This window comes from Pteropus medius, unplaced genomic scaffold (assembly GCF_902729225.1).
Source record: "Pteropus medius unplaced genomic scaffold, Ma_sr-lr_union100, whole genome shotgun sequence".
In the NCBI taxonomy this organism is placed as follows: domain Eukaryota; kingdom Metazoa; phylum Chordata; class Mammalia; order Chiroptera; family Pteropodidae; genus Pteropus; species Pteropus medius.
This window is the reverse complement of record NW_024351543.1, coordinates 5,652,566-5,774,387: the sequence shown is the minus strand read 5'-3', so window position 1 is coordinate 5,774,387 and position 121,822 is coordinate 5,652,566. Positions and strand designations below refer to the sequence as shown.

The 121,822-nt window shown below is 39.6% G+C and overlaps 1 protein-coding gene across 7 annotated transcripts; it reads left to right on the top strand.

Moving 5' to 3' along the window:
* Positions 1-21,612: 21,612 nt before the first annotated feature.
* On the top strand, positions 21,613-102,120 carry GPR156 (G protein-coupled receptor 156). 7 transcript variants are annotated; one of them, XM_039843108.1, is made up of 12 exons: positions 21,613-22,044; positions 23,317-23,484; positions 45,682-46,153; positions 48,605-49,065; positions 49,259-49,395; positions 79,404-79,539; positions 79,737-79,847; positions 84,048-84,173; positions 85,177-85,272; positions 88,539-88,775; positions 94,913-95,071; positions 99,354-102,120. In XM_039843108.1, exons 4-12 carry the CDS (start codon positions 48,970-48,972, stop codon positions 100,677-100,679), a joined length of 2,424 nt encoding a protein of 807 aa, XP_039699042.1. In that variant the 5' UTR covers positions 21,613-22,044; positions 23,317-23,484; positions 45,682-46,153; positions 48,605-48,969; the 3' UTR covers positions 100,680-102,120. The 7 variants fall into 7 exon arrangements, with proteins under 7 accessions (XP_039699042.1, XP_039699043.1, XP_039699041.1 ...); XM_039843109.1 differs by lacking the exons at positions 23,317-23,484; positions 45,682-46,153 and adding an exon at positions 27,476-28,012; XM_039843107.1 differs by lacking the exon at positions 45,682-46,153.
* The last annotated feature ends 19,702 nt before the right edge of the window (positions 102,121-121,822 follow it).

Genomic DNA, 121,822 nt, shown 5'->3' with positions numbered 1-121,822 from the left:
ATGAGCACCGAGACAAGATTAGGCAATAATGCATATGCTAACAGATCCAGAAATACAGGTCCCATGGGTGTACACCCTCATTAAATTAGGAAGGTGAGAAGTTCATATTAGACATAGACGCTGATTTAAGGAAATTCTTAGGTACTAAGAACCAAAAGACAAGTATTTCACTAAAGATTTTTGGTACTTGAATCTTGCTTTTTATTTCTCTTCATTCTCTTATTCTCTTCATTATCCTTTTCTTCCTCTTCTTTCTCTTTCTTTTTCATCTTCATTATAATAATGATGTGTGTAGGTCACAGAATTAGACATGGAGGATACAAGAGGAAGTTATGTTTTCCAAGGGCTCGGTAAGGTAGTTGAGACCTACAACACGGAGATGGCAATGAATATAGCTGCCTTCTCTTCAACTAGTGACTCCAATTGCTGGTCAAATGGCAGCTAAACCTATGTATATGCGAATGAAAGCTAAGCTATGTGTGGGCTGTGTGAGTCCTGGAGGGAAGAAAGGGTGCCAGGATCACCCTGCCAAAGACTACAAGAGAAACTATCATTGGAAATGCCCAGGGCAAGAATAAACAAACAAAAATCCAAGGGAACCTTGACTCTCAGACATCTTATGGACCCTAAGGGTAAAGGCTGGTTCAACCCTTGATGAATGTGTGGCTTTTTTCTGTTCCCAAGAAGATGAAAAGGAACTGAATGTAGGCTGTGTCCTCCCTGCCTTTAAGGCTGAAGCAATCTACAAAGAACAGAAAGCAGAGTATCTTCCCGCTTCAACAGAAATCTTGCTGACAACTATCTCTATACTATGAACTCAAAGAGAAGAGATCATTTTGCCTTTCACCATATCTATGACTGCTGCCTCTTAGGCTACTCCACAAGCAGCCCTGAGCCCCACTGAGTCAACAAAGAAAATATTCAAAGGGGCTCAATAGCAAAGGGGAAGATCAATCAGAACAGATAAAACATATGCCAAGAAGATAAAAATGCAGGAAAAAAGAAAGACCTCTGCAGCAAAGACGAAAGAATGGAAGAAAGGTTGGGAAGGAGGGTAAGAGAAAGGGAGAGAGGGAAGAAGGGAGGGAAGGGGAAGGAAAAGATTTTCCAATTTAAATCTGCATGAATGAAAGGAGAGAATGATCATCGTTGAAGCCTAAATTAGTAGGTTAGAAAGTCAAATGCAGAAACTATCTCAAAGCACAGAGCAAAGATATAAAGCAATTGAAATCATGAAAGAAAAGACAAGAGATTTGAGGATGGATCAAAGAAGCTTAGTATACACTATTAGGATATCTGGATAGAGAAAAAGGCACATATGAAGGAGAGGAAATAATTAAACTTATAAAAGGAGAAATTTTTCTTGTGCCAAGAAATACCTGAGTCTACAGATTGAATGGGCTCTCCAAGTTTCAAGCTGAATTGAGTTGCTTTATTATAAAAAACCAACAACAACAACAAAACAATAACAACAACAAAAAGACCTTTTATCTGCATCGCCAGCAGCTACAAGTTAGCGGAATAATATCTGCAGACTTCTGACAGAAAAGGACTGCTACTCAAGAATTCTGTGATCAACCAAGACATCATTCCATTGTCACAGGGTAAGATACTGCAGATATGCAAGAAGTCAGAGATTGACACCTATGTTTTCCCATTAAAGAAAATACTTCAAAAGATGCTCTAGCCAAATAACAGATTAACCATAACAGAATGGGAGATGATAAAGGAAGGAAATGGTAGTGAGCAACAAACCTTAGAATAAACAGATCAACATAAAGACAGAGATATATAGATAAAATATAGAGATAATCATAGACCAAGAATGTACATGTGTACATGTACCAAACAACATAATAGCTAAACATATAAGGCAAAAATGATACAAAATAAAAAAATTTTATAAACTGTAATTACAGTGGAAGACTTTCAGAATTGGACAAATCTGTTATGTAACAAATTTTTGATGACATAGGAATTGAAAAATATAATCACCTTTATGTAATAGCTCTGTATAGAATCTAATATCTTTCAAATAAACAATAATAAAACCATTGTTTGGTACTTGCAGAATATTTATAAAATCAGTCATATTTGACCACAAGAAAACCTTAACAGATTCTAAAAACTATGTTCTCTGATAATCCAATAAAGTTAAAAATAATGTAAAGATGACCAAAAACCATACAGAAGAAATCAAAACAAAATTATAAAATATCTATAAGCATGAAAAAAAGCACTTTTTACCAAAACCCAAATGTCACAGAGGAAAACGTACTTAGAAGGAAATATATACCTTAAATGTTTTCATTTTTAAAGAAAATAATATAAAAAATAAAGTTAGTTTTACATTAAGAAATTAGAAAAAAGCAGCAAAGTAAATTAAGAAGAGGGAATTAAGATTAAAGCAAAAATGAATGCAATAGAAAGTACGAATAAATAAAAAAGCCCTCTTTTGAAAAAATTAGTAAAATCTGGCTCGGTTAAGAAAAAACAGCGAAAGTGTCTAAAATCATGAATTCTGTAGAAAACTACAGGTAAAAGAGAAAAGTATAAGAGGAAACTATGGCAGCAAACGAATCCTAAAAAAATGAATGATTTCCTAATAAAAATACAAATTATCAAAGTGGATCCTGAAATAAGGAAAATACAAATAGACCAATTAGCGTGAAAACATGAAATGGTACTTTAAAACCTTTCATTGGAAAAGACCCCAGGATAACATGGGTTCACAGCTAAGCGTTAGTTGATTTTTTAGTTAATTGTGAAGTTACTTTAAATGTTCAAAGCCTAGAGAAAAAAAACGAGTCTCTCTTCATTTTAAGGTTTAATTACAAAGCTAGATATAGTTGACATATTTCATCTAACCTGAGATACCGATGTATCTGTAAAATTCACATTTTATGTACCATTGCAAAAATACTTTCTTAGCAGTTAGAATTTTTATTTTAAATTTAGTGAAGGTACTGCATTAGGCTTATTTTAAAAGATCATTTCTATCATCTTTGTGCATAAAAAAAGAAAACATCTTCATGCTCATTCTCTAGCACTTCTGAATCACTTTTCAGTTCAAAGCTGCCGATGTCTGTACTTTTCCATACAATATTGTCCTCTGTGATTTCACTTATATGTGGAATCGAAAAAAAAAAAAATGCATGAACAAAATAAAACAGAAACGGACTCATAGATACAGAAGACATTTTGATGATTGCCAGATAGGAAGGAGGTTAGGGGGTGGGTGAAAAAGGTGAAAGAATTAAGAAGTACAAATTGGTAGTTACAAAATAGTCACAAACATGTGAAATACAGCATAGAGACTATAGTCAATAATACAGTAATAACTATGTGTGGTGTCAGTAGGTATTAGACTTATGGGGGGATCACATCAAAAGTTATATAAATGTCTAAACAATGCCGTACACTGGAAACTAATATAATATTGTATGCCAACAGTAACTGAAAAATTAAAATATTATTTTTAAAAAAGCATTGATAATACTGCCTTTCCCAAAAAGAGGGTCCATTATGGTCTCTAGGGTTTCTTTTTCCAAATTGCTAATGTTCACTTGGCATCACTCTTATGCAGTTGCCCATGGAAGGTTTCAGATAAGTTCATACAGGGACAGGCAATGACAGCTATGTCATGATTCAGGCCTAGCCAACAGCAATTGTCAGCTGCATCCTGATTTCAGAGATACTAAAACATGAAAAAATATGTATCACAGAATCAATGGAAAATAGTAATACAAAAACAGAAAACTATAGACTAATCTCACATATACAAGTGCAAACATTCTAGGTAAGGTATTTGCAACCAGAATCCTGCAATGTCTCACAAATAATGACCAAACACCAGACCCTCAATTCTGAAGAGCAGTTGGACAATTAATAGGAAGAGAAATTGAGTGAAGACAGTCAAGTCATGACTGGTATCACTTTTTTAGAATAGTGCTGGTATCACTTTATTAGAAAAACAGTACTTGACTAAAGGGGCCCAATGACCCGAGTTACAATCCTAGTTCAGTCTCTTAGCATCCCTGTGACTGGACCAGTATGTGTCACTCCTGGGTCTCAGTGTCCTCAAGTAAAAATGGACATAGCCAAGATCCTTTTCAGCTCTGATATTCTGGCGTCCGTGAGTCCAGGACAGTGGCTCATCCACTCAGAATCCAGTCCAGGTTTTGTATAGGACTTTGTGTAAGTCAAACCCTGGGTTACTCAGATAGAAAACTGGTCACACTGCTCAATAAATCCGTCTGCTCTTTAATTTTACACAACAGTGGAGAGTCTAATCACAACTCAAATGGAAATAAAAAATTACCACGCTCCCCTCCCCAACTTATTCCAGACAAATATGCATGTCCTGGCTCCTTTCTGAACGCCCCCCATAAAAGCCCCAGTAGGCCTCCTGTGCAATAGCCTTCAATGAGAGTCACAAGACAAGGCATTAAACCTATTTTTACTGCCACCTTGGAGCTTTCTCACATACTCACTCAGTATTCTTCCTGCAGCTCCATATTCTTCTCTTGATACTTCTTGTGTTTACAATTGGAGAGGCTGTAGAGAAAAAGGAACCCTCATACACTGTTAGTGGGAATGTAAATTGCTACAGCCATTATGGAAAATAGAATGGCATTTCCTCAAAAAATTAAGAATAGAGTTACCATACGACCTAGCAATCCCTCTTCTCAGTATCTAACTGAAAAATTTGAAAACATTTATTTGTGCAGATATATATATGCATACGTGGTGTGTGTGTGTGTGTGTGTGTGTGTGTGTGTGTGTGTATGTATCTCCTATGTTCATTGCAACATTATTCACAATGGTCAACACATTGAAACAATCCAAATGTCCTTCGATAGACGGTTGGATAAGGAAAATGTGATACATATATACAATGGAATACTACTCAGCCAGCCGTAAGAAAAGACTAAATACTGCCATTTGCCACAGCATAAGTGGATCTTGAGACCATCATAGTAAGTAAAATAAATCAGGTAGAAAAACTCAAGAACCATATGATGTCACTCATATGTGGGAGATAAAACTGAAAGCAACACACAAACAAGACAAACAAACAAAAGCTCACAGATATAGACAACAGTATAGCGGTTATCAGAGGGAAAGCGGGGAGTGGGGAGGTAAGAAAAAAGTAACAGAGGTCAAATATATGGTGACAGAAGGAGATTTGATCTTGGATAGTGAACACACACTGCAATATACAGATGACGTGCTATAGATTGGACATGTGAAACCTATAATTTTATTAACCAACGTCACCCCCCAAAATTTAATAAAATTGAAAAAAATGAATTTATATATATTTGCCTCTTTTCGTGGAAAAATATGCATAACATAAAACATCATATGAACTGCTTTTAAATGTACGGTTGAATAGCATTAAATACATTCACGTTGTTGTAGTACCTACTTATTTACTTTTAGCATTAAAAGAAGATAGTCACATGCCCTCCAATGACAAATTCAAATAGAACCTAAAGGTATCAATTGAAAAATGAGTATCTCCCTACCATTCATTCCAAAGAAAATTTCTCTTGTTTCTTACAAATCCTTCCAGAAATATTTTTATGTATACATCATCAGTATATACAGTAAATACTTCAAAATATTTATAGTTTTTTATTTTTAAAGAATTATGCACATTATGCTACCCTTGCTTTTTTCATTTAACAAAATATCTTGGAGCTGTTTCTATGTCGACACATACAGCTCTACCTCAATCTTTTTGTTGTTTTTAAATGTGTGATTATGAGAGAATTAATTTAACCAATATTGATAGCATTATATTGTTTCTAGTTTTTTGTTGCTATTTTGTTGTTGTTGTTGTTGTTACTGTTGTTTTGCTATTACAAATAGTACTGCAATAACCATCTTTGTATATATAACTTGTCATACATTAGCTACTCTATCTGTCATCTCAATTCCTTACTATGGAATTACAGGATCAAAGCAGAGATGCATGTAACTGGTTTATTCTAAGACTCTCTTCTTGGAAGAGTATAAATGTGAAGTGGTTTTGTTTTTCCAATCATTGCTTTCAACTATGTTATGTTGAATACCCTTTGGGCTCTTAAAGGCCTCTTGAGTAGATAACACAACTTTCCAGTCCATTTAAAACTTCATAGTTAATTTAAATCTTTCCCCTTTCTTGAGAGACATATGGAGAGGCTCCTTTAATGATAGAAATGGAGAAAGAATTGAGGTGGGGGAAAGGCAAACACTTTGACTTTAAACATCTCTTATTGATTGTGCTGCTTCTCTGGCTAATTCAGGCAGAAGGTTTATGTTATTTGTGTGACAGGTATCAAGAATTTGAGGTTTTCGTGAGGCTTCTCTCTCTATTGCACAGTTACCCCAGCTCAGCCTCTTCCACTCTTTACCTTAGCTCCTACCACTGGACTACTGGGGTCCTTCACATCACAGTTGTTGCTCCCCAAATGGGTAACCTCCTTGGATAAAGTACTGACAAGATAATTCTAGCCCAGATACCTTCTGTAGAATTATCTCAATCCGTAGGACGACCAAGAGTCCTTGCCAAACCAGATCATGAGAAGCTGGTTGCTCTGCACTTTCTCCAACTCTTGTTCTCATATGAGGTAGGCATGGGAGAAGACAAACCTGTCTATGCCTAAGCAGACTGCCATTAGGAAAAGAAATGTCTATCTCCCTTTTGTGCTGGCACCCCTAATCTTTGTTAATGATTCTCTTGGCACCCCATCCACTTGGATTCAGAGAGAGGAACATCCCTCCTTCCCTCCCCAAAGAAGAAGGAAAAAGCCTTTCACTGCGATCACTGTTGTCCTTTCTCACAAGACCAGCACTGACTATTCCTCCCATTCCTTCTCAGTCTTCTTAAATTGACTCAGTATTTTGTTAGGGTGGTGTTGATGCTAGTTGTGCCAGTATTACTTCCCTCTAGAAGTCCTAAAGAGGTGTTTGACCCCATGTCAAGGTGATCAGTTGATGGCTTTCTCAAAAATGTATACATATCTAGTTTTTCTTACCTAGTGTCTTGTGGTGTTAGTTTTAGGTTTTAAATGCAGTTTGGAAGCAGAAAATGTCCTCAATTTTTTGTTACATGCATTTAGCTACTTACAAATTATTCCTCCAAAAGTAATACCATCGACAGCATATAGGAATGCCTGGATTGCCTGAGCCCTCCCTAACATTCCCTGCAACAATTCTGAAAACTTTTGGGCAGAACCAAACCTCTCAGTTTACTTTGTCTTCTACAGGAGCAGGAAGAAAGAGGAACTAGATTAGAAATGCAGAGCTCCAATCCCCCTGCTATAATATTAGTATTTCCTATATAGATGTTGGACTATTTTGTATGAATATGCTTGAACGCCAAAATTAGCTACAAAGTTATGTCCTGCTTCTGCCACCCTGAGAGCAGTTACTACCAGAAGGCAGTAGATCTGTTGTAAATATTGGATCTGGAGGGTAGAGGACAAACCAGCACTCCTTGTAGAGGTGCTTAGGGAGAGACCTCAAGGGGAGTGTGTTATAAAAATCTGTCTGATCTTTGTCCTCAGGTCTTGGGGAGTAACCAATAAATCCTTGGAACTTTCAGAGTAATAGGAGTGTCTTTGCTATCCATGGCCAGCCCCTCAGACCATACCTGAGAGTTTATGCTAATTAAGTGACTCACTGTGCACCCCTAGATAATTCATGTTAATGAGATGAATCAGGATGGGGGCTAGCTATGTCAGAAAGACTAACCACATGATTAGAGGATTGGGGTTTTAAGCTATGTAATATCAGCTCAACCTCCAGGAAGGGGAAGAGTCTTTAGATTGAGTTCAGCCATGTGGACAATGATTCAACTAATTATGCCTACATCATGAGACCCCAATAAAAAACCATGGACACCAAAGCTCAGGTAAGTTTTCCTCTGCAATGCACATTGACTCCAGCCAGGAAGGCAATGCATCCTTAAGGATGATGGCAGCTTGGTTTTTGAGACTGTCCTGAACTTGTCTCCCTGTCTCTTCTTTTGGCCGGTTTTAATTTGTATCTTTTTGCTATAATAAAACTGTAATTGTAGGTATAGCACTTTCTTAAATTCTGTGAGTCATTCTAGAATATTATCAAACCTCAGAGGACAGTGAGAACCCCTAAATTTGCAACTAGTAGGTCAGACAGCAGCCTGAGAACCCTTGAACTTGCAGTTGGTATCTGAGAGCACTGTGCCTTTAACCTGTGAAGTTTTGCCTAACTCTGGTTAGTTAGTGTTGGAACTCATTACAGGAAGGGAGAATCTCTATGTAAATGCTGTAACTGTGAGGTCCAGTCACCCTTAACCTTGTGGAGAATCCATGACACAAAGAGTTAAGAAAATTAATTTCTACCTATGTTCATTACTGAAGAATCGAACAGCCTTGTGGCTTAGTGAATAGGTTGTCCATCTGAAATGTCCTCTCCCATCTCTTCTCTAAAGATGGCCCAATGGGCTACTTTTAGGTCAAGGGAGGAACATAGGTTCATCAGGGACCATAAGTTTTTCAACCTTCTGTACCTCTCTAAGAACCTACAACAGTGTTTCCCTATTATAGATATTCAAATTGATAGTAGTAGTAATAATCATAATTTAGAAAATACAGCAAGGTCCACATATGGTGGCCAAAGGGCTTGAGAATCATTCATCTTACAGGTTAAAAAATAATAGACCATGCCAAAACAATGAAGACTGAAAAGAGATGTGATAAAAGATTATGAAATCATGAAATGTGTGAATGAGGTAACCAGAGAGTGCTTACTCTGTGTTACATTGCAAAGTATTTAAATTGTGAAGCAGGAAAATTTAATACAAGCAGCATACACAGTTGATAATGAATTGAGAGAATCCATTACTCAATGAAATGGTGCAAGTTGAAATTATCAAAAGGGTTTAGAGGAAACTTATAAGGGATGAATCAAAATAGATTATTTCTTAAGGAAATAAAAATTTAGGAAGTTTATCATAACTTTCTGAGGTTATGGAGTAAAGTCGAGCATTCACTCGGAAAGTAGAGCCCTCAGCTGAGTGGATAATGGAGATGACTCGGTCTTATCTCCTAAATGGGGGTGGGAGGGGCATTACATCAGAACCTCCTTAGGAGTCTCTGGGGCACATTCAGCTGTCCAATAGTGCTCAGGAACTCTTTGTCACATCTTCAGATGTCAGTTTATATACCCTAAAAGAAATCATTTCAGTCTTCCCTATTGGGTCCTTGACAAACTTCTATTTCTACTGGCATTATCCCATACTCTGATGGGAAGGGATACTGTACAAGTTTTGGCAATTTGTCATGATTTATTGAGGAGTCCATCTCCAGGCCAAAATCATATGTGTAATATTTCAAACTCGGCCATAAGAAATTACAAGGCTTTGCCTGGCAGGCCTCATGGGGAGTAGCTGCCCTTCCCATACCAGACTTGATGTACTGCCAATGCATTGCAATTTCCTGGAGGGAGTTGCAATCATTGACTTAGCTGTCCTTTTCTCCACCACGCTCATACCTTTGTGTACATTCCCAACCCGGATGCTGCCATTCAGATCCCTCGTTATTGGGGGCCTTGTCTGAGACACTTCTCCATTTTCACTCAGTATCTTTCCACTGCTAACTCTTCTCTTTCTCTCCTTGCCCCGGGCCCACAGGTCCATGAAGAGGCAGGAGCCTTTTGTTCAGGTCTTCTTGACAGTGAGACGATTTCCCCTATATGTATTGCATTCGTCTGAAAAGTTTTTACAACATGTACATTAACAACCTAAATGCTAGCAATAAGGATTGTGCAAATAAATTTTGGTGAATTTACAAGATATAATGATAATGGAGATAAATAAAAAGATATTTATTATAGGTGTTTCAAAGCAGTATGTACTCTATATTTGCATTCATGTAAAAATAAATATCCAGACAGAATAGTTACTATTTGTTACCTCCACGTTACCAGTGGTTACCTCTGGGGGGCGAGGTTAAGCATGTTTGTTTTTTGGCCTATCTGTATTTTCTAATCTAGGATGACCATGTATTATTTCTGTAATAAGAAAAAAATCATAAAAATTATTATTTTTAAGGTACACACTCCTTGAATGAGCAATTCTTTATCCAGGAATTCATCTTAAGAGTATAATTTTAAGCATGCATGCAAAGATTTAGATGAAGTAATGATTATTAAAATGTTTATAATCGTGAAAATCTAGAAAGAATAATTTCTAATATTAGGAGATTAGGAAAACAAATTTTAAAACAGTCATAGATTATAATATTAGGCAGCTAAATTAAATATTTAATAACCTGGAAAGAGATTCATAATTTACTAATAAGATTTTTTTTTTTTTTTGAAAAGACAGGTTACATAACAGTGTATTTCTATACCCTTTGACCTAGAAACTCAACTTCTAGGAAATATTAACACAAAGAAACAAGTGTAAATACCTTGATTGTGTCATTTCAGTGAAAAATTACAAGCTACATTAATCTTATCAATAGAGAATGCTAAAAAAAATAATGGCACAATCATATAGGCTTTACTATAAATAAATAGAAATAAATTCCTATAAGCTAATATGAAACATGTCATAATATATTCTTAAGTGAAGATATATATACCTTTATGAAGGGATTATAAAATAAATTCTAAATTTTACATTTCTATACTGTTTTAGTAGCTTTATGATAAGCATCTATAACTTTAAAAACAGAAATACAAGATTTATAAAACATTTAATATGATGTGTGTGAGAATATAATATGCATAGCAAAAAGTCTGAAAGAATATTTATTAAAAATTAACAGTGGTTATTTCTAGATGGTGAAATAAGAGCTGATTTTTTTTTATTTTGTTATTTTTGCTGGTCAACATTCTTTGAGATTTTTTTATAATAAATATATTATTTTATGATAAGAAAAATTAAAACTGCTTTAAATTTCAGGACTTTCATTTAGTTTTAATTTTTAATGATCCCAAATGACCTTCCCAGGGCTTGCCCACAGCTCCTAAGTTCCCACTGTGAAAATGCAGCTTCTCACAGGCAGAGGTAACTTAGTTACAAGCAAAAAAGACAAAGAAGCCCATTCACGAAAGACTGTATATTTTATGATTTTTTTATATGGAAGTCCAGAATAGGGAAATCTATATATAGAGAAAGTAGATTAGTGGTTGCTTAGGGCTGAGGGATGGTGGGGAGGGGGAATGAGGACTAGGGGGTGATAGCTAAAGAGTATAGGGCTTCCTTTTTTTTTAACATATATTTTCTTTTACGTTTTATGACATTTTATGTTGGAGAATATATGTTGTAGTGGTCTAACAGAATTTTAGATTTCAAGAAAGCTCCAGAACGATCAGAGCTATGGTGCTTTATGGTTCCCATTTTCAAGATGAGGAAACAGAGGTTAGAGAACAAGTAGAGTGTGTTGGTCACGTGGCTCACAAGTGGAGGCAAGAAGCCTGTCTGCCTCCGAAGTCCACACCCTTTCTGCACTGTGACCTTTAGTTGTGTTGGAGCCTGGCTAGAAAGGATCTTTCTTCCAAAGGCCTCTTTATGATACCCCCCTTTAAAAAAAAAAAAATTGTAGTAAAATAATACATAACAAAATTTACGGATTTAACCATTATTAAGTGTACAGTTCTGTAGCAGTTAGCACATTCACATTTTTGTGCAATCGTCACCACCATCCATCCCTCTCCAGAACTTTTTCATCTTCCTCAACTGAAACTCTACATCCATTAAAAAATAACTCCCCATGCTTCACTTCCCTCCCCCAACCACCATTCTGCTTCTATCTTTATGAATTTGATTACTATGGGTACCTCGTGTAAGTGTAATCATATAATATCCATCATTTTATGATGGCCTTATTTCACTTAGCATAATGTTTTCAAGGTTCATCCATGTTGTAACATAAGTAAGACTTTCATTTCTTCTTTTTTTTTTAATTTTTATTATGGTGACATTGGTTAATGAAATCCAGTAAGTTTCAGGTGTACAATTCAACAGTAAGGTATATATATATTGCATTGTGTGTTCACTGCCCATAGTTAGATTTCTTTCTGGCACCACATATTTGACCCCTTTTGCCCCATCTACCTCCCTACTTCTCTCCTTCATTCCTTTTTAAGACTGAATAATGTTCTATTATGTTTATATAGCATATTTTGTTTATCTGTTCTTCCAGTGATGGACACTGGTTGCCTCCACCTTTTGCCTGCTATGAATAATGCTGGTATAAACACAAGTATACAAATATCTGTCCAAGGCCCTGCTTTCAATTTTTAAAGGGATGTACCCAAAATTGGAATTGATGAATCATATATAATTCTACATTTTATTCTCACCAGCTGGAGTTTCTTTTTGAGGTAATAAAATTATCCTAAAATTGACTGTGGTGATGGTTGCAGATATCTGTGAATGTATTAAAAACTACTGAATTATGAAGTCTAAATGGGTGAATTGTATGCTACTTAAATAAATAAACCTGATTTTTTAAAAAGCAAAACAGACATTTGCTTAAGAGTACTTACAGTCCTTCTCAATTTTCATCCCCTAGAAGGTCTGGGGGAACCAGCAAGCTTCCAGCCTCAAAGGACTGGCAGTTTGCGTCAACTGTGCTAAATTCTAGACGTCTAGTTTCGAGGAGTCTGGTGCTCATTAAAATTCTCCCTCTGGCCACAGTGCATTAAACATTTGGTGACGAAAGTAGGTTGGAGAATGTCCATTTTATTAATTTAATTATTCTTAATATAATGTTTACTTCTGTTTCCCACAGGTGTTCCCCTCTGTATCTTGTTCCTGCCTGTCCCATAGAACTCACTGTCTGACAAGTGAGGCCTAAAAGGCGGGTTCCCTTCTAAGACTCATAATGGCAACTCTTTCCAATGGCTTCCCATCATCCCAGCAAGCACCAACAAAATATGTCTCTTACCTTTTAAAGGCTTGCTGGGGATTGAAAAAGTAACCTTAGAGTCATTTAGGTACATGACTACAACATGAAAAAAAAAACAAAAACTAACAATAATCTACTAATTACTGTGACTCAGTCCCTCTGGTTCACAAAGACCAGTGTCCACACTTATAAAGACCAGAAATCTTCCCACTCGCCTTATAAATTATTTAATTTGTGTTCCTGAAACAGTTCTTACCCATTGTGTTATTAGAATTCTGAAGGACATCTGCCCTTCTCATTCAAAGATCATCCTGTTGTTGCTTTTATTTCTTGAGATAGACTTCTCACATTAATATCATCTTTAAGTTTTTCAGCTATGCTCCTAGTGTTTATACAAATATTCACTTTCATATCTATGAACTTCTTTCTTCATCTGTGTGTGTGTTTTACAAAATGATAATGTTTAAATGCTGCCAGCAGAAGTGGCCTGCATGGGGTGGTGGGTGCACTGGGCTCAGGATATATGTGGTCTTCGAGGAGATGATGATGATGGGGATGCCAAAAGGAAAGGATGGGCCTGGAGGCCAGCTCCAAGGGCTCCTCAGATATACTTCTGGGAATGGGTAAATGAGCCAAGGCAAGATACTGCCATGCCGCCAATAAGATTAAGAAATTCTTGGAAATCTAGCTGCCCATCACAGTTGATGTCCAATTTCTTCACCATATGGTCAAAGACACTGGGGTCCTTCCATTTCTTTGTGAAGGCAGCCAGTTCTGTATTCACAAAGGTCAGGAACTCAGTCTTGGGGAGACTGCCCTTGTCACCAGCATACCTCTGGAGAACGGTGATCAGAGACTCAATATGCCACTCAGTCTCTGTAGGGCTGGAGATTTTTGCCATATCGGAGTGGAGCGAGGCATGGAGGGTGTGAGCGGAAAGTGGTGCAGCTTCTTTCTTCATTTTTAAAATGAGAAAGTTAAACTAGAATATCTCTAAAGTCTTTCCCAGTTTTGATATTATGTGATTGTATGCTGAGTAAATTATAGAGGAAAGTATTTATTTGGGGGATATTTTCCTTCTCTTAAGGAGTTTATCCTCTATCAGGACCCTTTTTTTTTCTACCCAGGGTCACTAACACTTAACAATTAGGCTCTACTGCCCTCTGATTAGGCGAGCAACCAAGAAATCACACAATCTAGTTCCAATCTACCAGTCTCGTTATCTCCCATCGCACTCCTAAAAGATCCCTCCAGTTCTATCAACATGGACTGCTTGCCTTGAGTCTTGCCTCCAGGCTTATGATCATGCTATTTCCTCTACCTGGAATATCTTTCCTACCTCTGCCCTTTGAAATCTTACCCTTCTTAGACTAAGTCAAGTTCCCTTTTCTTTGTGAGGATTTTTCTGTATGGTCCTTAAGTATAGAAACCACAACATTTTTCTGTATCCTCAGTTTCTGTCATAAAGCCTTAAGCCAAAAAAAAAAAAAAAAAAAAAAAGATTTCTAAATATTTGATGATGATATCCTCATCTGATTTCTTATTTGTGTAAATGTCTTATCTCCACTTACAAAACTACAAATGTCTTGAGGGCAGGGACCGTGTACATAATTATTTAACTTCTTCATTGTTTCTAGCAATATACTGCACAAAATTAACACCAAAAATTGGAGTTCAAGAATGAGAATCATATCCTGATTGCCTCTGAGTTCTGAACAACAGAAATACCAATTCAGGAATCAGACCATAATCCAAACACCAGTATTTTATGGTAATGCTAGATTGGAGAACACAGCCTGTATTAGAGGTCAGAATGAGTTTCACACTCCTTCTCAAGTTGAACTTAACTACCCAAGCACAGGCAGAACTTGTACAACCACAGGCCATCTATAGAAGCAGGATTTGCTCCAGCTAGCCTACTATACAAAGAAGAATGCACATCTCATGTGGGCAGCATCATTCCAAAAGAAAGCCAAGGAGGGACTTAGCCAAAAGAATGCAAAGATCTTTTTGCTAAAACAACAATCATATATACCATTCTACCTTCCACAAGAAGCAAGTGGGAGGTGAAAATCAAAGGGATTGTAGCTTTCTCCTTAATACTCTCCAATACATATGTTTTGGACCAAGGTAAAGAAAAAAGGAAAGAGAGAGGTTGGTATCCCCTATACTTGATAAATTTTTGTCGAAAAACAATAACAAAAGAATGAATGCCATTCTGACAATGATCCATTTTGAGAATGTACCATTCACAAGCTTCCTGCTGCCTTCTAGGTACCAGTAGAAGTCGGAACCAGCTTTTAGACGTCAATTTGAGGTCAGGCAGGGAGCATATCTCAGGAGTCTGACCTGGGTGCTCAGTCTCAATGTGACTAGTTGGTTAAAGAGGGTGAGTGAGACCTAGGGATTCTAGTGGCTTTCAGGTCAATTTCAAGGTAAAAAATTTTAGAGCCTTATTTTAAATTCCAAGTGGAACAAAATGAAAAGGGACTCAAGATGTGGGGCCAAGATGGTGAAGAATAGAGCTAATCTTTTTCATAAGAAAGGTTAGCATGGGTTACAGGAAAGGGGGACCTTTAGGGCTTAAACTGGTCAGAGTTCCAGCATTAACTTCAATCCATTGATTCAGTGTTCTGGATCTCAGATAACAGCGCAGGAGAGCCTACGGCAAGAATAATGGCCCTGCCTATGGCAAAACATCACACCTGCCAGTCTGACACAGGAGTGCCCTTTTTTATGATCTACCTTGAATTCCTCACTCCATTTAAGAAGAGTCATTAATGTCACAACAATTCAGGCAGAAATTTTTTCTTCAGATAGTTTCTGTTAAAACATGCATGGGTGTGCTCTCTAGCCCTCTTCAAGTTCCCTGTAGTAATATCTCAATTCACAATTCGGCTGGCTATCTGAATAATTCCAGGTTATGAAGCACTTCATGAATTACCTTTAAGTAACAGACTAGAATAATGTTAAGCCCTAAATTCAAAAGCTCCCCAAAACCTTGTGAACCAAGAGCTCAATTCAATTCAGCACTGATTGCTGAAAGAAACGAAAAATGGTAAAATTATTCAATAAAAAGAAACATCAATTATTCTAAACATGGAAACCATTAAACTATTTTCTATTCAAATCAGTCATGAAACAGGAAATTTCCTACATCATTGTTGTTCACCACTGTAATCTGGATTCTGGTAAATGCAGTAAGATGAGAAAAAAAAGTTTTAATTGTTATAAATACTAGAAAGATATTAAATTATTTATTGTTGATGATATGATTGTTTATATTTTTAAAAGATTCTGTATTAAAAACAGGATGAAGTTAAAATAAAATTGGGCAAGGTAGCTGGATTTAAGATACATTTTAAAACCTAATTGCTTTTCTCTATATTAGCCAACTATGTAAATGGGGAAAATATTCCCCTCGAAATAGTGACAAAAACATATAATATTTAGTTATAAGTCATCTAGAAAGGGAATAATGAAGTAAAGGTCTTCCAGACTAGCCAAGTAAAGACCTCCAAAAATCCACACCTTTATAAAAGCAACAGGAACACTAAAATTTTTTTTAAAAATCCACTTTCTCAGAACTGTGGAAATTAATCAAAAGCCTGCAAAAATATGAGGAACATTTATTAAAATAAAATGTCTAGATCTCAATAAAAATATCAAGCTTCGCAGTGTTTTAACTTGGCCTTTTCTCATCTGCCTCATTCCAGTTCTGCAGTAGTCTGAAAAACCAACAGTTTCACAGCTATGATAGCTGTGGAAAATGGCAGTCTAGCAGCCACTGGAGAGAGCACGATGGATTTTGAGCTCTCCCAAAGGCTCCATCAACAGAGAATGTCATTATTTAACCATCTGGCACCTTCCTGGAAAAATCTCATTCAGAGGGCTTATCTTTATTTTACCTGACTCAGATCTTGGTCACTAAGAAAACTTCTATCTCCAAGGTGTTGTCAAAAACAATCGATGACAATTTTTTAACATCACAGCTGTCTGAGGAAGCGATATCAGTTGGGGCAAACAAGAGGCTGATCCAAAAAAAATTTAAAAGAAAAATCTGATGAGTGAGATGTCCATAGGGGAATCTGAAAAGTTCCAACATGCTCCTGAAGATGCATAAAGCCAAGTGAAGGTGCAGAGCTTTGTGTATAACCACAAAAGACCTGAGAAGACCCTAATCTCTCATCTCTGGCTGGCCGGGAATATTTGAAAAGCAAGAGGCAAAGGCTAAGAAAGAACTGTAAACTGCTGGAGCATTGAAGTCTTTCCTCAACACACACATATAGAGCTCCTCAGCAAAGGATGAGGAAATTATTGGTTCAAGGAATTTAAAGAAACCTCTATTCAATGATTAATTGACTACTAAGCTAATTTAGCAGAAATTTCAGTGGCTATACAGAACAAAAAACACAGACTTCACAAAATAAGTCCAGGAAAGTCACTAAATAAACAAACAAACAATAGCAGCAGCTACAACAAATGAAAAGAACAAAAAGAAACAACAAACACTGTAATTGGTAGGAAAAAAGTTGATTTACAGACCTGTCACATTATATAATTTAAAGTGCTCTGTTTTTTCAACAACAACAACAACAACAAATTATGAGACATACAAAGTATTAGGAAAGTATGGCCCCTACACAAGGAGGGAGGAAATAAGCAGTTGACAGAAACTGTCCCTGAGAAAGCCCAGATTTTGAACTTACTAGACAAAGTTTTTAAGTCAGCTATTATAAATATGTTCAAAGAATTAAAGGAAATCATGTGTAAAATATTAAAAGAAAGAATGAGAATGATGTATCACAAATAGAGAATGTCAATAAAGAGACGGAAATTATAAAAAAAGAACCAAGTAGAAATTCTGGAGTCGAAAAGTATAGCAATTGAAATGACGAATTCACTAGGAGAGCTTTAACAGGTGAAAGAAAGAATCAGGAAATCTGAAGATAGGTCAACTGAGATAATCCAGTCTGAAAAACAGAAAGAAGAAAAAAGAAAAATGAACAAATCCTCAAAGACTTGTGTGACATCACTGAGTGTATGAATATAATCATAATGGGAGTCTCAGAGGAGAAGAGAGAGAAGGGCAAAAACAGTCAGCTATTATAAATATGTTCACAGTATTTGAAGGAATAATCACTTAAAATTTCCTAAATTTGATAAATACGCACATTCTAAGTACAATAAGCTTAACACATTATAAGTACAATAAGCACAAAGGGATCCACATTGGAACACATGATAGTCAAACTGTATAAAACCAAAGACAGAATCTTTGAAGCAGAAAGAGAAAAATGGCTCTTCACATACAAAGGAGCCTCAATGAGACTGACAGCTAACCTTTCATCAGGAACTATGGAGGCCAAAAGGTAATGGGATGACATGTTCAAAGTGCTGAAAGGAAAAAACTGTCAATCAGGTATTCCGTATCCAGAAAAACTGTACTTTAAAAATGAAAGAGAAATTCAAAATGAAGGAAAAAAAACAAAAACAGGGAGAGTTTGTGGCTAGAAGACCTGCCATACAACAAATGCAAAGGGAGTCCTTCAGGCTAAAATAAAAGAACAAATAAAAGAACACCAGACAGTAACTAGAATACACATGGGGAAATAGAGCACTGACGAGTAAATATAACTTCATAGGTAAATATATGAGACCGTATAAATGTATTTTTCATTTGTTACTCTTCTATCTGATTCAAAAGATGATTGCATAAAGCACGAATTAATTATAAAACTATGTTGATGGGCTTCTAAGGTATAACTTAATAGAAATAATATTTATGTGAAAATAATAGCACAAAGGATGGAGGAGGGAATGGAGCTATATTGAAGCAAAACTTTTGTATGCTATTGAAATTAAGCTGGTATTACTACAAATTAGATAATATTTTAAGTCCAGGTATTAATTACAATGCCCAGAGCAACCACTAAGAAAATAACTAAATATATAAAATTAAAAGCAACAGAGTAGATCTGAGGATTTTAATTAAGGACAATCATTTAAGACACTGCCAACCTAAATTCCAAGATGCAAATTCCTGGGCTAGGAATTCATCCTAGTTGGGTCATGCTCACCATTGTGTTTAGAAGAGTGGATTCCAAGACTGGCAGACCTCTAGAATTGCATAGGACAGACAACAGGAGGCATTGTCCCCAAAGGAGTAGATACGTGGCAGAAAAAAAATAAACAATGACCACTAAATGTGTTAACACTTTGTTAATCAAAATTTTGACTCAATTTGATTCAAAATGTGATTCTGTCAGATAATAACATATAGAAAATTTGTACTATGCTATAAACACAAGTATGTTTGATAATGGGGCAATGTGAGTTAATGAAGAGTACGATGGTATATCAAATTCTGGAATAGTTGTGAAACACTGAAATAGATGATTGGATTCCCAAGGAAGTTTGGAACTGCAAATCTGTTTTAGTTTCCTAAGTGTTACATTGACTTTAGTTGCAAGGTATGTGAAATTAACATATCAATCTGAATAAGTTGTAGTTGGTTTAAAAAATTCCAAACAAAGTTAAAATATAAATGAAGAGATTGGGGAAAGTACTTGGAACACATATAACATATTCAAGAGTTATTATCTAATAACAATAAGCAAAAATTCAAATACATCAAAGTATAAGGAAAGAAATAAGGAAATATACAACTGAAGAATGGTTATATATTTTTAAATGCGTGTGTGCGTAATTTCCATGGGGGATGATAATGAGTCGGAAACATATCCTGCCTTGCAGACCCTGACAGTTAGTGAAGAGACAAAAGGTCATAACCAGCTGCAACATACAGCCAAATGTAATGAGTGTAATAACAGAAGCACACACAGAGTGCTGAGAAAGAGACATTAATTGATCTCACAGATCTGACTGGGAAGATCTGGAAGAATCTTCATTAAAGGAGAAGGCGTCTGAGTTGAATCACAAAGGCTTGGGAGGATTCAACAGGTAAAGATGGAAATAAAGAGAAATGCAAGATAAAAGAATAGAGCTAGCAAAATAAAGAGGGGCATCAGAAAACCAGGATATATTCAAAGAATGGCAAGTGGCCTGGCTTGGCATAACTGCAACACAGGTGATGAGTGGACAGAAGGTTGGAAAGGTAAGTTGATTCCCAAACATGAAAGTAGTTTAGACCAGTGGTCCCCAACTTTTTTGGCACTAGGGACCGGTGCTCTTATGAGAATCTAATGCCTGATGATCTGAGGTGGAGCTGAGGTGGTGATGCTAGCTCTAGGAAGCAGCTGCAAATACAGATAATGCTTGCCCACTGCTCACCTCCTGCTGTGCAGCCCAGTTCCTAACCGGACACTGACCAGTACTGGTTCTCCGCCCAGGGGTTGGGGATCCCTGATTTAGATTGTATTCCAACTGCAGAGAGCAGCTCTGCAGGTCTGTGTATTCAGGGTGGGGAGAGACAGAAGGCAAAAAAGACAGTTAGGAAACTATTACAATGATTCAGCCCAAAGTAATTGAAGTCTAACAAAGCAGCAGGGTGGGAATGCAGAGGAGGGGGGAAATTCCAGGAACATTTCTCAAGTAATAGGACAGGCCTTGGAGGAAGATGTAAAACCTTCTGTGCCTGGCAACTGAGGGGCTGGGGATACTTCAGTCTGAGAAAGAACATTGGGATTGGAGGTGGAATCACATTCAAGGAAAGATCTTTCAGAATATAGAGGGGATTGCTAAAATAATGAACTAAGAGCCCATAGAGAAATTCTGAGAGATCAGATCACAGAGATCAGAAGGACAAATCCTCAATCTAGAACCACAGAACGGAGGATCTGATTCTGGTCTCTGAAGTCAGCTGTCTTAAGGAAAAGGTGAATTCACAAGCCTTAACTAGTGCAGCCCCCACAGAGGAGGGTTAAATCAGTTCCCCTCAGTTTCTGCACATTTCAAATTAAAGGGTCTGACTCTATTTAATGAGAACTCTGTAAAGAGTCCTGGGTAGAATCTCAGACGTAATTTTTGCTCTTGGGAAATCCAGCTTTACGCTCACTGCTTTGGGGAAACCCTTGGCTATCCTCTCTTCCTTATTTGTCCCCTCAGTTGAACCTTTCTGTGAAAAGAATTCTTTTGGGTAACATCGTGCCTATGACATCTAAGAAAGTCACTACCGTCCAGTTGGAGCCAGAGCAGCTTTCCTCCCTTACCCTCTTGCCAGCCAAGGGTTTCCTCAAGGCAGTAGGAAAACTGTATTATTTCCCAACCAGCATAAATACGTCTGAGGTTTTAAAATAAAATAAATGAAAATATGAACAGTCTAAATAGATTCTCAAGACCCTTTCCAGATCTCTCATCTCTGGATTATCTTTGTTTAAGACTCCTTCGGGGTGTCTTAAAGGCTCACACATATTTTTAAAGGGTGGACATCTTGTTTGTAGTTTTCTTTTAGTATTCCTGGGAAAAGTAACGTTCTTGTCTTTCTGATTATAAAAGAAGTACAAGCTCAACGTAAAGAATTTGTAAAACCCACAGAGTATAAAATAAGAACACTAGTTGGTAACTCAATCCAAGAAACAAAAAATGAACATTTGCATGGAATCCTTCCAGTCCTGCTACTAGCCTGTTGGGGACCCGAGCCTGAGGCTCCACGGCCGCGGGGCCAGCTGTGGGGCAGCCTCTGGCCGGAGGCCCGGGAAAGGGCGCCACAGGTTGGCACCCACCGAGAGAGGGAGGGAACAGGGCGCCCGGAGGCGGGGCTGCCCTCGGGGACCCGGCGGCGGAGCAAGGAGAGAGACGCTCGCGGTTAGAGGAGAGCCCGGCGCGTCTGGCCGCGCGTCCCGGAGCGGTCCAGGTGGTGCCGGCGTTTCCCGGCGGCCGAGCGCAGGGTCCGCGCGCGCCACGCGGGGCGGTGCCAGCCGAGAGGCGGGAGGCGCGGCCCCGCCAGGGTCCCGCCAGAGGCTTTCCCGCAGGGCACCGCACGCCGGTGCAGACCGCAGAGGCCGGCGCCGCCGTCCAGCCGCGTCCACGCCCCGCTGCCGGCGCGGCGATGAGCGCGGTTCCCGGTCCTGACCCTGCCCCGACCCCTCTTCGTCCCTTCCAGCCCCGCGCACCCGTGAGAGACCCAGGAACCGTGGGCGTCCCGCCGCCAGCCGCGGGCTTGGCGCTTCTCGGAGGTCGGGGACCTGGTGAGGTGAGCAGCGCGCCCTTGAACTTGTCCCCAGTCTGCCTTGCAGGGTCACGTTCACCCCAGGGTGCAAGGTGGAGGGTAGTATGGGCTCCCTCGCCCGGACAGTGAAGTCCTAAATGCAGAAAGTTTTATTTCACTGCGGTCCGTCGAACTGCCTTGTTTTGGGCTGAGGAGAGTCGCCCTGGAGCTGCAGCATCCTTGTACACTGGCAAGCAGCCGTTTCCAGCTTAGCTGGCTCAGAAACTACAGGCCATTTGTTAGAATTCGGTGTTTGAATGGTGTAGATCTAGGTATACATGCGCTACTGCAGAATACAAACCTTGAGGTTTCTCTTTAGAATTGAGTTTTGTTGTTAACATTTCAGAATAGTAAACCTTGGGGAGAAAAGTCATGGCATGATACCTCTTAGTCTTCCCTTTGTTGGTTTTCTAGGTAAATGTGTGTATGAATAACAGGCAAATTATGTCCTAGCCTATAATGAAATGTCTTTCCTGTGTAGTCCTTTAAACCAGGATATGGAGGATAGCATTAAATTATTGCATCCCTACGTAAAAGTGAAAGATTTTCAGGTGGAGATTAAAAGCTGTAAAAAATTGTTGATATAGTCGTATTAGGCAGCAAGGCCTGTAAAGGAAAATGAATTGTTCTCCACCAGTGGAAAAATACAGCATAGAAAGCCTCCCTGCAGGTGGAGCAAAGGGGTGTGGAGATAAATGGCTGAGGAAGTGATTGTGTATAGTGTAAGGCAGTTTGAGTCTGAAGAATAAAATGCCTTGGCAAGCTCTGCTTGCGTTGGGGATCTCCTGGGAGCGGGGTGGTGGCTCTCTGGTCCCCATTTTGCCAGCCTAATTCCACTTGAGGGCCACTGCTGTCTCTGGAGTGCTGTCTGTATTTCCATCTTCTCTTCTACCGCCAGCTTTTAGCTTCTCCCTGTTCCTCAATAAAGTCTAGAATTAAGCCTGGTCAGAGATAGGGTTATGGTAGCCTGGGGATAGAGAACTTCAAGTCTAGTGAAAGCAGAATTGTGGTCTAGGGGAGACCCAGGGGGTGGGTGGGATGAAGCCTAGAAAGCTGTCTAAAGAGTGGGAGGATGGTTGATAGAAAGAAATTCTCTGGGAAGAACAATAGGTGCTTAACAGTTTGTTTCTTGCTGAGGGTATTAATATTGTTGTTGTTCGATCATAAGGGTATTTCCAGATGAGGTTGGGAGAGTGTGAAGACTTCTCTGAAAAGTGCCCCACCCCTCAATTCACATTTTATTCCACTCCCTTTTAGGTTTTCAAAGAGTAATTGAGGGCAGGGTGAGAGGAAAGAAGCGCTGAGGCTCTGACATGCCATAGAGACCATGGAACATGAACAATCTTGGACAGAGAAGTTGGATTTGCAAGTTGAAAGGAATGTTCTACCTTTAGTTAAAAATCAGAGCCTTTATTTTGCAGAAAGGTATTGAGGACCACAATATTCATATACAGTTGCTGATGACTTTTGCCTGATAAATATGCAAATCTCTCTTTTTTTCTCCAGCATTTTATTACGAAAAATAATAAAATACAGAAAAGTTACCTACCCCTGTTTTTATAACCTTATAACTAGCTTGAGACATAAACTTATTAATAAAAGTCAGCGTTTAGAATCCAGACATACATGATCTGAAACCAGACAGAACTTGAATCAAAAGGCGGTTGAGAAATAGATATGTGAAGGATATTAAGATGTTGAGGGGAAAAAATAGGGATCTAATTCTTCTGACTCTTTCCTAAGAATCTTAGGCAAATCTTTTAATTGCTTCCTTTTTCCCATTCTTACAACATCAGTTGGATTATGTCATTCCCCTGCTGAACATTCTCCAATGGCTTCCCTTTACACTTTGAATAAAATCCTCCTATCTTCTAGGGCTTACCAAAGCCCTGTATGTTCTGACTTGTTTGACCTCATATGCTGTCACTCTCCCGTCCTTTGCTCTTCCCTGTGCCTGGACACTCTTCCTTCAGATACTTGTACTACATCACTCCTTGATATATTCAAGTCTCTTTTCAAATATGACATTTTCCCTGACCACCTGATCCAAACCAGCCCTTTGTCACTCCCTGTTCTCTGATCCTGCTTTACTTCTTCATTGCACTTACCGTTGCCTGGCATTATATAGTATATATGTTTCTTTATTAGTTGTCTGTATATCCCCCACTGGAATATAAGCTAGTTAAGAACAAGAAATTTTTGTATGCATGCTGCGTTCTTGTTTGGCATATTCTAAGCAATTAATAAATAAATATTGAATTAATTAGATAAATAACAGAAATAAGGCATTGACTCCCATAAGGGTTGCAGAACTCCCTTGGCAAAATACTAGAAGTCCTTTTAGATAATTTAAGTCAATCAATATTTTATAGGTAAATGATGATCCTGGAGATCAGTGGCCTCTTTGATCCCCACAGTGCTTCTAAGCTGAACCCTGTGCCAGAAGCTGGGCCAGTTTTGACAAATTAACATCCCAAACAAGATATAAAACATTTCAATCTCAGAAATTTCTCATACACCTGAAACTAATATAATATTGTATATCAACTGTAATTGAAAAACTTTTTTAGTTATTAAAAAAATTTCCATATGCCCCTGGCTAGTCACCCCCACCATCCACAAGCAACTTTAGTTATGATTTCTGTTATCATAGATTAGTTTTATGTTCCTGAACATCAAATGAATTCCCATGGTATGTACTTTCGTGTCTGATTTCTTTTTGCTCAACGTAATGTCTATGAGATTCATCCATGTTGTTGAGTATATCAGTTGTTCATTTCTTTTTATTCCAAGATAATATATTTTCATAGTATGAATATCTACCATGTGTTTATCCATTCTCTTATTGGTGGACACTCGTGTTGTTTCCAGTTTGGGGCTATTTAAATAAAGCTGTCACGAACACTCTTATAGGGTCTGTCTCATTTTGAGTGCTATGTACTTTATTTGAAAATCTTTGCACCCCGGTGCTGAGAGAAGTATGGCAAGGTTCTGGGAGTTGTGACTGATGCGGCAGCCTGCCGGCAGCCCAGCGAGCACCTTCCCCAGGCAGTTTCATTTGGCACTGACGTACCTCCCACTCTAGAGGAAGAACACTTGGAAAATGAGTGTCCATGCAAATCAGGGAGCCCTCAGGTGCACTTTCAGTATTTAGATCCTTAGAAGAGACAATAGAATGCCTGCTGCCTTCGCTGTTGTATTCCCCTCCTCCTCTCAGTTCTCCATCCCTGAACAAGTTGACTTTTTTCAGCCACTGAGCATTATGCTATCGAGGAGTTTAAATATTTATGAGCAAGAGTCTTGTTCAGAGCCTGATAAAATATTTATATGTTTCCATGGGGTACCAGTTTCCATCTAGATTTCTCAAGGCGTTTTTCTGAGACACTTGTCATAATCATGAGGTACCCAAACAGAGATAGATGATACGGCTAGAGAATATCCTGTGTTATTGAACCTCACCTTGCAGAGCACCCTGCTTTCTAGGGATGGGAAAGGATGAGCACATAAGAGAATGGGCATTAGTAGTGTCTGGATCAGGAGAAAGACTGCATGTGCTGATGAAAATGGATTGAAAAAGAAGGGCCTGTTAATATAGTACTCTTAAAGGTGTGAATCCAGAGAGTACAGTGGGAAAGAACTTGTTAGAGTGAGGACAGATTCATTAAGATGGAATGCGTTCATTCCAAATAGAAGAATGAAGGAATCAGCTTTGTAAAAGTCTTGATGTAGACAAGGCCTATATACCAGACAACTATGCTGAGTGCTATAATTATCACACCTGCTATGAAAATAAAGGGGAAGGAGTGGAGGCCAGCCAAGGTTTCTGGGGGCGGGGGCGGGAGGAGTAGAGAGTTAGCTATTTCAAAAGTAATTATTTTTCTCTAAGGAAGAAGTGCCTTTTGAGTCAAGTTCTGAAGGAGGTATGGCTCTTTGACTGGCTGCTGTGGTGTGGAAGGGCATTTTCTGAAAGACAGAATAACTTGAGCAGATAGTCAAGTCATGGCCAAAGTGGTGGTGTGGCTTGAGTAAGGTAAAGAGGTGGGAGGGTCAGGTCAGGACAGGTTTGATATAAAAGATAAAACAGGAGACCTAAAGGCCAGCTTGTCAGGGACACAGGAGTGTTGACTTTAGTCTGTTTGTTGTGAGGAATCATGTGACTTTTGACCAGAGATTAGGTCAGATTTTGAGCAATTCTTGGGAGGTTCATTCAGCCCAGGCAAGGCCTCGAGGTCTGTTTTATCCAAGGCACTTCCGGAATATTCTCCTGTGTCCAGTCCAGTCTACTTTGTGCAATCTACTCTAAAGGAAGTAAACAAGAGGGGGGTCAGATTCATTCAATATACTCCTGGGCCTGACCAGAAACAAGTCTTACCAACCACCTTCTTCCCCCCGCGTAACACTATATGTGACTCAGAATGCTCTGAGTCAAACTGAATTCATAGGCTATATGCTGCGTCCTCTGATCTTCATGGCTACTTTGCCCCAGTGGGAGAATCGAGAAGGTCTATCACCTGAACCCAAATTTGGGTCAGTAGACTTTAGATGTGGGTTGCTAGGCAACAGAGGACAAAGAGATGAGGCTGGCAGACCATCCCTGCAGAAGTCAGGCCTGCTTTGACCAGGCTGCTGGGCAGTGACTGGAGAGGGTTGAGGTCATGCAGATTGATAACCCGTAGACAGGACTGGCAAGACACCTTCTACATATGTTCTCCCTTCAGATTGCAGGTTCCTATCAAAAGTATCCCCAAAATGTTTATTTTTTAACTCATAATGAAAATGGGGAGGGCAGTTGGGAGGAGTGTTAAGCCTATCAGTAATCTACACTTCGAAGTTTGTGATAAGGAAGAGATCATTGTGGAAGTGATGGCTCTGGGGAAGTCACTCAGTGCTACAGAGAGGAGCTCTGCATGTATATAGATTAGCCTGAAAGCACTGGGGTTCTGATGAGGAGAAGGAATTTCTTGATGTAAGGACAAGAAAGGGAATGGGAAAGCCTCTTAGAGCTTCATGATTCTGCTCACGGCCTTGCTGGTTGGAATTGCTCTGTTGCTATCATGGGTACTTGTTCCAGACTGACAGTGTGAATACCTAGGAATGAATGCTCTGGGTCTTTCCATTACCATTTGTCTCTTCTGGAAAGTCACACTATCAGCTGGCCACCCCTTCATCCTGATTTTCCAAGGGTAACTGGGGAGACCTAAGCAAGAAGGCAGAAGTGGATGCCTTAACTAGGAAAATGGTAAGAGCCTAAAGCTGTGGTCTGGACTGAAGATGCAGTGAAGGCCTAAAATGTTGGTCTGGCTGGGCTTCAGACCAACATGGTCCTTCTTAGCTTTATTCTAAAACTGTTCCTTGTTTTCTGTGGGGAGTGGAATCTCCCAGGAGCCACATTAACTGTAGTGTTTCCTCTAAAAAGGTGAACAGAATGCATGCTTGATTACTTTTTCCAAATGGACACTTCGATGATTCTGTGATTGTGCCCAGGCTTGTGATGACTGCCTGCTTTTGGATGCTGTTAGGATAGAACCAGAAGGTCAAGTAAAGAGGGAGCGAGAAACAATAAAAAGCAGCAGACAAGAAAGAGAAGAGAGTAATGACCTGCTGAGATCCTGGGTACCCAATTATCTGCAAGTGAAAAACTGGATGAAAGATCAAATAACCAACCATGGGAATCTTTACCTGCAAATATTGCTGACTTCCAAGGCAGCTGTGAGGAGAAAAGAAGGGCTGAGACATGAAGACTACTGTCACGGTCTGAGGAATATTAATACAAGCTCGACACACTAGAACACGTAGCCACACCACGGCTGTGCATATAGCAGCAGTAATATGCTGTCCACACCACCTTTCACACATCCACACATTTCTTCATATCGATTCATAATATTAGGTATATATGTGAGACATTCATCTACACTCTCAAAGCTACACAAACGCAGACCTACTTTAAAAAGTAAGTATAAAGACAAGAAGAAACTATTCCAAAATATTGCTAGCAGTGGGATTATAAATGATTACTTTTCTTTTTCAAACTTATCCATATTTTCCATGATTGCTATAGCAAGCATTTCTGTGAAAATCAAGAAAACGTTAAGTAAAGACTCTATTAAAGAGGTTAAGTTAGGGAGATAGAAGAGGCATGGGTCGAGGGCAGTAGGATTATACAAGAGAAAAAATATGTTGGAAGATGGATGGGCAATCGAAAAAGTTAATTCTTCGCAGCCTGGTAGTTTCTGCATATTATTCTCTTTATTATTGAATATCATATATCTGTTGCCCTCCAGAAGATCTAGAAGCTTCTATTAGCATGAAACTAAATTGCAAATACTGAGGCAAGTGTCATACCTCCAAGGCCTGAATGGGCAACAACTGGGAGGCCCACAGCTGGCTTTCAGTGGTCTTCAAAGAATCTTCCACCAAAGTACTGATACAGAACACTTCAAACCTGGGTGGCAACATCTTTCCCAGAGAGTTTAAGGTTTATTCCTGCAGCGGCTGGGTCAGCCTTGTGCATCTCATCTCTGAAGTATGGAACAGAAGCCAACAAAGGCTGTCAGTGGTTGCAGTAGTGGGATTTTCCCAGACAAAAGCCTCCTATTCTCATCCATGCCTCTACAGGGCGCTCACTGGCCCTGGAGGCCCCTTGGAAAGTTCTGTGGCTGAGGCTTTGGAGAGGCAAATGTAGTTTTCATTTCACAGCCACCAGCCTTTTCCAAAGGCACTGTCTAGTCTGTGCTTTAATTGGCTTCTGTTGAGGGACCCATGGTGAGGCCTCTTTCCCGGAGAAGTTTACCTCTACCCACCAGGGTCAATTTAAAGCAAATGCCAGAGAACTACACATCCCACTAAACTCTGGGGTCTGGAATTACTTGTAATATTATTTGTAATCATTAAAGTCTCAAATCCTTTTTATGTTTTAAATTTATTACATTTTTAAATTATAAGATTAATACACACTCATTGTAACAAGTCTAGTAAGACAGCAGTATATAAAGAAAATGTTATTAACCTCTATGTTCTCTCCCTTCCATCTTCCTGCCAAAACCACTATTAAAAGTTCAGTGTGAATTTCTTCACTTTTTCTGTGTTCAAAAAACCATGTTGAGTTATTTTCTATTTCATATGTAGATGGGATCCTATAATACCAGTTACTGTTATTTGCTTCATTTTCTATTATGTACATCATTCTAGATATATACATTTAATTAATCCAATTATTTTTAATAGCTACATAATATTCCTTTGTAAGAAATTCCGTAATTTTCCCTATTATTTCTGTATTGATAGATATTTCACTTTTTCCTCCATTTTTTTTTTAACTACAAATTATGCCACAATAAACATTCTACATTTAGCCTTATACTGTGGTATTTATTTGCATAGGAAGATTCCCCAAATTGGCATTTCTGGGTCAAAGGGAATACACACAATTTTAATTCTTACCGCAGGTCTCCCCTACAGAAGTTGTTTCCCTTTCTCCTTTTGTCTCTCTGTCCCCTCTCCCACTGCCTTTCTCCAAGGAAGCCTGCATATTTAGGCAGGAGAGCCCTGCAGTGAGAACTCATCCTTGCCAAGTGTGGATTATATCAGCTCAGTGGGGAACGAGGTCTGCATATCTCGTTGCATTGTGTCTCTATTGCTTCTGGTTGGCCAGACTGTTTACAATTCTCCCCTTGCTCATTTATTCCACACTGTGGAATTATACATGGTCTTCATCTGTAGCGGGAGCAGCGTGATCATAGGGGGCGGGGGAGGCAAAGGGGGTATTCAGAGAGAATAGGCTGTTACAGTGCTTTCTTACAATGCCATATCTGCTATGTTTTTTGTTATGCCCTTTCTTTAATAGTTGGATTGAAAAAAATTCTTCAATTCCATCTCAGTGTTCTAATTTGAGGGACTTGGGCTTTGGGGACTTATATGAGTATATAGTCAATCAACTACAACTGATTGCTTGACATGAGGATAATTAGTTAAGAAGGTAGGGGTCTTGGAGCTTAAGGATCAGTGCCAAGCAACAGATGCGAACATTTTTAAACAAATGATTTTAACAAACCTGGTGTTAGGAGCGAGCTTCCCACGACTACTTGGCTTTCATTTTTAGTTTTGTTCTTGTTTGGATGTAAAACTTCAATCTAGTCTACCAGACTAGAGAGGAGTGGGACTCCCCATCACACCAGGGCTGGAGAAAATATCAGAGAAGCATTAAGGGAAGCTGGTGAATACAAACAAATGAAATATAAAAAGCAAATTGACAAAAGAGGAAGAAGTAAATGAGATTTTAAAATCCTCAGCTGATGGCTACTGTGTGACCTGTGGGCCTGTGAGATCGTGAACATTTTATGGAAATCTGTGATCTCTGATCCCCATTAGAAACCCAATGGTGAGTCTGTGTTCAGAAAACAAACATTAGTTAAGCAGAGGGAAAGAAATTATGAAGTCCTGTGGCAGACATTTTGCTATTGTCTTCTATAACACATGCTACAATTTTTACTCAGTAGCTTTGAAATGGATTTCTGAGCCCTAGATTGAAAACTAAAGGAAGAAAGAAAAACCAGAATAGAAGTTATGGCAATTAATTTCTAAAGAGAAACTTTAACTTTAGTTTGAACAGGTATAAATCTGCAGATAAGCACTAGCTTTTGTGCTAATACATACTTTCTACGTAAACTTTAAATTTTAAATATGCACTGACCAGTAATAAAGATAGTAACCAGTCCCTCTAATAGGTTTGTCTTTTATAACTTAGGGATTCTTTAATAGCTCTTAATTGATATCATAGTTAATAGTAAGGGTAGTATATCTTATACTGTTTGCACTGTCATTTGTGTCTGTAAAGATTATCTTTAAAGAGCTTAATCTTGTCAGTAAAAAATTTTAAGGTTAAACATATTACAAGACAAGCGTGTGTTTCTGTCTATAATGGACTACCCAATAGTAAACCATTGCTGCCATAGGAGACATCTAGAAAAGTTAGATTTAAAAAGACTATTTGAAGGCATAAAGACCCACTAAGACAGCCAGAACTTAAGAGCTAAGACCTCAGAAAGAGCAGAAACTCACTGAGTATCCCACATTCTGGGGTGCTTTTTCCCTTGAGACAGTTACCATTTATTAAGTAGCACCTTAGGAGAAGCTAAGAACCCAAGCAAACAGCAGCTGCTAAAAGTCAGAGAAGCTGAGCAGAACATTCAGCAGTCTGAGATGGCTGGGGATCAAAAAAAAAAAGGAAGAAGAAGGAATTCCAGGATAAATGAACCAGGACATGAGAAGCCATGATCATAGAAAGAAAACAAGCACAGAGAAATCAGCCCAATAATCTGAACAATTTTCCTTCCAAATCATTCACTAATTTATAAGTAGTGCAAGAGGTAAAACAAACAAACAAACAAACAAGCAAAAAGCCCAACAGAAAGCAAATGCTAAAAAGCCAAGAGCTACTTATAGTCTTAAATTTTACAGAAAAAAAAATTAGAGAGTAGCGTCCACCAAGGTGAAAAGGCCTGAAGAACACTGTGATGGTTAATTTTATATGTCAACTTGAGTGAACTTCAGGATACCCAGCTATCTGGTGAAACATTGTTTTGGGGTGTACACATGAAGGTGTTTCTGGAAGAGAGGAGCATTTAAACTTGTGAGCTGAGTAAAGCAGTTGGTCCTTTCCAGTGTGAGTGAGCGTGATCCAATCTGTTGAGGGCCTGAGTAGAACAACAGAAAGGCAGAGGAAGGTTGGAATTTCTCTGCCTGATTGTTTGAGATGGGACATTGATTTTCTCCTGTCCTCAGCATTCTTGGTTCTCTGGCCTTCACACTCAGATTGGCATCTACACCATCAGCAGTCTGACTCTCAGGCCTTCGAACTAAGACATTGCTTTCTTGGGTCTGTAGCTTGCAGATGGCAGATTGGAGGACTTCTCAGCCTCTTTAACTGCATGGGTCAAAACCTCTAACGAATCTCTTTTCTATATGTATAAAATACTGGTCCTGTTTCTCTGGAGGACCCTGACTAATGCAAACACCCTAGGCTTTCAGCTACTGCAAAAAGAGAGAATTCAGTCTCCCTGAATTGAGAAGACAGTTTCAAGTCTAGAGAGACCAAGGCAGCTAGAGTTTATAGGACCGAGTATTGGAGAGGAGAAGGACTGTGCCTGAAGACTTAGCCCAGAAATAGACTTGGTCTTATAAAAAGTTGAGATCCAATTCCCAATCAGACCAGTCGCTGATTAATCTGTTTTTATTCTAACGCTCCAGCAGAAGCTAAAGAATATATTCATTCGCGAAGAGAAAATGATCCAGAACCTCTCTATTCTTACTGAATGGTTTCTGATATTCAGTGAAACAAAACAAAAGTTGGCATACCAAAATACAGTTTCTGGAATATGGTGCAAAAAGAGAGTTCAGCCTCCCTGAATTGAGAGAATAGTTTCAAGTCTAGGGAGACGAAGGCAGCTAGAGTTTGTAGGACCAAGTATTGGAGAGAAGAGAGCTGCACTAGACATGAGAAAATATATAATATTTTTCTTATTGTTTAAACCTCCTTTAAATATAATTGACAGTTTAAAGAAAAATAAAGACATATTGTGGGTTTTATAACCATACGTAAAAGGAAGTATATGGCAATAACAGCATAAAGGCTGAAATGAAGACATGGAAATATATTGTTAAAAGGTGTTTATACTACATATGGAGTGATATGATATCACTTGGAGATAGATTGATACGTTAAAGATGTATCTATAAACATGAAAATAATCACAAAGAAAATAGAATAAATATAGCCAATAAGCCAACAGAGAGAGAAAATAGAACCATAAAAATACTCAATTTACCTAAGAGAAGGCAGAAAAGAAGAGAAAAGGGAACAATTAAGAGACAAGATAAATAAAAAACAATAGCAATATGATACATTTAAACCTAAACACACCAATAACTATTTTAGATGTAAATGATCCCAACACCTCATCTAAAAGGCAAAAATTGCCAGATAGGATAAAATGCAAAGCCAACTATGTGCTATGTACAAGAAACACATTTTATATATTAAGACACAAATAGATTAAAAGAAAGGAAGGAAAAGATTCACTGTACTAATGCTAATCAAAATATAGCTGAATAGCAATGTTAGATAAAGTAGATTGCAGAGCAAAGAATATGACCATGGATAAAGAAATCATAATGATAAAGTAGTCAATTCATCAAGAAGACATAACAATATTAAGCATTTATGCACCTAACAGAATTTCAAAATACATGAAGTAGAAATCATATGACTTCAAGGAGAAATAGACAAACCCATAATTGTAGTCGACATTTTCATTAGCTTTCTCTTAGTAATGGATGTAATAGAAGACAGAAAATAATTAAGGACATAGAAGAAGGAATCAATCAGCTTGAGCTCACTGATCTTTATAGAGCGCTATACCCATCGGCAACAAAACATGCATTCCTTTTCATTGTCCAAGGAACTTTTATTAAGATAGACCATATTTTGAGACATAGAACAATTCTCAATACATTTAAAAGGATTCAAGTCATACAAAATATGTTCTTGACCACAATGGAATTAATCAAGAAATCAATAACAGAAATCTTCAAATATTTGGAAACTAAACAGTGCACTTCAAAATAGTTCACAAGTCAAAGAGGAAGTCAAATTAGAAATGAGAGATTATTTTGAACTGAATGAAAATGAAAAGTCATGTATCAAAAGCAGTAGTTAGGTGGAAATTTATAGTGCTAAGAGCTTATAGAAGAAAAGTTTCAAATCAAAATCAGCTTCCATTCTAAGAAACTAGAACAAAAAAGAGCGAATGAGACCCAAAATAAGTAGAAGAAAGGAAGTATCAAAGCAGAAATCAATAAAATAGATAACAACAACAACAACAACAAAAGAATTCGTGAAAGTAAATGCCGATTGATTGTGAATATCAGTAAAATCAATAAACCCTAGCCAGACTGATCAGGGTAAAAAGAGGGCAGACACAAGTTACTAATAGTATGAATTAAAGAGATGACAGCACTACAGATTCTACAGATACTATAAGCAGCTTTATGCCAATAATTCCACCAAATTAAATGACGTGAACAAATTTCTTAAAAGACAAACTACCAAAGTACTCAAGAAATGTTAGAGAATGTGAAAGCCCAGATCTATTAAAGAAAAAGTCTCAGCAAAATGGGAATAAAAGAGAACTTTCTTAATCTGATAATAGGAATCTGCGGAAAACCTGCATCTAACGTTATATTTAACAATAAAAGACCTAATACTTTCCCCCTAAGATCAAGAAAAGACAAGGATGTTCACTCTCACTAATTCTATTCAACATTGTCTGGGAGGTCCTAGCCGGTACAATAAGGTAAGAAAAAGAAATGAAAGGCATCCAGTATGGGAAGGAAGAAGTAAAAACTATCTTTATTTGCAAGTCACCAGATTATCTATACATAATATTCAATGGAATCTACAAAAGAGCTACTAGAACTAATGAATGAGTTTAGCATTGTCGCAAAATACAATCTCAATATACAAACATTAATTGTGCATATTGATTGTTGAACAATCAAAATTGAAAGCAAAAATAAATTTATAATAGCATCAAAAATATGAAATACTAAGGGATAAATTTTATTAAAAAAATATGCAAGGTGTATATACTGAAAACTACAAAACCTTTCTGAGAGAAATTGAGACCTAAATAAATGGAGAGATGTACCTTGTTCATGGGTGCTGCGAACTGAATGTTTGTATCTCCCCTAAATTCCTATGTTGAAATCTAGTCTTCAGTGTGATAGTATTTGGAAGTGGGGCCTTCAGGAGGGTTCTCCCATCATGAATGGGATTAGTGCCCTTAGAAGAAGAGACCAGAGAGCTAGGTAGCATTCTTTCCATCATGTGAGGCTACAACAATGAGTCAATCAGCCATCTGCAGAATTGAGCTGGGCTCTCACCAGAACTCAGCCATGCTGGCACCATGACCTAGACTTCTATCCTCCAGAACTGTGTGAAATAAATTTCCATTGTTTATAAGCCACCCAGTCTATGTCACTTAATTAAAGCAGCTGAACTCACTAAGACAATGGGTTAGAAGACTCAGTATTGTTAAGATGCCAGTTCTCCCCTAATGAATCTATAGGCTCCATGCAATCTCAGTCAAAATCCCAGATGACCTTCTTGTAGAAATTGATAATCTCATTCTAAAATTCATGGGAAAATGTTCAGTATCTAGAATAGCCAAACAACTTTTTTTCTTTTTTAAAGAACAAAGTTAGAGGACTCTTGATACCTGCTCATTATTTCAAATGGAAGAATAGTTTTATAGGTGTATACATATTTTAAAGCTTCCCAAATTGACACTTTAAATATGTGCAGTTTATTGTACATAATTTATACTTTAATAGAGCTGTTTTTAAAAGACTAATAGGAAAATGAAAGTAAAAACTACAAGAAAAGGAACATAGAACAGGTTGGAAAAAATAAAACAAATAACATAATAGATTTTTTACTCATTTATGTCAATAATTATCTTAAGACTAAATATACTATTCCAATTAAAAATAAATATACTGAAGAATAAACATTAAAAAATGATTATTAAAATGTTTTAATTGGTGACAGAGTTTGCCACAGCCTTTATCATCTTAGTGCAACCATGTTTTATTGGCGAGTAGCCACAAAGAAATTAAGATGTCTTGAATTATCTAGGGTGTTGTGTACTTAGAAACTAACAGTTCTAAGTACCTTTCCCACATTTTATTTTTATTAAACAGATGTCTTAGATTTAATGCAAGAAAACATTTTACTGTTGTACAATCTGGTGGTTTGAATGTTTACAAGATTTCCAAAAGTAAAGGACTCTGAAAGGTTTTCATTCGAGATAAATTGCCAAATATGATGCAAACTATGCTTCTCTATGATAATTATAATACAAAGGTTTCATTCAATACAATCATGTAATTTAGTCGAACACAATTGACTCTACTTTTTGACATAGGAAAAAATCTATATTCTTACAATGTACCTAGAGTTTTTTTATTACAGGCTTTTGTTTGTTTCTTTTTTTGTTTTGGATTCTTAAATATATATTCTAATTTAGTGCTTACTTTAGCCAGAATCTCTTGCTGCTTCATTTTTGTAATAACATTTAATTCAGGGATTTTCCATATGTTGGCCCTGCTAAAATAGAATATAGCATCTTTCATATGATAGGAACCAACCAGGAAACTTTTCTTTGATTCCCTTTTTACACTTTAGATAAGTAGCAGGAGGAAAAATTCACTTATAGATCATTTCTAGGCAAAATTGTGAAGTTAATGACCAACTTATTTCTATGTGCAGTCTCTTTATTTTGCTAGAAATGGGACTCATGACCTCTTAAAAAAAAAAAGTCATTCTGCATTAAGCCGTAGTCATATATGGCATTTCTGTATTTTTTTTTGTTTGTATTGTAAAAAAGTCACATAATAAACAGTTTTGTGATATAAAAAAAGAAATATTTGATTAATGAGAACAATATAAAGGAAAACAGTTAAAATATTTTAATCCCTTGCTTAAGCCAAGTTGTGGTTTGAAATGAGCCTCTTCGTTTGGGATGATTGGGGTTTATAGGAAGGAGTTGATGGTTGGCCTGTAAGCCCCCCTCCTGCTTTTGTGTGAAAAACACTATAAATGTATTTGTATATGTTTTTCAGGAGATTGACTATAGTTTCATCGTGTCCAAAAAAAATTTAAGAATCATGATTTGAAGAATGAAAAAATCGAGTACTATTCTAAGTGTCTAATTTCTCAATAGTACTTCTCAGAAATTAATTTCTAATGAATGATTCAAGTGACTTGGTATATAAATGTGTGCATGAGCCTCATCACAGAAGCTTGGAGTAACAAGTTAAAGGTTATTTCAAGGATTTGTATGGTTTAAACTATGATGAAAGCCCTATATTTCCTTTGGCTGGACTGGGCTTCTCATGGTATGATTTCCAGATCATCAGTTGCAGCATCACCTGGGAACTTACTAGAAATGCAGATTCTCAGGCCCTGCTGAATCAGAACTCTGGAGGTGGGAGCCAGCAAATCAGTGTGTTTCGAGGAACTCTCCAGGTGATTCTGATGGGCACTAAAGTGTGATAACCACTGGATTAAACAATACTTAAGCTATTCCTTACCCACCGCTTTCAGACCAAGTTTAGGAAAGTTTGTTAAGAAAGTGGCTGCAGAATGAACAGTCTGATGTTGATAGCTTGTGTTTTTTCATCTTTATCCTCAAAGATCCTGATCACTCTCACACAAGTATCTTGGGTTGTACAGCAAGAGTGAACAACAGTTTAGAGAAATCCCATGTCCAACTGAAATTGAGATTTAGAGACAGCATATAAGTTCACTAATAAAAATTCTGACCCAGAGGCTTTTCAGGAATGAACCCCAGTAATTCCAAGGGCCTTGGATCTCCGCTCCCTTTGAGGAATAGAACATTCAGTCTCCTGAACACACTGACCCTCAGGAACTAAGTTCTATTTACCTCTTTCCAGCTGTGTGGCACCCTCACAGATGTCCTTTAAAGGAGTGCTCAGGATTCCCATGGCTCCATTTGCAAGAGAGATTAATGAAATCACTCAACCTGTATTTTGAGTACCTAACAGGACAGAGGGCTCAGCTGTAGCAGCATAAAACTCTAGCTGTCCAAAACTAGCCTCTGAAACCATCAAATGATCATTCTCTGGTTCTTCTGGTGCCTGAAGCTTGATTTGTCATGACAACTTACTGTTTCGCTGATGAGTAATAGCATAGAGCTCTTCACAGCAGTTCTCATTAAAGAAGGGCAGCCAAGTGGAATTCATTCTTGGCTCTTAATAGTTTTCAAATGAGAATTTTATTGCATATTAATGAGCACTAATTAACATTTGTGACTGGTTTTTATGGAAATCATGCATATATAATTTGCATAATAGTACCTAAGTGCTTTTAGGTAACAATGAAACTCTGGGAAGTTGGTGCAAGTTTTAGTATGTTGCTAGTTTTTTTGTTTTGTTTTGTTTTTTGTTTTTAATTCCCAACTCCAGCCCCTGGCAATAGTGTGGAGTATTAACAGGTCTTGAGGATCTATCTGTAAGGCAGTAGTGACTGACAGCCCAGTTTGTGTGGCTGTGTCACCTTATCCCAGAGAGTATAGAACAAGTAAGCAAAACATCACGGCAGGGCTCAGAAAACGAGAGAAGCTCCCACTGCATCAGAGGGGGGTGGTCTAGCCCTCTGTCGTGAATCAAACCTGCTTCTTCTGAGTTATAGGAGCATCTAGATGGCCCTGAGGATCCTTCCTAGGAGTCTGGGACTCTTATATAATGCTTTCTAAATGTCTCTGAGTCCACATCAACAAATAGGTGTTGATCACCTACTACATACCAGGCACTGTGCTAGGTACTAGATCAAAACCATGTTGGCTTGTTCTCTGCTGCATCCCTAGGTCTTAGCATAGTGACTAACTAGTGCATAACAATTGATCAGTAAGTATTTATTGAATTAATGAAAGTAGTCTTTACCATTGGGGATCTACAATTTATTATTCTTACAAAACCTGATTTTAAGTGCAGTATAAGGACCACTATCTTCATGTTAAAAGATATGTTAATGATTCAGAACTTGGGAAATTTAGCGAAACAAGATAGGTAACCTATGTGCCCCAAGTCTTCTGTATAGACAATCCTTCTATAGCATGGAAATGAAAGAAGCTGATGTTTATTGATGATCTAGTAGGTATAGGTTACATTTGCATACATCCTGTACATATATTTTAATCACCAACAAAACCTATGAGGTATAGGTAGTATTATGCTCATTTCATTGAGGACACAGCTAAGAAATGGAGAAGTTAAGTAACTAACAAAAGCCACAGATAGAAAATGATAGAGCTGAGACTTAAGTTCAGCCTTGGCTTTGTCCACTGCAGTGCCACTCATTACACCCGATGGTCCTAGGATATGTGAAATGAAGCCAAACTCCAGTTACTGGGATGGAGGCTGAACTGACCCAGGGGCTCTGGGATGTGCCCTGTATTCAGTTGACCTACTGTTTATAGTAAACTTAACTATTTACAATACTGTGTCCCAGATCCTGTGAGGGACCCAATCCAATAGCCGGTCTGATTCACTATAATTCTGTCAAGCAGCCAGAAAAGTTTAATCACTATAGCAAAGGAAGAAATCAGGTTTAGTAGCAGAAAAGTTACGAGTAATATGAAGCTAAAAGGTTGTGAACAGCCATCTATAATGTTGAGCCAAAATGTTCTCCAGCTTGTGGGAAGATCACTAACTGTGAGCTGGGAAGCTTAGGAGCAGAGAGGCTTTGAGACACAGGGATCGGGAAAGAATGGTGGTATAGTTCAAGAATTTATACAAAGCCCAAGGATCCCAACACTTTGTTTTAAGACCCACACTAGACTAAGGCAATGAATCAAGTCCACTCTCTTTAGCCCCACCCCCACCCCTCCCACATCCCGCCTCTTCCAAGAGACACCAGTAATTACATTCAGCTTTCAAAATCCCCTAAGAGGGATGTGTTTAGAGCAGCCACCTCTCCTCCCCCTGCTTTTCCCTCTGGTGAATCAAGAATCCCTGCACGAACTCTGCTCCAGGGTCCTTGGGATGGTTTTTCAGACCATATTTATTAAACCGTAAAAGTATGCAGAAACCTTAACTGGAGGCACTTTAAAGGGATTTTTTTTATCATCTCTCCCTTTTTTATAAGGCAAATCTGAGATTCTAAGAAAGATTAATTCAGTCCATTTTACATTGTTGGGGAGAAAACATACAAGTTCCAAATCTTATTCTTTCCCCTTCTACCATGTTCCTTTTGTCTCTTGGACCTTCTCCACGAACTTCTAACTAAGCCTTAGCTGTTACCCCTATGGCCCTGCCTGCCTCCCCAAGTCCAGGCCTCTGCCCCAGCTATCCCAAATGTGTGAAAGGCCACCCATAACTTCCTTTAAAGGTCCTCTAAAGTAGTACAGAAAGAGCACTGAACTTGGGAGACCAAGATTCCTGTCTCACTGTGTGATTCCGAGCTTCTCAACCTCTGTGGGGCTGTTTCCTGACCCATGAAATAAAGAGATTGGACTTTATAATATTTGAGGTTACTTCTAGCTCCACCATTCTGTGACTTCACCTTCTTTCCCTGACTGAACTATCTCTTCCTATATATGGAATACTTTCCCACCCTAATCTCACACCCATGCTCTCTTAGAAAGTATTTACAAATGTGAGCCATTTCTGTGTTGAGGATCTATGTGGCAGATGGTCTTAGGAGAGGTTGAATCCCCTCTGCCCTGCTTGCACCTGCCTAGGCACCCACGAAAAGCAATGTATATTCAGGGAATAGAAGTGAATTTTACTATTAGTATAAGTGACCATATTCTAGATGTTTGTAAATCTCCTACCGGAACATAACACAAGTTATTCAAAGGTAATTAAAAATGCATTTTATATTCCCTGCTGTTTATAATTATCCATGTATCTGCTGCCTACATTAGCATAGTTAATAGAGAGCTAATACCCCAGACAACACTGGTGCCAGAAGGAACTTTAGTGAACATCTAATACAGTGCTATTGGTGATTTGAATAGATACACTTTTGATGCATTCGCATGTGGTTCTGTCTTGTCTCACTTAGTGGGTAACCTGAAGCTGAGATATTTCAATATTGGCTCACATTGGATAGAAACATTCCTATTATTCCAGTTGTCCTTTTTCCTGCTTTTAGTATAAAACATGGAATGGGATGAAAAATAAAGAGGTAAGGAAATCAGGACAAAAGGGAAATAAGTCATAGGATAATAAAATGAGTCAGAGATACCTAACACTGCACAGTTGCTATAAGTGAATCACATGTTTGATTCTGAACTTAGCAGCCAAGAGAGGGAAACATACCATTCATGAGATAAAAATGTTCCAGAAGGTTAACATTTCCTGATATTTGAGAGGAAGAGAAATTATACCATGTGTCCTCATGGAGGAGTCTGTTAATACCTACAATGCTAAATTCATTTATTCAATAGGCATTTATTGAGTACCTACTGTGTGCCATATATGTTTCAGTGCATTCCTTTTAGTGAAAAGTAGTTTCGAAGATCCCAGTACGGGCACTTGGGAGTGTTTATTGTTACTGGGTTGTAATTACTTCTAAGCCTCAGTTAACAGACTAGGAAATATGAATGTTTTAGGAAAAAAAATAAATTCTGAGTCCATACTGATATTTCTCATTTAAATTAACGATTGACAGTCTTTTTACTTATTTTATTTTATATGTATATCTCTTACTTTGAAAATCTGAGTTCCCAATGACATGAATATAATTACTTGTTTGCTTTATCTGATAGATACTTGTATGTGTATATGTGTATATGTGTGTGTATTCATATATATATATAACAGGAACAGTACTCACTCAGTGCAGTTTAAGATTTCTTTGTGGGTATTTTTTGTCCTTAGGATGTATAATCAAGTTACTGTTACTTAAAATAATTCTTCTTCATGTGATTATACCATCAACTTGATATAGTTAGGTTCATTTATCTCAATTTGTTTTTAATTTCTAGAGATTAATGTTCTTCTTTTTGATTTAATTTTGTTTTTTAGTTAAGTAAAATATTTACATGGTTTTAGAGTTAAAACTATAAATATACAGAAGTCTGTTTCCTCCCTGCCACCTCCCCTTGTTCTTTTCTTCCTCGTATAGGTAATGCTTTTATTCTTCCATTGTTTCTTTTTGAAAATAAGCCAGTGATCTATGCAACTTTCATCTTTCTTACGCAAAAGGCAGCATACTATATATGCTTTTATGCATCTTGCTTTTTTTTAAAACAATCTGCTCTAGAAATCATAGCAGTACATAGATATTTCCTCATTCTTTTTTAAAAATTGAGATATTCCTTATTTAAAAATCAAAAACAAATATTATTTATACAAAAATAGTAGAGTGATTTTCTTCAGGAGGGGAGTTCTGATCAGTGGGAGGGATGGTCTGGAATGAATATGCCAAGGTGTTAATACTTAATCCTGGGTGTTATTTTCTTCCCTGTACTTTTCTGAGTTTTAAAAATACCTATCAATTAAAAAACAATTTTAAATACAACTGCGTACCTGGGCAACAGACAAAAACTCTCAGGAATCACTGAAATATGAACATCTAATAGAATTAGATCAAAGAGGGAAAGTTCAGGTGAGGATGTACATGGAAGGGGTCTGTAGGTGGTGGAGCTCGGCCTAGACAGAGAGCTCTAAATACTCTGAGTGTTACCTGAAATGTGAGAAGTTGCCGAAGAAAGGGGAAGAAGCAAATCCTTCCAAAATTTAGTTTGTTTAACCGATCATTGTCAAATGACTCTAATAGAGTCATTTTTTTTTTTTTATCATCGATACCACTCATTTCCTGTATTAACAGGAGAGACATTAATGTGGAAAGTTGTCATAATTTTCACTGTAGTTATGTGGCCAAACCTGGAATCCTAATTTAATATTGCTTCACTACCCTTCTAGCATTCCCAAGTGCCCTTGCCCTGATCTAACTTTTTTCCCATCGTTCGTAATACCTTCAAAATATTAATTTATTTCTATATTATGTCCACTGATTATTGTTTCACTCTCCCCATTATAATACCAATTCTGTAAAGATAGTGCATTTCAGGTACCTAGAACAGTGCCTGTCATATTGTTGGTGCTCAAAGAAATATTAAGCTGAATGGATGTTAGCAGCAACGTTGAGTTCTAGGGGGAAAGGGACTGTGTAGCCATGGAGTTCTGCATTAATGTGTATACAACATCCCCTTACAGATTCATCATATCACACCATGGCTTTGGAAGCCTTTTATAATTCATCTTTATTGTTGGTAAGCAGGCACCAGCTAAGCTAGCAATGAAAATATGAACCAAAGCAGCTGTGTGTGAAAAATAAAATAATATAGGTGATGTGGGTATAAAGGAGAATCCAGTATATATATATATTTTTCCAGTGGGGACATGCTTATGAATATAGCTTTAAAAATAACTAAAACAATTTTTTTTTTTTAACATTTACCCACACATTAACATTTCTGGCACCCTTTCTTTGTATAGATACAGATTTGCATCTGGTATCATTTTCCTTCTGCCTGAAGAACTTCCTCTAACATTCGCATGTCTCTCAAATTTTCTTCGTCTGAAAATATTTTTATTCTACCTTCATTTCTGAAAGACATTTTCACTGGGTATTGTATTCTGGCTTACATAATTTCAAATGAGAAATCGGTTTTAAGTCTTACTGTTGTTCCTCTGTAAACAATCTGGCTGCATCTCAGATTTTATTTTACCTATGATTTTTAGTAATTTCATTAGGATGTGCCTTGGAGTATATATATGTTTATTCTTCTTTGGGTTGGTTGAGCTTCTTGAATCTGTAGGGTTTATACTTTTCATCAAATATAAATTTTTTTTTGTCATTTCTTTCGAATATTTTTCCTATTCCGTTCTCTCTCAGAACTCTAGTTACATCTGTGTTAGGCCACTTGCTATTGTTTCATGAGTCATTGAGGCTATATCCACTTTTATCAATAATTTTTCTCTCTATGCTTTATTTTGGATAATTTCTATTGCTTTGTGTTTAAGTTAACCAATATTTTATTTTTATGGTGTCTAATCTAGTGTATCTTTAATTTCAGAATTATATTTTATCTCTAGAATTCTATTTGGGTCTTTTTTATATTGTTCATTTTTCTCCTCATTTTATTCATGTTGTATTTTATATCTTTGAGCATATTTTTAATAGTTGTTTTAAGGTCCTTGTGTGCTAGTTATATCATCTATGTTATTTCTCTTAATTTTTATTGATTTTTTAAAAAAATGTATAGTTATAGATTATATTTTTGCTTCTTTGCATGCCTGGTAATTTTTTGTTAGATGATAGACATTCCTGATTTTATGTTATTGAGTGCTGGATCTTGCTGTAGGTCTTTAAAGAGCATTGGGTTGTGTTCTGGAAAACAGTTCCATTTTTTGTGGATTAGTCTGGTTCTTTGGAGGCTTTCTTTTAAGCGTTATTAGGGCAGTCCGGACTAGCTTCTACTCTAGGGTTAATTTAGTTCCCCAACTAAGATATGACATTTTATCCAATGTTCTATATATTATGAGGTCTCTCCACTCTGGCTGGTGGGAACACAAAGTATAAATGCTCCTCAACTCATGGTGGAGTTATGTCCTGATAAACCCATTGTAATTTGAAAATACTATTAAGTCAAAATCTTGATGTTTCATCTCAAGAGTAATTGCCTTTCTTTTCTTTTTCTCACCAGAAGCAAGAGACACAAATGGGCATTTTATACACATGATGGGATTGAAAAACACAAAACACAATATCAAAAAAAAAACCACTGACAACACAGTGCACTGTATTGTTTTTTACCCTTGTGATCACGTGGCTGACTGGGCCCTGTGGCTCCCTGCCGCTGCCCAGAATCACCTCATGTCACTGGCCTGAGAAAAGATCAAAATTCAAAATGCAAAGTACGGTTTTTACTGAATGCCTATCACTTTCGTACCACTGTAATGTCAAAAAATTGTAAGTCAAACCATTGTAAGTCAGGGACCATCTGTATCCTCAGCCCTGTGTAAGCTCCAGGAATTGTCCAGCTACTGCCTACCAGTGGTTATTTCTTCCACTTCAAGTAGTTTCCTCTCACTCATGCCTAGATCGGTATTCAGAAAAAGACTCAGAGGATCCCTTGCAGATTTCTAAAGCACTCTCTCTGTCCGTATTTACCTCTTCATTACTCTACCTCAAAAATTCTACCTTCCTTGATAGCCTCAAACTTCAGTCTATTCTCTTTACTTCAGCAAGACTTCTAGGCTACGTTTGGGTTTCCCTTCTTGTACTGTGGCCTGGAAACTGCATCCAGGCAGTATCTTGGGGTCAATTATAGTCATTGGAAAAATATTTATTTATATTCTATTTTATATATATCAGTCAATTGTAGGGTTTACCTCATTTGTTTTCCACAGTCCTATTTGTTGTCCAATGTCTGAAAAAAGTAGTTTCATATATTTTGTCTGATTTTCAAACTGTTTACAGCAGGAAGACAATTCCTATGGCCGTTCATTCTTCATGAACAGAAGCCAACGTTTTACCAGCTGTAGAACAACTTTTTAAAAGACAGTAGTTGTAGGACTAGTATTTCAAAATGGCCAGAAATAATGTATAGGAGGATAAGGAAGATTTTGTGAAAAGATATGGTGCTGTTGAGAGTTGTGAACCTGTAAAAGACCATCTTGCACTTCGGAACAGTATGGCTGATGCAGTGTCTGCTTTCTTGATCCTATTCACTGGACAGGATTCTGTAATCTTTGTCAAATAAATTGTAAGCCCTCCCATGCATGGTCTTGGGTCTGCTACTGTCTGTGACAGTTTACCTCTAGAGACTTCGTGTGTGTGTGAGGGGTGCTCTTGGAGGAGCAGGCCTTTGTCTTTGTGCCCTGGATTTTTTATCTGTGTTGTGGTCAGATACCTCATCATTGCCCTCTCGGACATGCTACTCCCCACCCACTTTCCCACTTAACATTTTTTGAAATCATTCATCTCTCTCCTCTCAGTGACTAAGCCATTCTCTGTTTCACCAGCTCCTCATGTGTGAATCGCTGTGCATGTGTGCTAATGCCGGAGTTGAATGCCTGCCCCGTGGGGGAGCCAGGTATCATGGTACATAAAGTTCTTACACTGGATTACCATGGACTGAAGGGGGGCCTCGCATGCAAAGTTCCATGCCAGTGAGTTCAGTCTGTCCTAGCGGACTTTGGGAATATATTCAGAAATTTATCCCCCAAGGGATTCATGTTCAGATGGACCAACCCCATCATGCTCACAGAATCTCCCAAAGATGATTTAGGCTTATGATTGTCAGCCTGTCGTTGAACCAAAATTTATGTGCTCTATGCTTCAAAAGGCAGAAACTCAAAACGTCAGAGTTTGGAGTAAGGAAAGGTTTATTGATCCAGGAGGTGCCAACCAAGAAGATAGGAGACCTAATGATACCTCAAATCCATCTTGCTTGCTGGACTCAGATAAGAGTTTATAAGGGATTAGGGGTTACAGGTATGTGGAGGTGCTGGTGGGACAAGTTTTAATTGGAGGACCTTGGAACTTGGCCATTTATGGCAAAGGGACGTCAACACCAGGTCTTCCTAAAAACAGACCCTTGGCTTCTGAAAGAGTTCGGGTGTTCAAGTTCCAGTTATGTGGTTCTGTGGCGGGGCGGAAAGCGAGGCTTCAGTTCTGGTGCAGCCAGAGGTCAGAGTTCTCTCCTCTGAGCATGCTCTGGCTGCATGACTTGCTGTCTTGGTCTGTTGTTTCTGAGAAGCAACTCAGTATCTTTAAAACAGGATAGGACCATTTTAAGCTGGTTCTGCAGTTACAAGCCCTTCTAGGATCCACAGTGTTGATCAGGGTGTCTCAACCTTAGCATTATTGACATTTAGGGGCCAGATAATTCTATATTGTTTGGACCATCCTGTGAATTTTAGAATATTTAGCAGCATCCTTGGCCTCTACCTACTAGATGTCAGTAGCACCCTCTTCTCAGTTTTGACAACCAAGTGTCTCCAAAAATTGCCAAATGTCCTCTGGAGGTACAAAATCACGCCAGTTGGGAACTACTGGTATAGATGCACTAGTGTGTGCCACGTTCCAGAGAACCCATAGAAGCAAAACACTAGAAACTAAATGTGAATAAACCCACAAAGCCACTTGGTGTCTTCTTGGGAGAGGTCAGTCCAGAGTATCTGCCCCATGTAGGGTATATACTAAGAGGACATTGACCTTGGAATATACAGTCCTGGATTCAGCTCTTGCCTCTGCAGATTTGGAGCAATGTTCTCCACTTTTCTGTTCTTAATTTTCTTTATTTGAAAATGAGGAGTTGGTGGTATTTACCTCACTGTTGTAGTGGGAACAAAATGAGGATATAAACACACACACACACACACACACACACACACACACTGATGTGTACTTCGATATGATTTAAAGATACACAAACATGGACTTGATAATAGTTCAAATGTATGTGTACTTATTTGCCAGTATGATTAAAAGGAAAATACAGGAAAAATATACCTTCCAATCCATCATGTAGTATAGGCCTCCCTGTGGCTTACAGTATTACTCTATGCTAGAGGGCACAATAGGGGGTGTCTAACTTTAAATGAAAGGAAAAGAAAAGGGGGGAGTCTTTTCAACAATTTCAACTAAATTAGGATGCAAATAGTTACGTTTTTATATTTTCTTCTTAATTTTGCGTTCAGTAATCTGACTAGACCGCGCAAGAATGTAAATGTCTTGACAGAAGATAGTGGCTCTTAGTTCTCTCGGGATTTCATTGTAATGAACCTGGTAAATAATTCAGGACCATGTGAGAGGCCAATGAATGGGCAGCACCTGGTGCTATATTGTTCATGCCTAAGCACACAGAATTCAAAGATGGCATTCTACACCTGTCACTGTTGTTCTGGCTTCAACGCAAGTCCTATGATCCGTGACTATTGAAATAATAATTGATATTTTTTTTCCTCTTCACTTTTTTCCTCCACAATAAAAGAAAGCTGTGTTAAGCTATTTCAAAAACACAAAGCAGAAGTGCCATCCTCTTCTAAATTCCCACTGGTAAAATTTCAAAACTATTTTCTCTTTTACGGGATAGATTGCTTTAAAGAATTAGGCACATGTCTACCTTTTGTGCTGAAGCTCATTGGAGCCCTCCTGCATTTCTACTTTTGTTCTGCAAAGTAGAGCTTCTTTTTAGATCACAGTATTTATACTGCAAGAGTCTTCTGAGAGAAATAACGCCATCCTCTGGCTACTCCTCACTCTTTTGGCGTTCCTAGAGTCCTCAGTTTCTCTCCCTATTACCTGAGTAGCCTATCCCACTTCCAGTAGTCTTACAGTTTAAAAACAAGCAAATAAAAAACTCTTGCCTAAGGGCTTGGCATATCCTTCTGTGACCCCAGCTGACTAGGCATAGAAAGTTCCTCCACTTCCTGAGACAACAAGAGCTGGAGTGACCAGCAGACATTGCGTGCAGTCAGCATGGGGCACCTGAGCCCACCACCACCCAGGATCAGACAGAGCTTAAGCCATGAGTTGCATGGAAAGGTCTTGCAAAGGCAGGGGATTTCCCAATTGAGAAAAAAGAAAGATATGTCTCATATGTCTAAAGTTTTTACAGTGCTGGGCCATAAAAAGGATATGAAGAGAGATTGTAGAGCTTTATAGCTATAAATTGTCAGATGTGCTTTGTCTTTGTTTTTAAAGTATGCTTATTAAAGAGGTTTAAAATATATTTATTTAAATATATATTCTATTTTAAACCTTTGTTACATATAATAAAGTATATAACTATGTATAATAAAAATATAACTGTAATTAAAATCTATAAAATATTTTAAACCTCTGATAAATCATTTACACATATCTATATATGCATGTTTGTATTATGTTTTGTGTGTGTGGTCACACATACACACACACACACACACCATTTGTTAACAGGTTTAATTGCTTTCCTTTCCTTCGGGACCCGTGTGAGAGTACTTGGAGCAGTGACTGCCATCTGGTGGCAAGCCAGAATCATCACTAATGGTTACTAAGATGTCCACTCCTGCCTCATGGTATGCACTGGCAACAGAGGACCAGGAGAGCCTAAAGGGTGACTGATGAAGGAGCTTAGTGAAATAACACTTCGCTTCCACCTGAATGGGTTGTTCATCCCAGATTCTGAGCCAGAAGCCAGCTCCAAAATGGCACCTCTGAAGAAAAGATTCGAGTTGCTCTTGTGCTTTAGTCGAAGATCTGCTGGTTACCTCCCAGCGGTAACCAAGACTGAATAAGTGCACACCAAGAGGGCACGTGATGACATGGAGCCTGAAATAAACTGCTCCGAATTATGTGACAGTTTTCCTGGCCAGGAGCTGGATCGGAGACCTATTCACGATCTCTGCAAGACAACAATTGTAAGTAAGCAGCCATGGGGTGTCAGGGCTGCTCAGATATACATGTTGTTGGTAGAGATGAGGGGATAAAGGCAGGAGGAAGAAATGCTCATGCAGGACACATATTGCTGGGCTTTGGTAATGATGGGGCAGTTTATGTTTGGTCTATAGAAGGGCCTTCATTCCTAATAGCTTCTCTTTGTTCTGTTCTCAGACCTCTTCCCACCAGAGCAGTAAGACTATTTCTTCATTATCTCCTGTCCTCTTGGGTATTGTTTGGACTTTTCTCAGCTGTGGACTTCTTCTGATAGTCTTCTTTCTTGGCTTCACAATTCGCTGCAGAAAGAACAGGTAAGCAGCCCCATACGTGGTTTCTCATCTTGCACAACCTGAATCATGAAACCCAGAGTGTTAGTATCATTTTGGCACCATGAGCTGCTAGGCAGTATTAGCAGAGCTTGTTTCCTGCTGTGGCATTAAGCCTTATTAGAAGTTCCCCGCAAAATGGTCCTGGCCTTGCAGTACCGTTCCCTTTTGAGAAGAAGAAAGATCTAGCCTAGTGTTGTGCTAACTACTACAAGAATCCCCAAAAGAGAGTGAAGAGTCTGTCCTCATAAAGGAAGGTATAGTCCTTCTAAGAAGATGAAATATTTGTATTAAACACAGAGAGCATGTAGGGAAATATTCCAAAGCAACAGTAAAGTTTATGGCAGCACAGTTGGAACCAGTCTGGATCGGCTAACATTTCTGCAAAAATAATGAAACCCTACTACCTGTCCGTTCTGCTAGATAATTATGACTGGTTGGAAAGTTACTGGCCCATCAGGGTAAGTATCTGTGGGCTCCCAGTGTTGGCAAACATAAAATAAAATGGTAACTTTTTCCCGAAGGGTCTTGCCTTCTCTGCTATTCGATCCTTCCCTCAGGGACCACCCCATCTTTTCCACTCCAAAACTGTATCTTCATCCTGCCCCAGCTGTCCCAAGCTGCCTGTTGAGAAGCCCGGCTCCTGCCCTATCTCCCTGGCCCACAGCTATGTTTCTGGATGGAGCCCACGTCAGATTACAGAAACTTCCTCAGAGAGGCCAAACTCACCTGGCTCCATCCAGCCTTTTACTTTGTGGTGATCAAGTGTGTTGTGTTCCATTACCTGAGTTTGGCACTTGGATTTGTCTAGCAGGCATTTTGGGGTGCCACTGGCCATTCAAGTTACGGAAGAAATGGAATCATTAAGCAGCAGTAACTCGATCTTCTGAATCAGCCTCCATGTGGCAGTGATACTTGGCATTCTGTCCTAAGTACACCCTGGAAGCTGCTCCAGCCACTTTTCATTCTGTCCCTCAAATGCACTAAGCCTACTTCTACCTCAAGGCCTTTGACTTACTGTCCTCTCTACCATTCCCACTGCCTGTCTTCTCCAGATCTTCCCATGACTAGTTCCTTCTCATTGTATAGGTCTTGGCTCAAATGTCACCTCTTTAGAGAAGCCTCCCTAATCATCTTATCTAATGTAGCCTCTCTACCCAATAGCCTCCCAACCCCCACATCTCATTCCATATCCCATTGCTGTTTTATTTTCTTCAAAGCAAATATAACTCTCTGATGTTACCTTATTTAGTGATTTATCTTTTTATTGTCTGTATCCTCCACCAGAATGTAAAGACTATGAACACAGGGACCTTGTCTATCATGCTCACCACTGTCTCCAACATTTAGAACAGACTCTAGAACATAATAGGTGCTTAGTAAATATGTTTTCTGTGATCCTGGGAGGAAGGAGATTTTAATCTCAATGGTGGATACTGCCAAGGAAATGACTAGGAAAATAACACATTTCAAGGTTAGGGAACTCTGGAGTATAGCCTTTTCAGCTGCAACACATTTCTATAATGCAATTAATATCTGATTGGCAAATAAGAAAATGGCACCATTGGTTCATATGTAATATTTTCCCAGAAAATCAGTGCTTTAAAGAACTCAAAGGCAAGCTTTTTTAGTTAAAGAAGTAAGCCTTAAGCTAAGAATAATATGGCGCTGCTTTCCCTAAAAACAAGTAGTGGCTGGTTTAATGGCTTCAAGAACTGATGGCCTTCCTACAACATGAAGCTCTCTGGTGAAGCTGTAGGAATAGATGAAGAAGCAGAGAGGACATTTCTCTTGTGCTTAAAAACAATTGATGGTTGAAGAAAGCACAGATTCAGAGCAGATTTTGATGATAATGTTATTTGGTGGAGATGAATACCCTTGAGGACCTGCATCTTGCAGATTTAGGCTGCAAAAATCAGCTATGATACTGGTACAAATGGTAGCGGACGTTTACGGAATGCTAGTATTTTAATTGGTATAATTATTATTTTTATTCTGCTTACAAAGTTAAATATGTTGCGAGTGTTATGGCTCCATACTATTTTTTCTGTAACATTATTTTTCTACACAATTTTGTTGAATGCAAGGTTTTTTTAAAGCATTTATATATCCTGTTAAAATAGGAAGACTTGTAAACAGTGTTATAGTAGAAACAACTATATTTGCTGCCTGTCTTGCTTGCAGTGGGAGCTTGACCTGGCATGAAGAATAAAATATTAAGGGGGAATGTGAATAAAAACACATTTTCAATTAAGTAGCTTATGAGGTCAGACAAGGAAAGATAAGATAGCCCAGTTTTAAAAGTGCTTTCTTAAATAATAAAATTTGTTCAAAGGTGCAGCATCACAATTAGATGCTTCTTTTCATTCCAGTTCTGATGTCTCTAAATTTTTAATTGCGTATGTGTGTACATATACTCACACATGCATGTGCCATAGGAAAGAAAAAAATATTTTTATAAAATAAAATAACATAATATTCGAATCTAGTTGCAGATATTGCATTTTTGATAAAATTTTTAAATGTCTACAAGAGAAAATCAGTAAAGATATAGAAGACTTGAATAACACTATCATCTAACTTGATCTAATTGACATTTTTATAGTTCTATGCCCAACACCGTAGAATGCACATTCTTTTCAAGTATACATGGAACATTTACCAAGATAGATCATATTCTGGGGTATAGGAAAGTCTCATTAAATTTAAGTCATACAGAGTATGTTCTCTGACTACAGTGGAATTAAATTAGAAATCCATAACAGAAAGATCTCTGGAAAATCTAGAAATATTTGGAAACTAAATAGAACATTTTAAAATAACTCATGGTCAAGGAAAATATCAAAGGGAAAGTATAAAGCATTTTCAATTGAGTAAAAATGAAAATGTGACATGTCAAAATTTGTTGGATGCCATTAAAGCAGTACTTGGTGGTGGAGGAGGGGATTATAGCACTAAACTCCATATTACAAACTTTCCTTTACAAAACAAAATAAAAAAGAGCAAACGAGTCCCCAGAGTAAGCAGAAGAAAGGAAATAATAAAATTTAGAGTAAAATAGAAAATCAAAAACAACAGGGAAAAACAGTGAAACCAAAGCTCTTTATGAAGATTAATAAAATTGACCAACCTCCAGCTCAAATGATCAAGAGAAAAGATATAATTACCCAAATACAGAAGGGAGAGGTGACATCACCTAGGATTCTACAGTTATTAGAAAGATAATAAGGTAATATTAAGAACAACTCTGTAGGCAGTCTCTAAGATGTTCTTCAATGATTCCTATTTCCTGATAGTTATGCATTTGTGAAATCGCCTCTCCCTGAGTATGGGTTGGACTTACTGACTTGCTTATAGATGAGATGTCACTTTTGTGACAAGGTTACAAAAAGACTATGGCTTTCATTTTGGATCTGTCTCACTCTTTCACTCATTCACTTTGAGGGAAGCTGCCTGCCATGTTATGAGCTGCCCTTTGGAGAGGCCCACATTGCAAGGAACTGATGTTTCCAGCTGGCAGCCAGCAAGGAGGACCTGAGGTTTACTAACAGCCACATCAGTGAGCTTGAAAATAAATCTTCTGAGGTGTTAACAGCAATGTAAATAAGCTTGGAAGCAGATCCCCCTCCCCTACAGCCCAGCCTTGGAGGACTGCAGCCAAGGCTGACCCACTGACTGCATTCTTGCAAGAGACTCTAAGCCATAGGCACCCAGCTAATCTGTGCCTGCATTGTTGCAGTTTTACTCAAACTCTTCTAAAACACTGAAAATAATGGAGCATTTTCTAACTCATTCTATGTGGACAGTATTACCCTGATATCAAAATCTAACAACAACAAAAAAATCTCTTGTAAGTTAATATCCCTCATGAACATAGATCCAAAATTCCAAACAAAATTTTAACAAATTTAATACAATCAAATATCTAAAGGATAATGCATCATGACAATGCATCATGACAAGGCAAGGTATATTCCAGGAATGCAATGATTTTTAACATCTAAAAATCAATAGAAATAATTCACCATATTTACCAACTTAAAAATATATATATCATCTTAATAGAGAAAAAATATTTGACAAGATTAAAATATCCATTTCTGATAAAGTTTCAACAAACTAGGAACAGAACTACCTCAACCTAACAAAGTACATCCATGAAAAACCTGTAGCTAACATAGTTTGAATGGCAAAAGACTGATTGCTTTTCCATTAAGAACAGAAAGATAAGATGTCTGCTCTCATTACTTTTATTCAACATTGGAGATTTTAGCCAGTGCAATAAAATAAGAAAGACAAGTAGAAGGCAACTAGTTTAGAAAGGAAAAACTAATACGGCTTTACCCTCAGATGACCTGATCATTTATGTAGAAAGCTCAATGTAATCGATTTCTTTTTAAACCACTAGAACTAATAAATGAGTTTAGCAAGGTTGCAGGATGCAAGATCAATGTACAAAACTCACTGTATTTCTAAATACTAAAAACAGACAATTGAAAGTGGAATTAAAAACAATACTATTTACAATATCAAAAATATGAAATATTTAGGGATAAATCAAACAATGTAAAATATTTGTACACTGAAAACTACAAAACATTGCTGAGCTAACAAACTGAAATACCTATATGATGAAAACTATAAAACATTGCTGAGAGAAATTAAACAAATTATAAATAAATGGAGAGATACTGTGTTCATGAGTTGGATGACTCAATATTGTTAATTCTCCCCTAATTGATGTATAGACTAAGCCTAATCACAGTCACAATCCCAGTTGGCATTTTTAAAAATAAATTGACAAGCGATTTTTAAAATTATATGGAAATATGAAGGACCTAGAATAGCCAAAACAACTTTAAAAAGGAATAAATCTGGAGGACTAGGACCACCTGATTTTAAGACTTACTACAAATCTGTAATAATGAAGACAGTTTGGTATTGGGTAGCAATAGACATGTGTATTAACAAAACATAGTAGAAGACAGAAATAAACCTACATATATATGGGAACTGCTTTTCAACAAAGGTGCACAGGTCATTCAGCAGAAAAGGGACAGTAGTTTTTCTCAACAAATGGTGCTGGCACAATTGGATATCCATATTAAAAAATGAGCTTTGATCTATATCTTGCACCATATTCACAAATTAACTCAAAATGGATCATAAATCTAACTGTAAAATCTAAAACTAAAATTTCTCAAAGAAAACATAGAGAAAAATTTTGTGACTTTGGAATAAGCAAAGATTTCTTAGATACAACTAAAAGCATGAACTATAAAAGAAAACATTGGACTTAAAAACATCTTATCTTCTAAAGAGAATCTTAAGAACATAAAAAAAAATAAAGCCTGGAAGAAAATGTTTGCAAATCATGTATCTGATAAAGAACTTATATCCAGAATTTATAAAGAACACTAAGAACTCACCAATAAGAAAACAAAGAGTAAGTAAAAATGAGAAAGATTTGAACAGTTTACCAAAGAATATATATGGATGGCAGATAAGCATATGAAAAGAGGTTGAACACCATCAGTTACTAGGGAGATGCAAATTAAAACCAATTAAATACCACTATACACCTATTAAAATCGCTAAAATTTAAAAAGACTGATGAAATTAAGTGTTGGCATACACTGCTGGTAGGAATGTAATATGTACAACCACTTTGGAAAATAGTCTGGCTATTTCTTTAAAAATTCAGCCTACACCTACCATATGATCTAGCCATCCTGCTCTTAGGTTTTTATTCAAAGAAAATAAAACGATGTGTCTGTATAAAGACTTGTACACCAATGTTCATAACAGCCTTAATTTAATAGCCCTAAAACTGGAAATAGTACAAATATCCATCAGCAAGTGAATGGATAAACAAGCTGTGGTATATCCATATAATAGACTACTTACTACTCATCATTAAAAAGAATGAATTATTAATACTTGGAACAACATAGATGAATCTCAAAATAATTATCTGAGTGAAAGAAGTCAGGCCAAAAAAAAAAAAAGATTATATACTATATAATTCCAATTACACAAAATTCTAGAAAATTAAGCAAGTCTATTGTTAACTAATCTGTAGTGACAGAAATCAGATCAGTGATTGTCTGCAGGTAAGTGAGGATGAAACAGAGGGACAGGAAGGAGGGATTACAAAGGGGACACATGGAAACTTTTAGGGGTGATGGATATGTTCATTACCTTGAATGTGGTATTTCACAAGTGTATACATTTATCAAAACTTATCAAATCATTACTTTAAATATGTACACTTTATTGTATGTCAGTTATACTCAATAAAGCTATTTGGAAATGTAGTCTACAGACGTTCTTATTTTTCTGAGAAGGTTCCTATGACGGAAGAAAGTCCACCACATCTGATATTTTTTTTCCAAAAGGCCCTGCTAGGTGACCCAAAACCCATCTGATAACTTTGCTAGATATTAATGTTGGCTGTGAATGAATGCATTCTTTTTTCCTGGATTCTTTATGCAGTTTAATAAGGATCATAATAACTTAATTCTTGGAACAAAGCAGATATTTTAGGCCAAAAACGTAGCCTTCCTGGTGTCTCCTCTGAAATGCATAAAATAAGGGCAACGTCAGAAGCTCTGCATGTAGTTAAACTTGTTCAATTAAAGGACGGTCTTTTATTCTGAGAGCTTACTATCGCTTGTGATAATGATTGTAGATAGGAGTTATTATTTACATATTGTTATTCCTTAGAATTGAAAGTGGCATTCCCATAATAATCCCCAGTATCTGGGATTTTACTGTCTGGGGAATCCAGAAGTTTGTGTAGTAAGAATTGTGTGAGGTATGAGCTTTTGCTTTCCTTGCACATTAACAGGTTAACCTATTACTGTTTTATGGATACTAGAAGAGACATAAGACTCTTGGGCCTGAGACAAAGTAGTTCACTACCAATGGCAAAAGCAGTAGTCAGAGCTTCATGTTGGGTTCGTGCTGGCTCCCATGCCCCCAAGTCTCATGAGGATAATGCGGGGCCCGTGATAGATGATGTTTGCACATACAGTAGGCCGCCATTAAAGAAGAGGATCTTGAGCCTTGGGAATTCATCACTTTTATAGTTAGTTGTAAAAAGTTTGTTTTTTGTTTGGGGGGAGATATTACCTCATCCTTCAAGGTTGCTCACTGTAGACACAACCCTGAGAAATGGTCTGAGTAAAGAGCATTCAGGGCCTTGCCTCTTGGTGTTCCAGCAAGAATGCTCAGAGCTGCTCAGGGTATATGGCAGATTGCCTCTTCCAGCACTCAGAACTGTGTGCAGAGGCACTTGCCATCTCTGCCTGCACCCTGGAGCTGGAGTGGCAGCTGGAAACTCAGATGCTGGTAAAAAGCTGAAATGTATTCATCCCTGTAGCCTCTTTCCTCTACCACAACTTCCTTCCTGGACAGGTCCTCATGCAGGCCTTCTGGCAGCGACCAGCAGAGTTGAGTTACTTAATTCATGTACCCTGCTCTCTTCTCTTTACCTTCACAAAATCCAACACACTGTATGAGTCATGGTTCTCAAGCATGTTATCAAACTCTTCTAAGAATCTCTCTGATTCCCCAGGTTTCACATTATTTTCCATCAAATAGGCTTCAAGATCTCCATACTTTTGGGAAGGATTAGACTTGTCCTCATCTTTTCTTTGTCCTTTATTTCCTGAAAACCTTATATTATCACCCGAGTGAGGCTGATCAATATCAATAGTAAATGTTTACTGTGCTAAACACCTATTATGTTCAGGAGACTGTGTAAAATTTGATTTAAGGGTCCCTGAGAGCTTTAAATGCATCACCTGCATGGAAAAACATGAGCAAATCTAAAAAGTACATTCTGTTTTTTAAAAATAGCTTTTCAAAAAATAATGCCTTACTGCAAGAATAGGCTCTGAGCTCCTTTCATCATTTAAAAAATTTTTATTTCATATTAGTTTCAGGTGTACAGCATAATGGTTAGACATTTATATAATTTATAAAGTGATTCTCCCGATTACTCTAGCACCCATCTGGCACTACAAAGAGCCATTACAATAATATTGACTATATTCCCTATGCTGTACTCTACATCCCTATGGCTGTTTTGTAGCTACTAATTTGTCCTTCTTCATCCCTTCATCTTTTTCACTCAGCCCTCCAACCCCCTTCCCCTCTGGCAATCACCAGTTTGTTCTCTGTATCTGTGAATCTGTTTTCATTTAGTTTGTTCATTTTTTTTGTTCCTTAGACTCCACATATAAAAGAAATCATGTGGTATTTATCTTTCTCTGTCTGACTTACTTAGCATAATAACTTCTAGGTCCATCCATGTCATTGCAAATGGTAAGATTTCATTTTTGTGCCCCTTTTATATTGATTTTTTCAGGTCTGTCCTCTTTGTGGTTTGAGTAATTATTGCTGAAAGGAAGATGACTGCTGAGAAATGAAAGCAGTACTGATCTTATTGACTACAAGAAAGTTTGCACTCGTATTGTGCCCTACAAGGATTTCTGAGATCTTCTCTATAAATTTTGGTTTGCTAGTTATTGCCAAGAAGGAAGAAGGGGAGCTAGTCAGACTTAGAATAAATACCACCCATATAGCTCAATTTTGGGATAGTGTTTTAGGGCCAAGGACTGCATGGGGCAGAGGAGCCAGAGCAGAAGCCTTATCCAAAACGAAAGGTAAGGTTCACAGCTGGGAAAAAAAAATTGTACCAGTTATCATTTCCAAAAGATTGAGCATAGAACGAAAAGTAGGTGGTATATCATCAGGTCAGAAGCCATTGGCATATAGGTATGGTACCAGAAAAAAAGGGGAAAAACAAGAATGAGGTGAAAACATCTAGGATTGTGATCAGAGATGAGGTCTTTCTTGGATACTGGCTGTGGGATGGAATACGGGTGAGTCAGTGAATGTTAATGAGGCAGGATCAAGGTTAATGCATAGGAGTAGTTTCTACACAGTTCTCTGATTCTATTTGTTTATCCTACAATCAGACCTGAATCGGTATCACCCCTGGATGTAGTGGACACACCGTCCTTTGTGCACCCGTTGTTATAGACAGACACGTCATTGCCCCATTACAGTTTACTGGATTGGGGTGGGAGTGGGGAGGTGGCTCTGTCTCCCTTATGAGATAATGAGCTCTTTGAGTTTAGGACCACATCTTATTCATCTTTGTATTTCCATTGTGCCTGAACCATACTCCATGTTTCCTGAATGAACAAATTAAATGACCTAGAATATAGACTATGATGATAAAGGTAAGTTTATAAGAGATGGATATTTTCATTCTTTAACTTTAATACAGTATCAACTCTGCATGAAACTGCCGTGGGGGCGGAGGTAAGCAGTTGCTTCCCATTGTTCTATCTCCCCCTTAATGGTCCCTCTAGGAGCCCAAGGAGTGACATCCAGAGTGTCAGATTCTCAGTCCTCCTGGTGACCCTTCATTCTAAGCTACCTTTTCAGTTTTGTCATTCCATTTAAATCTGTCTGTTCTTGATACCCTTTTGATCAAAAAAGTACAGAGTTCTGTACTTTTAAAAGGCCTCATAATTACAAATTATGAGATTCTTACAAATGTATCTATTATTTTTAACAAATATTTATTTTTAAATTAGTCAGCAATATATCAGATGCTGTTCTAGGTGTTGGAATTACATCAAAGAACAAAGTAGGCAAAAAACATCCCTCCCCATATGGACCTTGCTTTCCTAGAAGGGTGGACAGGCAATAAATTTAAAAAGTTGCCAAATATGTGGAATGTTAGTGATAAGTGCGAAAAAGAAAGGTAAAACAGGAAAAGCGAATGGGGAATATCAGGGTGGTAGCTGCTATTTTAGAGTTTGGCCAGGGAAAGCCTCGCTGACAAAGTAACATTTAAGTATAGGCTTGAAAGGCATAAGACCATTCCAGGCAGAGGGAACAGAATAAGCAAAGCCCTGAACATACTTAGTGTTCAAGGAAAAGCAAGTAGCCAGTGTGGCTGGAGCAGAGCCAATGAGGCAGAGAGTAAGAGCAGATGAGGTCAGGAAGGTAATGGGGGCCAGATCATGTAGGGTCTTATAGGTCAATGTAATAATTTTGGTATTTACTCCAAGTGTCACAGAGAGCTATTGTAGAGTTTGGAACTGAGAAGTGATATGACCTGCCTTACATTTAACAGGAACACTGGCTGCTTTATTAAAAATAGACCTTTAACATTTAAGAGGTACCTACAGCACTCCCTTAAAGTCATGCTCCATTGGGTGCCTTAGTTCAAGAACAGAAATGGCTAAAGTAGAATTTAAGACTATTTAACCAGCCCTAAAACTTGAATAGGCCAACTGCCTGTGACAAATTCATATATCTTCTACTGGTTGTTTCTCTAATTGAACCCTGACTAATACAGTAGGAAAAGATATGCAGTATCTCTACATAGAAAATCATAAAACATTTTTGAGAGAAGTTAAAGAAGTTCTAAATAAATGATGTATTATAGATTAGAAGACTCAATATTTTAAAGATATAATTTCTCCCCAGATTGGTATATGGATTCATTATAATTGCAATAAAAATTCTAACAAGTTTTTCTTTTCTGGCAAACTCAAACAAGCTGATTTTCAAATTTATGCAGAAATTCAAAGGGCCAGAAATACTCTGAGAAAAAAATGGACAAGGTGAGAGGATTTCCTCTTTTGGATATTAAGATTCACTATAAAGCTAGTAATTATGACATGCTAAGTATGCTATAGGGGCAAGGATAGATAAATAGACCAGTGGAACAGATAGCAGCATTGTTTGGAATAGCCCAAGAGCAGAAACAATCCAAATGTCCTTCAACTGATTAATGGAGAAATGAAATGGTATATCCATACAATGAAACATTATTTGGCAATGAAAAAAAGAACGAAGTCCTAAATCACTCTACAATGTAGATGAACCTTCAAAACCTTTTGTTTGGTGAAAGAAACAATCATAAAAGGCCATGTATTATATGATTCCATTTATATGAAATGTCCAGAATAGACAAATCTAAAGAGACAGAAAGTAGATTAACAGTTGCCTATGGCTGGGAAAGGCAAATTAAAACTACAAGATGTTAAACAAAACCTTCAAGGCAGAAAATTGTCCTGAAAGAAAGGGTTCGAGCCATATGCTAGCCAGAAAAAGGATCAAGTCGTGAGGCATGCAGTCTAAACCACTAGCAGCAGGGCTAGACGGAGAATACAAACATGTTCCCTGTCCTAGGGTTGACAGGGCTCTTTTATACAATGAGTTTGGAGAAGAAAGATGTAAGCTCTGAAAGAATTTATGTTGGCTATAGATAAGGGAGAGGAAAGGAGGTAAAAAGGGGAAAGTTATGGGATAAGTGAATAGACCATAAGGAAGGAGTACTTGAAGATTTGGGATTGGTTGTGAGCAACAGTCTGGAAAGTTCATGCATAAGCAGTTGTGGTGGCGTCTGGTGGTCGGCTGCTCTTTCTACATAATCACTGAAATGGCCTGCCTGCCTGGCAGCTGATTCACAGGTTCAACATACATTCAGGAATGCCAGCAGTCTTTTGCTGGTTTCAGCCCATGGCTGTTAACTGATTAACTTCCCTTGTCTCTTCCTCCCATCCTCTGACCTGCTGTAATTTAATTTAAGGTATCTCAGAATTTTTCTCTTGTCAGAGATATATACCAAGTGGCTTAAATTTTTAAAGATAATGTTAAGATAAAGACGTAAAGCTATGAAACTCTCATGTACAGTGAGAGTGCATGTTGGTACAACCACTTTGGAAAATATTCGGCATATCTTCTAAAATAACACATATACCTTGTGAGCCAGCAAATCCACTTTTAAATGATACCCAGGAGTGTATGTACATTTATACCATGAGTTGTGTAAAGAATTTTCACAGTAGCATTATTTGTAATCACTTCAAATGTCCTCCAGTAATAGAAGGAATAAATAAATTATGATAGTCTTACTATGGAATACTATACAGCAGCAGTCCCCAACCTTTTGGGCACTGGGGACCGGTGTTCCTATGAGAATCTAAAGCCTGATGATCTGAGGTGGAGCTGAGGCGGTGATGCTAGCGCTGGGGAGCAGTTGCAAATACAGGTGAAGCTTCACTCCCTCACCTGCTGCTCACCTCCTGCTGTGTGACCCGGTTCCTAACAGGCCACAGATCAGTACTCTGTGTCCAGGGGGTTGGGGACTCCTGCTCTACAGCAGTGAAAATGAACAAGTTACAGTTACACCCAGCAACAACATGGAAGAATCTCACAAAAGTCAAATTTTAAAAGCTAGCCACCAAAGAGCACATGCTGCACGATTCCTCTTCTACAAAGTTCAAAACCAGACATAACTAAAGTATTATGTTAAAAGTCAAGATAGTGGTTTATCTTTAGGGAGGAAGGTAAGTATAATAATTATGAGTGGAGACTTTGAGGTATTGTAACGTTCTCTTTCTTTACTCGGGTGTAAGTTACATAGATACTTTCTTTGTGGTAATTTCATAGAGCTAGATATTTATAATTTGTGCACCTAAAAAATACCTTTTCTAGCCCAAGATTATTTTTTTAAAAAGCCAACCTCTCAGGGATCCACAATAATACGAGTCATGAAAAGGAGGTGGCAGTGTCTTCAGGGGACTGTTGAACAAGGGAAGAGTCGACTTCACAATACCTTCTTTACATAATATCAAATGTTCACATGTATTCAATTGCTTTGCCGGAATAGGCTCTCTTACTTTGATCAAATTACTGAATCAAGATTTATTCTTAAATTTCCTGTTCCCTTTGTTTTTGTAAATGTAGCTGAGCATCACATTTTCACTTAATTTAGATGCTAACAAGATTAGACAGTAATCCTACATTAATCAGTTTTTGATCCTATTCTATGCCTTATTCCATCTGCATCTCACTAAAGAGCTTGCTTTCTAGGAGGGGGTCTCAGAGTGTAAACATTTCTCAGGCATTTTGAATTATGCCATTAACAATGGTAAAAGGTACTATTCTTGCTGTGTGTGTGTGTGTGTGTGTGTGTGTGTGTGTGTGTGTGTGTGTATGTGTGTGTGTATTGGGAAGAGGTGGTAATCGGGATGCTAATCTATGCATAGTGACCTTTGTTTCTATCTGACTGAGCAGATGTAGGAATTAATCATTGTCAGTCCTGGATGCTGCTGCTGCAGCTGTCCCCCACTTCCTTTCAGCCCATGATAGATTTATTCGTGCATTTTGTTTGCTAGAAAACATGCCTCAGCACACACATACTGGCACATTAGAAAAGCTTATCTGTAAATGTAATTTTCTAGAAACAGTTTTTTTCTATACATCTGTACCTATATACTCTGAACTCTTTAAAAAGAGAAAAAAACAAACTGGTAATATTATATAACATTCGAACAATTATTTTTCATCCTGGGAAATTTCACATTGGACCAGTGTCTTAGGACTGCAAAGAACTGTCTCCTAACCTCTATACCTTTCTTCTTTTTGCAGCCAGCCCCCCTTAACTCCCAATTTTCAGTTTAGTTGCACCCGAAGAATCTTGGCATACTTTGGTTCTAGGCACAAGAAAACACATGGTCTAAATTAGCACGAAATTCATTTTATAGCAGGTCCCACTACAGCCTTCAGACCATAACTAACACTGTTTGGATCTCAGGCATCCTCACTACGTAGGTATCCCTGCAGCCCCACTAAATCCAATCCCTGGTGATACTGGTACCAGCTTGATGAAAATCAGAGTAGTCACTTCCTTCTGAATATTGAGAGTCAGCTCCCAAATTCAGTATAAATTTCCCAGGCCTGGTTTATCTATTTTCCTCCTCCCCACCCCCATCTCTACCAGATCAGCACGCCCTGGGGCAGAGACCAAAGGGAAGCAGCCAGTGCCTTTTTCGTCTGTTTATTTCTCCCTGGTGGCCCTCTGCCTGCCTGTATGCTAGACCTTGGCTTTAGGTATCTGTGCTCTCCTGGGCCTTTCTGGTCCCACCTCGTACTCACTGGGACCTCTGCTAATTTTTTGCACTCCCTGACCCTGCTTGATTCTTACAGTTTACTCTTTTGTTGACTCTTTCTGTATTTCTCTTTTTCAGAATGATCTCCTGGTTTTAAAAATCCTTGTATATTCCATTTCTAAATTACCACTGCTTGTCTTTACTACATTCATGCTCCCAGCCTCTGATTTATGTGTCTTAATCTTATAATCTTCTGCCTAGACTCCTGTATTCAAACTCTTTTGGTCTAACCTCTTCACCCACCAGTTGAGCCCCCATTCTGACAGTCTTTCTGATCCTGATAATTTTACCAAGCACCTTATTAGGAGAAGACAGGTTAATTCTCTGGACGTGAACTTTAGTGGTTGGGCCCATCTCCCAGAAGAAAAGCAGCAGCAAATCAAGTATCCTTTGACAGATGAATGGGTAAATAAAATGGTATATACCTTCAATGGAATATTATTCAGCCCCGAAAAGAAAGTAAGTTCTGACACGTCCTACAGCATGGGTGCACTTACCTTAAGTAAAATAAGCCAGTCACAAAAAGACAAATACTGTATCAGTATCTATCATATGAAATATCTATCATAGTCAGTCATGGAAATAGAAACTAGAATGGTGGTTGCCAGGGACTGGGGGGAGGAAGAAATGAGGAATTGTTGTTTAATGAGTACAGAGTCTTCGTCAATGTTCAGTTAATTGTTGTTTAATGGGGATAGAGTTTCAGTTTTGCAGGATGAAAAGGTTCTGGAGATCGGCTGAACAACAACATGAATATAATTAATACTACTGAGCTATACACTTAAAAATGGTTAAGATGGTAATTTTGTTATTTTATTGTATGTAATTTTATTTTACCAAAATAATTAAAAATAGTTTTTAAAAAGAGAAACAAAAACTCCTATTAGTAGGTAACTCATTTTGGTCAAATAATCTATTATGGGGCCATTTTCTTAAAACTATATTTTATTGCCTATAAAATATCTTGGGAGATAACAATCATCCTTAAGTTACAACCTAATTTGTGAAGTTGTTGCTTTATTTTTTCATGTCCTAAACTTGCATATCCGAACCTTTGGGTGGTATCCTTTCAAGTATTCCAGGATTTCATTCTACCATACTCAAGATCTCCTAGTGATTTAATAGGTTTTAGTCACATCCCTGTTGACCTTTCCAGGCTGCACAATGATCTGTCCTCACTCAATAGAGACCCTGACATTCTAGTTTTCCTTCTCCAGAATTTATTTTCCTCTTATGACCAGAGCCAGATGTTTCCTTCTGGCACACCATGAGACTGTACCCTGGACTTTAGAGTTTCAGAAGAAAAGAAAGAAGGTTTTGTGTGAGACATATAACAAAGAACAGTATAAGAGAAATGTTTTTGGCAAAGGGCATCTTTCTCAAATCTCCATGGGTAAGAATTTCTTAAGCACATAAGATAACAGTAGGAATATACTTCTTTTTCTTTTGAGACGTAATTCACATGCCATGAAATTCACCTTTTTAAAGCATACAATTCAGAAGTCTATAGTGTATTCACAGAGTTGGGCAATCATCACCACTGTCTAATTGCAGGACATTTTCATTACCCTAAAAAGAAACCTCATGCCCAGTAGCAGTGTCTCCCCATTCCTCCCTTCCCTCAGTTTCTGACAACTACTAGTCTACTTTCTGTCTCTACACATTTGCCTAATCCAGCAAATACACATAAATGGAATCATAAATCATGTGGCCCTTTGTGTCTGGCTTCTTTCACTTAGCATAATGTTAGCATAACAATTGCAATGTTCGTCTACGTTGTAATAGAAAGTACTACTTCATTCCTTTTTATGGCTAAATAATGCTCTGTTATATGCATAGTCCACATTTTACTTTTCCGTTCATCAGTTGATAGATATTTGATTTTTTCTACTTTTTTGACTGTTATGAATAATATGCTGCTGTGGACATTCATGTATATGTTTTTGTGTGGTCGTGTGTTTTCCTTTATCTTGGATATATACTTAGGAGTGGAATTGCTGGGTTATATTGTAGCTCTGCATTTACATTAGTGCTGAGCTGTTTTCCAAAGTGATTGTACTTCTTTATAATCTCACCAGCAATGTATGGGGATTCCAATTTTTCCATGTCATTGCCAACACTTGTTACCATCTGTCTTTTTTATTTTAGCTAACCTATTAGGTTTAAATTGATTTGGTGCTTTTGGTTTTACTTAGATCATTGTGATTTTGATATGCATTTCCCTTGAGCATCTTTTTATGTACTTATTGGCCATTTGTATACTTTCTTTGGAAAAATATATATTCAAATTTTTTGATAAGTTTTAAAGTACAATATTTGTCATAGAAATATACTTAAACCAGTGGTTTCTCAAATTTGATTCACAGTAGAATTTCCTATGGTGCTTTTTAAAATCCTGATACTCAAGCTTCACCCTTTACCAGCTTAATCAGAATATGTGGAAGTAGAACACCAGCAGTAATTTTTTAAAAACTCTCCAGGTAATTCCAATGTTTGAGAACCAGTGCTACAGACTATATGACCAAGCTGATGATACCAATATAGAAATGTTAAAAATTTAGAAACTTAGGAATCATACGAAGTATTAAAAATTGAACTAAATATGAATTGTAAAAAGCCTAATCGGGTCAAGAAGAAGAGGGAAGCTTTTTAATAAGAATTTTTGATAATATGAACTTTCCCATAACATGAAGTTTCAAACCACCTACTGTTAGAGAAAAAGTCCTGGCTGTGGTTCTTGCCTGGTGACCTGAGGAGTTGGTCTTAGGAGGTAACCATGGGTGAGCCAACAAACGCTAGTAGTCATGACACAATTAAATCCATGAACCCAGAAAATTTATCTCAATTATTTAGTGTTCAAAAGGAAACTGTGGCAAAATGTGCATATTAACTAGGAGGGAATTGAAAGGTAGGCTTTTGAAAGTCATAAGAAGATTGGAGACACCGTGGAGGGAAAAGGACATCTCTCAAAGAATGTCAGAAGCTCCCCAGAGGATAACAGGGGGGCCCCCAGTTTGTCAGGTTAGGTACAAAATGGGAAAAATGACTTTGAGAAGCGCCTTTGAAGAGAGTTCAAAACACATAAAGGTATTATTTAAATTATTTAAATCTATTAAAAGGAAGAAGCTAGAATAATAGTGCAAACTCTTGCTGCTAATAATGGGGCATAGGGAGTGCTCAGAGACCAAAAGACAATAAGACTAAAGTAATTATGTGCCCTTGAATTTATTGAGAAAGATACCAGCATCATTACCACACTCAAATTGCCCCCTGTGGGTAGATCAGTAGTAGCTGATCAGTGTTTTTGTGTTTTGTGTAGTTTGAGTCAGGTAGACAAATAAATAATGATTAATCACTGAAACCTGTTGGCACTCCTCAAGACGCTGAAAACCTCTGGAAGAAATGTTTCTCTTGGTCATACCTCTCCCTGAAGCTATTGCCCCAGCGCTCTCTCTCCTATTATCACCAACCCTCTTAAAAGAGTGGTATTCACTAGCCTCCTCCACTTCATCTCCAATTCACTCTTCAACCCATGCCCTCATTCCACTGAAATGACCCTTGCCAAGGTCATTAAACCAACTGATCTTTCAGACTCCATCCTGTTTAACCTCAAAGCCACAACACTTTACCATCTTCTCTGTTCCTTCTTTCTGAAACCTCTTTTCTTAACTTTACGATACATGAATGCCCTGGTTTTACCTCTCTGCTTCTTACTAGCTGCTTTCACTGGCTCCTGAACTCCACCTACCTATTTAATGTTGCTATCACCTTGTGTCCCAGTCTTGATTCACTTTTTACACTCTACCCCTCACTTAGTCTTAATCCCTCCTGCAACATATCCCCAAGCCCTGCCTCTTTCAAAGCCCCTTTTCTAACTTCATAGTTGATATTGTCAGATGTCTCTCAGTTGATTCAGATTCAGTGACCAAACACCAGACTCATACCGTACCCTAATCTTCCTCTACTTTTCTGTCTTTCCTGTCTCAGTTCATCTATTCTTCATTCTGGATTCCTTCATCTCCCTACATATTCACTTAGTCACTAAGTCTTAGACATTAAACCTCTGAATGACTCTCAGATCTGTCTCATATTGTCCATCTCCATTGCTCAAGGGTAGCCCTGATCTGCTTTTCATCTGAATTATTGCAGTAGCCCCCTAACTGGTCTTCCATTTCCAGTTGAGCTACTGTCCTCTTGCCAGAATTTTTTTCCAAACACAGACCTGGTTTTCAAACATAGACTTATACTGCCGACACAACTCTTTAGACAAGCATTTGAGATCTTTTGTGGTCTGGCCTTAATCTACAACTTCTGCTATTCTCTTTGAATTAAGTTGTGCTCCTGTTATACCAGGGAATGGCCATTTCTGGAGCATGCCATGCACTTTCATCACCATGTTTTTGTTCACACTCTTTCTCGTTTCATGACTCATCTCATTTTTCACCTGGCAAACTCCTATTCATCCTTTAAGACAAACTCTTATCCATCAAAATGCAGTCCCTGGACTAGAAGCATAGTACAATCTGGGTACTTGTCAGAAATACAAATCCTTGAGGCCCTATCCTAGATCCTACTGAATCTGAAACTTGGGGATGATGACTAGATATGTATTTTAACAAGCTCTCCAGGTGATTCTTACCCATTCTGAAATTTAAGAACCACTGTTCTAATGTACATTTCCTTTATCAATGCCCATAGCACTTCGCATATACCTATGTTACTACATATTTACCTATCCATTCTTTTATAATTCTATTTATAATCATATTTACCTCTTCATTTATTATACTCCTGTGCTACATATTAAGTTCTCAAAGGCAAATACAGTTTTGTGTGTGTGTGTGTATTTCCTAGCACCTGCCACAATGTCTGGCGTATAGGAGATGCTTGATAAGAATTTGGAGACTAAAACATTTCACTCCCCTCCAAAATTTGGTCTAGTCAAAGTGCACAGGGCTGATAACCAACTGATGTCCAAGGTTTCTCCTCTTCAAGACCAACATGTGCCGCACAAACCAAAAGCACACATAGTGACAATAAATACCAAGTGTTGGCAAGGATGCAGAGAAACTGGATCTCTCAAACATTTCTGGTGGGTGTGTAAAATGTTACTGCTGCCTTGGAAAACGTTTTTAGCAAATTCATACAAAATCAAAAATATACTCATTGTGCAATTCAGCATTCCTGGGTATTTACCCTAGAGAAATGAACACTTATTAAAAAAAAAAAAAAAAACCATACGCAAATCATACAACAGCTTTTATTTATAATAATCAAAAACTAGAAACAACGTAAACATCCTTCAGCAGGTGAATGTACAACAACTATGGTACATCCATACAGTGGAACACTATCTAACAATATAAAGGAACAGCTGTTAATACATGCAACAGCTTGGATTAATATCAAGGGCATTATGCTGAATAAAAAAAACAAAAAGCCAATCTCAAGATGTTACATACTGTATGATTATCGTGCATTCTCAAGAGACAAATTTATAGTGAAGAAGAGATCAGAGGTTCCCAAGAGTGACAGTGGGGGAAGATGTGAAGATAAAGATGTAGTTTGAGGGAGGTCTTGTTTGCATAATGGAACAAACAGTTCAGTATCCTGATGATGGTGGTAGTCACATTAATCTATACATGTGATAAATTTCACAGAACTTCACACACATACACACGGAGTACATGTTAAAACTGGTGAAATTTGAACAGGGTCTATAGTTTAGTTAATAGTATTGAGCCAATGTCAGTTTTCTGGGTTTAATAATGTACCCTGGTTATGTAAGATGTTATCTTTGGAGAAAGCTGGGTGAAGGGTACACAGAAACTCTCTGTTCTGTTTTGCAACTTCTCGTGAACCTTAAATAATTTCAAAATAAAAAAAGATTTTGAGAAAAAGCAAGCACAGGGATTTCTGGGGAAAGTTAAATTAGAAAGCACTGCTTGACATGATGCTAAAATGGGGCCGAGGAAGTGGAGGAGAGCTCACTGCCAGGTGAAGGTGGGACAGGAGGAAAGAGGAGTGGAGATTCCTGTCTTGGAGACCATTTGATAGAACCTGGCCCAGGCTTGTTAGCCTCTCTCTAATTCAGTTGTTCACTCCTGCTCGCTTGAGGAGGATTCAGTACTGGGGTGAATAGGCCTTGGGCAGGGGGCGTGTTGAATGGAGAGAGGGGCTAAGGGTTTTTCCTTAATAATGTTCACAATAGATTAAGTGTGTGAACAGGGAAAGATTAAATGGCATAAATGCTCAGGCGCTGGAATCAAATTCCACCTCAAATCCCAGCTCTGGCACTTACTAGTCATGTGACTTGAATTTAGCTGAATCCCATTTCCCTATTTTAAAATAGGGGTAAAGATAGTACCTATCTCAGAATGCTCTGAAGACTGTATTAGGTAGTATATGTAGAGCACCCAGCAACTGCCTAGCACATATTACATATATAATCAAGGTTGGCTACTCTTTTGAATATTATTCTGCATCGTTACCAGTATTCTAAGAAATAGAAAACACATAGTCAAAATCATCTGTAATATGTAATTTCTGACGATTCAAAAATACTTCAGGATCCTTCAGTACTTTGAACTCTTCATAAAATCAGCACTTAGTGTCCATATGTGTAAATGCAGACAATTTAACTTAAAATTAGTAGTTAACTTTCTATAACAGGCCTCATATGTGCTTTTCGCTTTAGATACATATCTCTAACCTTTATAGCATTCAAGAGGATAAATATTATTTTCCACATTTTCAGATGAAAAAAACCACTTCAACGTGATTTGGCAAGTCGCCCACCATATACAGCTAGTGTATTTAGTCAGTCTGATTTCAAAGTCCACTATATCGTGTTATCTCAGTATTAATCCATGAATGCTGCTTACACACACACACACACAGATTATCTAATAATTGTTCCTTTCATATCAGATTACGGGACAGATTATACAACTCCTATCACAGCCCAGGACAGACACTTCCAGGCCACTGCTAGGGCCAGGACTTGGAGACACTAGACAATGATGGAAACCAAGAGCCCAAAGCTAATTGCAGCAAGAATTTAGTCTGGGATTCCAGCCAGTAGGTAAAGCCAGGAGTCGTAAGGGAACCCTGCCAAGGTCCGAGGTCCAGGCCAGCAATCAAAACCGGAAGGGGCAGGCAGAGCCCAGCGGAAGGCATGCCAGGGCACTCAGGACTTCTTCTCTGTCTCCTCTGGATGATAAATGCCAACTAAATGGGGCCTTGGAGGAGCCTCAGTTGAGAAGGCAGGTGAAAATGTTCAGCCTACCAATGCCACTGCTGGATGTTAGAACCAGGGTCAAGAAGGCCCCTAGCAGAAGTTCAGGATGGACACAGGGTCCCATGTGGTGGGAGTAACCTAGCGGGGAGGTGAAAGAAAGCTGGTGGGAACCAGAAGTTTGGATATCTGGATTAGCTATGTCAGTGTAGTCCCGATCTGGCTATAAACTGTATTCAAGTCTCTGCATCTTGAAATGAGGGGGTCAGGTCTGATTACTGGTTTAAGCTGTGTTCCTTAGAACCCTAAGACTCAAATCCTGTCCTAGGCAATTTGTGGGGGTAGAGTTGTGTGAAGCAAGCAGGTCCTGCCTTTCTAGTAGTCCACCTTTTATCTCTTCTAAGTATCGGACCTCTAAGAGCCCTTCTAAGTCTAATGGTTTATCCAGGATAACAAGCATTTAATAAGTTTTCACTAGGGGCCCTGTAGAAGGTGCTGATGAGGACACAGTTAAGTAAAACCCAGTCCCTCATCATGAATTCCCAGATTCTGACCCGGTGGGGAACGATTCTAGCAGCTGTAGTTGTTCAGGATTCCTCTCCAATTCAGCAAGGCCCATAGTTCTCCTGCCGTAAACCTGAGGATGAGAAGAAGGGAAAAAGGAAAGGAAACCTCCCTAGAATGGCAGGTAAATCTTTCCTGCCTCAAAGAGACACATTTACATGTCATCTGGTAGATGATAATATTCTGATTCACAGCAGACTCCCTGGGATTGGGTGTTTCATGTGGCCAGTTGTGCTTGTGCTCTACTTAAAATCAGGGCATCTGCTCCGCCCTTTGGGAAGTGCTGCAAGTCTCTTGCTAGGAATTGCCCAAGGCCGCCTCCAGCAGCTAAAGGAGAAAGGAAGTTGAAATCACGGCTTTATAAATTACAACACATGCCTACTCTCTAGATTCTGAGGTTATATGAAGGACAAGGGTTTTTTGTTTCTAGCATTTAAAAATAAATTTAAAATATATTACGATTGCGTGAGAATGGCAAAAATACATTTTGAAACTAATTTTTTTAAATCAATGTGGAGTATGGCCATAATACTCCCAATTAAAGCCATGCAAGCTCCTCTCCACTAAGGGTACCCTTTGGGGCTCTTTTTCCTCTCATCACCAGCTTATCTTGAATCTGTCCGTACGCTTTTTCACTACTGTCCTAAACTTGAGGTGGTATAATGAAGTAATGACATTTGGTGTTACATCTAAATTTCCTTATTTTAGCTTTAAAAATATTTGTAAGGATGCATTTTTAAATAGATCCTTAGGCCTGTTCATAGTCCGAGAGAGCTATGCATTCTGAAATTTGTACACTGGAAGTTATATGCATATTCATATATAAATATCTATAATAAACATACATTCATATACATAGATTTTTGTTAAATGGCCCAGTGAGAAAACTGAAGAAACAACTGCTAATGTTCAATTAAAATTTTATTCTACTTTAAAAGACGAAAAGAGAATAAGAAAATTGTCTTTAGAGTAAAAAGGTTAGAAACATGGTAGGTGGTGTCCTAATGAGCTAAGGACAGAAATTATATCTCATTTGCCTTCCTGTCTCCAGTTCTTACTACCTTGACAACTAGATATATATAGGAATTGTTGAGTTAATGTTCGACACAGGAAGATCACTAAAAAGATAGTAACTAGTAAACACGGAGACATCGAGGTCATCTGCTAAAAGGGAATTTGAGGGCAGGATACTTAGCAAGTTGTTTTTTGCACTTAATAACTAAATATTTTTATTGATTTATAACTGATTGGGACATAAATCCTAATGCACCTCTGGTAACCAGGTCAGCCTGTTGTTCCTGCTTAAGGCAGAGAAGCAGAAATGCAAAGTACGACTGGCTTATTTTCCCAGTGGCAGGGAAAAGAAACTTGCCTCTGGAATAAGTTAAGGGAAGACCTGGAAGGACCTTAGATTTCATCAGGTCCAGCCATTTAGCTATTATGCAGGCAGAATGTCTTTGTTCTTCTAGTACCTCTCCAGCTTCAGTAGCTGCAGGCTTGCACTGACAGAATAGTAGGTAGGGAGCTTGCTCTCTCCATGTAAAACAAATCTGTGTCAGTACTTATGACTATGGGAAAGCAAGAAAATTTAGAGTACAGGCCCAGCCAGGACAAGAGGCAGAGCTGAGTATTTTAGCTCATGATAAAACATAATTTATTGGCTGTAAGGATGTAAAGACAAGGCATGCTTCCTAGCCTAGCTGCAAGCAGCAAATCAGTCCAAGATCAGAAGATTTTCTGAAGCCAGTGAATGGGATGTGTGTTGTTAACCTCTGAGCAGATGTAAGCTGAGAGTCTAATCTGTGTGGTCGTGAAGATGAGGTCTCATCCATCAATTGCTCGACAAGGGCTGTCATATCACTGGGCTTGCATGGCCCTCAACACATGATGTAAGAGACATATTGGACAAAAGCATTGCCTGGGGGAATTCTCCAGGAAGAATTCAGCCAATAGAAAGGACTCTTTCAAGTGGCCTGATTTTATTGGAGACAAGTAAATACATATGTGCGTGCCCATATGTGAATATACACACCCCCAAGATGCTGCACTTTCTTACAAACAAAGAGAATGGGAGAGCAGAAGCTTCACAATGATCCTTTCTCTCACTTATTTTTAGTCTCCCTTCAGCACCTTGCTGACAGGGGAAGCAAAGGAGGGGCTCATCCAGATAAAGAGGCTTTTTCAATGTGGGTTTGGGTTATGGGCATTTGCCAAGTGGTCAAAACCCAGTGTCTATGGAAATCCACAAAACTCAGAGCCCCTAAAATATATCTCTGGCCCTTTTGTGTTCAGTAATGCTAGAGAATCCTCAGCAATCCCAGGAGGGACCAGAGGGAGCCCCCTGAAACGTACTACACAGACACTGAACCAGCTCTTAACTCTCCCTCTGATTGTCAGGGATCTCTGCTGCTTTGCAGCCATTAGCCACCTAACAGAGAGCATTGCCAAAGAAAAATGAGATTAGAGAAGACAAAGAAAGGAAGAAAAGATGGGCCTTCCATATCCCTTAATGAATTCATTCATTCACTAACTAATGGTTATGGAACACTTGCCATTTTCCAAAGACTGTGCTAGAGGCTGAGATACAGATGAATGAGAAACAAACTGGCTTTTGAGGAGAAGAAACTGTCTAGTGGGACAAACATAAAAAGCCGGTAATATAACATGACCATTGTATTGATGCTCATTTACCCTGGGGTATTATAAGGACATAGAGGAGGGCACCAAACCTAGACTGAGGGCATGATCCAGATACATGCTCTTATTTCTTTGAATTCAGTGAGGTGAGTCACTCACAAAATGTTAAGAAATTCCTCATAGAACAAATAAAAGGATTAGTAGCACAGTGAGCTTCGCCGATTGATGTTGGAGACCATCGATTTGGGTGTCAACAATCTGCAAGTTTGTATCATTTTCTTCCCCAGCGCTCAGCTGCCTGAATGTAAAAGCAGACAAGGGATTGTAATTTTGAGGAGAGCTTTTGTGGGGCAGATGCTGCAAAAGGGCTTGTTTGGAAAGAGAATTGAGTGTTGGTGAGAGAACAGTTCAGATAACCAACCTGAGGTTTGAAATTGGGTAGAGAAAAGAAGAAAGGCTGATAAACTGAGGAAGCAAAGGAACCAAGGAATTTTTGGAGATCTGTAGGCTGTCAGTGAGCAAGCGTGTTAGAGGTAGGCATATGAGGTGGCTGGAGGATGGGAGGCTCATTCATTCATTGGAGTATTTTATTGAGTGCCTTCAATATGCAAGGTAGTGTTCTAGGGCTGAGAGTACATCATGAATAATTCTAATTGGGAGAAGACAATAAACAACAATAATAAATATGTAAATTATGTAATACATTATAAGGTAATAAGTACCGGTGGGATGGGAATAGAGAGAATAGAGCAGGATAAGAAGGATTTGGAGTTCTGAGGGAAGAGTGTGATTTAAATGGATTGTCACGTAGTCTTAATTGAGAGAGTAACATTTGAACAAAGACAGGAAAGGAGAGAGGGCATAAACGATGCAGATGTATGAATTAAACATTCCAGGCAGGGGAAATAGCCATTTAAAAGCCTTAAAGTGTGTGAGTGCCTGGTATTTCCAGGAACAGCAAGAAGGCCTGTGTGGAGTACAGTGGACAGGAGACAAAGTAGGAAATGAAGTTGAGAGATAATGGGGACCAAATATGTAAGCCTTGTAGACCTTGGTAAAGACTGGCTTTTCTTCTGAGTGAGATGGAGAGCCTTTGCAGGGTTTTGAGCAGAGAAGTGACATGATCTGATTTACCTTTAACGATCGCTCTGGCTGCTTTGTCGAAAACAGATATCCAGAGTAGAAGCAGGGAGACCAGTTAGGAGGCTATTGCAGTAATCTAAATGAGAAATGCAAAGTAAGACTTTCCTCAGGGTGGTGGCTGCAGAAGTGGTAAGAAGAAGTTGGATTCTGGGTGTAGTTCAAGGATAGAGCCAATAGGATTTCATGAATGATTAGATTTGGTGGTGAGCAAGAGTCAAGGATGACTCCTAAGATTTTTGATCCAAGCAAATAGAAAGATGAAGTTACTATTACCTGAACTAGGGAAGAATTTGAGAGGAACAGGTTGAGGGGGGGGAGACTAGGAGTTAAATTTTGGATGGATTGTGATCAGAGAGTGGGATATTGGTGTTTAAAATTTATGAAGAGGTACCGTTCTAAGTGATGATGACTCTGGGGATGGGTGTCCGAAAGGGGAATAAAGTGAGGTCATTATGAACGAAGGATTTAGAACTCTGGCGGTTGGAAAGTTAATGAAATCTCCTAGGATGGTCTACTAGGATAGTGGCCCAGGCAGAAGAGGAAGGAGCAGGGCCAGGCTGCTCTTGCCCTTAGGATACAAAATTTGAATATAAATGGTTGGAGATCACACAAATACTAGTTTGAGGTATACAGAATTTGAATTGGGTTCGGATTTTGAACTCGATGTATTAGATATAAGCAAAAAAATTAATTGATTAATTAATTTAAATTAATTCATTTAAAAAATAAAAAAAATAAGCAAGATATAAAAATGATTACTTTTTTTATTACATTACACACATTACACCAAAGATGACATCATATAATAAAGCTATTTGGAATACAGATGAGATAAATTTATAATCCTATTGTTACATGGATCAAAAACAGTGGACTGAAAAAAATTCAATGGATTTTCACAATTTAATCTTAATTATTGTATTAAAAAGTGTTCTGGAAAGACATCATGTTTGGTTTTAGATATGTTTAAAACTCAGTGATATCATTTATATCAACTCATGTAGCATTTTAGAAAGCATGACCCTGTGACATCTTTGGAAAGTTTTCTAATAGTCAAGGCAAACCAAGAGGTACCCTGAGCCCCATTTGCAGGCCACGTTTCCAAACTCAGTTCTTAACCATCACTAAAAAGAAACAATAGTGTGACCGGTCAGTCTTCTATAACTCAAGGTTTATTATACTTGAAACCAATATTTGATGAAGAATTTTACAGCATCATACCTGTGAGCTGATAGATGTCACTTATGCATCTGATGTCTTAAAGACTACTGAGATGATAATCCAGGTTGATGCAGTCCTGCAGATGTAGATGAATATATTTCTCTATATGTATTGAGAACTGATTTGAGAATAGAAAAATCAAGAAAGCTCTTGCCTGATATTGCCAATCAATAAATGAAGAAAAAATGATGAGATAGCTATATAATCCTTAAAAAAACTTGTTTTTGACTGCCAGTAACCCAGTCCAAGTTTTTATCTCTTCATAAATGCAACACAAGAAACCTAGATGTGACTGGCTCTTTATAATTAAGTATGTAATATTTAAATCTTCTTGTTTTGTGTAAATTTTGTGTTTGTGGTTGATTAAAATATTCAGTATACGTAGGTTCATCTTTTCATTCAGTAGGAAAATATAAATAATAGTGGTTGAATTCCTATCAAAGTAGCAAAGACCTTCCCAGACATGCATAATTCTCCTGCTGAATTGGAGATGATTCACTTTTCAGCACTTCACAGGTGTTAACTTGGCCAAACAAAATAGCTATATTATTTTTCATTCATTTTTTTCTGGGACAAGTTTTCAGTAAAATTGTTTTACTATGAAATATACATATGTAAGTCCATAACATGTCCATTTGAAAAATGGATTTGCATCAACTTCTGAGATGTGAAGACTATGTAATATATATGTTGTCAAAAATAACTGAGTTCCTCCTAACTAAATCAGGATGGGGAGAAGTTCTAAGTCAAGATTTCATGCAATACTGGATTGTATGAAAGGAGACCTGATTGTGCAGTGATGTTTCAATAAAATGGGTCCAAAGAAAAGTGAAGAAAGAAACCTACCCATCAATGATCTAGGCAACCCAAATGTGTGACCTCCTCACCGTTGCTTGGTGAAGAGGTCATCATGAGATACTTATGGCTCATGCCCAGGAGCTTGTGAGCAGCCGTGAGGAAGAATGGCCTCAGTTATTGGTCTTGCAAGAGCCCGCCCTGGCAGTGGTACCACTGCCCAAGCTTCTGACTGCACTGAGCGGCCAGTCCCAGGTCAGTGGTACTTTCCTTTCTGAATCAGTGTCGGCGCTGGTCCCTTAAATGTATGACTCTTCTTATCAAATGCTTTGTGAAGCTTCTGGTTAGCCTTGTTTTCCTTTCGGTAGTCAATATTCACCACATATTCCGCCTTCTTATGAGAAGAGACAAAGAAACTAGGGAAGATTACTCTCAGTACACAAGTTGAAGACATGATGACAGAGGAGGGTAGGGCTAGATCTTAAATCTAAATACAGGAGACTTAAGGTAAACAATAGAAAAATGTTCTTTATACGTGTAGCTCTCTTGCTAAGTGATGAAGGTAGTATTTTAAGAAAATAAGTCTGAAAGTAATGTATAGGAAGTATCAGGGGAAAATGAGGGTTACAGAGAGCTGAAAATTACACCAAAAATCTAAAAATTAGTATTTTTGCATCACCTTAGAGTTTTCAGAGAGTTTTGGCACACACATCATTTAACCTGGGGTGAATATGAAAGATGGTATCATGTTGAATTCACACACAAGGAAACAAGAACCTAGAGGAGTTAAATGACTTGCCCAAAGTCACACAGCTGTGAATGGCACAGCCAGGATTCCCAGCTGTCGCAACTGACTCCAGTTCCATTGCTCCTGACATGATCGTATCTTGGGTAAATGTGATCGCAGGAATAGAGAGTGAGGGACAACTCAGAGAGATTTTGAAATAACAAATGAAAGAAATTGGCAATCGATTTGGTGATAAAGAAACAGGTGAAGAAAAGATAATTTCTAGGTTTCTAAAGCCTGGAAAATGGTGAAATTAATAATATCAGCAGCTAATGTTGGGAACATACTTACTAGGTGCCAGGTCCTGTGCCAGGTTCTTTGCGATACTGCCTCATTGAATCCTCACAGCTTTGAAGGGCAGGGGTATTATTACCCCCATTCTACAAGGGGAATGCATGAAAGTTGTTTTCACTTTTAGAGGGGGGAAAAAACGTCCAAGAGTTTGCTCCAAGACCAGAGAAAGCTCGACTGGACTCTTTGGCCTTTGTTGACCGTCCTTGAAACCTGAGTCCTAAGGCAGTGGTCTGGTGTTCTTATGTGTATGGACGTAATTATGCTGCCAGCCACAAAGTAATCAAGCTGGGCCAATGGTAGTTATAATGTTTGCAAATCCAGCACTGACAAACTGTTTAATGCTTCCTGTGGACTTTGTCTGCCATTAAAATAGGCTGCACGAAGCAGTTGCTTTTGCCTTGGCTCTAGGCTTTAAGATGGTCAGCCAGGTAATCCAGGTACATAGATAACAATGCTTTCTTCTTCAGATATTATTAAAAATGAAAATAAGTATAATTAACTTGACTCAGTATAAATATTGCATATATGTAAAATATACTATTTAGACTAAAACTCTTAAAAATAATTGCTTTCTTTCTTAATTGCTATTAGTTACTTTTACTTCTTAATTGTTATCGATCACACACACACACAAAACCAGCTTAAGCCTGGTTTTCCCAAGGTTAACCAATTCACACATTTCTACCTTGTCCTGCCTGAGCCTCTGTTGGCGCATAGGGTTTATCTGAGCCCCTGATTATCCATACCTCCCTCTAATCTTTGAATTGTTCTGTAACCTTATTTAAAACTCAAGAAAAGACCCTTCCCAAATTTCCTTCTTTCAGCCCCTGCTTCCTCTTCCTTACTTGGTCAGGTAGACACAGGAAAACAATTTTCATATCAAATGAAGTAAATAGTGTACGAAAAAAGTCTCAAACCTTTTTCCAAATAGTACTTTACAGCTCAAACTGTAGTTTAGGCTTCAAACTGTATCTCTTTAGGTATCTACCTGCTAGTTATTTAATCATTAGGCTGCCTACAGCAGTCTCTTAGCAACTATAAATGTGGAAAACTCTTAACTCTTCTTTGATACTACCTGTTTTTAGAAGTTGACCTTCTTTTAAAAGACTTGGAGTCATACAAGCGAGAAATGTCAGAATTTAGTTCTTTTTAAAAATAAATTTAAATAAATCATAACGCTATTTTATGGGGCTCTAAAGTGGTTTCTTCCCCGTGGCCTTTCTTTCACTCTGAGGCTGCATTGGAGACTATGCTGGTGGGGAAGCTCTGTCCACTCCCAGGGCAAGGGGTCATGGCTGTAAGTGTCTTCCTTCCTGCCTCCCTCTAGGATTGTGAAGATGTCCAGTCCCAATCTGAATATTGTGACCTTACTGGGCAGTTGTCTGACTTATAGTAGCGCTTATCTCTTTGGGATTCAAGATCGAGATGCGTCCATGGGAAGCTCAATGGAAATTCTCATTCAGGTAAGTGAAGTCTTGAAATTTTTGTTTTGAATATAATGCCAAAGTTTGATAATTTTTTAACCAACTGCACCTGTGGGTGGTGGTTACCTTTATCTCAGTCCACGCGCTCTGTGGACTGAGGCTTTGCAGATCAGAATGTGTGGAGAATGACAAAGGTTCCTCTCATGCCTCTTGTTTCTGTCCCTTTCCACCTGTAGGTAAGACTATCTGTGCTGTGCATTGGGACCTCTCTTGTGTTTGGACCCATTCTGGGGAAGAGCTGGCGACTCTACAAGGTGTTTACCCACAGGGTCCCAGACAAGAGAGTGGTGAGTAGGCAGCAAGTACACACTGCTTGACTGCAGACGGCAGCTTCACTATTCATTAAAAGCTAGAGAAACATAGTCCAGGCACTCTCTGGACTAAGAAGGATGGGCCTAGAGCTGTGAGCAAGGGAGAGGACACCCATTCGGCAGATAATATCAGCCTAGAAACTACCTGGCAGCAGATCTCCTTCATGTCCCTGGTATCAGTTGTCATCCTAACCACATTCCCCATTTTATCAGGTTCCCTCATAGAGCTGCCTCAACCTCAAAGTTTATCATCAAACTCTTTATCCAATGGCCCTGCCCAGACCCAATATATTTCTCAATTGGAGTTTACTTCTCTGGAATGGTGGGTTTTGTTTTTTAGCAAACATTATCGAATCATGGTGAATATTTATCAAAAGCTCAGCTGCGAATACCCATACATATGGAAAAGATCGCCTAAAGAGCAAGAAGTTCGTCCATCCCTTTAGAACACTGGTTATTAAAGAGCTTTTATTAAATAGCTTTATTGAGGTATAATTGACATGCAATGAGCTGCACATATTCAAAGTGTATGATTCAATAAGTTTTAACATTTGTGTACACCGTGAAATGTGCTGTATAATCCGTAAAAGCTTCCTCATGCACCTTTTCCTCCCTCTCCTGTCCAATCCTTTCATCCCTGTCCCTGTTCCCAGGCAAGCATTGATGTGCTTTCTATCACTATAAATGAGTTTGCATTTTTCCAGAATTTTATATAAACGGACTCATACAGCATGTACTTTTTTTTATGTCTATCTTTTTTCTTGGTGTAATCATTTTAAAATTCTTCCATGTTGTTACGTGCACTGGTGATTCTTTCCTTGTTATTGCTGAGTAGTATTTGAATGTGTAGACACACTACAGTTTGTTTACCTGTTCACCTATTGATGGATGTTTGGGTTTATTTCCAGTTTGGGGGAGTTATTAAAAATAAAACTGTTATGAACATTAATGTACAAGTCCTTATGTAGACATATGCTTTCATTTCTCTTGCATAAAAACCTATGAGTAGAATGGTTGGAACATAAGGTAGGTGTATGGTTAACTTTTTAAGAAGTTGCCTGTTTTCCAAAGTGATTGTACCATATTACATTCTCACCAGCAGAGTCTGAGAATCTCTTTCCTCTGAATCCTCACCAACATTTGACTTGATTGGTCTTTTTTATTTTATCCATTCTAATAGATGTATGTAGTAATATCTCACTGTGTTTTAATTTGAATTTCCCTAATGCAATATTGAACATCTTTGCACATGTATAGCTCTTCTTTGGTAAAGTATCTGCTCATTTACCACACATTTTTTAATTTAGTTGTTTGTTTTCTTATTATTGAGTCTTGAGAGTTCTTTTTTTTTTTTTGTACTTCTGAATACCAGGCCTTTATCAGATATGATTCACAAACATTTTCTTCTAGTTTGTGGCTTTTCTTTTCATTTGCTAAGAATGTCTTTCAAAGAGAAAACATTTCTAATTTTGATGAAGTCCAATTTACCTAATTTTTATTTTATGGATCATGTTTTTGGTATCAGATCTAAGAAACTTTTGCTTAATCGAAGGCCGCAAAAGGTTTTCTCCTGTTTTTACTTCTAGAAGTTCTAAGAGTTATAGGTTTTACAATTAGGTCTTTGATCTATTTTGAGTTAATTTTGAAATATGGTGTGCTGTAGAGATGAAAGTTGATTTTTTTACATATAGATATCTAATTGTTCTAGCACCTTTTACTGAAATGACTGTCCTTTCTTTACTGAGTTACCTTTGCACCTTTGTTGATACGTAGATCTACTTATGGATCTACTCTGTCTCATTGATGTAGTTGTTTCTTTTGACACAAATATCATATTATCTTGCTTACTGTATTTTTATATTAAATTTTGAATTAGAGAATATTAGTTTTCCAACTTTGTTCTTTTCTTTCAGTGTTGTTTTGGCTATTCTAAGTCCTTTGAATTTTCATATGGATTTTTGAATCAGTTTGCCAATTTCTGCAAAAATCCTACTGGGATTTTGATTGAGATTATATTGAATTTATAGGTCAAATGGTGGAGAATCTACTTCTTAACAATGTTGTGTCTTTTAACCTATGGACACAGTATATTTCTCCATTTACTTAGATCTTCTTTAATTTCAGTAATTTTTATTGTAATTTTCAATGGAAGTCTATGACATCTTTTATTAGATTTATTTATAAGTATCTTATATTTTTATGCTACTATACATGTTACCATTTTTTATTTCACTTTCTAATTATTTGTTGCTAATATGTAGAAATACAATTGATTTCTATATGCTGACCTTGTTTGCTGCAACCTTGTTAACTTCTTTATTCTCTTACCTTTTTTGTAGAGTCCATCAGATTTTCTACATGGATTATTATATCATCTGTGAATAAAGACAGTTTTTGTCTAATCTTTTGTATGATAGCACTGGCTAGAAACAACAGTACAGTGTTCAATAGAAGTTCTGTGAGAAGACATTCCTAAATTGTTCTTGATCCTGTGGGGAAAGCATTCAGTCTTTTACAACTCAGTAAAACATTAGCTGTAATTTCATTGTAGATTCCCTTTATTTAGTTGGGGAAGTTTCCTTCTATGCCTATTTTGTTGAGAGTTTATATAAGGAATCGATGTTGGGTTTCGTAAAATGCTTTTTCTATGTCTATTGACATGATCATATGGTTTTTCTTCTTTAGTTTATTCATATGTTGGATTACATTAAGTGATTTTAGGATCTCAGACCGTCCTTGAATCCTGAGACAAACTCCACTTGGTCATGATGTGTTATCCTGTTCTTATACTGTTGGATTTATTTTGCTTATAATATGTGTATTGACATTCATAAGGGATATTGCTCTGTAATTTTCTTGTAAAATCTTCTGCTTTAGTATCAGAGTAATGCAAGCTTATCAATTGAATTGGGAAGTATTCCCTCCTCTTTGATTTCTGGAAGAGTTTGTGTATAACTGGTATTCACCTAATATAAGTACTTTACAATAGTATGCTTCTCTTTCTTACCTTCTCAATCTTTGTGTTATTATTTTCACTTTTGCATGTTATAAGCCCCACACAATTATTTTTTGTTTAAAAATGAGTTATCTTTTAAAGATATTTAAAAAATAAAAATTGATCCCATTTTTTCCCATGAAGTTAACATTTCCAGAGCTCTTAATCTCCTTGTATAGGTATTCATACGATATTATTTTCCTTTTGCCTGAAGGATATCTAACATGCTAATGCTGAATTTTTTCAGCTTTTGTTGATCTGAAAAAGTCTGTATTCTAACTTTGTTTTTGAAAGATATGTTTTGCTGGATGTTTTGCTAGAATTCTAGGTTGAGGTTTTCTTTTTTTTACTTTTAGTACTTTGAAGATTTTTCTCCACTGTTTTCTCACCTGGCCTGGTATCTGATGAGAAATCTGATGACTTGTTTCTCTCTATATATCTTTTTTTGCTGATTGCTTTGAAGTTTTACTTTTTATTACTGGTTTTGAGCAGTTTGGTGAAGCAACTGATTTGTTTTTATCTTACAGAGACCATGAAATATGTAACTGCTTGTGCTTCCTTCTTTTCATTGGTTGACAAAAACTCAGATCCACATTTCTGCCCCAATTCATGGATGTTGTGTAGTCTCCTCACCTGAACCTTCATCATAATTCTCTTTATTTTCTCTTTTCATTAATATTTTTCCTTGTCACTCTGTTGCAGGCTGTGTATTTTCTTAATTTTATTTTTGTAGTCACAAAAGTAACACATTTTCTTTGTATTAGGTCAAGTGATTCATATAAGTATAAAGAAAATGCTAGTAATACTTTTCTACCACTCTTAGCTCTCAATCCCACCCTTCGGGTTAATGGTTGTTAATAGTTTTATGTGAACACTCCCACATCTCTGTGTGCTTGTATAAATATATCTAGAAATAATAGAGTATTTATTTTATAAGACCTTTGAATATTTTGTGGAAAAATGCAAGATACAGGAAAGATAAGCAAATGGAACTCTTTAATGGTGGTAATGATGATATAGACGTAGAAAACCTTGTAAATATTTAGTATCTGTTTCACCTTCGAAAGCTGGAAACGAAGCTTTTTGGAAGTGTTCACCATCGAGCCTATTCACCAGAATACTAGCCCCTGTGTCTTATAGCCAGTGAGCTAAGGAAAATTATGACCTTGACTCTTTTACAGATAATCAAAGACCTGCAGCTGCTGGGGTTGGTGGCAGCCCTGGTGATAGCTGATACAATCCTGCTCATGACATGGGTACTGACTGATCCCATCCAGTGCCTCCAGATTCTCAGTGTCAGTATGACGGTGAGGGGCCCAATCCCTGGAGAATTTAATTCCTGAACTGGGGGTGGGGGGTTCTGGCTTCCGTGGTACATGGGGGTCATTCTCCCGGTTGTATTCACTGTGTGGTCATCCTCCCAACAAGAAGATAAGTCCCAATAAGAGGGAGAGTTAGGAACTGTGGCTGCCATGAATGCCTTGCTCCTTGTCTGCAAGGTGTGCCACTATTCCCAATGCTCCTCCCACTCCAAGTGCCTTCTAACAGCATTCACTGAGATGTCAGCACACTGGATCTGCCAGGCAGTTATCTCTGCTTCCTCATTATCAATAATGAGAACTTTCAGCTATAGGAAGTTGCCTTCCCCTAATTGATGAGAAGTAAAGGTACAATTTCCAGGTGGCCTTTGGAGTCAGTCAACCCTGTTTCAAATCCCAGCTCGACCACTTTCCAGCCACTTGACCTTAGGAAAGTTATTTAACCTCTCTAAGTCTCAATTTCCTCGTAGACAAAATGGAGATAATAATACTACCTATTTCTTAGGGCTCTGGTGAAAAGTAAGTGAAACAATGCAGGTCAAGAACTCAACCGTGCCCAGTACATAGTGTTCAATTAATAGGAAATCTATGTCTCCAGCCTCACAATGGACTGAGGGATACAGTGGAATCCTGACATTGAGATTTAATATTTCAGGTTTCAACTGTTAACAAATAGCAGGAACATGATGTGAAATAATTTGTAATTTTGCTGATGCACCAAAATTTGAATCATTATAGTAACAAAGTACATAATGGGATAGACCCTGCTGTCACCAAGCATCCACCTGTCAGCCCAACCTTATCATCTTATCCTCCAATGAAGAGTCCCTCTCATTTAGATTCTAATGGAGTCACCTAAATTTTATAGCTTTTATATATTAAGGAGGAAATATACTGTAGAGGAGTTCATGCTCCAGGATGTTCACAGGGATCTGCTATGTGTTTCTGGCAATCATGCGTACCCTCAGTCCTGAGTCTGTGTCCTTCCTAGGTGACAGGAAGAGAAGTGTCCTGCTCACTGACCAGCACACACTTCTGTGCCTCCCGGTACCCCGATGTCTGGATTGCTCTTGTTTTGGGATGCAAGGTTGGTAACCACATCTCCTTGGGATATAGTCTGTCACCAACAAAATGGATATGAAGAGGGAGTTAACAAAGTGATTTCTGCAAAAAAAATATTGAAACCAAGGGGAGACATCCGTTGCCACTTAAATCTCAAAGTCGTGACCCTTATTATTTCTCTTTATTTTTTGGGGGGGGTCACTTTTTCATTTCTTTGGACTCCCTCATTTTGTCCTCCCCCAACTCATGTGGAATTCACCTACCATTTCTCCCATTTCTGGGTCTGGTTTTTAAAACTGGTTTGGCAATACTGGTTTTCTTCCTACAAGGAAGATTTGGATCAAGGTATCCCGCTGCCATTCACCCACCTAACTTTCTCATTCTGGTTAGAAGCAGGGTTGGCCCTAAGACAGACTTCAACACCCATGGTATCATTTGAGCGATTCCAGCTATATCACAGTGTCTCCCATATTGCTATGAATCTGCCATCATTAGATTCATTTGTCTCTATTAGATGGCAAAAGTAGGATATTATTTCCATAGGGTGCGGGATACCTATACAGGGCACTAAGAGAGGTCCTTATAACCAACTATCCTATTAGCTGGTTTTCAGCTTGGAGGAACAGAGAATCTGGCTCTGGGGAGCATAGAGCAAGCCTGTTCCAATGAACGGGGCAAGCCTTGCACGGCAGAAGGCTGCCTGCTGACTATCAGGGTGGAAAGGCTGGTCAACTGATTGCTAGAAGAGTAGGAGTTTTTCTAGAAATATGTGGTCTTTAAAAGTAAACGTCACTCACTTCGCCACCAGGAAAAAGTTCAAGTGGTTGCTTCTAAGAAATAGGTGTGGAGATAGGGAGGGTGGGGATAGGGAAAAATTGCTTTTTAATTTTGTGCATATATTACTACGATAGAAATGTTTTTAGAAGAAAACACTAGGAAGCAAACAGCTCTTGATCTTTAGTTTATTTCTAATGGATAAGAAAATGAGCTTTAGACTATGACAGAACAGGGTTTGAATTCTGACTCAACCCCTTCCTAGCTGACCCAGAACCTCGTTTAACCTCTCAGAGCCTCAGTTTCCTCTTATATAACTTGGGGATGATGATAATATCCTTTCAGAACCGTTCTGTTTCAAAAGAGTTAATGAATGGTAAGAGTTTTCAACTACTCCCGGCCCATAGTAAGAGCTCAGTAAATGTTAGATGCTATTATTATTAATCTTCTGCTGCTCCCCCAGACGGTTCTGAAAAACTGCCTCTCCCAGTTCCTCGAATCCTCATAGAAGAGCATATCCTCCCCAGCACAGAAACTCAGCGCTGCTCCCCTAACAACTCACTTCACAGATCAACTTGATTTATTTTCTCCATTGCCTTTTATATAATCCCATTTCCATTTTATTTCACTGTAATATCTTTCTGAAGAACAAAGAAAGAAAAGAGGGAAAGAGTGCTGAGGATCAGAAACTGACTGAGCCAGACCCCCGTGGGCTCCCTGGTCCGCGAGCAGTCCCTGAGGAGAGCCCAAATCTCGGCATTAGGTTCCGGGAGCCCCCACCTGAGTCTGTCAACTGCCCTCTATCCCACACTTCTCAGCAGTGAAGAATGACATCCAAGTACATATGATTCACTCAAACACGAGTCATGGATGTATAGAGGCTTTATTCATACCTAGTTCCCTTCTGGTAAGAATTTTAATGTAATTAAGACATTTTAATAGAATCAGATTTGAAGATTTCAAAATTATGAGAATTTCATTCACTTTTGATTAAATTACTAGTAATCCAAATCTGCCAAATGCCACCTGATGGCATCATCTATTCAAAAGTCAGGCCCCACTGGCCTCCTGACTTGTCTGTCTTCTAGTCATTGAAGATCTCAGGGTGGCCACGTTTGGCCCTCAGGCCCCATTTGGGACACTGGGCACTGGGGGCACCCATAAGGCATCTCTGCCGTGCTGACTCCTAGGTACAGCCAGTCCTCCTCAAAATTATCTTTAGTGCTGTCTCTGCAGGTGGAGTTGGTCACATTGTGGGATTTCGGGGTTACTGGCAAATGCCCTGCTGGTAACTAACCTTACTTTCATCGTTAGTTCTCCCTCTGAATCCCCATAGTTCCCAGCCCACCTCATCTCCCATGGCATCTTCACATCCTGTGGTATAAAACACAAGACATTTGCGTACTTGCCTTAAATCTCCCTACCAGACTGAGCTCTTTGAAAGGCAGGACCATGACTTATTTCTCTTTGTAGCATTGTTTTCTGCCCTACACCTAGCATGACACTTTGCACATAGTCAGGGAAAAATGTCGTTCCTATATATTATGTATTATTATGTGTTAAACCTGTCTATTATGTATTATTGATTAAAGCTTTGATTTCTGTTTAAATGCAGCTTCTTCCAAGAGAGGTAGCACTTTAAGGTGCTGTGAGTCATTTTCTTAGTACAAATGAGAAATCTGAGAACAAGTTTATATTCATGGGAAAGAGGAAAGAATAGGGCCCTGGGTTCCCAGTGATGGGGGCAGGGAATGTCACAAAGAGGGTGAAGGGTGTAGCTGGAGCCTTTGCTGCCTGTGCCTGCCCCACAGTCTCATCTAGGTCCCAGCCTGCCTTTGTTCTCCTCTGTTTCCACTCTTCATCTCCCATAAACACCCACTGGCACAGAGCCGCTGCTAGCCTATAGAGATCCTTTGTATAAATTAGAAAAAGGCACCCCTTCTAGGCAGATGCAATCTTGCAGGTGCAGAGCTTGGCAAGCAGATGGTGCCTTTGGGAAAATTAGAAAAAAGAGCCCTTTCCTTGGGGCTCTAGCCCTGGAGAGGCACATGGCTTGACAAACAGACCACAGGGCTCTTTCAGCTTCCACATGGCCTTCGGCTCCATGCAGTGCAAAACCACACAGTGGATGCGGCAACCCTCACCACTAGTAGCTCAATGTGCCTGCTACCCTCCTAGTGCCCTCAGCCTTTTCTGTAGGGCTCCAACTCACCTCCACCATCCTGGCTTGTGCCTTGCCCTGGCAGAGTCATGTCTGATGGCTGACTTGCTGACTTCCAATAAACTAATTCTCAGTGCAGGAGAGGAAAATAGCATTTATTAAGCATCTACTTAATAAAGTAAGGGACTACCCTAAGCTTCCTTTTGTGTCCGAGTAGATCCTCATAGCAAACCTTTAAGGTAGGTATTATTATCCTTACTTTACAGATGAGGAAATTGGCCTCAACCCTCCTACTCTTTGACCTCAAGCCTGTGATTCCACTTTTCTGAACCTCCGGTTCTCCCCTCTGCCTCCAGGGTCTACTGCTGCTGTACGGTGCCTACCTGGCTGGCCTAACTGACCATGTCAGCTCTCCTCCTGTGAATCAGTCTTTAACCATCATGGTTGGGGTCAACTTCATGGTGTTGGCTGCTGGGCTTCTTTTTGTGGTCACCAGATACCTGCACTCCTGGCCCAACCTGGTCTTTGGCCTCACTTCCGGAGGAATCTTTGTTTGCACAACCACAATCAACTGCTTCATCTTCATCCCCCAGGTATGCTCTAAGGTGGATTTGGCAGGGCTGGTCCTCCTAGTCACTCCAGAGGCTTTGCTGGGCACGATAAATGGCTCGCTGTGTTTTCTGTTGAGACTTTTGATTACCATTTACTGAAGAGTCAGAGGAAAGTAGGTTCCAAGCGAGCTGGCTCCCTCTGTTCTTCCTTCCTGGTTCTCCTGAAGGAAGACATCTCTGCTCCTGGTCAGCAAGGAGGGCAGGACAGAGCTGTAGATCCGTGGCGGCAACCTGCTTCCATTCCTAGCAGCTGCCTCGCAGACCTGCTTTTCTACCCACCCTCCAGTCTGCTTCGCCCTTCTCCAATCCCTTCTTTATCTTGATAATATCACTCTTTCACTAGCCTGGGAGAGAGGAGACTTTCTTTCTTTCCTATTTGGGATTGAGAATTTATAGGGGAAAACTCATTTGGAACTTTATGCAATTTTAAATGCTTTTTCTTTCTTTTTATTAGCGGAAAATATAGAGCATTCCTCTTCTTTTTACAATATGGAGAAATAAAATCTAAATAAAAAAAATATGTGTTTCATATTATGGAGATTATGGGGGAAAAAACAAATGAGAGAGGAAGATAGAAGCAGAAATGTCCAGACAGCAAAGAGGACAAAAGAGAGTTGGAGGAAAAGGCAACGAATCCATAGGCTCCTAAAGGAAAGTGAAGTGAACTTATTCATGTTATGCCTGAGGGTACCACTGAGCCACCTACATCTGAATTAATGAACTTGGCATTAGATACTTTTCCTGTTTCCCTTCTAGTTCTCTGTTTCTTTCCTTGAGCCCTCCCTCATCCCACTACCCCCTCAAGACTTCATCCTGGTTCCTATTCCAGCTTCTAGCTGACTGTGAATGACTATCTGATAAAGCATTGGCTGATGGAGGGTTACAGTGTACTTATAAAAGGAAAGAGTGCACTTTGTAGCATGATGATATGACACAAGCATAGATCTTTTACTCTTCTTCCGTTTCATAAATTCTCATTAAAATGATCCAAAGAGTAAACAAATATGGAAAAATCTGTAGCAGCGGCACTAAAAACCAAGGATGGGTATTGCCTCTGTGCCAGAAACTAGAGGCATTTTTGCTGAATCTTTAAAAAAAATTTTTTTAACAGATTTATTGAAATATAATTCATATACCACACAATTCACCCATTTAAAGTGTACAATTTAGTGGTTTTTAGTATGTTAACAGATATGTGCAGTCTGAATCTTAATGTTATGAGAACTGGTTGAAGGAAGCCATTGAGAGTTGAGTCTTATTTGTCTGGAAAGTAAAAGAAAAGGGCTATGAAAAGCAAGGGCTGTTCCACTTTGGGAGCTGGCCAAAGGGGAGTGGGGAGAGACCTTTTGGGAAAACCACCCCTTGGCCCTGTGGTCAACATTGTTGATTGGTAACCCATCCACCCATTGCCAAACCCTTTCTTCCCTGCTCACCTCCACAATATAGGCTGAAAGAGCTAAACACTTGCTTTTACAGCCACCTTATAGCTAGGGGTGCCCATGTGACACAGTTTTGAACACTAAAGGTTTTCTGGGAGACTTCTGAGAAAGCTTTTGCTTTCCTGAAAAAGCTATGGGTGTGGCTGGCATCACATCTACCCTCTTTCTACCTTGAATGTTTGTGATGCCTAGAGCTATGGCAGCCATCTTGTGATAATGAGGGAAAAGCCAAGAGAATGTATTTACTATACTAGGAAACAATAGCTCTTCGCACAGAAGACTGTAAATTTAGGGGGAAAGGACCTATGAAGATTATGCAGTTCATAAGAAGAGGACCACAAAGTTTTGAAGATTTGGAGAAGCTGTTTTCTTCTGAAGTAAAATAGAGAAAGTTTTTAGAAGATATTAGATTTGTCTCATAAAGAGGGTTCAAGGGATATTCCCTCTCTTCAACTAAGGCAAACCATCACAAGAAGGATATAATCTTAAATCGTGAAATATTAAATAATGATGAAAAATATTGTTTTAAATTTAAAACCCCAATAGAAACATTGAATAGGCAATTGGGCATGGCAAAATATTGAAGAGTGAATTAATTTAAGGAAACAACACAAAGTGACAGATAAAAAATTAAATTAGATAAGAAAATACAGAGAACAGATCTAGGGATACAATTTAGAGCTAATAAGTGTCTCTGAAAGAACAAAATAATTTGGGGCAGAAGTAATCACCAGAGAACTATTAGAGGAAAGCCTTCCTGATCTAAAACAAGACCTCCAGCTGAAAATTGAGTGAATCAGCAACCTCCATGATGGGGCCCTACTTATATCTCCTCCTTCAACACTTGCCTCTTTCCCTCTTGCATTGTAAGCTTCAGACACAAGACTTCCACTGTGCTTGGTGTTTGAATTCTCAGCACCTAGGACAGTAGTGCTATCCAGGTACATTCCCATCTACACACAGACAAAAATGCAGGGTGAAGTTCACTTGAAATCTGACTTCTAGGTTTGAGCTAAACAATAAGCAATCGATTTGTTGAAATGAGAGTAGAAGTGGAATTATAATGGGATACAGGAACTGGATGGATGGACAGTGTTGACTGTTCTCTTTCTTTCTCTCTGCCTCATTCCCATTTTTTCTCCTAGCTGTCTTGAGCTTGCTTTCTCTTACTCTATCTTTCCTCTTCTGTTTTCTCTCTCATGCTTTTTCTCGTCTTGAACTGACGATGAGCTAAAACTTAAAAATATTTTTTATAGTCTATTGTATTTTAGGTTTAGGTTATATTTTTTCAAAATATAAATGTAACTAAGGTTTGTCCTTCTTTTATGCACTCTTGAATTGATTTTCCCCATTGGCCCATGGTAGAAGATTCACCCTGTGAGACCTGCACTGTGTGTTCCCAGGAGAGTAGGACAGCTGAGGGAATTTGGAGAAGTATCTGAGGAGAGCAAAATGGGTAGAGGCGGGAGCAGTGGGTGGGGGGGCCTCCTTCATGCCATTGAGCCTTCGGATTGGACTGTGGTGGGAGGGGTTTATGAAAATGATGGCACAGATACCTCAAGCGCAGCTAGGTGGCGCTAGAGAGCTGAGTGAAATGGATAAAGAGGTGAGCTGACCAAGCAGCATTCTCCACGGGCCCTCAGGAAATGCCTGAGTGTTTATGTCAAACACAGAGGTTATTACCGGCAAGGAGCCAGCCTTTGTGATTTGAACGTGAGCCATCCCCCCACACGCCTCCTCCTCTCTTCCACCTCTGACAGCAGGTGGGTCCTGAGGTAGGACATTGTTTTCTCCTCTAAATCCCCAAAATGTTTCATCCGCTCCTCCGTGAAAGTACTTAGGACTTTGTACTCTGCCTTAGAGTTGTCTGATATGTGTCAGTGCCCCTCATCGACAGGTGAGCTTTTTAAAGGAAAACTTTCTTCATTTTTTTTCATGTATTTATCCATCCATTTATTAAGTGCTGGGAACATGCAGTTCAACACATGGCCCCATCTCTAGGTCCATCTCTAGTTTGGAGCAGATGCGAAAGGAATAGTAATACCTGATAAGTGTTTGAGGAAGGCATGTTGCATGATGCTGACGAAGGGGTACCCCAGCCTGTCTGAGAACTTGATGGCATCTTCTCAGAAAATGGTACGTTCGGGCCCAGTCTCGAAGGAGGAGTAAGAGTTCCTTGAGCAGATTGGGGTAGGGCAGTGGGTGGCATTTCAGATGGGAGAATATCATGACCAGAGGCAGAGAGGTGAATGAGAGCACAGGGTATGTTTGGAGCACCACAAGTCTTTGCACTTTTTGAAGCACAGATTGAAACTAGAGGAGAGTGGCAAGAGGTAAGAGAGGCACATGGGGTGAACTTCTCAAGGCCCTAGTATGTCCTGTTGAATACTTGAGATTTATTCCTGCTGCATTAGTTTCCTGTTGCTGCTGTAGCAAATTACCTCAAATTTCGTGGCTTAAAACAGTACAAATGTATTATGGTTCTGGAGATCAGAAGTCTGAAGTGAGTCTTATTTGGCTAAAATCAAGATGCCGGTAGGTCTGCGTTCCTTCTGGAGGCTCTAGGGGAGAATCTGTGTCCATGCCTTTCCCAGCTTCTAGAGGCCACCTGCATTCTTTGGCTCATGGCCTCTTCCTCTGTCAGCAGAGCCGGCAGTATGACATCTTCAGATCTCTTTCTGACCTTTATTTCCATTGTGACATCTCTTTTTCTGACTCTGTCTCCCCTGCCTCTCTCTCGTAAGGACTCGTGATTACATTGGGCCCATTGGATAATCCAGAAAAATCTTCCTATCTCAAAATCCTTAAGCATGTTTACAGAATCCCTTTTGCCATGTGAAGTAACATATTTACAAGTTCCAGGAATTAAGAGGGGAACACTTTGGGGAGGGCCATTATTTAGCCTACCATACTCACATAGGTCAGAGGCTGAGAAAATCGGAATATGCCTCCCCTTCTGGAAGAAGGGTCATGGAGAGGTCCTGAAACTGTGACCTGAGGATCATTTATTGCCATATTCCTGAAACTTAAATAGTCAAATTTTAAGGACCAGGATCTTAACAAACGGGAATTAAGAGTGAGCTTTAGTCAAGGGGCACCCTAGCTCCACCCGGCCAGCTTAAGGTGAGACAGATCAAAAGCCTTGAATGTGCCCTTACACCCGTGTTGAGCAGTTCTCCCAGCAGCCCTGCAGAGAGGGCTCGGACTGAGGGTACTGGAGAAGAGAGAAAAAGCTGTACTGCTAAGGAAATGAGGAGGCCCTGAGAGGGAGTGGAGATACTGTGACACTGCTAGGGTCAGTGCTAGGAGGACAACACGAGATTTGCTCCATCCGCTCATGACCATAGAGTGACCCTGTGGTGCCAGGGTCCAGGAACTCCTGAGTAAGGTCGTAAGCTGATGGCATTCTAGGGACGAGGCCTTCAGGAAGGGCATCGGAGGGGGCGGTTCCCAGCCTGACCCAGCACGAGTCACACAGATTCCTGATAACGTTGAGGTACTCATGCTAAATCAACAGAGGACTCAAGAAGACTTGGGTGAGCATGTGGTGTTGAAATTGCTGGATGGATTTAGAATCCTACATGAGATTTACCAAACATAGGTTAGTAAATGTTTAATGAGTGCGCAAAAAAGACCCAGGATCCCTGTGAGGCTCCCGCAGACACCTCAACATCGTTTCTAGAGCTAAGGTACCAGAGTGCCCGCCGTACATCCCTGGGATTCTCAGTTATTTAGTTATGAGAATTCCTAAGGGAAAAAAGAGAAGCCTCCAGAACTGTGGCTCCCTCTGGCGTCCACATCTCTGGCATTCACCAGGTAGAGGCAGAGTCCCAAAGGCTCAGGACCCTGCCCCCATTTGTGAATGTTCTATGTTCAGCTCCATGCCTGTTAAACTAAACCAGTTTCCATAAGTTGTTTCTCAAAACTGGTTTCTCCTGAGAATCTTTCCCTAGGACTTGCACCATTAACAGTCTCTCTTCATTAGCTGTGTTGAGCTCATGCGGTGTGGCCCAGGGCCCCGGTTACAGCTGTGGCTCTGCTGTTAACTAGCTGCGTGGGCCTCAACAAGTTGTACTCCTGAGTCTTTCCTCATTTTTTAAGGGAAAAAGATGGTCAGATCGCAAACCTAATGTTCTATCATCCTTACTGATTTTTGTTACCATTATATATCTGAGCCTTGATTACTGATTTGGGTTAGAAATTCCTCCAGCAAGGAACTGGGTTTTCAGTCGCAGTAAGCACACCATTACTCAACAAATGAGGATAATTAAGAACAGCTATGTATAACTAGAAACAGTTTCATTTGAAACATACAGTGGTTAGATTGTTTAACCCTGTTCTAGCTCCTAAACTCTGGTTGTAGAATGTGGCCCTAGAAATATACTCCAACTCTGGTTTTCTTTGACCAGTTCAGCAATGAGTAGGTCACACACTAAGATTGTTGTTTCATCTACCTGTCATCTTCCTTTGGCATTTTTTAAAACTGTATAGCCTTAGCATTCTCTATACCTTCTACCACTACTATCTATGAGCTTTTCAGAGTAAAGTACATGTTGAGGAGAGAGAGAAGTTTGTGCATTTGTGTATCACTGTCATTCCTTGGTATTTTTGAGAAAGAGTGAGAGAATGTGTTTCTGGGTGTGTAATTAAATAAATAACATGTGTTCTTTTATCTAACAGCTGAAGCAATGGAAGGCATTTGAAGAGGAAAACCAAACAATCAGATGCATGGCCAAATATTTCAGCACTCCCAGCAAAAGCTGCCATACTCAGTATGGTGAGGAACAGAATTGCCACACTAGAGGAGAGAGGAACTCCATGGAAAGGCTCCTCACAGAAGTAAGCCAGACCCCTGCCTAGTGGATTCTCTATAAAGAACTCCGGTCATGCACTGGTGGGCCCCAGATGTTGCACCGTTAACATTCTTTCTTTTCCTTCCCTTCCCCCACTTCCTAGCCATTCCTACTTCCCTTAGCCTCTGGCAAAAACCTCAACATTTTCCCAGTGACCCCCCACTGCTGCCCCCCACCCATGCATTCATTCACCGAATAGATGTGTGCCAGGCATTGAGCTAAATGCTAATGAATAAAACATAGTCCCTACCCTCATGGAGCTCACAATCTAATGGAGTGAATAGATATTGATCAAGAGAATGATGAAGGAAAAAATCAGGGTGGTAAGACAGAATAATGGGTGGTGAGAGCAAGGGAACCTAATTTAGAGCTATCAGGAAAGACTCTCTGAGCTGAGAGCTAAAGGTCAAGTACAACTGGCTAGGCAAAGAATGCAAAGAAAAGCATTTCAAGCAGGTGAACAGCACTGCAAAGGCCCTGAGTTGTAGTGGATGCTAGGTTCTTCTGTATGATACATTCTTTCTTTACGCAGAGTGGTGTCCTCATTTACAAGATCTTAAGGGGCCCGACAGTCTTTTCCCGGTTCTAACTAGAGATCTCAATCATACCACCAACCCAGAGAGTCAAGAAGTATCTAAAGATGGGGAGGAGGGCTGAATAGGGCCTCTGAATATCACAGTAGCACCAAGAGGGTACCAGGCAGCCCTCAGCTGCTTCTTTCTTCTGTACTTGAGCCAGAGTTGGCACCTCTCCCAGAATTGGGCAGTGTGGTGTGGGCTTGAAGAAAGCACACGGAAAAGCTTGAGGGTGTGCTGCCTCAGAAAGGAGGCACGGGGCCCAGAAGAATTAGTCAGTATTTTCACACTAAATAAATTATATTCCATGTTCTTTTCAGTATAGAACATACCTGAGTAGGTGCTATTTGGGAAACTATGTTTTTCTGTAATTGGGCTGGCACCCGGATATCAGTAGTCCTATGTGAGAGGATAGTGTGATGAGGACCTAAGAAACACAGCCAATGAAGGGATTAACCACCCACTCTTCATGCCCCTCTAGTCTCCCACACCATACGCTCAGTCCTGGACCTTTTTTATCCATCGGAGTAATACTTCTCCATTACATTACTATTTATGAAGCTTTCAGGACCTTGTTTCAAAGCCAGATTTCTCCCCACCTGGCAAGGGAGTAGTATTGCCTTTGATATTCTGTGAAGGCTTCAAAGAAGCATTTTTTTTCAGCTCAACAGAAGGCCAGAAATTTGGCGAGAACAGCCAGGATGGTTTTCATTCACAATCAGCTAATGCTGGAACAGCCAAGTGGCCTGACTCTTTAACCTTATGGTAATTTGTGACGTGCTTTTTGTACTTCTGCCATGCTCCCCTGTTTCCCATGCAGTGACTAAATCTGCTCTATCCCAAAAGATGCTTTGAGTTTGCAGAGGAAGGGTCCTAATGGGAAGCAGATGCATAGGCAGTAAAAAGCTGGCCTCTCCCTGAACACCCCACACCTGGAACATGTTTCCCAGAACAAGCCTGAGAACAGCAGCCATCCCAGGGCCCCGTAGCAGGCCTACTAGAGAGGTTCCAGTATCTAAATCCCCAGCTCCGGCACTGCCTGGTGGTCACGCAGTATCTATCCTCCCTCAAAATGTGCACAGACCCTGACTCCAGCTTCTTGGTTGCAGTTCCCTCCTGTGCAGCCCCTCTGCCACCCTGGTATCTTCCTCTTACTTTCCCATGATCTGCGTGGTCCATCTTCTCATTCTTGCCTCCTTTGCCCCTATAGCCAGGGGTCCCCGCAAGGCTCTTTGGGGAAGCATCCATCACTGACTTCCCAGGCTGTGTTAAGGCCAGCAGATAGAACCTTCCCAAAGATTGAAGAACCTCCCTTCTACACTCTGCAGCAGAAGAAACCCATCTATTATTTTTCTTCCTTGAACCATAGAAACAAGAAGGTGATTCCATTTCTTCTTATGACCTGCACCTTATGAAACACGCCTGTGCATGTTTGCTTCCCCGGATGTGCCAAAAGTAATAATTAATAAGCTCATTTAAATGCAGCTGCCATGGTAAGTCAGATTTTAGTCTCACAATGGCAGTGGCTCACACTATGCCTCTAATTAATTAGTATGCAGCCATAGTGAAAACAGAGTTCCACTTCTTTCTCTGAAAGGAGAAAAATTTACTGTTTTGGCTGATGTTTGTGAATCTGTCACCAGCCAACTTTAAATGTTTGGTCTGCTGAGAGAGGAGTTAGTTATCTTCTCAACTCAATGTTTATCTTATTTTTCTATACTCAAAGAAATTTGTGGATAAGGCACAAAAAGACAGCACTCAAGAGTTTACTCGCTGGGTAGTTGTCATCAGCTGGTGGCTTCCTCTTAACTCTGAGGCAGTAGAGGCATCCTGAAGCCAGCCTGACAATGTGCAAGGCAGGCTTCATGAGGAGGGGCTGCTGAGGAGGAAGAGGGTTGGGGCACCAGCCAGGTATCATGAAAAGCCTGAATGAATGTCTCCCAGTTACTCATCCACTCTGCTCCTGGTGAGTCCTTGAGTCATCTACACTTCTCTGACAACACCCAGGCCTCACCACTCTGCGTGTGAGGAGAAGGGAGAACGGGCATGCATGTGCTCAGCTGTAAGTCCCTTCTACTTACTCACCAGTTACTCACTGGTCTGGGACTCCCTTCTGATGATAAAAGAAGTAGACTAAACCAGGATGTAACTGGGAGTCTCAGTAATCAGAGAGATCACCTTCCTGCTTATAAGTAGGGAGCAATACATCTGCCTTGGAGCTGCCGCCAGAAAGCTACTGTTGGCCTAGTTTACTTAAGGTACTGCTTTCCGAAATGGTCACTTCTGGGCAACTCTCCCATGTCAACCTGAGAAGACACCACAGGTTTGGTGCCTAGGCGACTTGTATCAGGTATTCTAGAGAAGGGAACCATCCTTTTATTTCTAGGGCATGATACATGGGTGTCCAAGTGCTCACCCTCCTCTTCTAAAGAGGATGGCAGCAAAGAGGCAGCATTTTAGTATTCAGGCAAGGAGTCCCTAGAACACAGCACTTGTGTTTTACTTTCCTCAAACCCTTGACCCCCGTTATCTGCCCCAGGACCATCATTTTCCCATGATGATCTCTTCCCTGTTCCACTGCCTTTGAGCATCAGGATTTCAGAAGATTGACAGAAAGTCTGAGTTAGAGAATCAGCCGCCGTATCACTGAAGGATGCTTGGGGCATACCCACCGCTGGTACCCTTCCTCCTACTTCATGCCCATAACCTCACAGATGGAATGGGCACACCTCTGCAGCTCATACCTGCCATTCCTTCTGGGCACAGCCTGTTTATCAACTAACAGCCATGTGACAGATAGGCAGCTCAGTAGCAGAACTGCCCCCAGACTCATTCATCTTCTGGCTCCATTCTAGATCTGCTGAATCAAACTATCAGAGACTTAGGCCCAACAATCCTATTAATAAACAAACAAATAAATAAACAAATAAACAAACAAACAAATAAATAAAACAAACTTCTCCAATCATTTCAATGCCACGCTTCTTTAAGAGATGATTGATAACCGAGAGTGCCATGTGGTAGCTTTCGCCTCTCACCCCACAAGGTCTAACCAAGGGAGGTGGTGACACCAGCCTGAGATTCTCACTGGCCCCCTCCTGGCTCCAGTCTTATCTCTTTGGCCCAGGAAGTGCCACCCTTCTCTCCGTTTTTTCATTTTCTAGTCTGTTTAGCAAGAGGCAAAATACTTGTTTCCCCACTCGATCATCCCCTTGAGATGTGCCTCAAATTCATCTGTATTTTGCAAAAGTGTGATAAACCCAGAGTTGGGCCATCCCAGGCATTATTCAGACTGGTGTCCTGCAGAGCAGCTTGCTCCTCTCAGTTCTGAGGAAAATCGAAAGGGTGTGCAGCAGCCAGCAAGCTGCTAAGCTGTGCCTCCTCCAACCTCCCGTCTCACAGACAATGCCACAGTGTGAGACTATAAGGTGGGGGATTAAGATCATACAACAATAAATCATAGTTGACCTTTACTGAGCACCACGTGTCAGTTATGTTGCTAAGCACTTTGTGTTCTTCAACTTAACTTCACCTCATGGAGGTGCTTCCTCAGGGCCTAAGATCAGCACCTAATACACAGAGGAACTGGGATTTAAACCAAGGTCTTCTGGTACCACACTTTCTCCACCATGGGATACAGTGTGAAAATCTTCAGTGGTATCTTTTGTTGGTGGTTTTGCTTTTTTCTTACAGAAAAATGCTGTGATTGAAAGCCTGCAGGAACAAGTAAACAATGCCAAAGAGAAGCTAGTGAGGCTGATGTCAGCTGAGTGCACCTATGACCCCCCAGAGTGGGCTGTGCCGCCTGCCTCTTCCTACAGCAAGGATGGCCAGGCTGCAGCCCCTGTGCACAGCCTGGCAGCTCAAAGACCTTTAGAATGTCTCTCTGACTCTCGGAATGATACCAGTGTGGCTCCCCAGGCCTCCCAGAGTACCTCAGTGCCTTCCTCTAGTGCACAAAGCCTCAGGGGGCCTGGGAAGGACACTGGCTCCTCCCCAGGGCAGAAGGGGATATATGACTTGAAAGACTTTCCTGATCATTTAAATTCGGGCTGCAGCAAAAAGACACAGGATGCAGAAAGAAGTGAACAGGTACCTACGGCCCCCCACCAGAGTCTCATACCAGGTGAAGAAGGCTCTGCTCCCCAGAGACTGGGGCAGCTGGAGAACTCAAGAGAGCCTCAAAAGCAGATGTTAAGAGTCAATTCAATAATCAGAGAGAAGCTTCAGGAAGTCCTACGAGATCTGGGCCCAGGCCCTGAGGCTTCCCTCCCCTCTTCCCCATCTCATCCCCAGCAGCCCTGGAAGAGCAGTGCTGCCCACAGCCCCCAGGAGATGCCCCTCTCCAAGGAGTTGGGCTTCAGCCCATACATGGTAAGGAGAAGGCGGGCAGCGCAGCGGGCTCGCTCACACTTTCTGGGCTCTGTACCCTCATATGTGGAGCATCGGGCAACTAGGACTATTTCTGGGGCACAAAGTGGGCTAAATGTGCAAAACAGAGACAGCCTCGGCCTGGACTCCCAGACTGCTGATTCCAGGGTACTCTTTTCCAAAAAGGCTTCACTACTTTCAGATCCTCAAGGCAAGCCGGGCACCCTGGAGGATAGCAAACAACGCCAAACAGAGCCTCAAAGGGCCAGTGGGCATCATGCAGCCTTTCCTCACCAGCCTTCTGGTTCTGACCAGGCACACGGGCCCACTGGCCCACACCTATCCAGACCCTCGCCAGATCTGCCTGACCAGTGGCAGCTGCAGTCCTCAGGGTCCCCAGGGCATCCCTCCCTTTCTTCTCCATGCAGTTTCCTTGACACTGAGTCCAGCAGCTCAGACGAGTTCTTCTGCCGCTGCCACCGGCCCTACTGTGAAATCTGCTTCCAGAGTTCCTCTGATTCCAGTGACAGTGGCTCTTCAGACACCAACCCCGAGCATGCTAGGGGGCTGGCTTCTTGGGAACAGCTGTGGGCCCGCTCAAAGCCTATTGTGAATTTCAAAGATGACTTGAAACCCACACTGGTGTGAAAAGCAGCAGAGCATATCTGGATATAGAGGTCAGTTCAGGATAAGCCTTACTAAGGCCTACAGGAGGAAAACCAGTTCCGGCCTTCAGGAAACATACCAGCATCCTGTATTTGACCGCCCCTTACTGTGTTTCAGCTATGCTCACTTGAGTACTGTGTCATCCTGAGCACTTCTTGATCCATAAAAGGAGGGTATTATCTATCTTGTTACTACCTCACAGCATTCCTGTAAGAGACTCCAGTTGAGTGACCATAAAAGATACTCTGAATAAAAAGTGCTAAAAGAGCACAGAGAGTTTTCTGTCCGGGTCAGCGTGTGTTCTACAAAACTCTTACTATACACCAAATAGATGGCTGGTGGACAGACAGATGGAGAGATGGAAGGAAAATTTCTACAGAACCAGAATTGTGGACTGTGACCCATCAAACTGGCCTTTTAGTGGCAGACCTGCTACGAAGATATGTTTCCTACATCCTTGAGTTTCTCACTCTTGGCAGGGGGTAGTTTTGTTTCTGCTGAAGGTTGTAAACAGCAACACCCTTAGGTCCCAGCTTCTGGCCACACTCAGCTCAGAGCCACCTCTATAGCACTATTTGGTGTTCATGTCTTTCCATCATTATGGCACCTCATCATCATCCCTGAGACAGTCAGGTCTCCATATGGCCACAGGCTACTCAGATTTCTCTCCTGGGCTTGGATGGCATCTGAGGCCCAAACCGTCTCCCGGTTTTGTGGTCCAACTCTTTGACTCTGCCAGTAGTTTTGGACTGGGCGGGAAACACACACTGGAAATCTCTGTTGGGGTCAGGAAGGCCCTGTTGGTCAAAGTTGCTTTTGGTGCCATTGGAATTACATGACCACCAATGGATATGTGGTGGAACCTGGTGTCCTGGAAACAGAAAATGGGGAAATAGAATGGAGGAAATGGAAGAGAAAAAGGCAGGAAAGAAAACAGGTTTTGAACATTTATGTTGAGTCTGGCACTGTACTTGGCAGTATCAAATTTTAGTAATTCCTTATGATAGCCCCGTGAAGTAGACACTCTCGTTCCCACTTTTACAGATGGGGAATATGAAGAATATGGGGAATGCGAGGCTTCAAGAACTGAGGTGACTTCCCTAACATCACTCAGCTGGAAAGTGGCTGATGTAGGGCTTGCCCACAATTCATGGACTCCAAGTTGATAGATTTTCCTGGGGACATATGTCTTCACTCCAACTTCTGGGAGTGGCAAACAGGGCTTGGGAAGCCAGACAATAAAGCAAAGGTAGGGTAGGAAAGCTGAGATGTGCCCATCCTGGAGTCCAGGACACCTGCCCCAGGATAACAAAACTGGGTTCCTTGCCTTGGGAAGCAGCCCTCACTGCCTCAGAGGCCTACCTGCACCTCCCAAGGGAGCCAGAGAGTGGGCAAAGGATGAGTGACAGGAACTCGTCTCCTTCCAGAGAAAGCATAACTGGGTCCATTTTGCTTGTTACTGAGCTGGTTGTTGTTTAGAAGTCATCCCCTACTCCCATTCCCTGTGCATGCATCTGTGTGTACCTGTTCGTGTGCAGGAATTTGGACCACATTAGATGTGCCTGGAGTGGGGAATTTGGCTCTAAATGTCTCACGAAAGATTTATCACAGGCTCTTGGGGCTGTCAACACCTAGCAAATCTCCAGACACTGGACCGGGAGGCCCTCTTGGTAGCACAGTTTCTTCTATCATCTACTTTTGCATACCAATGTCATAATTTATTTTGCGTGTTGGTTTGTAATTTTTGCTTGTGCTGTTTGTTTGCTGTCCAAGTGATACGTTAATAAAGAGAAATGACTCCCAAGTCTCTTCAGAAGCTGTGGTCTCGGGCTGGGGAATGGGAGCATGGAGAAGGCCGGACCACCCAAAGGAGTAGATATGGAGCAGCCATCAGCATTGCTGCTGGGGTACCCTCGGTTCCAAGTATATCTTTTACCAAACTTCCATTTGTAATGGATTCTTCTGTGGTCTCCTTGTGCAGCTCCCTATCCCAGAAACACCTGCCCCAGTGGATAGAGGAAACTCTAAACACTTCCCACCATGGAGGGTCCTGTAGTTGAGCTTCACTTCCTTCAGCTTCTTTCCATCCAGTATGTCACCACTAGCAGCCTACTGTTCGTTGACATGGACTATGCAGGCTGTAGGGCCATCCTTCTAGTCCTCTCACTCTCTCTGCTCCTGTATCCCAGCCCTTCTACATCTCCATCCTTCTTCTATTTAGAATTTATTTCCCCTATTTGCATACCTTGTGAATTACTAATCCTTCCAGACTCAGGTGGAGTATGCAGTCTCTCTTCAGCCTTTTCTGAACACCCCCAAGTAAAGCTGACCTGACCCCAGTTAAATAAAAAAGGATGCTTGGGGACCTATGTTTCAAACTCAGTGATAGAGAGGTTTCTATTATCCATTTTATCTAGAATGACTTTATAACCCTTAATAGACTTGGTTGAAAATATGGAGACTATACCCCAGTTTTTCTATCGTTTGGTTCAAAAACTACATGCCAAACACCACAACCACCTGTTCAGAAATTCTGTTTCCAATCTGCTATTTACTCTTGCACATCCCACCCCCATTCAATGCCAGCGCTTTCCCTAGATCTTTTACCCAAAAACAGCTAATCCAGTGATGAAATTCTTCAAAGAATGAGTGTGACGTGACTTTTGGCATGCTCTTGATAGTTATGCTCTTGAACAAAGGGCAATAACTTGTTTAAAGGAATCGTGGAAAAGTAAGCATTGCCTCTGCTGCTGTCATCCGGGCAATGCAGGTGGTCTCTGTTGGTCCTAAGATCTGGCATGCAGCCAGGCGTGACTCTGGCCTAAGCATATGTTGCCTGCTGGTTGAAATCTTGGAGTTGGAGGTGTCCATCCTGATTCCAAAGTTGCTATCTCCCGGCCTGGGCCCAAACTGTCTTTCCTAAAGGATCAACTTGGCCTTCCAGGAGCTCATAGAGGAGGGAAAAAACATCAGATGTAGGAGGAGTGCTTTCAAAGAAACATATTACTTCTAAAAAGAAGAGTCAACCCAAGTTCCACAAAATCTCTTGCGTCTGTACTTATTATATTTAAATGTGTTTCCTCGACAGATTTCAAGTTCCTAAAAGCTTCAAATGTGTCTCTGAATTTTTGTATTCTCTGGTGAAGCCATCAGAGAACTTCGCACAAAGGATAAGCCCAATAAATGTTTGATGGATGGATTTCTGGCCAGATAAGTGGATGAAACAAAGGAAGGCAAAGAACCTGTTCTGGGACTAGCAAAGCAACAGAAAGGGAGGCGAGCCATCTGGTTTCACTGCCTTCCAGTAGGTTGAGAGCAAGAAACAACATCGCCCATAAGTAACTGAATTCTGAAAATCACAGTACTTTAAGTCTTTTAGGGAGAGATGGGATAGAGTAATGGAGTTAATAGAAGATAAGCAATAAAGTTATTATAATAAAGGTTTTCCTTTAAAGATGATTTCTTCACAGGCTTGTAACTAACAAACATTGTTAGCTGGAGGACAGTCTATTAATCTTAATCATCGTCACCTTCCTGAGTCTCCTTTCTCTTTGCCCCAAACAAAGCAGTTTCTTTATTTCCTCTGACTGATGCACTTTTCCCAGTAATACCATCTAGGCTTTATTATGGGAAGTCTAATGCAGAGATGGCATTTATGGGGCAGAAAGCAGGAGAAAGGCTACTCTTTTTCCTCAGACTTTGCTTTTTTTCACCTCTAGTATCTACTTTAATCTCTCTCTCAAAATGTTCCTGATCTTAGCATACCCAGCCAAACTGCATTTGAATTAAGGAACATTGTGGGATGTTCAGTTCACTATTGAGGTTACAGAGAGACAGGAAATGCCAGTGTCACAAGGCAATATAACCTGATATGAGCTTGACAAGATCTGGGTCAGTGTCTCCCAACCCTTTTCACTCTTTGACTTACCTTTGGATGTTCAAATACACTAGCAAGACACATAGGCTCAGAGAATAAGTGCTTGGGAGAGGCCCTGGAAAGGTCTTTGGGCAACTAAGAGGACAGGAAAAAATAAGGGAAAGAGGAAGAAGTCTGAAGGATGGAGAGATACAAAAGAGATGTGGAGAAGGAAGGCAAAAAACAAAGCATCCTGCTTAGCTTTGTCAGCGGACAGATTGTGGCAGTCACTTCTCTTGTAAACGAATGTGCTGGCTCCAGTTCTGAGTTGAGAGAAAATGAGGCTGGCTTCTATGAAGAAAGGCAGAGCTACCCTGTCTTCAGTGTGTATATGACTGTTGGTTCATTTCTCAATTTTCCCCACTTGACTGTGAGCTTCTTGAGTCAACAACTTGTCATAATTATCTTGGTGTCCTAGCACTGTGCCTGGCACATGGTTGGTGTTCAGCAGATGTTTGCCAAAAGAAATAAAAGAAGAATGGCCTAGCCAGCACTGTGTTAAGGGGAACCCTAGTAAGGCAACTCATAAGAGCCGAAATCACCTGAGAAGCAGGGCTTAGGTATCTCATCACTGACAGCAATGTTGTTGATACACCTGTTTAAATTCTTTGTGATAATACCTGAACTCTTTGTCAAAAGAAGACATTTTAAATGGGCTTTCTTCTCCATTAATTTTTGTACAATAATTTTCTTGCCCCACTGCAATGTCTGGGCTTAAAATCACCCACGTGTCTGGGTGACTTTCAGCAAGTTGCATAACCTCTTTGTGGCTCAGCTTCCCCAACTGTAAACTGGGACAATAATATCTACCTCATAAGGTGGTTACGAGGGTTAAATGAATTAATATTTGTAAAGTGGTTTGAACTGAACCTGGCACAGGGTAAACACCATGTGTTGTCTTAGAAAGTTGTTTGGGAAACACAAATTTATATTTAGAAATCCTCTTTATGTTTTCTTGCTTTATACCAAAATCTCCCTTCTTTGTCTTCTATTTATTCCTGAGGGAAGGGTCTTCTCAATTGATCTGGCAAAATGAGGATTAGTTCAGCCCACTTCTTGGACAGCAGAATTTTCTCCTCTACCCCTTCTAAGGTCAGGTTCACTTATCATGGGGAGCACAACCACCTGCAGGACTCGAATATTAAGAATGGCCTAGAAGGAAAGGTGCAATTGTAACATCAGGAAATCTGATTTTTTATGGTGGAGCCAAGAGACACAACTAATTTCCTTTGTAGAACCATTATATGCTTTGTAATAGGCAAAAATACATGGGACGACTACTATATGCCACTTAATACTGTCTCATTTAATACTTATAACAACCCTGCAAAGTGGTAGTGGTTTCAGTTTTACAGATGAGGAAACTGTAACAGGGAGAGGTTATGTAACTTGCCTGAGGTCATGCAACTGGTTAGAGGCAGAACCAGCATTTGAACTGAAATCTGACTTGATTCCAAAGCCCTTTTTGGACTCCCTGATGCTGGTTCCAAAGCATGTGCTACAGGCATGTCACCAGAAGACAGAAGGAATTTCAACCCAGCAGGGCTGGGGCCCAGTCTGAGGTTTTCTTGGGACACCAAGGTTTCCTTAGGAAAAGCAAGCTAGTCTGGTTCGGTAAGCCTGTTGTGAAACCCTCCACTGCTGAGTCAGTGAACAGCTTCCTGAAGGCTGGAAGGGAGCTTTCTAAAGTTACCTGGTCACTCCCATCCCTTTCAGGAAGTTCAATACCAAATACATGTAATACTGAAAACAAGCAAGTTAAAAAGACCACAATTAGGCCCCAAGCTGAAAGTTTTTTCTCAAGTAGCGTGCCCTTTAAATGGCACAAGAACGTGACACTATGCAAAGGTCCCAGAAGGTTCCACTAGACTAGAAACAGACCACAGATCTGCTGAAACCAGGGGAGGGCCATAGAATCTCTTGAACTCAATCAAGTCCTTACTTTGCTGAAAACCCTTCATTGCTCCCTCTTCCTGCAGGATGAAATCTTACTTTGGTTTGGCCCTCCATCATGGATCTCAACTGTCCCACATTCTCAGCTTACCTGAAACTCCCCTCCTAGCTCCTGCCAAATGAGTTTACTGTTACCAGAGCTCACCTGGGTCCACCACAGGCTCATGGGGAAAAAATCAAACTTTCTTCTACCTTCAAGTGTCTTCTGGCTAGTCTAATAATCAAAAAGACATTAAACAGATTAGCAAGAGAAAATAACCAAATTTAATACATAAAAATGTATGGGAACCCCACATACATGAGAGAATCAGAGACCCCACATGCAGGGGTGGTACAAGGATAGAAGGATGGAGGTACATAAGACATCCAAAGGGCCATTGCATGATGATGGGAAGAGACTTTCAGTAAATAGAAGTTTGCCCTGCCATACACATAGGTCAAAAGAAGTTATCTCTCTGATAATCTCTTATTATGGGCAAAGCCCCTAATACGAGTTCTTCTAGGAGTTAAAGGGAAGGGCAGACATTTATCTTGAGCCTGAAGCTAAAATAATCTGCATACTACTGAGGCAAATCTTGGGGTGGTTCATTCTGAACCCCACAGGTGCTACACTTTTCCTCACACCAGCCCCTTTCACCCTCATTCTAACAACCCCAGCCTGAACGGACCTCTCTTTCTTCTGACCCGTTCCGACTGGCCTCAGAATTTATTAGGCAACAAATCATATACTCCTAAAATGCCCCTTAACAACAATTTTGTTGTTGTCTTGGGTTGCTATATAAATCTTTTGTTGTTAAATTTTCACATGTTCATTTCTTGCCTCTCCAACTAGATTATGAAAGACTGCAGGGCAAGAGCCATGTTTATCATTGCATTTTAATTTTATCATTGCATTTCCACAATATATCAGACAGTACTTGATGCCTCATAGATCTCAATCAACATTTCTAGGTTTATTTTGAAGACTGGCGAACTCTCTCTTTGCTCCTACCTTTCTGTTTGTACCAAGAGTATCTTGAGCAAATAAAAAGAAATGAGGCATTATTTTTCTTTTACACTGTTCTTGAAGTTTAATATTTTGTAGGATCTCTGCTGTCTCATTCGTTGAGAGTCCACTATATGCCAAGCATTATGATAGGGCCTTTCAGATAATGCTAGAAGAAATTAAGCTAACAGAACCCAAGTAGTAAGATCCCTAAAACTGTGGACCGAATTTCCCCAGCATTCCCAGGACAAACAAACAAATAAAAACAAGCAACAACAAAGCCTACTTCCCTGGATGGTTTCTGTCTACGAACACCTACAGAAAACTGAAGAGTCCTGAAAAGAGAGAAACCAGGTTAGTTCTGCTGCTATTGCTACTGCTCCCACCATAAAATATATTAGAGAACTGGAAACAGGATACAGATCTGTCAACACATTCTTCTGATGTCCCAAGCAGTCACTTTTACATTCAGGAAAAGGAGGCCATACAGTGGAATGTAGCCAGATGTCTTATTTCCAGCAGTTATCCCCATCACTCTGGAATGACAGGAGTCTCGTGGTTGGGCCAGAGTGGTCTGAGTCTTGCAGGCAGAAGCCACTGCTGTCAATCCACATCCTAAATGGATTTCTTTCCTCTGAAGCCCTGCCTGCAGTTCCCAGGACATCCCAGATCAAGATAGGGTCTGAGTAGCAGAAATTTTCTTTACATTTCTAAGGTGATTTTAAAGTGTAGCCAGAGTTGAAAACCCATGGGCTTTGGCTCTGACCTCCCGGGATGTCAGAATGAAGCTTCTGACTTCTGTCCATCATCTCCATTCTTATGCTTTGCCCAACTCCAGGCCTGGAGCACTCCCACTCCTCCCTAAACATAGGCCCCCAGGTATTAAGAAAGGCAGATGGATTGTGTACACTCTATGCTGTCCTATACTCTCTTTTGTTCCCTTCTTTCATCTCAAGTGCAGGCCCCTCCTCCTCCATGAGCCTTCTCCTGCACACCTCCAGCCCACTGTGCTTCGGCAGCAGTTATGATCCAACACCTGTCTAGCACACACTCCCCCACTACCTGGTAGTGGAATGCAGCCCCTCACATGGGCATGCTTTGTCTCTCCAGAAATCGCAAACTACTCAGAGACAAGAGCCATTCTTTGAACCTCTTTATATTCTAACAAAGATGAGCATGGAATGCTGTGCACACAAATAGACACAAGAGGTGCTTAAATATTGAATGGAGGAATAAAGGGAAAGGAACAAGGAAGAATAAATTCTTATTCAACAAGTACTTATTGCACACCTGACATGAAGTTAGTGGAGAAATAGTGAACATGTAAAAAGATAAAATAATTTCCTAGATTGTGGTAAGTATAATTAAAAATAAAAGTAAGGAGATAGAGAATGAATGAATGAATGAATGAATGAATGTATCTAATGTTTAATAAATGCAAAACATGAGGACATTTTATTTCCATCCACATAAGTCCCCCACCCCGGCCCCCCCAGATTGTACAAAAGTGGAAGGAGACCACTGAGTATCTATATTGGTTTGCTAGGGCTGTTGTAACAAAGTACCACAGACTGGATGACTTAAACAACAGAAATTTATTGTCTCACAGCTCTGGAGACCGGAAGTCTAAAATCAAGGTGTCAGCAGGATTGATTCCTTTTGAGGGCTGTGCACCCTGATGACCTCGCTGTAACTTAAGTCTGTCTGTAAAGGCCCCACCTCCAGATAAGGTCCTGTCTGAGGTGCTGAGGGTTAGGACTTCAACATATGGATTTTGAAGGAACACAATTCAACCAATAACAGTGTCTAAACAAAGTTTTCACCTATCGGGATCCACATACCATTCAGGGTTAACCCTGTACAGATTATTTTACTCCACTATAAATGCCTGGAGGGCAGGAACTATGTTGCTGTTCACACCTATGGCTCAAGTCACTAGGACCACACCTGGCCCAAGGAAGAGATTTAATTCACTTTTGTTCAAGAAAACTCAGAGAAGAGGGTAAAGCCATTTAACCCAGGAAATCAAGAACGCTTGATAGCCTACAGCCATTCCTGGAACTCTTTGAGTCAAAGGAAATTATGTTTCCATGACACAGAATCTGTCTCTGGATTTCTTAATTAGGGGTATTTGCATGATGAGAGGAGACTTGTTTCTGAATAGTCATTGCTCTTCTCCTGTCAAATCAATGGCCTCTACTCCTGACATCAGAATTATCTCTACAGCAACTACATGAGACATAGAGAAAAAATTTGACTCCCAGTAGGGGAATGAACAGCAGGAAAGAGGGAAATCACCTTAAGACAGAGACTCTCTTTCCAGGATGTACAGGAGAAATGAAGAAATGCGCTCAGCCTCTCAGTTACTAAATGCAATAGAGACGGCAAAATAGCTTTTAATCAAGTGTCTCCCCACCTTCAGGATATGCTGATACTTCCCTTCTAGCTGCTTAGTAAAGGTCTCCAAAGCCTCACACCAACTGGGCCCCCTGACCTCTGTCCCTGGACCAACTCTGAGAAGTTTAACACCCAACAACTCAGAAAGAAGAGACCATGGGTGTGGAGGTGTGGGCTATTACTACCATCCTGCCTGACTCTCGTGGACGTCTACTGTGTGCTCGCATTGTCCCCTAGAGACTTCGGATATAGTGTTTCAATCTAGCCACCACAGAGTCTCTGAATGGAGGTATTTCATATGTGTAGGCATGCTTCTCATGTCTTCCGTCACTGAAAGCATTGAATGAAAGTCTCAGCAAGGCATTGTCATGGTGGGCAGCATTCTTAAGATCTATTTGTTCAGAAGATTGTAGGTCCAAGAAAGAGAAGCCAGATGTATAAGCAGGAAAGTTTCTGTGCTTTCTCTTCTACTAACTGTCAACCTACATCAGGTATCCAGTCCTGCAGGTTGGATACCATGCAAAACCCTAAGAAAGATTTTTGGAAGATGATCTATAAAGCTAAGTCATGTCAACCAGAACTCCAGACAATAATACAGAAAGAATCTTTTCCTTATACTGCTGCGAAGAGGCTTCTGAAGAACTACAGTGCAGCTGAAAATGGTTAAAAGCAATTAGGGGCTGTTAGCAGTGTACCCGAGGGAAAGACACAGAGATGGCCAAGATGAAATCCTTGAACTACAGCTTCTCAAGGGAGCTCTGGGGAGACGACTCTTGCAGTAAATGCACGCAGCTTCTGATTACAGGACTTTTGACCTTCACTCCAGGAAGTTGGACTGGACCATATAAGGGCTGGGAGGAATTTGTTTGTCCCTCTGGCCTAAGGCTTAGATTTATGTTTCTCGAATGCAGAAGATATTTCTAAAGAGCTGCAAGATCTCTCTGAGATTTTTTTTTTTTTTTGAAATGTGGCTTATTATTTTAATGATAATATGAAAAAAATTCTTAGCTTGTTCTGAATTGTCTGGATGACTGTTTTAGAATGCTCCATGAAATTTCAGTACCTAAGGTTGTGTCTGTGAATGTTTTCACAACAGATGAAATTCAAATGATGTTAAAGCGTGGTGTACAACAGAGGATTTTGAAATGGTTCGAATGTAAAAAAGTAGTGAGAGAATTGAATCATTGCATGGCAGATGGCAAATGCGGAAGACTGTATTGTCCAAAAATGGGCTCGGCAATATTCCTGGTCCTACATGCTCTACCAGAACCTTGTCTCTATCTCATCAAGAGGTAGAATCTGTATTTCCCCCACTTCAACCACGATGGGCTTTTGTGACTGCTTCAACAAATAGAATGTGGTTGAAGTGATGCTGTATGACTTCTCAAGCTAGGTCATCAAAAATATGGAGCTCCCTTCTGGCTCTTTCTCTCTGAACACTTGCCCTTGGAACATACTTCTATGTTGCAAGGAAGCTCAGGTCCCATGGAGAGGCCACATGTAGGTATTCTGGCTGGAAGACCCAGATAAGGTCCCAGTCAGCAGCCAGTGTCAACTGCCAGACATGTGAATGAGCAAACTTTTAGGTCAGGAGTGGGCAGATTTTGACCTGTGGGCCAAATCTGACCTATTGCCCGTTTTTATAAATAAAGTTGAATTGGAATACGACCATGCTCACTTATTTACAACTTCTTTTGCACTACAATGGCAGTTTTAGTAGTTAGAATAGTATAGTGAACAAAGTCAAAATTAATTTATTACCTAGTCTTTTACACAAAAAGTTTACCAACCTCTATATGATTTCATCCCCCAATCCTCAAGCCACCCCAGGTAAATCCTAGTGGAGCAAAGACAAGCTGTCCCCACCAAGCCCTGCTCAAATCATAGGTTTATGAGCAAAATAAATGTTAGCATTTTAAGCCACTAATTTTGGGATGGCTTATTTCATAGCAATAGATAATTGGAACAGTTTTATAAGTCTGCTGGGTTCAAGAGGACCTGGCCACAGCAGGTGATTTCGTATGCAGATTCGTATGCTTGGAGTTTATCTTTATGTGTGTACAACTTGTAAGAGTTCATTGGCAGCAAGTATAGTATGTAATTACAATAAAGGATTTTTCCATTCCCAACTCTAATAAGAATTAGATTAGATGCTCCCTTTAATTCAGATTTTAATAGCATCACAATACTAATCTTATATTTAAGAAAAGATCATTTTGCATTATTTTCTAGTAACATCTCATTAAAATTGGTCTTCGAGAATTGCTTGCTGGCACCATTACACTTAAGTGTGTGGTCTGATTATCCTGTACTATCAAACCAAGCTTTAATGTTACTAGTGATATTTCCTACAACTTACTTATACAAAGTTATTCTCCACATTAAAACAATTCAAGTCAAAATGTAGACAAACATTAAATATAGAACTAGAACCAAAACTCTTAATTATTAAACAACTTTGGGGATTTGTTTTAGCAAAACATGACCTCTCACATTAAATTTAATTATATAGGATTTTGTGGGGTTTTAGGTTTATTTTGATAATTTGTTTTCTAATTGCCTAAGCTGCATATAGAGCTGTAAACATAGGATTCTATACCACTTTAACACATATATGTGTATGTATGTGTATGCAACATCAGAATAGTCACTAGAGTAAATCTGTAATATATGTTTTTCCTTTAAAAGAGGCCTGTACAGACACAAAAGGACAAATATTGTACAATTCCATTAATGAGGTACCTAGAATAATAGTTAAATACATAGAAATATAAAGTAGAATAGTGTTTCCAGGGGTTGCAGAGAGAGAGAAATATGGAGTCATTATTTAATGGGTAGAGAGTTTCAGTTTGGGATAATAAAAATGTTTTGGAGCTGGACTGTGGTAATGGTTGCACAAAAGTATGAATGCACTTACTGCCACTGAATTTTATTCTTAAACACGGTTAAAACAGTAGAGTTTATGTTATTTATATTTTACCAGATTAAAAAAAAGAAAGAGCCCTGTATCTTACCCAAATATGAGAAATCCCAGCCCAAGCTAAAAGCAGCCAAGGCTTAGATGCTTAACCCAGACCTTTGAGAAGGTGAAAAGTACCTCTTTGGAAAGGGGCACCAAAGAATTAGTGCCCAGGGAAAGAGCCACCCACCCCTGGATTTTTGTTAAGGAGTGCCTTACAGTCCCTGAGCATGGGAGGGAGGAAGTAATTTCAAAAAGGAGCCTGGGCCTTCCCTGAGGAGAAGGCCCCTGACCTGGAGGCACTCAGGAGACTCTTCCTTAATATATCCTCGCTGTGGATTTGTCTCCCACCAAATAAGAACCCCTTCTAGAAGAGAGGTATCTTCCAGCAACACAGGAGGATGAGATAGCCTTCCAACAGATAGTAGGGAGGCATAGTGAAGGAAATGGAATAATTAGAAAGGAGATTTGAGGGTAGGCATTAAAAGGAAATGACTGAGCACCTACTAGGTGCCAGACTCTGTGTTTACATTATCTTCTTTAAATCTTCTCAGTCACACTAATTGTTTTTATCCCCATTTTATAGAAGAGGAAACCTGAGGCCAGAGAGACAGGCTAATTTGTCTAAATTTCACGTAGCTCCAGATGAGTGCTGGATCTGTCTGATCATAAAATCCTTGATCCCTCCGCCTCTGTGTCATATCCACCCTGACCCCATTCTAATCTCTCTCACCTGCTCTGTAATGGCTCTGCGTCACTACATGTCAGCCCTCTCATTCAAAAATACCTTTCTCACAGTCTAAAAGGAGCCCTTGAGTTCTATCTGAGTAATCTAATAATTAGGCAAATAGTAAGGGACCCTCGAGAAATGGTGTTCAGTGGGAAAACAATGAAACAGTCCACCCCACCTGGCACCAGAAGAAGGCCATGCCAGAGCCCCGCATGGTGCCCAAGGAGCCACCCCATATTATTCAGGGTACACTGATATGGGATTTCTTTCTTCAGAGTGTTTAATTTAACATGCTGGTACACCTAGGAACAAAGCCCTCTGTAAGAAAGCTAGACATGTTAAATATTCTTCATAGCCAAATAGCACCACAGCCCTTTCTAGCCACGCTGTTTGAAAATAGCTCTAAAAATAATATCATGAGCAGCTTCTATTTGCCCCTTCCCAGGAGAAGGTAAACAAGTAAAATCAAAGTCAGCTGCTGCTCCAGCTGCCTCTTCCTGTATTTGTCTCTCCTCTCAGGGACAACCCACTCCCCACCCCACCCCTGCTCTTCCTACTCTCAACGGTTTCTCCATCAATTTCTCTCTTGTATCAAATTAGGCACAGGTGCAGGAACAGTCACTGACATTTTTTGAGTAATTATTTACACTTTAGTATAAATTAATTTTTTATGAATTACTGTCCATTTGACATTTTCATAGTTGGATCAATATTCTCCAGTAAGCAAACTAAGGGGTTAGTACTTGGAAGAGAATAGAGGAGGTTATACTAAGTGATTTGTATAGGCCATGATGATTCCATAACTGAAGAGACTAGAAATGCCTGGAATGGAGCTCAGACTTGTGGGTTTGGGCCACTAGATGGCAATTATGCCCCTTCCACTCACTGTTGCAGCTGGCCTGTCCCTGGAGCATCGAGGTCTGGCTTTGATGTCTCTCTTTGAGAAGCTCATAAATACCCCCTTTCATTACAGCAATCAATTCCTTCTTATCTACCTTTACCTTTACTAGAAATACTTATAAAATCACTCAGAGAAACACTAGAAGAGTAAAGAGAAAACCCTCATACCTCAGCGGGAGCTCCCTTTGACCAAATATTTATCTAACATTAAGCAAGCTCCTTTGCTCCACTTTCAATCCCCTCCCTGCCATTGTGTGCCTTGGTCCTGGGACTCCCCTTTGGAGCTGCTTTCTTTTTCCAGCCTTTCCTTCAAGGAAGCCTGACAGAGTACTCTGCTTTAGACTACCTCTCGTGCCTCCTTTTCCATCTAAAAAAAGTCCTAGCTCCCATGCCACTCTTCTGTGAAACCTTTTCTAAGTCCTTTTGCAAACCTTAGCCCCATCTCCTCACCAGGTATGGTCAAAACAGATATGTATCATAAGACTACTAAAGAGTGAATATAGCATTCCATTCTTATTTGCCCATGTGTGTGTTCCTCCCTAGACAGCAAGTGTCTAGAAAGCAGGGACATGGTTTTCTTTATCTCTGATGCCCACAGTACCCAGCCCAGCGAGCTATCAACTACCACCTTGTCAGCACGTAGGGACTGAAGAGAAAAGGACTCTGTTACCCTCTCTGAAAATCCCAGCTTTCCAGAGCTAATCATTATTCGGTCACTGAACAGTTTTTCATCTTTTCTGCCCTGTCCTAGGGCCTAAAGATCTGAATCTCAGCCAGTATCACTAAGTGGGTAGGTGAGGAATGGGGTGTGTTTAGGTGAGTATTTGGGGGCAAGGCATATGTAGAGTGGGGTGGAAAAACTGACACATGTCTGGGTTTCTGTAGGACACTAATCAGTTCCCTTATCTCTGCTTGCCAACAAAGAAATGTCATCTGTCTGGAAGAAGATTACAAAAGTCAAGTGATGAAGGACATTTCCATTTGTCTCAAAGGTGATTCTTTTCCAGCTGCAAGAAAATTATGTCCCTAGAAAGGCATAATGGGAATTACGTCCTAGAATGTTTTTCATATGCTCTGCCTCCTTTGGGGTCTTGCCACTCAAAGTGTGGTCCTGGGACCACGGTATTAACATCACCCGAGAACGCGCTAGAAATGCAGACTCTCAGGGCCCACCCACATCTGCCAAATCAGAATCTACATTTTTGCAAAATCCCCAGGTGATTCACATGCACATTAAAGTGTGAGAAGCCTGATCTACAGCATATACCTTGAAGTCACAGTGGGATTAGTCAAGTTCTACATGCTTTAGGTGTTTAACAGAAAGCCCATTATTTGGCAATGTTAGGGCATTAAACAGCCCAGACACTTCTTCAAGATATTGGGAGTTAACCATATAGTTCCAACTGGTAGAAACCTGGACCCCAGATCAGGGTCTCTGTCTGGCTTTCAAAGGATTTCTCAACATTAACCAGGCTGTGATACCTTTGATCATCCAGGGAAGTATATAGACCTGGTAAAGACAAAAATCAAGGGTTTCTCATACAGAACCACTGCAATCCCGGTGAAGTTTTCTTAGTATCTGCATTAGTCAGGTATAAGAATTAGCAAGCCTCTTGGAATGGGAGTGAGGGTAGGGAGTCATGTGAGCTGTGGAGGGCTCCAGCCTGAATATAAATGATATTCACGAAGGCTGAAGAAGCTGCTGACTAAACCGTGGTAAACCCCAGAAACATCCGCAGGGCAGTAAGCCCAGCGAGGATGGCCTGGGCCTGACCTCAACCACACTCTGCTTTCTGTAATTGGAGCAGGACACTGTTCCCAGGCCTTCCTGAGGTCAGACGAGTTATAGGTCAGAGCAGAGCATGTTCTCACGGAAGGCAGGAATTGAGTCCACCTGGGGAAGGAGGCCATGCCATCCATACAATCATACAGATTGCCGAGGTTTGTGCCAGAGCTCTTCCCCGGTAGATGACCATCCACAGGGCGAGACAGTAGGTGGCAGCTAGTGGGTTAGGCGACCAGTGTGTTCGTGGCCGGCTTAATGTAGAGGAATCTCCTGAGGACCTACAGAGCATTGCGTGGGGTCCAGGAGCCCCCAGTTAGGGCTTGACAATAAAGCCAGAACTGGTGTTCAGGAAACAGGCAGAGATGAGCTTTTGTGCCAAGAAAGTCCCAAGAAAGAGTCCCAAGTGAGGTAAAGAAATGAAACATATTTTCATAAATTTTAATAAAGATGTGAAATAGAAATGGAAGAAAATGAGGTCCAAGGAGATAAAAATGTACTGGGATTAGAACTGAAGACTTATGCCATTTAAAACCCAATCTCACCCCAAGCTGATCTTGATATCTAGAGAGCTTTGTATCATTTAGTTTCTTCTTTTCTTTTATCTTTTCCTTGGTGTGCAAGAGGTGACTCCTTGCCTCTCTTCTCCCTACTCAGGTCCTAACAGAACCCTTTTCTCTTCTGTCTCCAACCACATTGGCTTTTCCTAACAATCTGAAGTCCCTAGTGTGGGAACCCTCACTGACCCATGAAGTGTTCAGTCAGGAATTATTTCCAAACAAATGTGAACAATGTGTGCCTTTAACTATGCATATATATACATATATGTATATTATATGTATATATAATTTATGATAAGTTTAGTAAGATTTTTATATTTTTAATATTTCTTAATTTTGTGGTAATAGTTTCATAACTACATAGTTATTGAACTGTTACCACAAAAATTACCCATAACTCCTTCACCTAAGTACAACTATTTTTATCTCTCTGTCGTTCCTGTGTGCCTTAAAATGACAAATAAACACACCTGAATATAGCCCATGTTGCCCCAGGCCACACCTGTCTGAAATAGAATAGAGTCACAGTAATAGCGAAAATGGCATTTCTCTGGCTCTGCTGTCATCTCCAATTCTGGGAAATCTGACCACTCTCAAATTCCACCCAACTATTCCTGGAGTCCCTAAGCAGGGGACTGGGGCATGGGGGTGCTCTCTTATGTTCTCCCAAACAAGGATTTTTCAGTACAAAGTGATCTCTATCATCCCTGCACCCCTCCCTGTTCTGGAAGCTTCACTGGGATCTCCTGCATGTCTGTACACCTAAACTGTAACTACCTCCCCAATATCTCCACCCCATAGGTAACTGCTGAAACTACTAGGCTCCTCACAGAGTTAGAGTTACTTCAAAGGTCCTCCTCTTCTCTTTATTCCTGTACTGGTTCTCCAATGTGAGCCCTGCGCACTGGGCAAACGGACAGGCTGAGTGAATAACGAAGTGCTGAGCTTAGAATTCTACAGTGGGACACACTTCCAGACAGAGCCACAGTTACGTGTAATCACTAGTGGTATCTGTAGAGGTAGCACGCCAACCAGAAAGCCCATCAGGACTCAGGTGATGGAAGGTGAGGCTAAGGTGGGAGAAAAATCTTAAAACTGCTTCAATTAATTAATTAGTTTAAAATTTACAATCTCCAGCTTTAATGATTAGTGGTAACAAATGGTGACACACTCACAAGCTGACATCACCAGTAAGAACTGGAAAGCTGAGTGTTTTCTTGCTATAGGAATTCAAAGGATTGACTCAAGTGGACTGCGAGAGAAGTCTTTATATAGAACATGAGATATGAGCCCAATTTTTAGAGACAGGTAAAATGATATGGGTAGGAAGATCTGGTGAAAGCTTTTTAGGTAGAAAAGATGGTATGAACATAGGCACAGAGGCAAAAAAGAACAGGCCTGTTTAGTGAGTGACCCACTGCCCTTAACTACAGGTTCACATAGAGTTAACAGTGGAGACGCAGCTGGAAAAGATAGATCTGAGGCGGCCACATGGAAATTGTAATGCCAGTTCAGGAGTCTAGATTTTTCCTAAAGGCACAGAGATATTGAAAGATTTTGTGTACATGAATGACATGATGAAATTGGCATTTTAGAGAAAATTGTTCTGGTACTTGATTCAGAAAATATAGGAAAGAAAATGTGAAGAGATGAAGACAAACATGTACCAGGTCTTTGGATTTTTTTAATCTTACTCTAAATTGCTTGTATAAATATAGTTATTGCTAATTCTAGTAAAATGTATCATTAAGTACATATTCTTGACAATTTAAAAAATTCTATTTCGACAGTAGATAAATATAACTGAGTCAGGAACCACTCTTTGTGCTCCATTAACCATGCTTGTAGGAAACTGCTTAAAACATCAAACTAGTTCTAATTTACTAGACTACTAGACTATGTCTAATTTACCTGTTGCTACAATAAAAGAAATAGCTTCCACTGACAATAAATTCATCAGAGAAATTGAAAAAATGGCAGGTATTTGAAATCAAACTTTTGGTTAGAAAATCAGAAAATGTGAGATAAGTATGTTTCAAATATGAAAGGTACATACATTTAGATGACTTCATAAAAAAATTGTGTTTTCCTCAAATGTGTCTAATATCCGTGCATTCATTTTCTCTATTTAAAAAAAAATAGTGATTTTTCTTAAAGTGCTTACATTCATGTTAGTCTGTTTGGTTTACTTTGATTTGGTTTGGATTGGGTTCTATTTTTTATTTTGTTTTGCCTTATTACTTTTTAAAAATATTATAAGAGTAAAGGAAAAGTTTTATTTTTATTTTGACTTTCTATATTTGGAGAACTCCCCACCTATGAGTCTTGATGGAAATATATCTTGCTTCCCACTGTAGAAACTGGAAGTTCAGGTTCTCACCTTCCCAGCTCCTTTCTCCGTGGGCATGGGAAAATGTCCTAAGCTCAAGCAGATGTGAACTTCCCAGACTTTGAAGCATGGGTTACTACCACAAAGCGGTGAATATCCGTTTTGGTGACAGGTGAAGGCAGAAGAGCTTCCTGGTCAGCAACAGTGATATCCAGCATTTAAGGCTGGGCAGCACTAGGAGCCATGGTGACCAGGAGTTAGTGGCAGTGGTGGCCAGGGGTTAGTGGCAGCAATAGCAGTGTTCTCACCAGACTGGTTCCAGGTACAGTTTGGAGCTCACTGGTTACAGCCTTTCTTCCAATCTGGTTTAGCAGACTACCAGATGTTTTTGTCAGTTTTCAAGATCTTTTCCATAAGTTTCTCTTTCCCTTAAATCAGACTTGGTCAGCTTCTATTACTTGCAAGAACCTTGACTGATATGACAAGTACATTGTTTAAATTAAAAGATATATATAGACAAGGGAAAAAAATCACTCATAATCTCCTTCAAGAGAACCTCTTTTAAACTTTGTTTATATAGTCTTTCAGAATTTATCTTCTATATCTATACAGCAGGTCCTCAAAGTCATTTTGTTCAACGTTGTTTTGTTATAATGTTGATGAGATGCCATAAGAAATTAACTCTTATTTATATCAATTAGCCTATGGTACAACTGGTTTCATTGTATGTTGCTTCCTGCAACATAAGTTCTAAGAACCTATCGACAACATTAAGTGAGGACTTGCTATACATTAAAATACAGTGTGCGTGTGTGCGCGCACACACGCGCGCGCACACACACACACACACACACACACGGTTAATTAGGATACTTTGGATGCAAGTAACAGAAAACTCATTTTGAATTGTCTATAACACATCTGCTATTCTTGGCCTCCTGACATTTAACCTTACCTAGGCCTCATAGACCAAAGGACACAGACTGGCCTCCTAGCCACCCTTAATGATCCTGGTTTGCCTGATCCTCTTTTGAGTCTATCAACATCATTTCATAGATCTTGGAGGTCCTGGACTCCACAGAGACTGCCTTCTGACTGAATGTGGCATCAGCAGCTGCCTACAAAGCTCCAGGCCTTGTGGACCAACAGATACCCACCATAGGAGGATGGGCCCTGAGGACCTCCAGAAGAGTGCTGCCATAGCAAACACTTCCTGGACCATGTCATATGGATGTATAACCTTCCTAATCTCTTTGCGACCCTTCCCACTCAGATCTAAGAGATTCTCTTAGAACTTGAATCCCATGCTTGACCTTTTAGTTGTTCCACTGCTTTACCTCAACCAATTCCTGATTTGTAATTTGGTGTTTTGGGTCCTACTACTGGATCCAGGTCAGGGTCCTAGATCCCCGAGCTTGGTACCAAGAACTGGGTCAAAGTGCCACTTCTCCTGTACCACTGGGTACCCTATATTTCTGACAAGCCTGAAAAAGGAAAATAGCAAAAAAAAAAAATTAATCATCAAAGTCTATACTAACAGAGGCAATCTGGGAAAAATAGTGAGCCAATTTTTGTTTTCTTCTTGCAGATGTCTACACTAAAAATTTATATTTTTTAAGCAGTGTAATAACTGTAATCTATTGTAAGCAGTGTAACAAAATGTAATCCTTTGACAGCTAAATAGAATTTATCCATACTAATAAATCTATATTAGTATAATGATTTTTTAAAGTAGATTTAAACTCCAGTTGACTATTTTTTTTTCCTTTTAAGAGTTAGCATGAATTGTTCTAATTGGTATAGGAAATACTGAAATGTTGAAACATCTACCAGTTATTAGGTGCTACTAAATGCAGAAAGGGCCCCTTTTGTTTTGGCTTTTAGGAGGCTTTAATGAGCCTAATTAAGCACCAGCATCTCCCCTATCCCCAGATTGAGAGTCCTGGAGTTTGGTTGGAGTGCCAAAGAGAGAAGAAGAAGGGACACAGAATGAGCAACATCTAATGTCTGTATAAACCTTCATTTCATCCCAAGTCTGCAGTAAACTGTACTCTCTACGCATACTCAAATGTCTCATGCGAGATTTGGAGAGATGAGGAATAGAAGGAGGATGTCACCAAACAACAACAATGACAACAACAAAAAAGAGCTAAGGTTCATATTGGGTCAGACAGAACACAAGGAAGAAATTGCAAATGAGACATTGGAAACCAGAACTGGAGCCAAGAGACCAAGAGACTATATGACAATATGAGCTTCTAGTGCCCCTGCTTCCACAGCATGGCAGAGGGCAGAGATGCCTCCTCAGAATGGGTGGGGCGGGGGAGTGGGGGTGAGTGGGTGAAGGGCCAGATATTTCTTAAGTTTTGAAAGACAAAATCATCTCTGCTGACATCTGGGTTTTTGTATTGAATATTTTCACCTCCTACAATCTACTTTTTCAGGGTCTTGTCATTACTTCTATCTCTATTTTGCTGCTCTATAGGGAGTCAGCTACCCAACAGAGAAAAACACCATAAATGAATTTACTTCTGTAGAACTACCTTCTTGAGCGCTTTTCATTGGTCATCAGGGGCCCATTGACACTAATGTCAAACAATGTTATCAAAGAAA

Excerpts from the sequence above, each read along its gene's own strand:
- GPR156 (XM_039843106.1), top strand. The coding sequence starts at position 48,970 with ATGGAGCCTGAAATAAACTGCTCCGAATTATGTGACAGTTTTCCTGGC. Across the intron at positions 84,174-85,176 it reads TTCTCAGTGTCAGTATGACG|GTGACAGGAAGAGAAGTGTC; the intron begins GTGAGGGGCCCA and ends TGTCCTTCCTAG. Across the intron at positions 95,072-99,353 it reads TGGAAAGGCTCCTCACAGAA|AAAAATGCTGTGATTGAAAG; the intron begins GTAAGCCAGACC and ends TTTTTCTTACAG.